The sequence below is a fragment of the Grampus griseus genome (assembly GCF_964374135.1).
Source record: "Grampus griseus genome assembly, chromosome: 8".
Classification (NCBI taxonomy): domain Eukaryota; kingdom Metazoa; phylum Chordata; class Mammalia; order Artiodactyla; family Delphinidae; genus Grampus; species Grampus griseus.
The window spans coordinates 46,407,049-46,551,227 of record NC_139002.1 but is presented as its reverse complement, the minus strand read 5'-3'; the positions used below and the strand labels follow the sequence as shown (position 1 = coordinate 46,551,227).

The window sequence follows — 144,179 nt, the reverse complement described above, 5'->3', positions numbered from 1 at the left end:
ATGACATAATCCACAGAAAGCACTTAGCAGACTACCCGACAGATGGTAAGTACTCACAAGTAAGTTATCTATAATTGTCATTATAAATATTTCTCCCAATGGGATTTAAGAGCTTCCTCCTCTGTCTTCTATTAGCAACCAGTACATAGAAGGCAGCAGTCTTTCCTATAATTGCCTGTTGATTTGAAAGTCTCTTCTGCTGTACTGACCATTCTTTGAGATCCAGGATCAATCGTTTATTTGCATATCCCTTGTATCTAGCACAGGGTTTGTACCTATAGGTTAGCATTTACTGAGGCAAAATAGGGAAATAAGTCTTAGGAGGACACATGCTAATTCTATTCTCAGAATATTTCTGTAAAGCATTCGTTCCATTCTTATCTTCCTGAGATACCAGTCTGAAAATACTTCACTTGCCTAGCTTCAATTTAAATAAAAGTTCAGCCTTAACAAAACTGACCCTGTTACACCAAATTTCTTTTTGTCTTCCTTTGCTTTAGCCACTCCCTCCTTTTTTCTTTCTACTTCCTCCTGGTCAAAGTCATCTCTTTCTGTGTCATGATCCCATCTTTTTATTTATTTTTTTAAATTAGTGACAGTCTTTTTCCTAAGTTTGCTTTATTGCAAGTTCCCCAGAAAGCTGTGGAGTGTTACCCATAACAAGGGAAGTCCATCTTCCTTTCACCTTTTGTACTGCCCCTTCGCCTTTTGTATTTCAACCCTTTGAGTCACCTGGGTATCTGGAACCTTAACACGGAGTCAGTACACGCTCCCTGTCCCTGAAGTTTACGGTCATGCTAGAGTTAGACATGGGGCTAGAGTATTCCAGTCACAGTTATTGTAAAGAACAAAGTGCTCCGTGAGCTCAGATTTGAGGAGGGTGTTGGGACTATCTCATATATTCATGAAATTATGCTCACAGAACTCTGAATCCCATCCTTTCACCTGGAGGAGAGAAGCTGCATAGTTCAGTGGAAAGAGTGCTGACTTCAGATTCGGGACTTGGCTTTGAGCCCAGTTCTCCCACTTACCTGGCCGGCTGCTCTTCTGGCAAATCACCAATATCTGCAAGCTTCTGGATCCTCAACTTAAGGGTAACACAAGACCACACCTACTGTTTCAGGTAGGTGTACATTTTAATTTTTTTAATTTTATTAATTAATTTATTTATTTTTGGCTGCTTTGGGTCTTTGTTGCTGTGTGCGGGCTTTCTCTAGTTGTGGCGAGCAGGGGCTACCGTTCGTTGTGGTGGGCAGGCTTCTCACTGCGGTGGCTTCTCTTGTTGAGGAGCACGGGCTCTAGGCGGGCTTCAGTAGTTGCGGCACGCAGGCTCTAGGGACCGTGGGCTTAGTTGCTCCGTGGCACGTGGGATCTTCCCGGACCAGGGATTCTTAACCACTGTGCCACCAGGGAAGTCCCTCTAGTCTTTAGTCTTTGTGAGCAATTGGGGGGCAGAGCCCGATGGCTGGATCACCCAACATCTACTCCTAATCTGCTTATCTTTTTGTCTGCCTCCCCTTTAAATGCTAGGAAAACTAAATTCTCTTTTTCCAACCTCCTTTGCAGCTATTAGGGACTGTGCGGAAAACCAGTTCTGCCCAGTGAGATATAAGCAAAGGTCTTTTTCTTTTCTCATAAAAGGGCCAGAGGGACTGGTGCAAACTATCTTGCCTTCATCCTGCCTTGAATACCAACGTGATGCTGGAGATGGAGTGGCACCATATTGTAACCATAAGGGAAACCCCCAAAGGATCAATGAGCCTCTCTCTAGATTTTTGTTATGTGAGAGAAATGAACCCCCACTAATTCAATTGCTGTTGTTGGGTTCTCTCTTACTTTTAGCTGGAAACATCCCTAAATAACTGATGAAGTAATAATATTTGTTGACCAGAAGAGGAAATTTCTTATTGAAATGATTTTAAATGCTTAGTTTAGTGTCAGAAACCTCTCCTTAAGAGGACTTTTATATATTATGTGCTCAATAATTAATATTAATCAAAGCAGATGTGCTCTGATTGAAGAGGGTAAGAGACTGTAGTGTGGACTCCCACCTTCTTTCCCCCAGATGACCCCTAAAACAACTGTTAGGAAGCTTGAAGGCTTTTCTGGACAATAATCCACTCTCTAACACTGTTGATGGGAGTATAAATTGAAACAGCCTTTTTAGACACAATATGGCAGTTTGAGGGCAATTTCTATCATATTATTAAATTATGTAATTTTTGACTCAGCAGCTCCTTTTCTAAGAATCTATCCTATAGAAATACTGAGTTTTTGTACAAAGATATATACACCTATATAATGTATAATGACATATAGGCACCATTATAGTTTTACTGCCCTAAAAATGTATATATGGGGCTTCCCTGGTGGCACAGTGGTTGAGAGTCTGCCTGCCAATGCAGGGGACACGGGTTCGAGCCTCGGTCTGGGAAGATCCCACATGCCGCAGAGCAACTAGGCCCGTGAGCCACAACTAGAGAAAGCCCTCGCACAGAAACGAGCCTGCGCGTCTGGAGCCTGTGCTCCGCAACAAGAGAGGCCAAGACAGTGAGAGGCCCATGCACCGCGATGAAGAGTGGCCCCCGCTCACCACAACTAGAGAAAGCCCTCGCACAGAAACGAAGACCCAACACAGCCAAAAATAAATAAAAATAAATAAATTTATTTAAAAAATGTATATATGATTCATTACAGAATTTCTTTAAGGTAAAAAAAGAAAAAAAAAGAGACAAGTTAAATGTCCATTAAGAAACTGATCAATTGCTTTATAGCACCTTCATCCTCTGGTATATTCTGCAGCATTTGCTGATATTGAAAGATCTCCAAGATATACTAAAGGAATATATCTTTAACATATATATATTTTTTAATGGATTAATTCTTTTTTTAATTTATTTATTTTTGGCTGTGTTGGGTCTTCATTGTTGCACACTGGCTTTGTCTAGCTGTGGCGAGCGGGGGCTACTCTTCGTTGCAGTGTGTGGGCTTCTCATTGCGGTGGCTTCTCTTGTTGCAGAGCACAAGCTCTAGGCGTGCAGGCTTCAGTAGTTGTGGCACGCAGGCTCAGTAGTTGTGGCGCACGGGATTAGTTGCTCCACGGAATGTGGGATCTTCCCTGACCAGGGATCGAACCTGTGTCCCCTGCATTGGCAGGCAGATTCTCAACCACTGCGCCACCAGGGAAGTCCCTCTAACAGAGTTCTTTTTCTCAAAGAACTTAAACATAATATGGTGAAGCTATAGAACTACACCACATTATAAAGTAGAATTTCTAAAGTGCTATAATAAAGACATTAAAACTGATTATGAGAGTCCAGAGAAAGGAATGATTGGCTCTATTCTAATTAGGGGGGACCTTAGAATATTTGACTGAGGTGAGAACATATGTGTTGGGTCTTGAAACATAAATAAGATTGTGTCAGTCAGATATAGAGAGGAAAGAGAATAGGAAGAGCACCTTAGGCAGAGGGAAATAGCACAAGCAAAGATATGGGGGCATGAAAATGTATCTTTTATATGAGAAAAGGTGGCTGCCAGTGTCGATGTAATGTAAGATAAGTAAAGAGATCCAGCAGGAAATAAAATTGGGAAAGAAAGTTTGGGTAAAAGCATACAATATCTTGTATATTTCAGGCTAAGTTGTTTATGTTTATAGGATATAGGGTATCAGCAGGAATTGGCTGGTAGATTGGGTCCACTGCCCTGCAGCTAGGATGGGGTAAAGAGGTATAGACCTCAGTCCAAGGGTCTGAGCCAGTATTCAGGAAGGATGGGCTCTAGCAAGGCAGCACTCAGGAGTCTGCCGTTGGGGCTCCCAGGAGAGAAGCATGGCTGGGGGTGTACCAACAGCCAGTTAAGAACATCTACTGCCTTTTGGCTCAGAGCAGCTCTGCCCTTCCTGCTCAGCCTCTCTCTGGATGGCCAGAACGACTGTAATTAAAAATCAGGCTTGGGGGTAGTGGGTGGGTGAAATGGGTGAAGAAAGTTAAAAGGTACAAACTTCCAGTTATAAAATAAATGTCATGGGGATATAATATACAGCATGCAACTACAGTTAATAATATGGTATCGCATATTTGAAAGTTGCTAAGAGAGTAGATCTTAAAAGTTCTCATCAAAAGAAAAAGAAAGTATGTAACTATGTATGGTGACTGGATGTTAACTAGAATAATTGTGGTGATCATTTTGCAATACACACAAATATCAAATCATGATATTGTATACCTGAAACTAATATATTGCTGTATGTCAATTATATCTTATTTTTTTTAAATCAGGCTTTCTCATGCTTGGTGTCCTCTTTTAGGGTCACCTTCTCTAGACAGGAGAGATTTGTGGGGATCTCTGGTGAGAGTCTTTTTTCTTTCCTTCTCTTTATTCCCCCTATTCTAGGAGCTGAGTAAGGAACTTGTAACTCTCTGATTACCTGTAATTCAATCAAGGAGTTGGTACTTTGGAATCACCCTAAAATCTCCTGACTCTAGTCTTCTAAGCTCCTGACCTTAAATTACTATCTTGCTTTTTTCTCCAATGTTCTATTTGTGTTCCTGGCTGATTCCCAATTGTTCCAAAACTTATTGGTTTAATGGCTTAGCTCTGCAGTTCAACCTTACTCTGAACCTCGGCCTCAGAAACCTAAAAATAAGGGCTTGTCACCTAATATGGACTGAACTCAATATTCTTAAGCTACTAGTAATCTAATCAGGGATGCATGATTTATAAACATTAAATAAAGTGAAAGACTGGATAGAATTAAACTCTAAAATACATTAGTTGGTATAGAAAATGCACTAAAGTGTAGTGGAAAGAAAACTAAAGCCAGGACACCTGGGTATCTAGTCCTAGCTGTCACTAACTGGTTGCAGGATTGGCCAAGTCTCTGAACCTCAACCATGAAATTGGATTCTATACTATTTAGAACTTAGAACTTTGTGACTAAGTGCTATGTGGGTGGAAAAAGAGAGAGAGAACTGTTTGGGTGGAATTTGTTGGGTAAGCCTCCCGAAGGAAGAAATGGAATTTAAGATGAGTCTTAAGGATGGGTGGGGTTTTTGAGTGGGAAGATACAAGTGAGCACATTTACCAAGTTAGAAGTAAAATCATTAATCAAGTAGGGAGGTAGGAATGAGTGGAGCGGTTTATAGCACAGCTAACATGCAGACCTGAACACAAGAGCTGGGAGGGCTGGATGGGCACATTATGGAGGGTGCTGGACATGAGACTGAGGATTAGGAGAGGATTCTTGGGGAGGGAAGAGTGGTCAGGGACCAGTGCGCAGGATGGTCAGGGACCAGTGTGCAGGATGGTTTGGAGGGGAGATTAGATGGTGACAGCGGTCCAGGTGTCAGTTAAGTAAGTTTGGACTGGAATAGCTGAGGTGTGAGCTGAGTGTGTTTTGAAATCTGAGAGGCATTTTGAAGAAGAGATCAAATAAACAAGAAAAGAAGAGGAAGCAATCTTAGGTCACCACCAAGGGTGGAAGGGTATTTCTTAGGGGGAGGGTTGGTGTGCTGGGGAGTTTCATAGTTTCATTTTTAGACACGAACATGTCTGAATAGTTTTACTGGAAATCCTCTAAGATGAGCACATCTTTGTAGGCAGTTAGAAATGAGAATATGACTGTCAGGACCAGATACATAGAGTCTTTAAAATCATTCACACAGAGGCAGTAGTTGAAACCATAGAAGTGGATGCTGTGTATGAAGAAGAATATTACAAAGAGACAGACGTACAGATAAAGTATTAGAAGACAAAAAAGGAACCATACTTTTTTTTAAACATCTTTATTGGAGTATAATTGCTTTACAATGGTGTGTTAGTTTCTGCTATATAACAAAGTGAATCAGCTATATGTATACATATATCCCCATATCCCCTCCCTCTTGTGTCTCCCTCCCACCCTCCCTATCCCACCCCTCTAGGTGGTCACAAAGCACCAAGCTGATCTCACTGTGCTATGCAGCTGCTTCCCACTAGCTCTCTATTTTACATTTGGTAGTATATATATATATCAATGCTACTCTCTCACTTCCCTTTCCCCTCCCCATGCCATGTCCTCAAGTCCATTCTCTATGTCTGCGTCTTTATTCCTGTCCTGTCCCTAGGGAACCATACATCTTTTACAATTCCCAGATATTCTAGATTATCTTTCATTGTATTATTTACATCACTTACGGTACTCCTTTGACTTGTCTCACAAATCTCTTTTTCATTTTTTTGCATAAATGTTAACAATCTTTTCATCTCTGGGTACTTGTATTAGTAAAATAGGTTAACTTATACTTACACTCAAAGTCTCAGTTGCTGAAAAAGTCTTTCTCATTCCCTGTACATGTTTGTCACTTCTTTTTTTAAAAAATAAATTTATTTATTTATCTTGGTTGCGTTGGGTCTTCGTTGCTGTGCAGGGGCTTTCTCTAGTTGCAGCAAGCGAGGGTTACTCTTCATTGCTGTGTGTGGGCTTCTCATTACGGTGGCTTCTCTTGTTGCAGAGTACAGGCTCTAGGCATACAGGCTTCAGTAATTGTGGCATGTGGGCCCACTAGTTGTGGCTCACGGGCTCTAGAGCGCAGGCTCAGTAGTTGTGGTGCACAGGCTCAGCTGCTCCACGGCATGTGGGATCTTCCCGGACCAGGGATTGAACGCGTGTCCCCTGTATTGGCAGGCGGATTCCCAACCACTGTGCCACAAGGGAAACCCCTGTTTGTCACTTTTACTCACATTTTATTGTCCAAAGAAAGTCATGTAGCCACATCAATCTTCCAAAGAGGTGGGAAGTGCAAAATTCCCATGTACATTAATGGAGAGAGAGAGTAAATGAACAGTTCTAACAATGACCATGATAACAAACTTTTTTTCTTAGACTTAAATCTACAACCATGTCTCCTCTACCCTTTTATGTATATCATCACTAAAATGTTCCTGGTATCAACATTTTATAACCAGTGGTACCATAGCATAATTCCCATGTGAACAAGTTATTTCTGCTTCGGTTCTCTTTGTTTTCTCCTTATTTTGATGCTAAGCCGTCCTTTGGTTCTATGGTTGGCTCTTTTTCCCTTCCTTTCCCTATTCTTGGAACAAAAGAGATTCAAGAAAATGTTACACCCAGGTTCCTCAAAAAGATACAAGCAAGACTTCCCTGGTGGTGCAGTGGTTAAGAATCCGCCTGCCAATGCAGAGGGACACAGGTTCGATCCCTCGTCCAGGAAGATCCCACATGTCATGGAGCAGCTAAGCCCATGCGCCACAACTACTGAGCCTGTGCTCTAGAGCCCGTGTGCCACAACTACTGAGCCCGCGTGCCACAACTACTGAAGCCCACTTGCCTAGAGCCTGTGCTCTGCAACCAGAGAAGCCACCACAATGAGAGACCTGTGCACCGCAACAAAGAGTAACCCCCACTTGCCACAACTAGAGAAAGCCCACGTGCAGCAACAAAGACCCACTGCAGCCAAAAATAAATAAAATAAATAAATTTTTAAAAAATTTTTTTAAAAAGATATATGCACCCCTATGTTCATTGCAGCACTATTTACAATAGCCAGGGCGTGAAAACAACCTAAATGTCCATCAACAGACAAATGGATAAAGAAGATGTGGTATATATATACAATGGAACATTACTCAGCCATTAAAAAGAATGAAATAATGTCATTTGCAGCAACGTGGATGGATCTAGAGATTATTATACTAGTGAAGTAACTCAGAAAAGACAAATATCATATGATATCACATATGTGGATCTAAAATATGACACAGAAGAACATATCTACGAAACAGAAACAGACACACAGATATAGAGACCAGACTTGCTGTTGCCAAGGGGGAGGAGAGGTGGGGGAGGGAAGAACTGGGCATTTGAGATTAGCAGATGTAAACTATTATGTATAGGATGGATAAACAACAAGGTCCTACTGTATAGCACAGGGAACTATATTCAATATCCTGTGATAAACCATAATGGAAAAGAATATGAAAAAGAATATATATATATGTATAACTGAGTCACTTTGCTGTACAGCAGAAATTAAACACAACACTGTAAATCAACCATCCTTCAATAAAATTTTTAAATATATATATATAAAAATAAAAGTCTTTTAAAAAAAAGAAAAAAAAGAAAATGCTACACCCATAATCAAAACAATCTTTACCCCTTTCTCTCCTGCCTGTGATTCTGCTTCCTTCTTTCACAAGAATAATTCCTTCTCTCTGGGTCCTGCCACACTTCCTTTTTCTACTCACTCACTTCCGTATCACTCAGAGTTTAAGGCCGTCAAAGAGCAAAATAACCAGCTGATGAGTAATAGATATTACTCAGCTGATGCGTAATAGATATTACTCAGTCCACTATTTAGTCTGTCTGACATTAATTAGCGGGTTGCCCTGATTTTCAGTCTGTGCACATCCCATAAATTGCTGACTTGATTAATTCTGATCTGAATTCATCTTGTTTTCCATGAGAATCCCATAGAATCCTGTTTGAAACTCTAATATGATTATCAGTCTGCCTTGTCTCAGGGTTATTTTTGTACATGTATGCCCCCTCACTAAATTGTGACCTTCTTACAGATTAAGCTGTGATTTGCATGTAATAGATACTCAATAATTGTTAGCTTGCTGATGAATCCTGGAATTGACTGAATTGATCATTGGTTTTGGTAACATTTGGATATATCTTGATTCAGCAATGGACACTTATTAGACCCTTGCTCATGTCTAGGGAAAAAAGAATAGACATGGTTTTTCAATTGATGACCTCTCTACCCCTCACCTCTTATATTGAAGTGTAGTATTATTGTTTGTTTACAATTCATACCTACCTGTACCTCCTAGAAGGCTTTGAAAAATAGGTGTATTAGGCAGTAAATTCATTTATTCACTTATTCATTCATTGATTTATTCAATAATCACTTAACGAGTGCCTATTATGAGCTAATAAGACATAGTGACCTCTTTCAAAATCTGGGAGAAAGTGGGAGACAGATAAGTAAAACAATTGCTACAGTGTGATAAATGCTATGGCTTGGAGCAGTGGTCCCCAACCTTTTTGGCACCAGGGACCCGTTTCATGGAAGACAATTTTTCCATGGAGGGGCAGGGGGATGGTTCAAGCAATAATGCGAGACATCGTTCAGGCAGTAACGGGGGCGATGGGGAGAGGCAGATGAAGATTTGCTGGCTTGCCAGCCGCTCACCTCCTGATGTGTGGCCTGGTTCCTAAAAGGCTGTGGACCGGTACCGGTCTGCGGCCCAGGGGTTGGGGACCCCTGGCTTAGAGGAAAAGCATCTAAATCAGACTGGGACTTCTTCGGAGATGGGACCCTTGAAACTAGCTTTGAGGTTAAGAGAAAGAAATAGCTAGGGAATTGGGGCAAAATGTGAGCTATTTATGAGAAGTAAGCATGCCATGTGCCAACACTGAGATGGGAAATTAAACTACTTGCGCCAGAAACTGCTCAAGAAATTCAATATGACTGAAACGTAACATACAAGTTGAAGGATGGCCAGAGACAAAGCTAGAAAGATGAGCAGGTGACACATCTTAAAAGGGCTTGTGTGCTAAACTAAGGAATTTTAATTTCAAAGCTATGGAACATGTCTGAACTCTCCCAGGCAAGTGGGATCTAGGATGTCATTCTGGGACTATAGTTCCAGAAGCTGGGTCTGGTTATGGGTGGGGTGGGGCTTCCCTATAACGTACAGGAAATAGAACTGAGAGGATTTGAAAGTGAAGGCCCGAGGGGAATCCCAGATTAATTCAAAGTTGAGAGGAAAAACCAGGAATAATTAATATGGGACATGAACCAGAGGTACTCAGACAGAGCAAAGAGGTCAAAAGAGAGGACCAGAGGCACAGCCTCGTGTGATTTCTTAAAGCCTCCTCTCTCCTTTCCAGGCTCCTTCAGACTTGGACCTGAGGTCCTTCAAGGATTTTAAACAGAAGAGTGATAGGAAGTGTTGCTCTCTTCTTAACTCTAGGCACGCAGCGTCTTGCGTGTCCTGTGAGCCTCGACCCACAGTAAGTCCTCAATAAGAATTTAGTAAAGGATATGGACTTGCTGCTAATTGTTGAGTACAGGAATGCTCTTGTTTAGATATTCATATGTTACGTGAGTAAAATGCCACGAGAAAACTGATTTCATACAAACCCAAGAACTCACTCTTCTCTTTGATTTATTTTAATAAATGTCAACTAAAATCATATTATTTATAAGCCATTCAAATGTAAAATGAACTTTTTTCAACAGTGTCTCAGACACACAAATTTAAACCATATGCACTAAGAAATAAAACGATAGAAAAGAAACCCCCAAAAGAAGAACCAAATAAAACAGAAGAACAATATAACACAAGTATGACATACGCACACTACTATATATAAAATAGATAACAAATGAGGACCTACTGTATATCACAGGGAACTCTACTCAAAACTCTGTAATGAGCTATATGGGAAAAGAATCTAAATAAGAGTGGATGTATGTATTTGTATAACTGATTCACTTTGCTGTACACCTGAAACTAACACAACATTGTAAAACAACTATACTCCAATAAAAATTAAAAAAAAAAACACAAGTAGTTTAGGAGTAATGTGGTGTAAGTGTCCATAACAATAGAGACTGTGGCTGAGATGATAGTCAAACATAAGTTTAAACCATACAAAGCTGCTCACGAATTTGTATATACGTATGTGTGAGTTACCAATTTTAACTGAAGATGAGTGGCTAAAGTTAATGGTGGAAATAACAGAAGCTGGAATCTCCTGGGGAGAAGCCTCACTATCCACCTGCCATTCTAAAGTCAGGGGGAATCAGGTAAGCTTTGGGCTGGTCCACCAGGACAGAAGGCTTGAAATACACGTAACAGTTGAACAGGGTGTGACCAGCCTGTACACATGTCACAATGGTGCCATCATGAGACAAGTCCATGTAACATAAAAAGCAAGGGAGGAAATACAGACTCCAAGGACAGACTAAACTGCTAAAAGTTGCAGAGCCTCTTGCATTATCCTTTTTCCACAGCACAGAAAGCAAGTATATCTTGTGATGTGATGTGTACCATAAATTGGGTCAACAGACACTGTACTATGATTTCAGTGATTTATATGAACTTTCTGTCTCAGGTTTCAGGATGATTCCCTCATATTTAACATCACCAGAGAGCAGAAAGCAGCACTCTTTCTCTGCAGTGGTATCCCTTGTGGTATAATAACAATAATAATAACAACAGCAACAACAATCAAAAAGAAATATTTGGGGCTTCCCTGGTGGCGCAGTGGTTGAGAGTCCGCCTGCCGATGCAGGGGACACGGATTCGTGCCCCGGTCCAGGAAGATCCCACATGCCGCGGAGCGGCTGGGCCCGTGAGCCATGGCCGCTGAGCCTGTGCGTCCAGAGCCTGTGCTCCGCAATGGGAGAGGCCACAACAGTGAGAGGCCCGTGTACAGCAAAAAACAAAAACAAAACAAACAAACAAACAAAAATATTTGGTCTTTGTCCCCAGTTCCTGGCACACAGCTCCTTGGAGAGGTGAGTGTCTTTTATATGCTAGTGAAATGACTGGTGTTTGGAAGCCTGCAGAAATCTTCAGGATAGGGGTGGTGGCCAGAAAGACCAAGCCTTGATTAGAAGCTTGGAATTTTCAGCCTCAATCCCCAACCTCCAGGCAGGCGAGAGGGCTTAAGACTGAGTTCAATCACCAATGGCTGGTGATTTCATCAATCATGCCTACATAATGAAACCTTCCTAAAAACTCCTAAACAATGGGGTTTAGATAGTTCCCAAGTTGGTGAGCACATCGAGGTGCTGAGAGGGGCCTCAAACTCCATGGGGACAGAAGCTCCTGCCCTCAGGACCCTTTTGGACCTTGCGCTATGTACCCCTTCATCCGGCTGTTCATTTGTATCCTTTATAATAAATCAGTAAACAGAAGTAAAGTGATTTCCCGAGTTCTGCGAGCCATTCTAGCAAATTATTGAACCTGAGGAAAGGGTAGTGGGAAGCACTAATTTATAGCCGGTTGGTCAGAGACAGGTGATCTGATACTTGTGACTGGTGTCTGAAGTGAGGGCAGTCTTATGGGACTGAGCCCTGAAACCTGTGGGTCTGACACTAACTCCAGATATGTTAGTGTCAGAAGAGAACAAATCATAGGACACTCAGCTGGTGTCCAGAGGGTTGGTTGGTGTGAGGAAAAAACCCATACATTTCATGTCAGAAGTGTTATGAGTAAAAATAGCTCACCCTGATTAAATATACCTTTCTAATCTTACTATTCTATCTATTTGTTGAAAAGTTAGTATCTAGCAGCATCACACAGGTTCTCTGTGTGCGTGTGTAATCATGAGAAGTTTGGAGTAAAGCTTTGGTAGATACAGAAGTGAATCTGAGGATTTTTTTTCCCTCAGACAATCCAGGTCTTGATTTAATGTTGCTCTGTTCCTTCTCCTCCACAGCCTTTATGTTCTTGAAGTAAATTTCAAGTTAACTTGCTGCTTTTGGAAATCAGTACCACCCCACCCCACTCAATTACCTCTTTACTTTGTTCTGCCAGATACTCCATTTCCTAACACATCCTCGAGACGCTGGAGAGCCAAGGAATTGTTTTAAGCTTTGAAGACGTGGTAAAATTTGCCATGATTTTAGGGAGTCACTTAGACCAGAGGCTACGTAGAAGATGGATTTGAGGAAAGGGGCTCTGTGGTGTGATGCACAAAAGCACGAGTTCTGGAGGCAGCCAAACTGGGGTCCAAATCTAGCTTCCAACACTTATTGGCTGTATAACCTTGAACAAGTTACTTATTCTCTCCTAGATGGCATTCCTTTATCAAGGGTGACAGTAATGGTTTTCAATTAAGTCATTTTTACCAAGTGCTTAGTGTAAAGGCTGGCGCCTAATAAGCGCTCACTAACGGCAACCATTCAGTTTAATTGCCGTGTTGTTCCATGAACTTTTTTCAGTTGGGTGGGGCAAACTTATATCAAAGGAACGTAGATCAAGCTGAGTTGATCTTTGACACACGTCTTTCTTTCAGTGCCCTTGAGACCCTATTCCCTCTAGACTTCCTCTTCTGGACTCATACCTCACTTGATGCCACGCACCCACACCACTCTTGTCCTGCCCTTCTAGAAAGAGTCCTTCATTAAAACTCATTCTGCCACATCAGATATTTTCCAGCTCTATCTACTAACTAATTCATTCAATATATTCAACAAACGTTTACTGAGTGCTTGCAACATGCTACGAGCTGGGGAAACAAAATGGAAGCAGTACAGCCTTTATACTCCAGTAATTCATATTCCAGTTATGTTATGATGCAAATAAATGCTATGATCAGATAGTCTCAGCTCCAGAATGAGAACCACTGGTGAATTTTTTAAAACTACAAGTTCTTTTTTTTTTTTTTAAGATTTTTAGAAATTTCATGTAATGTCTGAAACATTTATATTAACATATTTCCATACAAATAACCCAAAGAAAGTTTAATATTAGTTGTTTTTTTTCTTTGTTTGTTTTTTTATACTGCAGGTTCTTATTAGTCATCAATTTTATACACATCAGTGTATACATGTCAATCCCAATCACCCAAAACTATAAATTCTTAGGTCCTATCTAATTTAGTAAATCTGAGTGGGACTCAGATATACAAAATTTCTATAACTTCCTCAAGGATTTTACTGAATAGCCAGAGTAAGAAGAACAAAAGTGTGAACAGTGTGAAAAAGTGTGAAAAGATGACAACAGGGCTTCCTTGGTGGCGCAGTGGTTGAGAGTCCGCCTGCCGATGCAGGGGACGCGGGTTCGTGCCCCGGTCTGGGAAGATCCCACATGCCGCGAAGCGGCTGTGCCCGTGAGCCATGGCCGCTGAGCCTGCGCGTCCGGAGCCTGTGCTCCGCAACGGGAGAGGCCACAACGGTGAGAGGCCCGCGTACCGCAAAAAAAAAAAAAAAAAAAAAAAGATGACAACAATCTGGAAGTGTTGGGTGGACTTCATGTTGGAGGTTTAAATTGCATGCGTAAGGATAAGTAGTTTTTCAGGGGAAGAAGAGAATTCCAGGAAAAGGAAAAACATAAAGCCTAAACCTAAAGCCTTTGAATTTGAGTCCTATAATTTTTATTAATATTCTAGTACAAAAGGGTTGTAAGACTCATTTATGAAAAAAATGTATGCACATTAGCTACAAATTTCTGGGGGGAAATGTCCTTACTTTTGTTCATCAATGCAGTTAACACATAGCATAGTAACCCTTTTGTATTCATGGTTAGTTTCTTCTGTAAATTATGAACCCTCTCGGCAGAGGAACATATGACTTAGTCTTTGTAACCCCACAAGTGGTGCACGGTAGGGTTCTCAATCCATGCTTGTTGAACGAATGATGATCTCTATGTCATGATCTCTTTTTCTGGCCACGCAGCACGGCATGTGGGATCCTAGTTCCCCAACCAGGGATTGAACTTGCACCCCCTGCATTTGAAGTGTGGACTCTTAACCACTGGACGGCCAGGGAAGTCCCTGTCATGATCTTAATAATAGGAATTTCAAGTCAAGCAGGAGAGGAGATGTTTGGGGGTAAGCCAACCTCTCAGTTCCATCTTGCAAAGCATGAAATTGATCACCTGTTCTTTGTCTATGGGTTGTGACCCTGTTTTGAAATATCCAAAATTTATACATTTATTTGACAAGAATTTATTGAGTTCCTATTATATATTAGGCACTCTACATACTTAATTTCAAAGACATATGAATTAATTTCTTGTTTTTTTGAGAAAGTATAAGTTAATATTAGGGAAGGGAGGTTTGCATTTAATGAATACCAATCATATGTACTTTATCTACATACCAGATCTATACACTATCATGTAATTTTTAGTCCTCCCATCAGTCTTGAAAATAATCTTCCCCCTACCACCACCATTTTTACAGGTAAGGAGATTGATGCTTGAAGGTGCAAGGTCCAAGATCATGGGGTTAATGGGTAGAAGCACCAGTATTTGGATGTGTTAGAAGGAGTGGAAGTTCCAGGGTGGAGAGACTTTCCCTTATCTCTAGGTACTGACCCAGATGAAAGGACTCTCCTCAAGTCAGAAAAGGCATCAGATGTTCTAGCTCAGTCCTAGCACAGTAGTTGACAATTAATAGGGAGGAATTCCCTTTAGTCAGACACTGAGTAGAGCATCTCAAATATTCTCTAACTCAGGCTGAAGGGAAGGTCCCCCCAGTTCCTTGCCCAAGCTCTTTGAGAAACTGAGGAAATACACCTAATAAAATCTGACTGTAGGGAGGCTATGAAAGCCCAAACGCAAGATTAGCCTGTTTGTGAGGACAGTAGTTATATCTCTGCCTGCCCAGTACTCCCCACACTTCAGGGCAAGCAGCCTCAGCAAGCAGGACTGTGTGGCTGGGGACAGGAGGCCTGAACTCAGTTGGTCAGTGTTAAAGCCCATGACCAGAGAGTGTCACTGGGAGCCACTGCAGGAGAAGAGAGCAGAGCCTTCGAGGCAGTGAAATTGAGAGATGGGCACCCTGGCTTCTGGGCATTTCATGAAGACCTGGGATGAGTGAGTCCACCCTAAGACTCTGCCTGGGAAGGAGAGACTTGGGAGCCAAGGTTCCTGATTTTGGACTGGGTACCATTTTGCTTCCTTAAAGTGACTTTGCATTGACTTGTTCTCATCCATTATACTAGGTTGCTCTTATTGTTGTTGTTTTTAATCAAATCTGAGTTCTGCTGGTGTCTGTGTTCTATCCACATTTACTCATATTTAGTGAAGTTGAAAATAAATACTTCAACAGGTATTTATTTGGCGAGACAGTATAGCAAAATGGCTAAAGTTTGCGCTCTGGAGCTAGAAGGGTTCAAATCCCCACTCTACCATTTACTATCTATACGTCCTTGGGCAAATTCCTTAACCTTGATTTCACTAAGTGTCAAGGGAGGAAAAAAAAAAAAAGACAACAACCCAGAGGGAACTAAAGTACAGATTTTGGCCTTCTTATCAGTTTAGAGTTTGAGTTCTGCCTGTAGGCTGTAAGGTCACAAAATTTTTAAGCTGCTGAACATTCAATGAGAGTGTGCTTTAGATGGCATAACTAGAAGTGGAGCTCACAGCTGTGGTCCAAGGCAAGAGCCAGGGGCACAATAAATTGTTCTTAGGATTAAATGAGATGAATGTAAAGTGCTTAGGTCAATAATTCTCAGTAAATGCTATTGATTATTACTATTATGGCTTTAAGCTCAGAAAGCATTATCACATGTATTTTCTCATTAGAATTACTTAGTGTTGACATAGAATGCAAGTTAGGGATGCAAAAGTAGATAATAGTGAAACTGAGCAGGACCCTGTGTGGCTCCTGGACACAGAAGCCTTTCTGTGTCCCCCATTTCTTGTTTGTAGGAAATAGATTCCAGCCTCCATACCTTCCCTGAGTTCCAAAGGCCAGATTAAAGGAACCAGAGAAACTCATCAGGAGGCTAGGTTAAAGGAGTGCAAGCCCTGCACACACCCTGATCATTATCAGCAACCCTGCCCTTGAACCACTGCTAAAAAACTCCTCACCAAATCCCCCACCAGGTTGGGACACACAGTTTTTGAGGCATGAGTCTGCTATGCCCCCCTTTGCCTGGCAAATCAATAAAGCTATTCTTTCTAATACTTCACCCACAACTCTGTCTCCGAGATTCAATTCAGCACTAGTGCACAGGGACCGAGTTTTTGGCATCAATAGGGGAAGAGAGAGATTGGTAAAGGGGAAATCCCTTCCTCTTTCTTTCTCTGGCACCTAATGTTAGATGAAGTTCATAAACTGTCCCAAAGCTCTGTGTCTCCTTTGTCCTCTTCCTCTTCCCTCCCAGTGGCTGTCAGCTCCCTTCTTCTTAACTTCATGGTTGGAATGTCCCAACGTGGGGCCTATGACCATCACTGCCCCCTTTCTGCTTCACTTAGTCATCAAATCTTTCTCTCCATCTTACTCAGAAAATACCTGAGCCCCTTTGAGGGCAGCAAAAGCACAGCCCACAGTGCTCACTCTTGAAGCAGGGCCTCTGTCTGGAGGAAATGCCCAGTGCAGGGGTGAGACCTGGGCGAAAACCTCAGTGCCACCTACAGAGTTTCGCCCTTACCCCTCACTTGAGGCATCTCCTGTTTGTGGCTGGGGAACTCCAGCTCAGTCATCTCTGAAGACATTTGAATTAAGAGCTTGAGCTTCTATCATGGTTCCTTTTTGTGGGGAGAGGTGGCTGATGCAAGTGTCCCCACCCACACCCAACCTTTCAGGCTCATCTACTTGAACCTTCCCAAATTCTCTATCCTCTCAAAGAAAAGTATACCATCCCTATAAATCACCCAAATTAGTCAGATGACAGACTTAACCTTCAGAAGGGTGTACACATGCAACAGTTATATTTGGCATACTCTGTCCATAAAGTCCTCTAGTCACCAGTCACCTATTAAAGATTATCACCCCTATCAGCTTACTTCCCCTCCTACACTCCTGAGAGACCGGCAGGTCTGGCTCAACCCCTTGCGAGGCAACTTAAAGCAAGGTTATCAAAAAGCTTAACTGGTAGAATATAATCAATAACTAGCATTAAATCAGTAGATAGACTGTTACAGCTGAAGATTCTCTGTGCCACCAAAGACCCTATCTTTTGAATGCCCTCCACTTCACTCATGGCTGTTGGCAAGATTAGGAATCTTTCTGCTGGAGCTTCTATCTGTGGCCTCTGCCAGTGGCCTCTGATCCACTTGTCCTCTAGCGCTTGTCTTGGACCACAGCTGTGGGCTCCACTTCTAAATCCTGCCATCTCAGGCACATTCGCAGTTGAGTATTCAGCAGCTTAAAAAATTTGTAACCCACAGTCTACCTGCAGAACACTCAAGCTCTAAACTGACAAGAAGCCCGAAATCTGTACTTTAGTTTCCTCACGGTCATTGTCTTTTTCTTCTCCCTGATCCAATATATTGACTCCACCTACCGTGGTTTTTTCCAGGAAATGGAACTGACTTGAGGGTTGGTGCCCTTGGAAGACTCTCCTCATCTCTTCTTCCTGTTGATTCAGGGAAACTCCATCCTGCCCAATGATGCTGCTCTAACAGGCTGGATAACGGCTGCCCAAAGATATCCCTGGAACCTGAAAATGTTGCCCTATTCGGAAAAGGTTTCTTTGCCGGTGTGATAAAGTTAAGGATCTTGAGGTGAGGAGATTATCCTGGGTTATGAGAGTGAGTCCTAAATTCAATCACAAGTGTCCTCATAAAGAGAAGCAGGGGGATATTTGACACACAGAGAAGGTAATGTGAAGATAGAACAGAGAGATTTGAAGATTCTGGCCTTGAAAATCAGAGTGACACAGCACAGGCTCAGGAACGTTGGAAGCCATCGGAAGCTGGAAGAGGCACGGAACTGATTCTCCCATGCAGCCCGCTCCCACAGGGAAAGTGGCCCTGCTGGCCACCAGAACAGTGAGAGAATAATCTAGTCTCTGGGAGATTCTTTTAAGCCACCCAGCTCGTGGCAGTTTGTTATAGTAGCTACAGGAAACTAATACAGCAGCCGCGCGCAAAACATCTTCCTACTGCTTCTCACTCACTGCTGCATGTTCAGTTTAATTCAAGTAACTCTGATGACCACCCCTTCTTCCTCTCTTTTCCAGGAAAGGAAACCGTTTTTGCCAACAACATATGACATTTTCCAAGAATTTTTTAGAAAGTTTAGGCTTCTGGAATGTTACTTGCTCTTCTTTATTTTGTTTTACTCTAAATAATTAATGGAAAAGAAAGTATTATAAAAACTAGTGTGCTTGGTATTCTCTCAGCCAAACTCTCCATTAATTAACCAATATTTCTAAGATTTTCAGTATGATGATGGTCTTCAAAATGATGTCCTTAAGACTGCAAAATCCTGAAAAGTTTTCCTAGACACTGAAAGAAAGGTTAAGTTGACCAGTTTCTCTATATTTTTAGAAAAAGCACGGCCATTTAACCTGTCTGGACCTTTGGACTCTCTTTAGTCTACATAGAAAGGGTCTTGAAGCCAGAAGACTGACAGATTGAAAAGAAATGGAAGAATCAATAAATTGTAGATCTTAATGAGATAGTAGTAAAAGCCAAGGAATGAAGCTGGAGTGGAAAGAGGTGGTCAGAGGAGTTTAAGACTCGACATAATGTAAGGGTTGGAGCCATTGTGGGTGATGTCAAGGTCCCGAAGGAGAACTCAAGTAGCTTAAGTAAGGTGATGGCAAAGGGCATTGGTGTCAGGAGTTCGTGGAACTGGGAACTCAGGATGTTGGGTTGATCTTCTATATGGGAGCCGTTTGCCTAGCATGTGTGAATCTAGGGCAGAGAGAGGAGGGAGGAGTAAGAAGCACTGTGACCAGGATGAAAAAGTCTCAGTAAATGAGGATGTTGAAGGATGCTAGATCGAGGGAGGCGGGGTGGGGGATTCAACAAGGGTTTTTAAATAATGTGAAATGAATTGGAGAAGTGAAACTAAGGAGAATTTTAAAAAAGACTGCTGAAATTGTGGTAAAGAGGTTATTAGTGAACTTCAAAAAAGCAGCTACCCCACAGTAAGAAAAACCAGTATTCTAGAGAATATCCTCTAAATCTTTCCCCCTTCCTTTGCATTTCTGAAGTGGTTCAGGCTTTTGCTGCCTTGTATGAAGATAGGTTTCCCTGACTCTAACTTCACTCCGTTCCAGTCCAGATTACTACCACCAGACAAATCTTCCTTAAATGTATTATGAGTATGTCGCTCCTTTGGTCAAAACGCTACAGGCAAAGAGGCAAGTCAACTACCTAAAAGAAAGTGATCCAAGACCCTTCTTATTTACCTAAGACTGAGGAGTTTCCAGGAATACAGGACTTTCAGTGCTAAAACTGGGAAATTTCCCAGCAAATCAGGATGAGTCAGTAACCCAGAAAAAGAAGTCTCTATTATTATCCAAAGATCCAGTAAGTTAATAAAGCCCATTAGAATACTTCCTCATACAAGGCCCACATTACCAGTAAATTGAAGATCAAAACATAAACACAATGAAATCACAGAACCACATCACAGACAACTGCCAACATCTTACAACTGCCTAGCTGCCATAATAGAATTTCCAAAGCAAAAGCTGAATCCCCAGAATCCAATTTACATTGTATATTACAATCTAGAACCATATTGCTGTTATCAGTCACAAGGTGTTTAGATCACTAAAAGTCCCACGTCCCAGGCAAACAGGGTTGATTAGTTACCCATGACGTTATTGGCTTTTTAAGAAAGCAAGAACAGAAGAGGAAAGGGAAATGTCTTTATTAATTTGTTTTCTCCGGATTTCCCATCAATCTGTGGTAGTTGTTCAGATTTCATCTTCTGTGAACCCAAAGACTATTTCTATAAAGAGATTAATAGTAATGGTGTTGGGTTATTTAATGAAATAGAAAAAAAATAACCATAAACACTACAATCAAAATAAGGTAAATTAGGGCTTCCCTGGTGGCGCAGTGGTTGAGAGTCTGCCTGCCGTTGCAGGGGACGTGGGTTCGTGCCCCGGTCTGGGAAGATCCCACATGCCACGGAGTGGCTAGGCCCATGAGCCATGGCCGCTGAGCCTGCACGTCCGGAGCCTATGCTCTGCAACGGGAGAGGCCACACAGTGAGAGGCCCGTGTACCACAAATAAATAAATAAATAAATAAATAAATAAATAAATAAATAAAATAAGGTGTATCTTACAAAACTAAACATACCCTTACCAGCACTCACACTCCCTGATATTTACTCAAATGAGTTGAAAACTGGTCTAGACAAAAACCTGCACAGAAATTTTTATAGCCATTTTATTTATAATTGCCAAAACTTGGAAGCAACCAAGATGCCCATTAATAGGTGAATGTATAAATAAACTGTGGTACATCCATACAATGAAATATTATTCAGCAATAAAAAGAAATGAGCTATCAGTCTGCAGAAAGATTTGGAGGAAACTTGAAAGCATATTGCTAAATGAAAGAAGTCAATCTCAAATGGCTGCAGGTGCATGATTCCAACTTTAAGACATTCTGGTAAAGGCAAAACTACAAAGACAGTAAAAAAATCAGTGGTTGCCAGGAATTAGGGGGAAGGGAGGGATGAACAGGTGGAGCACAGGGGATTTTTAGGTCAGTGAAACTATTGCATGATTCTGTAACTCTGGATATATGTCATTATGTATTTCTCAAAACTCAGAGAATGTACAGCACAAAGAGTGAACCCTAATGTAAATTATGGACTTTAGTTAATAATAATGTATCAACATTGACTTACCTTTTTTAATAAACTTATTTTATTTATTTATTTTTGGCTGTGTTGGGTCTTCCTTGCTGTGGGTGGGCTTTCTCTAGTTGCGGCGAGCAGGGGCTACTCTTCATTGTGGCGTGCAGGCATCTCATTGCAGTGGCTTCTCTTGTTGCAGAGCACAGGCTCTAGGTGCGTGGGCTTCAGTAGTTGTGGCAGGCAGGCTCAGTAGTTGTGGTGCACAGGCTTAGTTACTCCGCGGCATATGGGATCTTCTGGGACCAGAGCCCGAACCCGTCTCCCCTGCATTGGCAGGTGGATTCTTAACAACTGATCCACCAGGGAAGCCCAACATTGGCTTATTAATTGTAACAAATGTGCCACAATTATGCAAGATGTTAATAATAGGGGGGCCTGGGGCCAGGATGGGTGTGAGGCAGTATGTGGGAACTCTCTGTACATTCCGCTAAATTTTTCTGCAAACTTAAAGGGCTCAAAAACAGTCTATTAATTTAAAACAAACAGGAATAATTGACTCCACCCCTCAAATGTAGAGTCAATTGGCTTATAATCAAATTGAATGCATTTTTTCCAGAATATTTTTTCAGAATATTAAGGTGAAATCTGAGAATTTTACAATGGAATTATCCATAAAGTGGAAAAATCAAATTATGAAAGCATTATTGCAGTGTATTAAAAGTGAAACAATTGCAGACATAGAAAACAAACTTATGGCTACCAAAGGGGGGGCAGGGAGGGATAAATTAGGAGCTTGGGATTAACAACAACACACTACTGTATATAAAACACAGTAGATAAACAACAAGTTCCTACTGTATAGCACAGGGAACTAGTCAATATCTTGTAATAATGTATAATAAAAAAGAATCTGAAAAAGAATATATATGTGTATAACTGAATCACTTTGTTGTACACCTGAAACTAACACAACATTATAAATCAACTATACAGTACTTCAATTAAAAAAAAAATTTAAAAAACAAAGTGAAACAATGTCATCATATTTAATGTCTTTTAAAGGACAAAATTATAAAATAAATGGTGAGAAATTTGGAAAAATAAATTTGCAACAAAATGACACTTGAAGGGTTGGAATCTTCATTGTAAAAGGAGATTTTATATTCTAATGAAGAAATAAGCAAACATTCTGATAGAAAAATAAGCAACGATTATGAACAGGGGATTCACAAAAAAAGAAATACAAATAGGCAATTAACATTCAAAGCATTCAAATTGAATAAGAATCAAAGAAATGAAAAAGAAATGCCAATATTCACTTATCTAGAGGGTGTAGGCACTGAGCACTGTCCTACACTGGTCGTTCTGGTATAAATGACTATGACTTTTCAAATTTTCAGCATACATCAAAAACCTTAAAATATGTGTACTTTTTGACTAGTAGTTCCACTTCCAGGAATTTATTATTAGGAAATAATTCAGAGGAACTAGCAATGTACTACAATTCATACTGCGGTCTTAACTATAATAGGAAAAACTAATAGGAAATAATCTAAATCTAGGAGATCAGTTAAATAAATGTTAGGATACCATACAAGGTAATATTGTAGTTATCAAAAATGGTAATGAAGTATTTTATAATTCATTGACATGAAAAGATCTCTACATCATACTGTCAAATTATAAAAAGTTTCAAAACAACTTGTATCAAATGAGCTCAGGTACACAAATTTGAGAGGCAGTGTTATGTAATGGGTCAAATCCAAGGCTTCAGCATCAGACAGACATGCACTCACAGCTCTGAGATCTGCTGCTTATTGGCTGTGGAAGCTTGGGCACATAATGTGACCCAGCTAAGCCCTAGTTTCTCATCTGTAAATTCAGGATAATAACAGTATCTACCCCTTAGGTATGTTGTGAAAATTTAAGGAAACAACTTACACAAAGTTGTCAGTAATGGCAAAGAAAATTGTCTGAAAAATTACTAAAATTTTAATAATAGTTGCCTTTTAAAAAATATTTATTTATTTGGTTGCCCTCGGTGTTAGTTGCAGCAGGTGGGTTCCGTAGTTGTGACATGCGAACTCTTAGTTACGGCATGCATGTGGGATCTAGTTCCCTGACCAGGGATTGCACCTGGGCCTCCTGCATTGGGAGCGTGGAGTCTTACTCACTGTGTCACCAGGGAAGTCCCAATAATAGTTGCCTTTTGATGGTGGGTTTTGGTGTGACTTATGACTTCTTTTATACTTTCCTGTATTTAATTAAAATATATATACATTACTCAAAAAACCCAACAAAACCATTTTTTATTACATGCAAAGAAAAATGACTAAAATATATCTATTATTTGAAATATTACAGCAAGAATGCATTTACTTATTACTTATGGAACTTTAAAAAACAAACTGCCAGGATATAGACTAAAATATCAAAAGCAATTAATCTCTGGATGATAGAATTCTAGATGACTTATTTCCTTTGGTATAATTTTTCTCTATTTTCTAAGCTCACACAATGCACAGATAGTACTTGTATAATAAAAATATATATATAGAGAAAAAATAATTATGTAGATTATTTATCGATGTTGAAATAGCTTCACAAATAGATTACTAAGTGAAAAAAACCAAAAACCACCAAACAAAATGTAAATATGTACATACATAGTAAGAAATAAAAGTGCATACACCGAAATGTTAATAGTGCTTATCTTCTTTTTAAAAATTTTTATTGGAACATAGTTGATTTACAATGTTGTGTTAGTTTCTGCTGTACAGCAAAGCAAATCAGTTATACATATACATATATTCACTCTTCTTTTAGATTCCTTTCCCCTATTGGTCATTACAGAGAATAGTGCTTATCTTTAAGTATTTGAATTATGGCTAAGTTTTGTTCCACATTGTATTTTGTGTTTTCAAATATCCTGCATTAGTCATTTATAAATTCTATAATGAGATAGAAATATTACTAAATAAATAAGAAAAGTTAGAAGCACATAAATGATAGAATAAGAGATTATTTGGGTTAGAACCCATAGGCTTTCATGTTAGAATATAAGAGCGTGTGCTAGAATAATAATGTGGCTCCTATAACTGGAACATAGAAGACAGTAAAAACCAAAACCAAAAAACGTTCTCTGAATGTATGCAGAAAAGATAAGGTTAAAATTGTGATATTCTGATACTCACAGGCTAGGGTAAGTCCAACGCCTGTGCAGGCTGCCTGCCCTCCCAGAGATTTGCACCTAATATCACCGTGAACTAACAAAACTAAAAATTTTCAGCATTGGCATCTCTCTCCCCTAGGTCATTCACAGGTCTCCTTCATTCCTGGAGATTAAACATCTTTCCAGGGTCCTAGATTCATGCCATTTCTCCTGGTATTTCCAGCTCCTCACTCCTAAATTAAGTGAGGGCCAACTCTGCACAAGAAGACAGACTATTTTAGAGAAGGTATGTGCCTCACATTTGGTTTTGCATTTCTTCAAATCCAGGCTTCCGCTGATGAGACTGTTCTAGTCCCAGAAGTGAATGCGGACCAAGGCCAGATCCTGCTGCCACCACGAGGAATGGAGTTGCACCAATGTGCAGCTAGGTGCCTTTGTAGTCTCAGCCTTTTCTGCTGCCAGAAATAGTTCTCCATCTCTGCCTATTGGTAATCACCAGCTGAAGCTTCGAGCAAGATCCCTTCTCAACAAGAATCCCACCCATGAAATCCTACTTCTGAAATCTTGGTCCCCTGTATGACCACACCAGATGCTAATCACATACAGTTAGGTGAAAGCAGCCTGACCAGGATCCTGCATCATGCATGTGGCTGCACAAAGCTTCTCACCAGGCACATACACGAAGGACCCTTGGGGTAAATGCCCACTCTTTATTACCAGCTCATGCTGGCCCCAAATCCTATCAGGTCTCTTGCTCAGCAGCTGCGTGGGACGGTGTGGACTCCCCCACGGATACTTTTGACTTTCTGACTTAAGAGTGTCCCAGACACTAACCACAGGCATAGAAGAGGTGAAGAGATAAGAGCATTACAAGAGCAAAAAGCTAAGAGTCGCCAGAGATGACTGATGGGGAAAATATTCTCTCAGCCACTTTCATTTATAACAATTTCATTCCCGCGACAGAATCTCCCACAGAATCACCGTTTCTGTAAATTCTCCATTTCTGTTCTAGTCACTTGAGTTCTCTTTACTTTGGAAGGAAGGATGGAAACCTTGAGCTCCCCCTGGAGGTAGGAGTGTGCTAGTAAGAGTCTCCTTGGACTGTGGCTCCTGACTCACCCCACCCAGTTCCTCTTAGCAGCGTCCTTAGTTAACTTGGTTGCTGCCTTTTGCCCGTTTCCAGTCACCTTCTAGGTGACCTGTCTACAACTTCCACGACATCTGACTGGGGCCTCCATGCTCTTTGTATTTTAGCTACTCTAATCTTGATGATAGAAAGGGCCCCTTACCCAGCTGCACAGCTCGTTTCGCGGTCTTGTCTTCCATTCTCTTCTAATACAAACACTTTGTTAGGCGTATGATTCTACTTGACATCTCCCCAACGTGTTCCTTTCCTCTGTATCCTTATTACCCTTCATATTACCTAGAATTCTTTTCCTTACCCTCAGCCCTTATCTCCATTCTGAAAATCTTTTTCATCCCTTAAAAGCCCAAGTCCCAGGGCAGTTTCCCCATACCCACCTCTGAAATCCTGTAGAACTTGTTTATAATGCACTTATGTATGCTGCTTTGTATTTTAGTTATCTATGTATAGCTTATCTTACTGTATCCAACCAAATGCCCAGCATGATGACTAGTGTGCAGAAAATAAGCCTTAGATAAATGTTGAATTTTGTTGTTGAAGGATGATTTTGAAACCGTGCACTTCAGACTGGGACTTGAACCCATGAGGCCGGGACTCAAATCCAGCCTAAACCCAGACTGGGACTTGAACCCACATGGCCGGGACTCAAACCCAGCCAAAACCCACGGTCTTCCAACTGAGATCACACACCTGGTTTTAGGACTTAACGAAGCTCAGGTTCTTAATGTCTCAACACAGAAAGAATTCAGTGAGAGACAAAGTGATAGGTAAGAAGTGGATTTATTTAGAGAGAAACACTCCACAGACAGAGTGCGGGCCATCTCAGAAGGTGAGAAAGGCACCAGGGTATGGGGTTGTCATTTTTATAGGGGTGGGTAATTTCATAGGCTAATGAGTAGGAGGAGTATTCCAGCTATTTCAGGATTTCCAGGAATTGGGCCACTGCCCACTTTTTGATCCTTATGGTCGGCCTTAGAACTGTCATGGCGCCTGTGGGTGTGTCATTTAGCTTGCTGAGGTGTTACAATGAGCGTATACTGAGGCTTAATGTCTAGTGGAAGTCGACTCATCTGCCATCTTGGACCTATTGAGTTCTAATCAGTTTATGTTATGTCCTCGGGCTAGGTCATTCCTTCAAAGGTTGTGCCCTGCCCCCTTCCCTCCTGTTTCAATTTCAAACATCCCATTTGCAAAGAACAGAGATAATTGCACTTTTTAAAAAAAAAGAGGGGGGCTTCCCTGGTGGCGCAGTGGTTGGGAGTCCGCCTGCCGATGCTAGGGGACATGGGTTCGTGCCCCGGTCCGGGAGGATCCCACATGCCGCGGAGCGACTGCGCCCGTGAGCCATGGCCGCTGAGCCTGCGCGTCCGGAGCCTGTGCTCTGCAACGGGAGAGGCCGCAACAGTGAGGGGCCCGCGTACCGCAAAAAAAAAAAAAAAAGAAAGAAAGAAAGAGGGGAAGAGAGAGAAAGAAGAGAAAAGGAATGAGAAGATAAATGTCCTGAGAATCTGAGCCTCTTGTTGAAAGAGCATTGAATTGAACATCAGGGACCCTGGCTCTAGTCCCAAGTTAATAAACTAAATGACCACTAAACTATCCTCTAAAGAACCAAGGCAGTGGGTTATATGAACTCTATAGTTTACCACCATTCTGAAATTGTATGACCATCTCCCTATTTAGGCACACTGATAGCTAATTAAACAAGATATCATTCATTCAGATTCACCTACCACAGAGCCTAGCATAACATGTGTGCTAATAAATGGTATAATAGCTACTCTTTTTTTCGCACATAGTGGGAACATTCTGCAACATTCTCAATTTTAAGAAAGGGAAATTTTGCCTTTATCCACTGAAGATGGATGCATACAGGACTATGTGTCTGATAATATGGTAATAAAGAACCATACAACTTGTTTAATCAAAAATATTGCTGAAACATTTGTCTTCCCTCTGGATATGTACTTTATGGAAGAACTTTCAGTGGTTGGGTCTCTCATTATGCTGAAATTGTTTTTCTTACCATTTTTTTCCTCTAAGTCTTGCCATATGTCATTTTAGGTAGAAGCTTCCATTCCAGCAAATAAATGGGAAACTGAAAAAGAGCTATGCCAAAACAAATTCTTAGTCAACCATGTCATAGTCTGGGAAGATGTGGAAAATCATTTGACAAGACTCTAAATGGTAAGCAAGAAAAGAGAAGGGTAACACTTGGAAGCCAATGAAAAATGGGAAAGAATTTTAAGAAGGTATGCCAGGAAAATAAACAGATTCTAAGGGATTAAACTAAGTTTCTGGAACTTAGGACGATTGCAGAAATTCAGATTAATACATGTACCAACAACTCTTTTATCAAGGATTTTATAGAAATGAGGAGATCTACCTATGGGACTTTTAGAGTTTGCTAAAGTTTAGTTCTTTTGATTTCTAAAAAGCTGATTAAATTTCAATATTTTATAATGATGTTTTCCTGACTTATTTAAGAGAATTCCAAACTACCCACTGTCCTGCAAATATGTAATGTTCTTTCAGTCCTCTGTGCCATCATGGATGCTATCTCCTCCTCCTGGTGTCCTCCTTTCTCCCTCATCCTTCAAACCATATTTCAAATCTCTGTGAAGACATCCCAGACTCCAGTCAGCAAAGTACGTTGCTCCCACTGTCGTCCTACAGTCTTGGCTCAGAGCTCTATTATTTTCATAATCACTGGGGCTCTGGCTGGGTGAAGGCAGGTGCACTCAGTTGGCATCAGCATGGAAAGTGAGGAGGAAACTGATCAGGACAGCAGTACTCAATTACAAGAAGTTAGGGGCCTTACTTTACTGAGCATCTAATACTACATAATATGATCTGTTTATTTTTTTTTAAACTTTATGAAATGTTTTCTCCTGGTGCTGTTCTGAGTATATTCTGAGTGGCTCTTCATAGAAGCCAAATTGTGGGGAACAAAATCTTGAGGAGGAGGGTGCTGACCCAGGAGGGTGGAGATAAAGAATGCTCAGCCTCAGAAGACTGTAAGAAGCGAGGTCTAAGTTTACCCACTCCCACGTCTTCACTTAGTAATCCTCCTACAGTTCTTCAGATTTCAGCTTCCTTAGGAAAGTGTCTCATGCTCTTTCTGATGAGAACAATCATAGCATCTGCACCTCTCATTTACAGCATTTACCGTAATTATAAATCTATCTGTATATGAGATTCTTTGATGGGTATCTGTTCCTACCACTAGGCTCATGAGAGTAAGGCCTCACGTCTGGTTTTGTTCACCACTGTGTTGCAGGAAAGAGAGTGGGGCCAAGAGGATAGTCCGATCCCAGGTCTCAGGCGAGTCCCTGGGACAGCTGCTGAGTGTGGGTTCTTGGCTTCGTGCAGGAAAGAATTCAAGAGCGAGCCATAGTAAAGAGAAAGAAGGTTTATTCAGGGAGAAACACACTCTGTAGACAAAGTGTGGGCCATCTCAGAAGGTGAGAGAGGCACCAGGGTATGGGGTTGTCAGTTTTTACAGGGCTGGGTAATTTCATAGGCTAATGAGTGGGAGGGGTATTCCAGCTATTTGGGGGAAAGGGTGGGGATTTCCAGGAATTGGGCCAGTGCCCACTTTTTGACGTTTATGGTCTGCCTTGGAACTGTCATGGCACCTGTGGGTGTGTCATTTAGCTTGCTGATGTGTTACAATGAGCATATACTGAGGCTCAAGGTCTAGTGGAAATCGACTCATCCACCATCTTGGACCTACTTGGTTCTAATCAGTTTATGTCATGTGTCGGGCTACGTCATTCTTTTAGAGGTTGTACCCTGCCCCCTTCCTGTCTCAGTTGTACCCTAGGTCCTAGCACAGAGCCCGCCACATAATAGGATTTCAATATTTGTAGAGTAAATGAATATTTTTACATGAAAAGCAATAGGGTAAAGGGAGTTGAAACATAGATTTAAAGGGGCTGCTTAAAGTAACTTAGCATACTGCTAATAATCAGTGACAGAATCTTACACGTATGAGGACTTGGTGAGAGGGCATGAGAGGCTTATTTCTTCCTAACTGTATATATGTTGATGTCTTTTCCAACTCTCTGACACCGACTGGGAGTCCAACAATTCAATTCAACTCTGACACTATCTACCTGGAGTTAGCATCAGATCCCACAAGTTAAAGGGCTCATCCCACAAGATTCGCCCCACTTTCAGATGCTGATTCCAAGTCCCAGGCCACTCATGCTTCTGACCCATTAGATATAAATCAAGGATTACCATGACCTCCTCCTCAAGCTCAATATTTTGCTAGAATGATTCACAGAACTTGGGGAGTCACTTTACTTACATTTACTGGTTTATAATAAAGGATATGAATGAACAGCCAGATGAAGTGGTACGTAGTGTGAGATCCAGAAGGGTCCCAGTGAAACAGGAGGGAAGGGGGCAAGACATAACTTTTAAAAGAATGACATAGCCATAGGACAACGATAAAAACTGGTTAGAACCAACTAGGTCCAAGATGGTGGACAGTTCGACTTCCAGTAGACATTGAACATATTCACATAATGAATACGTTCATTGTAATACATTAGCTAAATGACACAGTCACCAGTGCCATGACAGTCCTGAGGCCAACCATAAAAGGTCAAAAAGTGGGTGGTGGCCCAATTCCTAGAAATCCCCAACCCCTCCCCAAAATACTTGGAATAATCCTCCCACTCATCAGCCTATGAAATTACCCAGTCCCTAAAAACTAACCATCCCATATTTGGGGGCCTCTCACCTTCTGAGATGGCCCACACTCGGACTGTGGAGTGTGTTTCTCTCTAAATAAATCCACTTCTACTTATCACACTGTCTCTCACTGAATTCTTTCTACCATGAGACATGGAGAACCTGAGCTTCATTAAGTCCTGAGACCAGGTGTGTGATCTCAATTAAAAGACCATGGGTTCAAGTTCCAAATCTGAGTTGCACGGTTTCACCAGTGCAGGAGCTTCTGTCCCTGTGCAGTTGGGTTTTGCCACCCTCCCAGCACCTTGATGTGCTCACCACTTCAGACCCCATCTGGACCCCATCATTTAGGGGTTTTTATGAAGGTTTCATTACATTGGCATGATGGATTACATCACTGGCCATTGGTGATTAAACTCTGTCTCCAGCCCCCTTTCCCCTTCCAGGAGGTGGGGCTGAAAATTCCATACTTCCAGTCAATGTTTGGTCTTATTGGACACCAGCCCCCATCTTGAAGCTATCTAGAGGCTTCCCAAGAGTGGCGTCATTAAAAGACACTCCTATCACCCTTATCACTCAGGAAATTCCAAGGGTCTTAGGAGCTATGCCAGGAACTGGGGATAAAAAAAATATATATCCTTCTATGATACCACAGGGTGGGAATTAATTTAAGGGCATAAATTTAAGGGTATATACAGCTAATAAGTAGTTTGTAATTATAATGTTGGCAGAGTTGTTAACCAAGGTTTCAAAGGTAATAGTAAGTCATTTGGTTACACTTGTATTTCAACACAATTAATTTCCCATTAACTTCTTCACTGGGGAAATTCATGACATCAGCATGTCTTCACTGAGTAATTACAGCACTCCCCTCCCCACTTCATCTAGCCCCAATACCATCTTACTCTGAATCATTTATCTGATAATTAGATGTCTTAGACACTCTTGAGAATGTGTGGCTGAATTACATATTCTGGCACTATGATAGCTTTTCTAGGAAGAGAGGGGTGGATGCCCTTTAATAACCTTAGGCCCCATACAAGATTCATGAACTTAGGTCTAAACTTTCTTTACTTTTGCTATGCTCCAACATTTAATATATCAAAAGATACTTTCCAGTACAAACTATAACTAAGCTGATAATTTAAGGGGAAAAAAACAGACCTTGTCAATTTACACACTGCTGCTCAAAATTGTTGCTGACAGGGTAAGAGAAAGCAAATCATATACAACATACAGATTAAGACATTAAGTCATTCATTCCCTCAAGTTTATGTTGAATGCCTGACACTAGGCATGTAGGAGACCTCTATGATAAAATGAAAATAGGACGCCTAGAGGATGTGACGTGAACTCAAGCTACCAGCAAGAAGCTCCCAATCTTGATAGAACAAAAGATTATAGAACAAAATCTGTAATTAAATACTAAGATAAAAGAAGCATTCTACAGAAATATGAGGGAAAGGCAAACAAACCAGATTGGGGATTAGGAAAGATTTCCCAGAAAGCTAAGTTTTGAAGGATGAGCTACATAAAAAGGATAAGGTAAAAAACAAACAAATAAAAAAGGGTAAGGTAAGAAGGAGAGAGTATTTTAAGCAAAAGGAAACATATATATGAAAGAGCTCACGACTTAATCAGTAAACTACAATTCATGACAGATCTTTACATAAAAACATTCAATCTATGAACATTAATAAATACAAAGCTCTGTTCCCAAGCGAAAGTACATCCATTCTTTCAGATATGCTGGAAGGAGTTAGTGGTCAGGTGAGGTAATTTTAGTCCTAGTCACGTCAAGTGACGTAAATGGATTTAGGCTAGTTCTAAATCCATTTTCATTAATTCCTTTGTTTGCAGGGTGGCAAATTCAAATGGCTACCATGAGTGAAGCTGGCAGTTCGGGGGCTGAGGTGAACTGGAGTGAGGGCTGAGGGGAGCTGTGTCCATAGACAGGGGCGGGCAGCCTGCGACATCAGCTGATTGTACCTCGCCAGAGGTAGCCTCAGCGCTGCCTAGCCTTGCTTCTCTCAAAGCAAACCAGAAACCTCCTACAACTTTGAAATGTTGATAACTAACTCAACATTTTTTTTTTTTTTTTTTTTTTTTGCTGTACGCGGGCCTCTCACTATCGTGGCCTCTCCCGTTGCGGAGCACAGGCTCCGGATGCGCAGGCTCGGCGGCCATGGCTCACGGGCCCAGCCACTCCGCGGCATGTGGGATCTTCCCGGACTGGGGCACGAACCCGTGTCCCCTGAATCGGCAGGCGGACTCTCAACCACTGTGCCACCAGGGAAGCCCTAACTCAACATTTTTAAATGTTATGCAGGCCAAACAATTTATGCAGTCCAAATTCAGTCTGACCACCACTTTATGACCTTTGATCTTTGTATATTTGATATCTTTGCTCTTAGCTTCCAATTTTTCACAAAAACTACAAATGGTATTAACCCTTCATGTTCAGTAAGAACAAACGCAGCTAGAGTATCAACAGTGTTGGAAGGAAGAGACATACAGTTAGTATAGACAAAAATAGATGTAGTAAAAAATTGAAAGTGACAAACGTATGTACTTGTAGGATAAATTGTTCATTAATAATGACAATTCTGAAGGACAAGGATCCAATCATTCAATCATTCCTATACCAATGCCATCAGCAATAATGAGCAAAAAGAATGAAAAGTGACTGTCAGAATGAAAGGCTTTAACAAGTGTGCACCTAGAAAAGGGAGATCAATGCCAAACGCCTAAATAAAGTTAATTCTGGACAAAGACCGCCGTGTGTTTAGGAACTTAAACACTGAACATGATAAAAATTCTCTGTGAGAACTTCTGACACAGCCACAGTTAGGTTCCAGAGTTTACGGATATTTTAGCTTCCAAGGAGTTTCCCACACTTGTAGCCATCACCAAGGAGGGGAATCACCTCTCCTGGCATATGTTCAACATAGTGGAAACTGGTCTATAGGAAAAGATAACTTACAGATTATTAGAAGGCAAGAGAAAAGAGCATGTCTGGTTTGTGATTTTAAAGACTAACTGGTTTTGTTAAAGCAGACATTGTAAATGTTTAAAAATCCAAATAGTTTAAAAAGATATACAGTAGCAAACAAGTCTTTCTTTTGCCCTAAACCCCCAGTTCTCCTCCTAGAGGTGACTACTATTAAGAGTTTCTTATATTTCATTTCATATTAGTCAGCACATATTATACATTTATTTCTGCAACTTTTTTCCCATTTAATATATTTTGGAGATTGTTTTATATTAATTCATATAGATATACCTTATTCATTTTAAAAGCTACATATAAAAATATGCCATAACTTATATAATCAACACTCCATAGATGAATTTATATTGTAGTCTTTTGCTATTACAAACCGTTAAGTCTGTCAGTTTTGAAATCTTTAAAGAATCTTTTTGGTGGAACTGTATCCTAGGCCTGCAAGCTTAAACGTCTCTTAGTCCGTTTGGTCTTGGGAACAAGTGGACCTAAGAACAGCCATTTGGAAATGAATTTGTTCATAAGAAGAGAAGAATCTGTGTCTGGAAAGAGGGTAATGTGGCAGAATGATTAACTAGGAAACTAAATTCAAAATTAGCAATATCCTAAAGGGCCTCATGTGATAACCTAAGGAATTTGACTTTATCCTGAAAGTTATTCAGAGCCACTAACTGGTTTTAAGCAGAATGGCTATGACATGGTTATAGCTATGTTTTAGAAACTTACTGTAAAAAGAATGAGGAGAATACAGTGGAACCAGAAAAGAAGTAGGGAGGCCAGGAGAACTATATAAGTAACTCAGGAAATAATTTATGATGATTTTAACTAAGTGATGGCAGTGGACTGAAGAGGAGGGGTATGATATTAGAGAACTATTAATGGAGTAAAACTACAGTACTTTGGACTGACTGCACAAGGGTGTGATTGAACGGGCAGAATCTAAGATGAATACCAGGTTTCTGGATTGGCCCACTCAGTGGATGGTATTAGTCACCAAGGCAAGAGGAGCAAGTAAACGGAGAAGGATGTTCAGTGAGTTTTGAACATTTGACATTGACCTTCTGGAGCATGTAGGTGGTTATGTCAAATAAGTAGTAGAACATATAGGTCTGAAGCTCAACAAGAGCGCTACACACCAATAGCCGTTATCAGCATATATTCCATAGTTGAAACTATGAGAATGGAGTAGGTCAACTAAGGGTTACATATTTGTTGATAGAACAAAAGGAAGGGATGATGGGATCTTAAGGAAAGGAGACGTTTAGGTGGTAGGTGGAAGAAAAGAAGCCAAGGAAAGCAGTTTAAAAAAAAAAGGCCTTCAATGAACATTCAAAAATTAAATAAAAGTGACATAACATGGGACTTCCCTGGTGGCCCAGTGGTTGGGAGTCTGCCTGCCAATGCAGGGGACACAGATTCGAGTCCTGGTCTGGGACGAGTCCACATGCTATGGAGCAACTAAGCCCGTGTGCCACAACTACTGAGCCTGAGCTCTAGAGCCTGAGAGTCACAACTACTGAGCCCACGTGCCAAAAAACCCAAAAAAACAAACCAACAGAAAAACTGACATAACAAAGAACTTGAATATTGGCATAATAAAGGATTCAAATAATTTTATCTTGCTTGAAATTCACAACAACCCCACGGTATTTAAAGCAGATGTTACTATCAGAGTCCCATTTTAGAGGCGACTTAAGCTGATTTAGATGACTAGCCCACGATTTCACAGTTGTTGGTTTTTTTTTTTATTAATAGGACTCATTACTTTTATTTTTTTATTTATTTTTGGCTGTGTCGCTGTGCATGGGTCTTCATTGCTGTGCACGCAGGCTTTCTCTAGTTGCGACGAGCAGGGGCTACTCTTCCTTGCGGTGCATGGGTTTCTCATTGCGGTGGTTTCTCTTGTTGTGGAGCACGGGCTCTAAGCATGCAGGCTTCAGTAGTTGTGGCACGTGGGCTCAGTAGTTGTGGCACATGGGCTTAGCTGCTCCGTGGCATGTGGGATCTTCCCAGACCAGGAATCGAACCCATGTACCCTGCATTGGCAGGTGGATTCTTAACCACTGTGCCACCAGGAAGTCCCAATTTCACAGTTTTTAAATAGTAGAGCTGGAACTATAACAGGTCTTTTATAGATCTTCATTCCACCATGCTGACTCTAAGTTGCTTATGATTCATAGATATACAGACTAGCAAAACCAGGAAAGCAGATGTGGGAAAGAGAGGATGCTAGTACATTATCAACCTCCCTCAATAACCCCGATTCCCAAGTTTTTTATACAGTAGGAATTTAAGGCTCGGAGAAGTTTACAAAGACACTGTGGGCCTTCCCTGGTGGCGCAGTGGTTAAGAATCCACCTGCCAATGCAGGGGACACGGTGCGAGCCCTTGTCCAGGAAGATCCCACATGCCGTGGAGCAACTAAGCCCATGCGTCACAACTACTGAGCCTGTGCTTTAGAGCCCGTGAGCCACAACTACTGAAGCCACCGCAATGAGAAGCCCGTGCACCTCAACGAAGAGTAGTTCCCGCTTGCCGCAACTAAAGAAAGCCTGCATGCAGCAACGAAGACCCAACGCAGCCAAAAATAAATAAATTAAATAAGTAAATTTATAAAAATATATATATATATTAAAAAAAAAAACGCTGTGGACTAAGGATGCCATACCAGTAAACAAAGGATATTGTGTCCATCAGGCCATCATGTTACAGCCCCCCTCCCCACGCTGAAGGTGAGGCCTGAGGGAACTTTGGATGGGAAACAGCCGAATACTGGCCCTAGACAGCTAAGGTGAGTATCAAAGGAACGATTTCAATGAGCCAGACTCTTGCACCTTCCCACAAATAGAAAAGTTCTAAATTCTTAACTTGAGATGTCTGGTTTTCTTTAATTAACAGTAACCTTTTGATGTTCCAATTACCTGGTTTTTGTTGCAAAACTCCTATATATCCTGGCTCTTCCCTTACCTCTTCAGAGCAGTCCCTCAGAGCTATCTGAGAGGCTGACTCGGAGGCTTGAAGTCCTCAGAATGTCCGCCGAATAAAACATAATCTTCAACTTTTAGATTGTACATATTTTTTTTAAGTTGACAACACTGATACTGCGCCATGCCCTGAGGCGCTCCTGGGCACAAAGCCTTTCTCTGTCCTCCATTTCTTTGATTATAGGGAACAGCCTTCATTCAGCCTCCATGACCTTCCTTGAGTTCCAATGGCAGATTCAGGCAGTTGCTAATTAGGGAAGGGAGGGGATGCAGACCAGGGAGAAACAAACAGTCAAGAGTAGCCTTGGGGCAAGGTCCTGTTTCACCATCAACAGAACACACAAAAATATCTTTGAGTTATTCTGCAGATGTTGAAACCCCCTCTAGGTGAGAGAAGTTAAGGATTAATGATGGTATGCTGCCCACAAATATGTAGACCCCAGACCAGTTGGACTTGAAGGTTGATGATGCTGACTCCTACTTACCTCACCACCAACCCTTGAGAAGAATGCACGACTATTACTACCTTGATCCTTATCGCATACGCCTGACCACGAGCCCCGACTGTAAGACCTCTCCCTGTTCCCCAGGGAGGGGAGCACAGTTCTTGAGGCACTAGCCTACTGTGCTCCCCCTTTGCCTGGCAAAGTAATAAAGCTATGCTTTTCTACTTCACCCCAAACTCTGTCTCCGAGATTTGATTCGGCATTAACACCTTACCTTAAAACTCCAACTCTTATCAAAAATTACCTAAAACTCCAATCCTTTAGCATTCACAAGCAAAAAGGCATTAACGGTTTGCATACAAATATATGTGCTCAGAACATAAACTAAATAGCATCTTTTCTATATTATAATCAGTACAGCACAAACTATGGGACTTCTTAAGGCCTTGTTCTACCCCACACAATGTTCTTTATTTCATGCAAATGTACTGGCCATGGGAGATACCCTGTGTTGTTTTCACTAGCATGACATGAATGAGTGATAGAGATAAGTAAACCATCTCCTTATGCAACAGGGAAGAGCCAATTCTGACTCCATGTTGGATCAGTTTCTTTTACTTTAACCTTTGCTTTTCGTTGCTTTTGTTATTATAATCACTGTCTATAGCTGTAAGAATACATAATGGCCTGTCACAGGGAACCCTACCCCTCTCCCTGACTGTTAAACTAAAGTGTCTTTGTTCAGCTCACAGAAAGATATTCTGACCCTGTGAATGGCTGCAGAAAAGAAGAAATTAACACATCTCCTCCCTGATGCAGGCCTTGCGAGATGTTTTGTAAGATAAATGGCCTTTTTACTTTACTTCCTCACCTCCTCCCCTTCTCTGTTCTATAAAAGAAACTGGCATCCAGGCCCCTATAAGATGGCTTTGGGGGGACCCTAGTCTGCCATCTTCTCGGTCTGCAGTCTTTCTGAATAAAGTCGCTATTCTTTGCCTCAACACCTCATCTACTGATTTATTTGCTGGTTGTGCAGAGAATAGGGGGAGCTTGGACTCGGTAATACCTATAAAGATATTAACACAGCATTATTATTATGGACCTGCAAAAGCTTAGAAATACTTTCACTATAATCCACCCTGTGATAGTGAAAATTGTTTCCCTGGAATTTGACCTGAAGGAACAGAACTTGGTCATCAAGTTTCAGCACAGATCTTGTGGAAATGAAACAGGAGGGAAGGGGGCAGGGCACAGCCTTTAAAAGAATGACATAGCTGTTGAGGATATGACATAAACTGGTTAGAATCGGTTCGGTCCAAGATGTCAGAAGATTTGACTTTCAGTAGAAGTCAAATTGAGCCTCATTATACACTCATTGTAATACATTAGCATGCTAAGTGACACACCCACAGGTGCCATAATAGTTCCCAGGCCGACAATAAAAGGCCAGAAAAGTGGGCGGTGGCCCAAATTCTGGAAATCCCCGCCCCTTCTCCAAAATACTTAGAATAATCCTCTCACTCGTTAGACTATGAAATTATGCAGCCCATAAAAACTAACCACCCATATTTCTGGGCCTCTTACCCTTCTGAGATGGCCCACACTCTGTCTGTGGCGTGTGCTTTCCCAGGGCTGCTCTCGCCTTTTGAGACGGACTGCATTCTGTCTATGGAATTTGTATCTCTCTAAATAAATCCACTTCTTATCTATCACTTTGCCTCTTACTGAATTCCTTCTGCACTGAGACATAAAGAACCTGAGCTTAAGTCCTGAGACCAGGTGTGCGATTTCCATTAAAAGACAATGGGTGTGGGCTTCTCTGGTGGCGCAGTGGTTGAGAGTCCGCCTGCCAATGCAGGGGACACGAATTCGTGCCCAGTCCGGGAGGATCCCGCATGCCGTGGAGCGACTGGGCCCGTGAGCCATGGCCGCTGAGCCTGCGCGTCCGGAGCCTGTGCTCCGCAACAGGAGAGGCCACAACAGTGAGAGGCCCGCGTATCGCCAAAACAAAAAAACTATAATAAGATACCATTACATACCCACCAAAATGGCTAAAATTAAAAAAACTGACAATACCAAGTGCTGAGAAGGATGTAGAGTAAATGCAACTCTCATACATTGCTAGTGGCAATAAAAATATGGTACAACCACTTTGAAAATGGTTTGATAGTTTCTTATAAAGGCAAACATACATTTGCCACATAACCAAGAATTCCACTCCTAGGCATTTATCCAAGGAAAATCAAAACATACGTCCACACAAAAACGTGTCCATAAATATTCATAGAAGCCTTATTCATAATAGCCCCAAACTATAAACAGCCCAATTGTCTATCAACAGGTTTGTGGATAAACAAATTATTATGTATCCATACAATGAAATACATACTCAGCAATAAAAAGGAATGAAGTACATATGCATGCAACGACACTGCTGAATCTCAAGAAGTATGTATGTGTAAAAGACTACATACTGTGTGGTTCCATTTATATAAAATTCTAGCAAATGTAAACTAATCTATAGCAACAGGAAACAAATCAGTGTTTGCGTAGGATGGAGGTAGAGGAGGAAAATGAGTGCAGAGGGGTGCTAGGCAACTTTTGGGATAATGGAAAATTCTATATCTTGGTGGCAAGGGTTACACTGGTGTCAAAACTCATTGAACGGTATACTTTAAATAACTGCAGTTTATTATATATAAATTATACCTCAATAAAGTATAAGAGATACTATGCATGCCAGGTGCAATGTTAGGGCCTTGTGGAACACACAGATGATTAGATATTACAGTTCCCTAGGCTTCCCAGCAGAAAATGAAATGTGCATAGGGTTCAGTAAAGATAGAAGTTTGTTTTCTTTATACTGTCCCTCCTAATTCACCTATCCAACAAATATTTTTTGAAGTCCAATTACATGCCAGGCATTTGGCTCAAAGTTAGAAGTTTACAAAGTCATGTAAACAATCTTCACAAGGTCCCTGACCTCCCGGAGCCTCCAGTTTCAAGGGGGAAATGGCAATGTGAACTACAATCTACAATGATGATTTCTGTGATTGGGAGAATATAGGATGTCAGTGAAGTGCATTTGTGTGGTTAGCGATGACTGCCTGGAACAGTTAACATCTAAGCTCATGTTGAAAGAGTGAGTTTTAGTTAACCAAAACAAAGCTACCTGTCACCCCAGAAATGTCATCCCTTTCAGTATCAACAGTGACATACAATTTTTTTGTGTATACTGTTTTGGATTAATGCTTCCCCAACTAACCAGTTTTTCAAAAAGTTTTTCAAAATTGGGGGTAATTTATCCATGCTTTTAGTTTAATACCAAAAATGTACATGGGTATTAACCAAAACCCTAGTGGTTTCATGACTGAAGTCCTCACCCAACTTTGCGTAACTATGTATATAGTTGATTTACAATACTTTGGGTGTATAGCAAAGCAATTCAGTTATACATATATACATCTATTCTTTTTCCGATTTCTTTTCTTTATAGATTATTATAAGGTATTGAATATAGCTCCCTGTGCTATACAGTAGGTCCTTGTTGTTTATCTATTTTATATATAGTAGTCTGTATCGTTAATCCCAAATTCCAAATTTATCCCTCCCCCGCAGTTTATATGCTAAACCTCATTTTATATAGTTTAATTACAGATTTACACACTATTTAATGTGAAATAATCTGATACAATTAATTACACCGTCAAATCAGAAAAAAAAAGAAAGTAATAGTCTGCATTTAAGATATAGTAAAAGTAACCTTATTAAATCTATTTCTTCCTCTATAAGAGAGTAGGGAGTGGTTCCTAATGAAGAACCCTACCCTCAGGTGTTTGGAAATCTGAGGGATGGTTTTGTCACAATGACTGGGAGAGCTATTTGCATTCAGAGGTTAAGGCCAGGGGTGCTAAATGCCCTGTAATGCTCAGGACAATCTCCCACATACCAAAATCACTCTGCCCTCAATGCTAATAGCATCTGCATTGAGAAATACCATTAGAAGGTCTCCAATGGCCTTTCCAGATCTAAAAGTTTTTTAGTGAATTCTAGTCATTCATTTTCACTGGTATTGCTTTATTATTCTAAATATCAAATAAAATAAGCAGACAACATCAGCCAACTAGGCATCTGTGATGATTAATTTCACGTGTCAGCTTGGCTTGGCAATAGTACTCAGATACACAGTCAAACGTTATTCTGGATTAAACATGTGAAGGTGTTTTGGATGAGATTAACATTTAAATCAGTGGACTTGAGTAAAGCAGATTGTTCTCCATAATGCAGGTAGGCTTCATCCAATCAGTTGAAGGCCTGAATAGAACAAAAAATGACCACCCACAAGAGAGAGAAAATTCTGCCAGCAGATGGCCTTTGAACTTGAACTGTAGATTTTGAACTTTCCAGCCTTCATAATTGAGTGAACCAATTCCTTTAAACACCACCCCTCATACACACACACACACACACACACACACACACACACACACACACCCCTACTGCTTTTGTTTCTCTGGAGGACGCTCACAAATATAGCATCCTTGTTCTTTGTCATAAGATTTAGGAAATGTGGAATGGATAAGTGAAGTTAAGGGAAATTATCACGTTTACTCTAGATATGGATGGCCATGGTCTCATTAAGTGCACACCTCAAATCTGAAATATTTCAAGTATTTGAGTTCTAGACTGCCCTTGAGCATTTTACAGAGAATGTTTTCCTCTACACTTTTAAACTCATGGGCACTTCGAGGAGTGTAATCCATATGTTTCTGATTCATTTATACTTAACTCATCAAAATCTCTTTTCACAGTTGTCAATCTGAGCTTTCTGAATGCTTTAGCTCTATCAAGTCTTTGTTCTAAGAACCACAAGTCACCTTTTGCTCAAAGAAATGAAATAAAGTCAGAACTCAAGTTGGAGTAAAATTCGAAATGTACAATTTGTTTTAATTTAATTTTTTAAAATTTTTGGCTGCGTTGGGTCTTTGTTGCTGTGCACGGGTTTTCTATAGTTGCAGTCAGCAGGGGCTACTCTTTGTTGCGGTGCGTGGGCTTCTCACTGTGGTGGCTTCTCTTGCTGCGGAGCATGGACTCTAGGTGCACAGGCTTCAGTAGTTGTGGCTCTCAGGCTCTGGAGTGCAGGCTCAGTAGTTGTGGCACATGCGCTTAGTTGCTCCACAGCATGTGGGATCTTCCTGGACCAGGGCTCGAACCTGTGTCCCCTGCACTGGCAGGCGGATTCTTAACCACTGCGCCACCAGGGAAGCCCAAAAGGTACAATTTTTAAATTAGTTCTTACCCCCTTTTTAAAATCACATTTATTTTTGCTTATCACATCTTCACTAAGCAAAAACTGCCTTGTACCTAAAGCCTATTGAAGGTTCTCAGGCATATTTTTAGATATACACAGATCTTCAAAAGAAGCAAGTAATTTTTGTATCAAGCATATTTACATTAAGTATATTTCTTTTCTTGCCTTTGTTATATATACTGATGGTGGACTGTTCAGTGAATCCAAGGATACGCTGTTCTAGAGGCTGTTTTTTGTTTTTTGTTCCCAAGTGCTCATGTTTTTTGCAAAGTCCACGTAATTTAATCTATGTAATTACCTTTTCAACACAAAAACTTCCGTGATGTTGTCTTATTCCAACAAAAATAGCACTATCTGATCCAACAGATTAACACTCCTGAGGCATCATGCAATAACAAGCCAATGTGGGCATGGGAAAAAGGAAAACGAAATATTGGCAAAGAAATTAGAAATGCAATTTTGCACTTCTACGGTGCTAACTCACATTTTTAACTTAAACATCAGATCTCAGGACTGTTTGGGCACTGACTTTAACTTACAGATAGTAGTGAATTTCTTAAGGCTGATTAACAGTCTTTCAGACAATTTAAAGATTATAAATGTTAAAAAAAAAAACAACTCCTGTTTCTCTGGCTTTGATAGCTAAACTTTTATTTCAGAATTGTGCATTTATCTCTAATATTCCAGAGTCTAAGATAATGACAGTTAATTAACCTGGCAATAATTGTAGTTTATTTTTCAGAGAATTAAGCACACAATATGAACCACGTGCCAGACAAAACCTGGTCTTCAAACAGCAAGGTACTTAATGCTTAAAATCAAAATTAGATACAGAGGTGTTTTTTTTCAGGGAATGAATGAGAATTGGGCTATTTAAAATAAATTCATTTAGCTGATTGCTTTTTAAATTAAAATAACCTTTTTTTCTCAATCCCAAAGTAATACATGCTTATTACCAAAAACACAGAGAAGTAGAAAGAAAGAAATAAAGGATATACTCAGGTCCACCCACCCAGAGATAAACATGTTGACATTTCAGTGGGAAGCCATATGGTGCAGAGATGAACTCAGGTTCCAGCCTTAGGCTGTGTGCATTCAAACCTAGCTCCACCACTTACCACCTCTGTGAGCTAGTAATTTAATTTCTCTGTCTCATCTTCCTCATCTGCAAAATAGAGGTTCAAGGATGTGGTGAAGATTATGAGATAAATCATGCAATGTCCCTGGCATATAGCAAACTTTCAATGAATGTTAACTCTTTGTTCAACTTTCTAGATTCTTTTTGTCTTAGCATTTTCATCCAGGGACATTGCTGGGTTTGATTTACATTTGAAAAGAGCACTGAGTGTCTCAGAAGATAGTCACTGAAGATAGTTATAATCAGTAGTGTCTCAGAAGATAGTTATAATCAAAATATGTTTTTCTTCATACTTCTTTTTTATTTTATAAGGGGAAAATTGTAGATAAAATCTTGCTATTCCTAAAATCAAGGCTGGTGATTTTAAAGCACAAGCAAGCTTTTCTTTCATAAAACAAAACAAATTTATCATTCAACAATTTTTCATGCAATAACAAATATTTCAAGCTCTTCCACACAGATTGTCTCATTTAATGCTCATACAAAACTCTTTTGAAAGCACAAGACATTAGAATTATCTCCATTTTTTGAGCTAACTCTTCCCTTAGATTAATGATAGGTCATTGTCATTTCCACTTGCCCTTGAAGACTATATTTAGATATGGGGAGAAGTAAAATTACATGTCTCTCTGCTCAACACTAAAAGTTAAAAAGTCCACCTGCTTTTCCTCCCTTTTTTCTTATTTAGAGATACCACCACTCAGGAAGTCAGCCAAACTATAAACCTGTCACTCTATGGCCCTCTCTCTTCATCCCTCACAGTCCATGAATTACAGAGTCCAGTTGATTATATTTCTTAAATACCTCTGGAAACAACCCTTTACTTTGCACCTTCATTGGCACTGTCTGAGTTCAGGTCTGCAGTGTTGCAGTGGCCTTGGAGTTCCCCTCCCTGCCTCCAGTGTTACCTGCTGATATCTGCCAAAGGGAAAACTCTTCTTTGACCACCCATTACCCACAGACTAATGGCAGAAGGCTTTTCATAATCCGGCCCCTTCCCAACTAACAAGATACCTATTTATAAACCATCTACCCAAGTATTAACATTATGCTGTGAAATATACCTCTCCAAGACTAAAATACGAATATCCACTCTTTAGGGCACTCCCTTCCTGTTATCAAGGAAACCAGAAGGTTGAACTAGCGATCATAAGGTAGTACTTGGTAAGCAAAGTCACTGCATAATCACGAGGGAGATTTTATTCTGGCTATAATTGATCCCAATACACTTTCCTTTATCCACAATAGAGTGTGCTTTTCCAGTGTTTGGAATACAGTATTTGCATCCACTGTGTTGTCTCTGTCTCTCAGACTCTATTAGGAAAGACTGATAAAAATGTATTTTCCTAGCTAATTCCCACCTCTTTATGAAGCCTTCTCGTATTTCCACCCAGTTAAAATTACATATTCCCCTGCCCATCCTATCCTAGTCCCGTATTCAGTGTTGGGTATTTCTACTATAGGACTCGTTAGTATTTTTATCACTATAGTTATTTATGAAGGTTGTTTTCTCCTAGAAAGCTGCGAGTGTTAGTGATAAAAAGGACTAGCACTTGGGTCAACCAGATGTGGGTCTGAATTCTGATTCTCCCACTTACTTGTTGAGTGGCCTTTGTCTAGTCCCTTAACGTCTCTGAGCTACTGTTCCCTCATCCATAAAGTGTAGATAATATAGTACTAGCTTCACAGAGTTATTGAGAGAATTAAAAGACAAACTGCATGGAAAACAATTTTCACAGTACTGGATGCATGGAAAACACTCAATAAAGTCAATCTTACTGATCATCTTTGCATTCAGCATGGCAGTGAGGAATCCTGTGACTAGGATGGGATCGATTATACAGCCTTGCTTTTACTTTTAGTGGTTTATCGATTTGGGAAAGCAAGAGCATTTTCCCTTTTAAAACATTTTGTCCATCATTGAGTGAAGAGACTTTCTCAGACAGTTAGAAATATTCATTTGGTTTACCTCTGTCTTCTTACCAGACTGTAAGTTACTAGAGGAGAGGCAAGATGTTTTGTTTTGTTTTTGTTTTTTTTTTGTTTTTGAATCCCCAGAAACTAGAAAGTACCTGGCACATAGCAGGTCCTTAAAAATATGTTTACTGAATGAATAGATAAATTTCTAGAAGCTGTTCATAAGACAGTTCTGAGTTTATCATCTAGACCAGTGGTTCTCAAAGGTGGTCCTTGAATCAGCTGCTCGGGCATCACCTTGAGTTTGTTAGAAGTGCACACGAAGGGACCCCACCTCAACATAGCACATCAGAGGTTCTGGGGTGGAGCACAGCCAACTGTGACTTAACAAGCTATCCAGCTGCTTTTATGCCTGTTACAGTTTGAGAACCACTGACCAGATAGTTAACACTATTCTATAAATCTCAAAAACATTATGCCAAACAAAAGACATCAGAGACAAAAGAATTATTCCTTTCACATGAAGTTCTAGAATAGGCAAAACCAATATAAGGTGAAAGAAACCGGAATACTAGTTGCCCTGGAGGGTGGGGTAAGGAGTCGGGTAGGGATTCAAACAGAAAAAGGCATGAGGAAAGCAGATGGCATGGGTTTATGCCTATGTCAAAACTCATCAAACTGTTTACTGAAGACCTGTGCATTTTGCTGTATTTAAATGCAATGCCAACAAAAAATTAAAGTAATGCCCTTTGAATTCTTTCTGTATAAGTCTTATCAGCAGGAGATCTATTTTTACATTGCAATCTTAAGATGATCTGTAAGGTCCTGCATGATCTGACCCCCTACCTACATTTTCTAGCCTTACCTGTCACCACTGCTTCTGTCACTTTTTCAGTCTTTCATCAACATTGACCTTTCACTTTCCCAATGGCATGTATTTCTATCCTGCTCCAGGGCCTTTGCACAGGTTGTTACTACTCCCTTGAATGTTTCTCATTCTTCCTTTTTACCTGGTTAACTCCCATTCTTCTTTGGTTCTCATTTTTTTGTCTGTTCCTCAGGGAAACCCTACCAAATCTCACTTTGTTGTATGTCCATGGAAACTTTTGTAGGGTTGCTGTGTACACTTGTTCAGGTTGTTCATCTTAACAATGGTGCCCAGCTGAGGTAATAGTGGCTAAAATCCAATTTGTACTCTACTTACAAAGACTTACACATGGAGCAGGGCTGTGTTGCCTGGAAAAGGGCTGCCTTTTTCTAATTCATCAAAGGCATAGTCTGCTTGCCAAGCTGTGCCTACTTTAGGTTGCTTCTGTCTATTGAAGTGCCCCTTAAAATATAGCACAAAGATACTACACAGGCTAGCAGCAGCCCTGGCCTTGTACTTCCTCTTCATAGTATTTCACAGTTGTAATTTTATATTTATTTGTGTGATTATTTGGTTAATATTTATTTCCCCCACTAGACAGTAAGCTCTAGTTTTGCTTATCAAGTATTTCCAGCACCTAGAACAGTGCTTGGCACAGAGTGAGTACTCAGTAAATATTTATGAAACCATGAGACATTTTTTACTGCTGGAAGAATATTATGCTTTTTGAAGGTAGAGTCTGTATCTTATTTTCCCTTTTTCCCTCCTCCCCCACTCCACCCCTTACAATTACCTTACTGCTTTGCACATAAATGGCATTCAGTAAATTCCTCCTGATTGATTTAAAAATGTTCAAAGAAGCCATAGATGTTCTATTCACAGAAAAGTGGATCTGCAAGCATATGATTACACACTGCCTGGGTGATGATGAACAGCTGCTATTTATGAAGCAGAAGAGACAAAAATCGTTGAATGAATGAGAAATAGACTTCAATTGAAATGATAAGGATTTAATTTAGCTTTTGAAACTCATTTCCTGATATGAAGTTTACAAGATACTAGAAGACAATACAAAGTGAGGCTGTGAATTTTCTTTTTCTTTAAAAATACATGATCTTTGAGAGTTTCCCAAGATAGATCAACTACTTGTTTAAGGGCTAAGGGGTATTTCTTTTTTAAAAAAAAATAAATTTATTTATTTTTGGCTGCACTGGATCTTTGTTGCTGCGTGTGGGCTTTCTCTATTTGTGGCGAGCGGGGGCTACTCTTTGTTGTGGTGTGTGGGCTTCTCATTGCGGTGGCTTCTCTTGCTGCAGAGCACGGGCTCTAGGCATGCAGGCTTCAGTAGTTGTGGCATGCGGGTTCAGTAGTTGTGGCTCACGGGCCGTAGAGCGCAGGCTTAGTAGTTGTGGCACACGGGCTTAGTTGCTCCGCGGCATGTGGGATCTTCCCGGACCAGGGCTTGAACCTGTGTCCCCTGCATTGGCAGGCGGATTCTTAACCACTGCACCGTGAGGGAAGCCCTAAGGGATATTTCTGACTTGCGTTCTCAACAATCTAAGATAGACTTTTTTTTTAAATAAGGTTTTTCGTAGGGGATAATTTTACAGAACTGTTGCAAAGTTTCTCTCATTAACATCTTACATCACCATGGTACATTTGCCAAAATTAAGAAATTGAAACACATAACTATTAACTAAACTCCAGACTTTATTTGGATTTCCCATTTCTCCAGTTATGTCCTCTTTCTGTCTCAAGTGAGACAGCTTTTTGATGTTCTTCAGTGGTGTATAAAAGATTGGGTACTCTAAATATCAAGCTCTGAATAGAAATCCATAAATCTAGAGTGGCCTGTGTCCTTCATCTTGAGGCAAAAGTACTTTCCAATCAACCAGACTTGAATATGATCCCTAGCTCTGCCACTTTGAAAAGCTGTGTGCCTTTGGGCAAATCGTTTAATTACACTAAGCAATGGTTTCCACATTTGTAAAATGGAGGTGGTAAGACCTCTCCAACTGCGATGGTTTCTGAAATCTTTCACAGTAAGGGAATTCAGTGTTGAAAAACATGACTTTCGGGCTTCCCTGGTGGCGCAGCGGTTGAGAGTCCGCCTGCCGATGCAGGGGACACGGGTTCGTGCCCTGGTCCGGGAAGATCCCCCGTGCCACGGAGCGGCTGGGCCCGTGAGCCATGGCTGCTGAGCCTGGGCGTATGGAGCCTGTGCTCCGCAACGGGAGAGGCCCGCGTACCGCAAAAATACAAAAAAAACAAAAAACTTATGACTTTTTATAGGTAACTAATCTTTTACATTTATTAAACAAATACCATAAAAATATCACTCTAAATAGCATACCTGTGATGTTTTATATATGTTAAATTAGAAGAGGGCTGGGGGGAGGGATAAATTGGGAGATTGGGATTGACATATTACACTACTCTATATAAAATAGATAACTAATAAAGACCGACCATATAGCACAGGGCACTCTACTCAATACTCTGTAATGACCTATATGGGAAAACTATCTAAAAAAGAGTGGATATATGTATATGTATAACTGATTCACTTTGCTGTATACATAAAACTAATGCAACATTGTAAATCAACTATACTCCAAAAAAATTAAAAAAAAAAAAGAGGGCTCAGAGGATCCTGACTAAAGACTCCTTAACCAAACTTTAGTCAGGCTCCTATGAGCCCTGTTCTCAACTAGACCTTATCCTTCGACCTGCCTCGTTCAGTTGTAGCAAGAATTCTGCTAAGTCAGTTTAGAAAGAATCCTCCACCTTTGATACCTGATAACCCTGGCAAGTCAGTTTAGGAAGAATCCCCCTACGCTTGAGGTCTCCTCTAATAAATTTCCATCCATCAACCCCCCTGTAGGGGTGGAAAGACTTTCCCTCTATCGTCCTATGTTTGAAAGCTGTATCTATGAAATAAACCAAAAACAAGCTAGTTAACAGGAGAAAATGTTTACAAATTTATTTATTTTTAATATTGTATGCACAGGAGCATTGCCAGGGGAAAAAAGTGAATATCAAAAAAAGCAGCGATATTTGAGAGTTTACATCATCTCAGTAGGGAAAGGGGAAAGAGGATGTATGCTGCTTAGAGGAGAGTAATGTTTTGGAAAGATGAATGGGCCCATAGAATAGAAGGGAGACAATGGTCATTTGTGACAAATTTTCTCTGGATGTGGTGTTGAGTTCTGACTTCTAGTCTCCTCTTCCATGATAAGAGTCAATCTTCCCTGGTTGATGAAACTGCTGGAGAGGGGATATATGAGAGTTGAGTTCCTTCTGGAGGATCTATCTTTAGGCAGATAAGTGGAGCTCAGAGAAGTCTGTGTTTCAGGTGCCTTCAGCTCAAAATAATTAGTATGCCAGACTACAATTCTGCAGCCTGTGGAACAAAAACCACATTGACAGAAAGATAGACAAGATGAAAAGGCAGAGGGCTATGTACCAGATGAAGGAACAAGATAAAACCCCAGAAAAACAACTAAATGAAGTGGAGATAGGCAGCCTTCCAGAAAAAGAATTCTGAATAATGATAGTGAAGATGATCCAGGACCTCGGAAAAAGAATGGAGGCAAACATTGAGAAGATGCAAGAAATGTTCAACAAAGATCTAGAAGAATTAAAGAACAAACACCTAGAAGAATTAAAGAACAAACAGAGATGAACAATACAATAACTGAAATGAAAAATACACTGGAAGGAATCAATAGGAGAATAACTGAGGCAGAAGAACGGATAAGTGACCTGGAAGACAGAATGGTGGAATTCACTGCACAGAACAGAATAAAGAAAAAAGAATGATAAAAAATGAAGACAGTTTCAGAGACCTCTGGAACAACATTAAATGCAAAAACATTCACATTATACGGGGTCCCAGAAGGAGAAGAGAGAGAGGAAGGACCCAAGAAAATATTTGAAGAGATAATAGTTGAAAACTTCCCTAACATGGGAAAGGAAATAGCCACCCAAGTCCAAGAAGCACAGATAGTCCCAGGCAGGATAAACTCAAGGAGAAACACACCAAGACACATAGTAATCAAATTGACAAAAATTAAAGGCAAAAAAAAAGTATTGAAAGCAACAAGGGAAAAATGACAAATAACGTAAAAGGGAACACCCATAAGGTCAACAGCTGATTTCTCAGAGAAACTGTACAAGCCAGAAGGGAGTGGCATGATATACTTAAAGTGATGAAAGGGAAGAACGTACAACCAAGATTACTCTACCAGCAAGGATCTCATTCAGATTCGAAGGAGAAATCAAAATCTTTACAGACAAGCAAAAGCTAAGAGAATTCAGCACCACCAAACCAGCTCTACAACAAATGATAAAGGAACCTCTCTAAGTAGGAAACACAAGAAAAGAAAAGGACCTACAAAACAAACCCATAACAATTAAGAAAATGGTAATAGGAACATACATATTGATAGTTACCTTAAACATGAATGTATTAAATGCTCCAACCAAAAGACACAGGCTTGCTGAATGGATACAAAAATAAGACCCATATATATGCTGTCTACAAGAGACCCACTTCAGACCTAGTGACACATACAGACTGAAAGTGAGGAGATAGAAAAAGTTATTCCATGCAAATGGAAATCAAAAGAAAGCTGGAGTAGCAATACTCATATCAGATAAAATAGACTTTAAAATAAAGACTGTTACAAGAGACAAGGAAGGACACTACATAATGATCAAGGGGTCAATCCAAGAAGAAGATATAACAATTATAAATATATATGCACCCAAAATAGCAGCACCTCAATACATAAGGCAACTGCTAAAGGCTATAAAAATGGAAATATATAGTAACACAATAATAGTGGGGGACTTTAACACCTCACTGACACCCATGGACAGATCATCCAACAGAAAATTAATAAGGAAACGCAAGCTTTAAATGACACAATAGACCAGATAGATTTGATTGATATTTACAGGACATTCCATCCAAAAACAGCAGATTATGCTTTCTTCTCAAGTGTGCATGGAACATTCTCCAGGATAGATCACATCTTGGGTCGCAAGTCAAGCCTTAGTAAATTTAAGAAAATTGAAATCATATCAAGCATTTTTTCTGACCACAATGCTAAGAGATTAGAAATCAATTACAGGGAAAAAAATGTAAAAAACACAAACACTTGGAGGCTAAACGATATGTTACTAAATAACCAAGAGATCATTGAAGATATCAAAGAGGAAATAAAAAAATAGCTAGAGTCAAATTACAATGAAAACACGATGATCCGAAACCTATGGGATGCAGCAAAAGCAGTTCTAAGAGGGAAGTTTATAGCTATACAAGCCTACCTCAAGAAACAAGAAAAATCTCAAATAAACAATCTAACCTTACACCTAAAGGAACTACAGAAAGGGGAACAAACAAAACCCAAAGTTAGTAGAAGGAAAGAAACCATAAAGATCAGAGCAGAAATAAATGAAATAGAAACAAAGAAAACAATAGCAAAGATCAATAAAACTAAAAGCTGGTTCTTTGAGAAGATAAACAAAATTGATATCCCATTAGCCAGACTCACCAAGAAAAAGAGGGAGAGGACTTAACTCAATAAAATTACCAATGAAAAAGGAGGAGTTACAACAGACACCACACAAATACAAAGCATACTAAGAGACTACTACAAGCAACTCTATGCCAATAAAATGGACAACCTGGAAGAAATGGACAAATTCATAGAAAGGTATAACCTTCCAAGGCTGAACCAGGAAGAAATAGAAAATATGAACAGACCGATCACAAGTAATGAAATTGAAGCTGTGATTAAAAATCTTCCAACAAACAAAAGCCCAGGACCAGATGGCTTCACAGGCAAATTATATCAAACATTTAGAGAGGAACTAACACCCATCCTTCTCAAACTCTTCCAAAAAATTGAAGAGGAAGGAACACTCCCAAACTCATTCTATGAGGCCACCATCACCCTGATACCAAAAGCAGACAAAGATACTACAGAAAAAGAAAATTACAAACCAATATCACTGATGAACATAGATGCAGAAATCCTCAACAAAATACTAGCAAACAGAATCCAACAGCACATTAAAAGGATCATACACCATGATCAAGTGAGATTTATCCCAGGGATGCAAGAATTCTTCAATATACACAAATTAATCAATGTGATACACCATATTAACAAACTGAAGAATAAAAACCATATGATCATCTCCATAGATGCAGAAAAAGCTTTTGACACAATTCAACACCAATTTATGATAAAAACTCTCCAGAAAGTGGGTATAGAGGGAACCTACCTCAACATAATAAAGGTCATATGTGACAAACCCACAGCAAACATCATTCTCAATGGTGAAAAACTGAAACCATTTCCTCTAAGATCAGGAACAAGACAAGGATGTCCACTCTCACCACTATTATTCAACATAGTTTTTGGAAGTTTTAGCCACAGCAATCAGAGAAGAAAAAGAAATACAAATCAGAAAAGAAGAAGTAAAACTGTCACTGTCTGCATATGACATGATACTATACATAGAGAATCCTAAAGATGTCACCAGAAAACTACTAGAGCTAGTCAATGAATTTGGTAAAGTTGCAGGATACAAAATTAATGCACAGAAATCTCTTGTATTCCTATACACTAATGATGAAAAACCTGAAAGAGAAATTAAAGAAACACTCCCATTTACCATTGCAACAAAAAGAATAAAATACCTAGGAATAAACCTACCTAAGGAGAAAAAAGACCTGTATGTAGAAAATTATAAGACACTGATGAAAGAAATTAAAGGTGATACAAACAGATGGAGAGATACACCATGTTCTTGGATTGGAAGAATCAATATTGTGAAAATGACTATACTACCCAAAGCAATCTACAGATTCAATGCAATCCCTATCAAATTACCAATGGCATTTTTTTACAGAACTAGAACAAAAAATCTTAAAATTGGTATGGAGACATAAAAGACCCTGAATAGCCAAAGCAGTCTTGAGGGAAAATATGGAGCTGGAGTAATCAGACTCCCTGACTTCAGACTATACTACAAAGCTACAGTAATCAAGACAATATGTCACTGGCACAAAAACAGAAGCATAGATCAATGGAACAGGATAGAAAGCCCTGAGATAAACCCATGCACCTATGGTCAACTAATCTATGACAAAGGAGGCAAGGATATACAATGGAGAAAAGACAGCCTCTTCAATAAGTGGTTCTGGGAAAAATGGACAGCCACATGTAAAAGAATGAAATTAGTATGAAATTAATACCATACACAAAAATAAACTCAAAATGGATTAGAGACCTAAATGTAAGACTGTACACTATAAAACTCTTAGAGGAAAACATAGGAAGAACACTCTTTGATATAAATCACAGCAATAGCTTTTTTGATCCATCTCCTAGAGTAATGGAAATAAAAACAAAAATAAACAAATGGGACCTAATGAAACTTAAAACCTTTTGCAAAGCTTTTGCAAAATCATAGGAAACTACAAACAATATGAAAAGACAACCCTCAAAATGGGAGAAAATATTTGCAAACAAACAACTGACAAATGATTAATCTCCAAAATATATAAACAGCTCATGCAGCTCAATATTAAAAACAAACAAACAACCCAATCAAAAAATGGGCAGAAGACCTGAATAGACACTTCTCCAAAGAAGATACACAGATTGCCAACAAACACATGAAAGGATGCTCAACATCACTAATTATTAGAGAAATGCAAAGCAAAACTACAATGAGGTATCACCTCACACCAGTTTGAATGGGCATCATCAGAAAATCTACAAATAATAAATGCTGGAGAGGATGTGGAGAAGAGGGAATCCTCTTGCACTGTTGGTGGGAATGTAAATTGATACAGCCACTATGGAGAACAGTATGGAGGTTCCTTTAAAAATTAAAACTAGAACTACCATATGACCCAGCAATCCCACTACTGGGCATATACCCAGAGAAAACCATAATTCAAAAAGAGACATGCACCCCAATGTTCATTGCAGCACTGTTTACAATAGCCAGGACATGGAATCAACCTAAATGCCCATTGACAGATGAATGGATAAAGAAGATGTGGTACATACATACAACGGAATATTACTCAGCCATAAAGAGGAACGAAATTGGGTCATTTGTAGAGACGTGCATGTATCTAGAGACTTATACAGAGAGAAAGTCAGAAAGAGAAAAACAGATATCGTATATTAACGCATATATGTGGAACGTAGAAAAATTGTTCAGATGAACTGGTTTGCAGGGCAGAAATAGAGACACAGATATAGAGAACAAACGTATGGACTCCAAGGGGGGAAAGTGGAGGGGTGGTGGTGTAATGGATTGGGAGATTGGGATTGACATATATACAGTAATATGTATAAAATTGATAACTAATAAGAACCTGTTGTATAAAAAAATAAAATAAAATAAATCAATATTCCAAAGCAGCATACTGCAGGTGGCATGTCCTGAACTCTTTCACCTCCCACCCCGCCACTCTTCTCTTTGATTATAAATCCCCACCTATCCTTGCTGTATTCAGAGTTGAGCCCTATCTCTCTCTCCTACTGTGATAGTCTTGACACTTATTACAATAGTCCTAAGGTTCCTTACTGTTTTAACAAGTGTCAGAATAATTTTTTAACATTAGCAATAATGAACATTAACTAATTTCCATTTATTATCCCTGACTCATCAGACAAATTTTTAAAATATCTCTCCTAGTTTTAATAAAACTAAAATATTTTTGAAATATTTTTGCTTTGTTATGGATAACATGCATGCTGAAAGGCACTTTCCTTCCATATGTCCTTTATCCAAATGTTCAGCACTTTTCTGATTTTATTAGTAGAAGGTGACTCCCACTGATCCCAGATACACAGAGTAATTTGGATTGGAAACGCTTTAGTTAATTATCCTTTATTTGTAGAACTATATTCACAAACATCCTTATCAACAGATAAGTGGGGTATGTTTGTCTCTGTCCGTGAAAATGTCGTACCAAAGCACATCTTACTTTCTCAGTGGTGATTCCATACCAGTCTCATCTCTCTCTCACCAACTGAGGAGTGCTTAGCAGCGCCTGGCAACTAGGAGTTCAACAAACAAGGGCAATTACTATTATTAAGATATGAACTTTAATTTTTTCAGCTTCGCTATTTTTCCTGAGTCTTCATTGCAAAAACTTCTTATTCTGCCCTGCGTTTGCTTTACCTTCCCTTACTCATTCTCAACTGACTTCTCTCCTTATCCCCAAGAGTGACTTGCAATCTGCAGTTAATGAAACAGAGATAATGGTATTCTCTGTGTTAAGGCATCATGCAGAAGTAGTTCTAATACACTAGAATTTTATCGTGGGTCACTCTATACTGTTTATCCAATGGGTGATGTAATGAGGTCTAAAAGACAAAAAAATAATATCAAGTAAGTGATCAAGAAGTATTAGGTGCCTTCCCAAAGCTTCATTTTTACAGATGAGGTCCAGAAATATGTTGTCACAGCTAAGTTCCAAAAAAGGGGGAGGGAGGGGGAACTGGCTTTTATTTCTTGTCATAGTTCTCCTTTTCTGGGCTATTCATTTGGTTATGTGTCTTAATCACCCATCTAACAAATCCACGAGGCTCACCCGTGTATTTGGCACCTGTCAACCGCCCAGATACGGTAACACAGCAAACATTTTGGTGAAGCATAACAGTTTGTTGCCTTCCCCTAGAATTTTATTGTATCTGGTGTGCCAAAAAATATTGTCCGTCATTTGTCTCACAGTCGCATACATGCTTGGAGATGACCATTGACTCTTAGGCCTTGTCGTTCAGGGCCTTGATAATCCTTTAACAGGTAAAAGAAGCACTCTGGAATGTAACCCATTGGAGTCTAGAATTATAATTTTAGTATATTCCTACCTAAACCCTACCCAATATTGGTACCAATTGGACGAGGATAAACATTCATCGCAATAAACATTCACTAGAATAAACATTCATCAAGAAACTAGGAGGCATTCAGGGATTATGATTTTGTAGCGTTTAGAAATCCATCCCGGACTACGGAAACCCGGTGGAAGACTACCTGGTTCACAAACAAGATTTCAAAGAGGAGGGGCTTGGAGGAGGCGGGTCCGGACAACCAAGCGCGAGAATACGCCCCAGCGCATGCGCACCCATTAGCGGGTAACTCCCATTTGCTAGGTAGGGGAGGAAAGTGAGAAGCAGTCTACAATTTAAAAATTTCTCTTCGCAACCGAAAATTAGATTGTGATCAGTTCCGTGAATAATATGAGAGCGTTATTCTCCGAGTTCAAGATTAAGGACCCTTGGCATACACCGCTAAATCAAGAGGTGACTTCTCGTCTCGTCCCCCGTCTCCTGGGACATTGATAGGCTAGTCCATTCCACAGACTTTCGAGTCCTTGCAGCGGGTCGGGGATCGAAGGATTGGGCCAATAGCGGCTGAAACGTCTTTGGAAGGAGGAAGGGGGTGAGGGGGCATCCCTCTGAGTTCCGCCTCTCCTTTTTCGAGGCGGTCGTGGGGAAGGGGGACGTACGAAATATTGCCCTCGAAAGCCAAGGATCACACCTCTCCGTGCAAACTGCCGGGAGGGCGGCGGGAAAAGGGCAAGACGGGAGTGGGGAAAGGGAAGGATCCAGGAAGCCGCGCGGGAGGGCGCGCGCGCGCGCCCCTTTTTCAGCAGTGTGGCGGGGTCGCACGCACGCCCGCCTCGGCGGCTGGGCGCGGTTTGCGACAGTGGGGGGAGTGGTGGAGGTGGCGGCGGCAGTGGCAACTTTGCGGCAAGCTCCGGACGGGCTTGCTTGACGGCGGTGTGGCGGAGGCCCCGCCCTAGGCGGCAGGAACCTGGAGGGAGGCGGAGGAATATGTCCGAGAGGGAAGTGTCTACAGCGCCGGCGGGAACAGACATGCCTGCGGCCAAGAAGCAGAAGCTGAGCAGCGACGAGAACAGCAACCCGGACCTCTCTGGAGACGAGAATGTGAGTGCAGCGCTGAGCAGTCCGGACGGGACTTTGGAGTGAAAGTTTCAAATTCTTTTTAAACTGTAGGCGCGGGGGCGGGCAGGCGGCTGTGGGGGGAGGGAGAGGTGTCACCCTCTACTCAGGAAAACGCGGGCGTGGAGGAGAACATCGAACTTGTTTCTACGGGGATTTTGAGCTGCGGCCGAGAGCGAGCGGAAACTTGACGAAGGAGAGTGGTTTTAGAGAGAGCGTGGTGGTGGAGGTCAGAGGGCTCTGAGATCTTTTTGCGTGCATGCGGAGTGTCTGGGCCTTTAGGCAGATTTTGGGAGAGTGCGGATCTGAGATTCCAGTAGTTTAAAAGGCAAGTTAGAGGTTTTTCTAAGACAGTTGGAAGGAGGGGCCAGCATGTGTTAATGGACTTTTAAAAAGGAATTTAGGGTCCGTGTCACTCGTAGACCCTTACCGACTGTCCAGGATGGGAAGATTAGCTCTTAGACGTAAGAGATTTCGGTGACTCTTTTAAAGGGGCTTTTGTGTCCGTTCCTGTCTTGTGCGTGGAGAAGGGGCGTGCCTGACAGTCGGCTTCTCTTCAGGAGGAGGAAAATTGAGAGGGTCGTCTACTGACTTGGAGGGGGAAACGACCCTTGAGGAAGGAATGAGAAGGGACAGTTACTCTTTTGTAAGTTTTCACTAAGATAAAGGGGATGACCTGGAAGATTTTAGGCCGCTGTGGTCAGGGTAGATGTCTTCAGGTGTGGGCTCGTGGCTTCGCATGTGTAAGGTGTTTTGGAATCAGATTTTTTTTTTTTAACTCTTAAATGGATCTTGGTAATGCTCTAGTTCGTCCCAACAGTTGATCCCCGTGTTTTTAGGTGAGACGCCAGTAATGACCGAACTGACATTAATTTTCAGTTTCATGCTTTAAGTTTATATCCCATAAGGTCAGCAAAATGTCTTCACAGTTCACTCAACGAATTACTACTCTGAAATGTGAACCCTCCGAGGTAACAACATCTGATTATCTTTTTTAAACCTTTAAAGTGTTATAGGAAGGTGGTGTAAGTTGTTCTTTTTCTCAGTTTAGCTAGTTTTAAGAATAGATGTTGTACCTTACACACCCAGTTCCTAAGTTCTACATCACTGCATCACCGACTGAAGCATGTATATGGCATGGTGTCAAGACCAGAATTTTCACTGAACAGATGGGAAAGAATTCTTTTTGCAGATAGAAGAAAGATATTTGGCAGATTGTCTGTTTGTGGGATTTGGACTTGAAATTTCTGGAAGGCTTAGGTGTTGAATGTTACTTTAAATCTGTTTTTTTCCTGTTTGTGCTTCCCAATCTTATTATATATTGGGATCTAACATTTTTGACCCTCTTCATTCCAGCCCTTGGTGTCTGTTTTATTTCCACCCCTTCTTAAATTTCTCTAGGCAGATTAGGTTAGTGACTAGGAGCACAAACTGGATCTCTTAGGTTAAAATCCCCACTCTACTGCTTACCGGTTGCTTGATCTTGAGCAAGGTGCTTGACCTAGTTGCCTTAGATTCTTATCTTAAAAATGGGGATAATAACGGTATTTACCTCATGGGATGTTTGTGAGGATTAAATGAGATAATATAGGTAAAGTGCTGAAAAGAGTGCCTGCCCCTTAATAAGTACCATACAAGTGTTAATTACTATTACTTCTTTTGTAATCACATTGTCTAGACTTATGTTTCTGGCCCTTCCACATATTAATCAGGCTGAAATGTAATGAAAATATCAATAACCTATTAGACTGAGGAAAATTTCAGGGAACCAAATAAATTGAAAGGTTATTTTCTTTTTACAGACCCTTAAGAGGAATGTACTCCTTGATGCATACTAAAGCTATTCAGAACTAGATGATTGGACTAAGCCGTTGTTTTGGTTCCTCCATTTGGCTGGGACTTTTAACCTTTATTGTGCTTTGGACACCTTAATAAATCCTGTGAAACCTTCTCAGAATAATAGTTTCAAATGTATAAAATACAATATATAAGATTACAAACAAAATCAGTGATAAAATTATAAAAAAAGTTACAGAATTTTAAAAAACAAATTTAAGATTTGTTTTAATAAAGTGCTTTAATATCAAGTGCTTCTTTATTAGCACATTAAGTAACTAGGTCTGCAGTGACTCTGATAGTTATGATGGGCATAGACAATTTTTGAGATCTGCAACAACTATAATGTGATATAAAAATACCTGATTTCATTGGTGAGAAAGTCACAGCTACAGTAACATTAGCATGTATGCTGCCTGCATTATAATAGAAGGAAGTAATAGATTTCACTTAAAGATAGTGAAAATTAAAATGCAACTTTAAATTTATTTATGTATTTGTTTATTTTGCCGCTTAAGTTCACAGGTCCTTTGAATTTCATCCAGGGACCCAGATCTAGGACATAGGTTAAGGGAAGCGAGTAGAGAACTCTGTATAAAAATGAGTTCAGAAAAAGCTAACAAGGGCAGGTGGTTTTACTCTTGAGGGAGCCAAATAACGACAGGAAGGCCAAAAGCAAGTGGAGGAAAGAATGTGGTGTTTTTGAGTTGGAGTGAAGGTAGTCTGAGCGCTTGCTACGGTTAAGGTGAATCAAAGAATTGAAAGGACATTAAAATTTTTTTCAATTGAGGTATAATTGATTAATAACATTATATTATTTCAGATGCACAATATAATGATTCGATATTTGTATACATTGCAAAATGATCAGCACAATATATCTAGTTAACATCCGACCTATTTTAAGTTTGTTTTATATGTATCTGCCATTCTATTAACTTTTTAATATGACTGTAGAGTAGTTAGCTTATGGAAGAATACTAATAGTTGTCTGGTACTGAGATCAGAAGGCTGAATCTGGAGACATGTCTTTTGCTTAAGCAGCCTGTGGCAAGATTAAGGGCCAAATTACTATCCCTGTTTCCTTGTTGAGCAAATGCAGATGGTAGTGCCATATATGTTGCATAGTACCATTCTGTATTTTGAGGAGGGGCCAAGGTGGAAGTCAGTTTGTACACATATTAGATACTTAGGAAAGGTTTGAATTTAAAGATAAAATGAAAGCATTGTGACTGTATTTCATTTCCATTTGACTGTTTGATTTCCATTTGGTCTTGATTTGCCTATTTGAGGAGATGGGTAAATTAAGTGGTTAAAAGTTTATACACATACACACACACGCATACACATACATGTAATGTGCCCCAATTATTAACAATGTTTTGTGGGGCTTCTTGATTAGCAGTTGAATTTTTAGAATGGAAAGAAGAATTTTCCAGACTAGGAAGAAGCTAGTGAATAAATGTCTAACCGTTTTATCATTTCATTTCTCTAGTGTTGAAAGATAATTTTCAGAAAAAGAATAAATTTTCAGAAACATTTTATTTTACTCATATGAGGGAACTGGGCAAGTGTAAGTCAAACGGTACAAATGTATATGGATTAAAGGAATGTAGAGATGAAATTGCAAATGGAAACAAAAACTTTTCTTCAGCGTGAAAGGGAAGACAGTTTGAACCTCTACCTTTGGATTATGCACAGTGTAAGAGATGTAAGATTGTTCAAAGGCAGTGAAGGGGGTTAGAATCTGATAACACGGAGGAGTGTGCAGTAGTTATATAGTTTTCCAGTGAAACACAAAATTGTTTTCTACACTAGGTTTTAACTGTGTAAATACAACTGAAAGGTAGGGAGAAATAGAGATTAACAGTGATTTCAGGACTTCCCCAGTGGTCCATTGGGTAAGAATCTGCACTTCCCTTGCGGGGGTCCGGGTTTAGTTTCTGGTCAAGGAACTAGATCCCACATGCATGCCGTAACTAAGACCCCGGGCAGCCTAAATAAATAAGTAAATATATATTAAAACAACAACAACAAAAAAAACCCCAGTGATTTCAACCTAGGAACTGAACTCTAAAGTTTTACATTTCTATATCTATAAAAGCTGATTATATTTACATTAAATTACAGTCTAGATATTGAGCATTACTATGTGCCATCTATCCACTTCATTCTCTTTCACCCTAGATAACCAGTATATTTTAGAATGGTTTGTGTATTTTTTTTTAAAGCGTTCCATTTTGGTAGGAACCATTCGTTTTGAAAAACCACCCCTAAGAACTACTGTATAATACCATATAGTTTTTAAGGAATTAATATGAATTTTTAATATACTTTCTGATACTCCAGTTAATTTTTAATGTTCTGTAATATCATAAAACCAACTTTAGGAAGCAGTAATTTAAAAATAACCCCTAAGACAATGGTTCCTAATATGTGTTCTCATAGGTGTTAATAGGCACTCCATGAAAAAAAGGCTTCCTCTGGAATGAATTTAGTAACTACTGCCCTAAGGTGATATAGGTTTAAATAAATCTCTTTATTCCAAGGAACACTTTGGAATATGTAATCAAAGGAGGTAGTGAAATCCTCTTCTCAGAGTAGAGGACCATTAATATAGTTTGTGGACTGGAGACAAGGTATAAGTTAGGTGAGTTTTCAAGGTTTCCTGCAGTCATTTCTACATTTGGAAGGATTTTACTTTACAGTGAGTTTCTGGAGCTCTATTATATGAGTATTTTAGAGCTATGAGTCAGATTTCACTTGTATATAGCACATAACATGTAGAACCTAAAAAAATTCTAAATGGTTTAAGGGTTATAAATAAGCAGAGTTTGAATGATAATCAGGATTTTCATCTAAAGTAGGAAGCACTAACACTGTAGCCTCAAATGGCCACCCACTCCCATGCTCCAAACTGAGCAGCAGTCAAATAAATTATGAAGACATGTAGGTCAGTCAGATTTAGGAGTCATAGCTTTTGGTTTTGAATACCAGCAGCCCTAACCAGCAAGACACCATTTAGGCTCTCTAAGCAACACTTCCTTATCTAACAGTACCTTGTATGAAGAGCAGTAAAGATGAAGTGAGGCAATGTAGTAAAGTGGCTGGCACAGACCAGTGCCTTGTTATTTAAAGGCAGTATTATTCTTACCATGAGCATCATCATGGTTAGCTTTTTTGTTTATATTTTTGCTGAAATATCAAATATCCACAAATCCTAATGTGTTTGTGTTCTATTTTTATTTGGAGACAAGAATAAATTTCTTCATTTCTTGCAGGATTTATTAATTCTTTTAGGCCAGTCAGTAGCTACCCAGTATGAACTCATTTCCTAAGTACAGTATTGCTGTTTCATATAATTTTTTCTGATTTGCTGCTCCTAGGATGATGCTGTCAGTATAGAAAGTGGTACAAACACTGAACGCCCTGATACACCTACAAATACGCCAAACGCGCCTGGAAGGAAAAGTTGGGGGAAGGGAAAATGGAAGTCAAAGAAATGCAAATATTCTTTCAAATGTGTAAATAGTCTCAAGGTATGTACAGAAAGACACAGTCTATGTGCTGAATGATGGGCTCCAGAGTTATTTCTCAGTGGTAAACATTTTATGCTCAAGATATTCGGTCAAGTTAAAAATATTATAAAATTATAATAATCTGAAGTTTTGTTTGTAGGGCAGACTGCATAGTTATTATAATCCATTCCACATTTGTTTAGCTTTTTTTTGTTTGTTTTACATTAAATGAGTAGTACCTAGTATTGCATCTGGTTTTTCTTTACTGTTTTTATTGATTTTGAGAAATGTTACTCTTCATATTTTGGTAAAACTTAAAAGCATAAGCCACTTTCTCGTACCTGTTACTGAAAAAAACTGAATGTGACTCATTAACTTTGAGTTAGCATAAATTGAAACAGATGTCTTTGTGCAGTCTTTAAAAATTTAACTCTTTTATTTGTAATTGTTTTCAAAGAAAAAGGTAGAAACTAAAAATTTTTTTCAATATTCAATATTTGGAAAAAATAGGTTGGAGTTATTTAGATTACTACCTTCCTCAATAGTGTTTTTATTTTTAAAAAGGATTACTGGTATTTACTTTAAATGTTTTACATGTATTCATTTCCTGTTTTTTAAATTTGGGGGTGTTTTTCCTGTGCTGAGCAAAAATATACATTATGTTATCTTATACATATGTTAGATAGATTCTTTTAAAAATATCTAAATATACTTTAAAGTCTTCGGAAAGCATAAGAAGCTATGGCTTTATGGAAATTATTTTCCTGTCTATGTAGCAAAATGCCTTGCTCAGTGTGTCAAATTATATTGTCTTAAAAGGAGGGAAATTAATCTCAGTGGTTGTTATTTTTTTTTTTTCCTTCTTCTAAAGCAAAGTGTCCATTGTAGTTTCATGTTAATATTTAGGTATATTAACCTATTTTTTACGTAGTATATCTGGAAGGTGGTTTTAACTGCCATTTGGATATTTTGATTAAATATTTCCAAAGCCTAAAGCTATGGCTTTTTGAAGGATAAGAAATAAATGTTGTTATACTTTAAAAGTGAAATCAGTGCCTTAAAGTGAATATGAAAGTTACTATTAAACACCAGGAGATTGCCAGTATAATTAAGGCTGAAAAATAACTTTGTGAACAAAACTGAATACTTGTAGCACAGGGAACTCTGCTCAATATTCTGTGGTGGCCTAAATGGGAAAAGAATTTGAAAAAGCTGCATATGTATGGCTGAATCACTTTGCTGTGCACCTGAAACTAATACAACATTGTTAATCAACTCTACTCCAATGTAAAATAAAAATTTAAAAAAACCTGAATACTTGTTTTTTGTACATCTCCTTATAGCCTCCTGGTAACTGTGAAGTTACAGCCCACTGCCTCCCCTGGCCCCCACTGTTCAAGTATTCTTGTTCATTATAAAACTTCTTGGGTTGTTTTTCTTTTAGGACCCAAATTCAAGGTTACTTAAAGTTGTTTCTATAGAACTGTAGAAAGCAGTGATTTGAATGGAGTCTGATATGCTTCACTGTACGAGGGAAATTAAACCTAATAAAGTTTAATGAGTACTGGAGAAACTATATTAACTGTTAGGTTATTTGTTATTTCAGAAAAATAAATTGTGTCCTTATGTCGTAAGGGATTAAATGCCTTTGCCACAATTACCCATTTTATTTTGATTCAGAAGCATGCAGTTGGGTTTAAGGATATAGAAGGCAACTATCAAAGTATTTTCATTGATGAGTACTTGTTACCTAACCTTTGATTTAAATCTTTAATTGTTACAAAGCTTTATCATGCGCCAGTATTTTAAAATGTGAAAACTGGACTAACAGATACCTTTTAAGTGTCAAAAGTCAGTTTATGTATGATATATAAAACTGCAACTTGCATTTTGGAAAAAAGTTATAATGGGAATGGTCAGTTTAGTACCAGTTTTTGGTCTCTAAAATATATTAATTTTTCTTATTTCTTGGTTATTTTATAGGAAGATCATAATCAGCCATTGTTTGGAGTTCAGTTTAACTGGCACAGTAAAGAAGGAGATCCATTAGTGTTTGCAACTGTAGGAAGCAACAGAGTGAGTGTTAAGGGGACTGTTTGGCATTTGGCTTACCAGAGTGTGGTGTTAATATAACATTGAAGTGTAATGATTTTGAAGTAAACTTTGTATAGGTGGTTTGACAATATTGTTCCTTTATGTAAAAGTGAAGCATTCTAGAAACTGACAAAATTAAAAGTAATATTCATGACTGAAAATATATCTTAATTTCATATATACTCCCAATTGTTCATGAAACAGGTTTCTATTTACATTTTGTACTCATAAATATTTTGTTTTGAGTGGCTGAAAAAATTGACCTTGCTTGTTAGAAGTGACTGTGATAGTTGTTTGTCAATTTAGGGTAAGAAGTCTGTTATTTCTTTTTTGTTTGTTTTTTGGTTTTTTTTTGTTATTTCTTAAAAATAATAAACATAATTAGTTGCTCTCTGTAAATGGAAGGCGTAAATCCAGTGGATTTATGTAATAGTTACTGAAAATATTTTAATTATATGCAGTAAACATTTGTTTTGAATTGTTTTTAGGAAGCCAGAGTATCTTGAACTGAGAGAATGCATAGAAAAAACCATGCTGGGCATGTTTTGATGTAAATGATTAAACTTTTTAGTTAAACCTGGGGCTGAAAAAGTGGATTGCACACACTTGTTTATTTCCATTCACTTCTAAATAAATGGGAAAAAGGAAGATTCCCTAGTGCTTACCAGGGAGAATCAGGAGTTTTCTGTTAAGCTGAAATCACTTCGGAAAAATTGTCCTCCTGATAAGTCTTTACTGTATTAGCTGACATTCTGCTTATTCATTAGTACTGTACTAGGAGTTATGAGAAGTAGCAGAGAAACAGATTGGCGTATTTGGAAAAAGAAAGACGGAGGAAGTTGACTACTTGGTATGGATTGACAATAAACAAAGTCACTTTCTTTACCTTTAGCACAAGAGGGTAGGGGAAGGAGGTGAATCTGAGAGGTGTTCCATAAATTGTTACTTTGAGTGAAATTAAATTTATGCTTCTTTAGTAATTGTGCTAAGCTTTTTAGAGAAATAAAAGACCATGATTTTTAATGCACGCCGTTTCCTATATTTGTTTGCTGTTTTAGTGTTAGTATTCTGTTCTCAATCAAAACTAACTTGGGAGTTGTCAGCTGAGTATTTTTCAAATGTCAGCATATTTCCAAGCTTTTTTCCTTTTTTATTCTGGAAGTTTGAGGATCATACAAACACACATGCATCTATTCTGGGCTAGAACTTTGCTATTCCTGTTTTCTAAAAAGTAAAATTTGGCTTTAAGTAATTTCCTGGAAGTCTTTAAGGAAGTTTTAATTAAATTTAAGGCTCTGTTGCTTTTACTGGTCATTGAAGTTCTGAAAATTTGAAACTCTATACTCAAGTTGATAACCTGGGATAACAGCTTTTTTTGGTGTTTAGCCAAATGTAGGTTGTGATATGTAGCTTGAAAACAACAATGCAGAGGGAAATTGATGTAGTTTGAAGAAGAGATTAAGGTTATTTTTTCCGAAAATTGGGAACATAATCCATTAATTCATTTGTATCCACTTTTCAGACATCACTATAAGCCTGATTATACTTCACTAACTTCACCATCATATTAGTATAATTAGAATTAGTATAGTTTGTGCTCCAGTATGCTCATTGTAATGTTCCAGGCTTTCTAACCAAAAGAATCCCTGTTCTCATTTAAAATGACATTGAATTATACGTTACTGAATTATAAAAAGGTCTGCTGTTTGGACTTCTTTTTTAAAAAAAGAAAGAAAATAAAGCAAAATAATCTCTTAAGACAACCTAGTTAGCATCCATATAAGGAATTTTTTTTAGAATATTAATGTAGCGATTATCTTGTTAATCGGTGATGATAGATGATTTAAAGGATCTTTATAGAGTTCTTATAGACTCTTATTAAGATTAATAATAGGTTATTGCTAACATGACTAAGCTGTAAGAAGAATGGAAAGAAATTTATAAAAAATTTAGTATTATAGAGTAAGCCCTCTGTATCTGTGGGTTCCACATCCACAGATTCACACAAGTGTGGATCAGAAATATTCAGAAAAGAAAATTCCAGAAAGTTCCAAAAAGCAGAACTGGAATTTGCTTCGTGCTGGCACCTATTTATATAGCATTTACATTGTATTAGATGTCATAGTGGTCTAGAGATGACTTAAAGTATATGGGAGGATGTGTGAGGCTATATGCGTACACTATGCCATTTTATATAAGCAACTTGAGCATCCTCAGATTTTGGTATCTGTGGGGAGTTCTGGAAGCAATCCCCGGCAGATACCAAGGGACAACTGTACATAATTGAATAAAGTGTATATATTATTAATTTTAGAATATGTGACGAAAAGGCCACTGTACATCAGAAAGTTAATATTTGATGAGCAATGTCCATGAGAAACTTATTAGGCAAATTTTAGATTTTCTTTTTTTTTTAAATTTAATTAATTTATTTATTCATTTTTGGCTGTGTTGGGTCTTCGTTGCTGCAAGTGGGCTTTCTCTAGTTGTGGCGAGGAGGGGCTATTCTTCGTTGCGGTGCGCGGGCTTCTTATTGCAGTGGCTTCTCTTGTTGCAGAGCACCGGCTCTAGGCACATGGGCTTCAGTACTTGTGGCACACGGGCTTCAGTACTTGTGGCTCGCAGGCTCTAGAGCGCAGGCTCAGTAGTTGTAGCGCACGGGCTTTGTTGATCCGTGGCATGTGGGATCTTCCTGGACCAGGGCTCGAACCTGTGTCCCCTGCATTGGCAGGCGGATTCTTAACCACTGTGCCACCAGGGAAGTCCTAGATTTTCTTATATGTAATTAATAATGTTCTAAAACTATCCAAAGACTTTAAAGCTTTAAAAGAGGATAAACCACGGGAATTCCCTGATGGTCCAGTGGTTGGGACTCCCTGCCATAGGTCTGGGTTCATTCCCTGGTCAGGGAACTGGGATCCTGCAAGCCTTGTGGTGCAGCCAAAAAAAAAAAAAAAGATAAACTACAATTTTAGGGAGTAGTTATACTTTACTGTGAGGCATTCAACTTTATTTACTTGGAAGAGTTGGTGCAATTACATGGATGAGATAAAAGTTGAAAACATTGGAAATAGAAACCATTATTATTACTGTAGTATTTAATATATTCTGAAAATTATGTAATGCATTAGGCTTTATAATAGCTTCCTTAAGTTTAAAGGAGCTCTTTTAAAGCAGTAGTTTCTGTAGCATCTTTGAGATACATTTGTGACTAAAATATGTTCAAAAGCTGAAGAGTGTGTTTCTACATTTGAGATAAAATTTACTGTATTTTTGTTTTCATTAGGTTACCTTATATGAATGTCACTCACAAGGAGAAATCCGGTTGTTGCAATCTTATGTGGATGCTGATGTATCCTTTCCTGGGTTTTCCATATTGTTGGCTAAAGAAATTGACTTTCAATAAGTACCCCAAAACTTTTGGAAATTAGTTCTCTAAAGTTATATTGTCCTTTCTTAACTTTAACCAATGCTATCTTTCACTGTCACCCAAAAGATTCCTAGTATCTAGTTTTCCTGATTCCTAGAAAGCCATTGTAGGGTGGATATGAAGGAGGACAGTGTGGGTATCTGGAGATGAGCATTGGAAATCCTGTAATAGAAAATGAAAGCAGAAACTTCCTGTTTCTTTGACCTTGCTTGGAATTTTATCATTTCAGGGCAGTTATATTGGTGAACTTGGGTTAATCAGAAGCTGTGCCTGGCAGTCATACCAAGTATTTGGTCATCAAAGCCTACAGAGAAAAAATAAAACATGTGCAGTTTGTTTAGGAAATACTGTAAAACATGGGTTTATAAAGAAAAAGCTTTAAAAAGCCAAAGGGTACAACAGTCAAAGCTTGGTGATAAGATTTCTTCCAGATCCATTTGAAAAAGCTAGCAAATAAGAAAAAACAGGAACATTTAGTCTTCCCTTAGGTGATAAGAAAAAAAGTAACCTGTAGCCGTACTGGGAAGGTCTCACACAGGAAAAGGTGGAAAACTGAATAGTTATTGATCTTTATCTAGAGGCACGTAGAGTTACTGAGACAGAGCCAGGATCAGCAAATTAGAGCCTATAGAGCTGGCCACCTGTTTTTTGTTTGTTTGTTTGTTTTTGCAGTACGAGGGCCTCTCACTGTTGTGGTCTCTCCCATTGTGGAGCACAGGCTCCGGATGCGCAGGCTCAGCGGCCATGGCTCATGGGCCCAGCCGCTCCGCAGCATGTGGGATCTTCCCGGACCAGGGCACGAACCTGTGTCCCCTGCATCGGCAGGCGGACTCTCAACCACTGCACCACCAGGGAAGCCCCTGGCCACCTGTTTTGTAAATAAATTTTTATTTGGGACACAGCCATGCCCATTCATTTACACATTGGCTATGTCTGCTAAAAAGACAGGTAAATAGTTATGCAAACAGCAAAATAGTAATCAAAACTGAGTGGAAGGACTGGATTTGTTTCATCATTTGGTATAGATTTTAGACCTAAAATCTCCATTGGTTAAACCTGGTAGTGTAAAGAAAAATGGGAACTTCTTTGTTAAAAACTTCAGCAGTTCTTTGGAGGTTTTTGTGTATAGTATTGTGATCATTGATGTGTTTACTTTTCAAAAACAAATTATATTTCTTAACTGGCATTTCTTAGGCTGATGAGAACTTTTACACTTGTGCATGGACATATGATAGCAATACAAGCCATCCTCTGCTAGCTGTAGCTGGATCTAGAGGCATAATTAGGATAATTAATCCCATAACAATGCAGTGCATAAAGGTGGGTTTTCTTGTTAAATTATAGATCTGCTTTTTTTTTTGAATGCACACCTGCAAAAGCTTGTCATGTTGAATTTAAAACAGAGTCAATGTCTGTGCAATTTCTAATTTGGTTTGTACTTTGCCTGTTGCTTCATTTAGACAAGTCTTTTGAGACCTTTGTCACATTTGGGTAATGCAAATTAAGGAATAAGTGAGAAAATTTTATCATTTGAACTATTTTCTTTTAAAATAATTTCTGTCCTTTTGTCTTGCTTTAGTCTGAGAGGCTTTAAATGAACAATAAGAAAAGAGTGAGCTCATTTTCCAAAATCCCCTAAATAGGGGGTGTAGAGTCAAGAGCACCTTGTAAAGAACTGAAAAGTGAAGCCTTGGAAGTTGATACTAAAAAAATTTCACAAATCACATTAACCTTGGGGGTACATTAGAATCACCTGATAATCGTTTAAACCCTTGCTGTGGCTCAGAATATCTGCAAATGGGACTTGAACATCTTTTATTTTTCCTTCAAGTTGGATGCTTTTAATATGCAGCCAAGGTTGAGAACCACTATTTCAAGTGAAACTATTTTTCCATTCTCCTAAGATTAATGAAAAAGAATTTATTGATTTTTATATGGAAGTTGAAGAAATGTTTTAAATTTATTATAGCACTATGTTGGCCATGGAAATGCTATCAATGAGCTGAAATTCCATCCAAGAGATCCAAATCTTCTCCTGTCAGTAAGTAAAGGTAAGAGAAGCAAATGTTTCTTTAGTTCGATTATTTGGGAGTGAGTATTTTATTTTAGGGACAAACTGTTCTAAGGAAAAAAGCCAAATTTAAAAACAAGTAAGTTTTAGAAAAATCTTAGCCTACATTAGCATCTCCAAACCAAGAATTGGAGGGTGGGACCTTGAAATACACTGTTAACATACGATGTAAATAAAATAATTGGTACTGAGGATTAAATGTGTATTACCCTTATTTACCATATTGCATTATGATAGTTTTAGAACTTTATGTGCAATTGAATTTTCATATTAAGCTTCATTAATTTTAAGTGGCAGATCACCAAAGTTATGACATTTTTAATAGTTTGAAGGTAGTTTTGCAAATCATCTTACCATTCTTTCCAATCATGTAGTAAGAAATAATGCATCTGAAGATCGATATTGCTTTCTTTTGACTCTATGTAAAACTTTTGTTTTATAAAGGACTCCCTGTAGAATTCCTTAAAATGCTAAGTTATCCAGTGTAAGCTCTTTGAAATTTTTCCCTTATTTATAAAGAGAAAGCATTGCTTTGCTCTGTATGGCTGTGTCGGCATTATAAGTTTATTCTGGGTTCAGACAGTGCTCTTAATCATTCTTAATCATTTCTGAGCTCTCTAAAATGATTTGGGTTGTTCTTATCTCTACATTCTGTTTTCGATTGCCCTTTCTCGTTTCATTTCTACATTATTATTCTAGTCAAGTTTATTCTTTTAAACTTGTCACACTGATAACCTAACCCCCACAGTCTGCTCATATTAAAAGATGTCCTCAAATTAAAACTCTTACATGAAACATGTTTCAGTATGATTTTTCTTTAACTATCAGGCTTGTTTAGAAATAGACACCTAAGAAGAGAGCTAATAACTTTTTCTCTTCTTTTAATAACATTAGCTGGGCTCAGGTATTCCTTTACAAGTAACATAGGCCATAATGTGTTACTTGTTCTTAGTGTCACAACTTTTTAACCCTGTTCTTCCCCCACTGTGTCAGTAAGAGCATTTTTCAGACAGCTTTTCAAAATGAATAGGAATTTTTCCATAAGTAATGCTCAAGGAAGGAAAAGACAACCTATAGAAAAGGAAAAAATATTTGCAAATTATGTATCTAATAAGGGACTTGTAACAAGAGGTCATACAGCTCAGTAATAAAAAGACAACCAGATTAAAAACAGCCAAAGGTTTTGAATAGACATCTTTCCAAAGAACTTGCACAAATGTCCAATAAGCACATAGAAAGGCACTCAGCATTATTAATCATTAGGGAAATGCAAATCAAAAACACAGTGATACAGGCGAATTCTATCAAACATTTAGAGAAGAGCTAACACCTATCCTTCTCATACTCTTCCAAAATATAGCAGAGGGAGGAACACTCCCAAACTCATTCTACAAGGCCACCAATCATCCTGATACCAAAACCAAAGATGTCACAACAAAAGAAAACTACAGGCCAATATCTCTGATGAACAAAGATGCAAAAATCCTCAACAAAATACTAGCAGACAGAATCCAACAGCACATTAAAAGGATTATACACCATGATCAAGTGGGGTTTATCCCAGGAATGCAAGAATTCTTCAATATACACAAATCAATCAATGTGATACACCATATTAACAAATTGAAGGAGAGAAACCATATGATAATCTCAATAGATGCAGAAAAAGCTTTTGGGTTTGACAAAATTCAACACGCATTTATGATAAAAATTCTCCAGAAAGTGGGCATAGAGGGAACCTACCTCAACATAATAAAGGCCATATATGACAAACCCACATCCAACATCATTCTCAATGGTGAAAAACTGAAACCATTTCCTCTAAGATCAGGAACAAGATAAGTTTGCCCAGTCTCACCACTATTATTCAACATAGTTTTTGGAAGTTTTAGCCACAGCAATCAGAAGAAAAAGAAATATAAATCAGAAAAGAAGAAGTAAAACTGTCACTGTTTGCAGATCACATAGAGAATCCTAAAGATGCTACCAGAAAACTACTAGAGCTAATCAATGAATTTGGTAGAGTAGCAGGATACAGAATTAATGCACAGAAATCTCTTGCATTCCTATACACTAATGATGAAAAATCTGAAAGAGAAATTAAGGAAACACTCCCATTTACCATTGCAACAAAAAGAATAAAATACCTAGGAATAAACCTACCTAAGGAGACAAAAGAACTGTATGTGTAAAACTGTAAGACACTGATGAAAGAAAGATGACACAAACAGGTGGAGAGATATCCTATGTTCTTGGATTGGAAGAATCAACATTGTGAAAATGACTATACTACCCAAAGCAATCTACAGATTCAGTGCAATCCCTATCAAACTAACAATGGCATTTTTCACAGAACTAGAACAATAAATTTCTCAGTTTGTATGGAAACAAAAAAGACCCCAAATAGCCAAAGCAATCTTGAGAAAGCAAACTGGAGCTGGAGGAATCAGGCTCCCTGACTTCAGATTGTACTACAAAGCTACAGTAATCAAGACAGTATGGTACTGGCACAAAAACAGAAATATAGATCAATGGAACAGGATAGAAAGCCCAGAGATAAACCCACGCACCTATGGTTACTTTATCTTTGATAAAGGAGGCAAGAACATACAATGGGGAAAAGACAGCCTCTTCAATAAGTGGTGCTGGGAAAACTGGGCAGCTACATGTAAAAGAATGAAATTAGAACACTCCCTAACACCATACACAAAAATAAACTCAAAATGGATTAAAGACCTAAATGTAAGGCCAGACACTATAAAACTCTAGAGGAAAACATAGGCGGAACACTATGACGTAAATCACAGCAAGATCCTTTTTGACCCACCTCCTAGCGAAATGGAAATAAAAACAAAAATAAACAAATGGGACCTAATGAAACAGAAGCTTTTGCACAGCAAAGGAAGCCATAAACAAGACGAAAAGACAACCCTTACAATGGGAGAAAATATTTGCAAACGAAATAACTTACAAAGGATTAATCTCCAAAATATCCAAGCAGCTCATGCAGCTCAATATCAAAAAAACCCAACCCAATCCAAAAGTGGGCAGAAGACCTAAATAGACATTTCTCCAAAGAAGATATACAGATTGCCAACAAACACATGAAAGGATTCTCAGCATCGCTAATCATTAGAGAAATGCAAGTCAAAATTACAATGAGGTATCACCTCACACCGGTCAGAATGGTCATCATCAAAAAATCTAGAAACAATAAATGCTGGAGAGGGTGTGGAGAAAAGGGAACCCTCATGCACTGTTGGTGCGAATGTAAATTGATACAGTCACTCTGGAGAACAGTATGGATATTTCCTAAAAAACTAAAAATAGAACTACCATATGACCCAGCAATCCCACTACTGGGCATATACCCTGAGAAAACCATAATTCAAAAAGAGTCATGTACCACAATGTTCATTGCAACACTGTTTACAATAGCAAGGACATGGAAGCAACCTAAGTGTCCGTCGACAGATGAATGGATAAAGAAGATGTGGCACGTATATACAATGGAATATTACTCAGACATAAAAAGAAACGAAATTGAGTTATTTGTAGTGAGGTGGATGGACCTAGAGTCTGTCATACAAAGTGAGGTAAGTCAGAAAGAGAAAAACATACCGTATGCTAACACATATATATGGAATCTAAAAAAAAAAAAAAGGTTCTGATGAACCTAGAGCAGGACAGGAATAAAGAAACAGATGTAGAGAATGGACTTGAGGACACGGGGAGGGGGAAGAGTAAGCTGGGATGAAGTGGGAGAGTAGCATTGACATACGTACACTGCCAAATGTAAAATAGATAGCTAGTGGGAAGCAGCTGCAAGGCACAGGGAGATCAGCTCGGTGCTTTGCGACCACCTAGAGGGGTGGGATAGGGAGGGTGGGAGGGAGACGCAGAGGAAGGGGATATGGGGCCATACGTATGCATATAGCTGATTCACTTTGTTTTATAGCAGAAACTAACACAACACTGAAAAGCAATTATACTCCAATAAAGATGTTAATAAAAAAATACCACTTCATGCCTACTAGGATGACTGTAATCAAAAAGACAATAAAATATGTTGATTAGGATATGGAGCAATTGGAACCCCCCTCATCCATTGCTGGTGGGAATGTAAAATGTAAGGACATTGGAAAACAGTCTGGCAGTCCAAAAATGTTGAACATAGAATTACCACTCCTAGGTGTGTATGTCTTCAAGAAAAATGAAAATATGTCTGCACAAAAACTTGGACACAAATTGGAATCAAGAAATCATTTTTGTAGCAATGTTAATTTCCACTACTAACACAATATATTACTGCCTCTTAGTGTTACCTATGTAATATGTCAATATTCATGTGCAGTATGGACATTGCTATATTTCAAGCTATATTTATGAGTATTGCTGTCTATTTTATTGCTGATGTTTAGTGGAAAATTAGATTGCTCAAATTACAGTTAATAGCATGTTTGTAAGGTCTATAATACTCTAAAGTTATGTCACTGTGAATGTTTCAATCCTATTTTGGGATTTACTATAGAAATCTTATAATTTGTCCTCTTCAGTTTGTAAATGTGGATATGGTAGAGAGAAAAGCTAGTACCTTGTTCTATGGCATATGCAATAATCAAATTTAGGACCAGAGAAATATTTCTTTCTTATCTTGAAAGTATGAGCTCATACCTGGTTAAATCTACAGGTGATATAAATATTTTAAGTTCCTATATGGTATGGATTCCTCCTTAATCTTTACTGTGAGTAAGCTTAGTCCAAACTTTGGTAGCTTTTTCTTCTTTAAAGAGCTTTTGAAAGTCCACAGTAAATGAATGATAAAAGTTCATATTAATTTTTTTATGTCTGTACTAGATCATGCTTTACGATTATGGAATATCCAAACGGACACTCTGGTGGCAATATTTGGAGGTGTAGAAGGGCACAGAGATGAAGTTCTAAGTGCTGTAAGTTGAAAGCTACAGGGCAGTGACCTTCAGGTGTACAAAGCTGTGAACAATACCCATAGAACTCTTTCCTTGTAAGAAAGCATGTGGTTTGTTTCACCTAGTCTGGCAGACAGTTCTTTCATTTACTTGTGACAGAGAAGGTTTTAACTTACAGATGAAGAAGTAAAGCAAAAAGCCTCTTTGTGTTTTATCTCTACTCTGCCTGGATTCTCATGAACAAATACTATGAACTTGTTCTTTTCCTTTTTTAATCTAAAATCACCAAGTTAACTTTTGTTGTTTCTCAGTTATTAAAGGAAAAGGTTAACCTACTTGGCAATTAAGAAACTTTTTCATCTTTTATTTGAAGTTGAAATATAAGTTACTCATTTCTAGGAAGTGTTGTTCACACTGAGTTTTAGATAACTCTTCCCTTTGATGGCATGATGTTATCTTTATACTTATGTATTATAATCTATTGATCTATTGTAATGATATAAATGTTTTTAGTCAAGTTTCAGATTTTTATGTTATTTCAGATTTACTTGTGTTTCGTGTAGAGCTTACTTATTTAGTAGTCTTATAGCTCATTTCTTTTCTTTTTTTTTTAAAACTATTTAAAGGGGCACCATATTTTGAAGCATGTGACATTTTAATTGGAGGTACTAACTATTCCTATAGTTAGGGTTTGTATACTTTTGTGAGAATTATACCTACCTTAAAGGATTTTCTAGAACTTGCAACTTGGATTTTCTAGAAGTTGCAATAGCAATCTCCACCTGGTTCTATGTGTGAAAAGACTACTGTCCTTCGTTAAAGACTAATGAGAGCTCCTGGCTCTAAGGGTGTCTTGTTGCTGTTGACAGTGAGGTTATTAGGAAAAGAGCAGCTACAAGACTTGTGGATTCAATAAACACCAAACCTAAAGTTCTCAGGCTGTGTAAAACAATGTTCATGATTAATTTAAAGGTTGGATTAACAGAATATCTAGTTTAGTGAGGAAAATACTCTCCTTAAATAGAACTCTCTACTGTTATTTCTCTAAATGAGAGCAGGAGTCTGTATCTCTTCTCTGTAACAATAGGAGTTCACTGCTAGAAGGATTGATGTGTGAGATTTTCCTTAACACATGTATGTACCATGTGCTAAATTAAATATCATCTCTGTGCCTCAGTGTCTCATCTATGTAACGAGGTGGAATAAGGTTATAATGGATGATCTGTTAGGAGCTTAGTAAAAATTAGTAAACAGCAAATGAAAAAGTTTAAATATGGTATTTCCTTTTTTAGACATTTTTCCCTTTATTCTTTTAAAAAGTGAACTCTAAAACCAAGGTACCTGAAGTCTTGTGACTTAGGTGTACAAATAAAGTAAAATTTCAATTGTTTAAGGACTCATAATTTCACATACAGATGTCAGTTTCATTGCTTGATCAGGGTTAGACAAAGAAAAGTAACATAACCATTTAGGTTTTTGTGTCATAGAATAATTGTTTTACCTCATCATTCAATTCATCTTCAAAATCAAGCAAAGGAAATATTTGAATAAAGATAATTGAATAGATAAAATTAAATTCAGTTTACTTTTTTGCCTTCCGTATTGTATAAGCTCATATACTGTGGTGGTGACACATCAGTTAAAATAAATCTCAAAAGCAGTAAAAACTTTGTGGCTTATGGCCTACATATATGAAACCCAAAATGTTAGTATGGTGGTTTGAAATACAATTTTCACAATACTGGACATCAGATGAAAATTAGATAGCATAATTTGGGGAAATAATTTATATATTTAATTTAAGCTTTTCTGTTTTACATACAGGATTATGATCTTTTGGGTGAAAAAATAATGTCCTGTGGTATGGATCACTCTCTTAAACTTTGGAGGATCAATTCAAAGAGAATGATGAATGCAATTAAGGAATCTTATGATTATAATCCAAATAAAACTAACAGGTAACAGTTGTAGTGCTTAAAACAATTTGCTATCTCATGCTGTTGAATAGCGTTTCACTTTTTCCAAAATTATTGTATAAGTCTCCAACACTGATTTTAGAATCCCCTTTTAATAACTTTAAGGTATAACTTACATGCCATAAAATTCACTGATTTTAAATGGAAGGCCTTTATTTTTGTCTATATGTTTGTGGCTTATTTTTCAAAATCCCTTTCAGTTGTATTTTTATCTTAATTTAGTAGCACATTTCACTTATTTTTATTTAGGTATGCATGTGCTAATGTTATTAGCACTGCTTGTCAATACTCTAAGTTCTAATTCAAGACAGTAAATAATAATTTTATTTTTCACTCATAATGAAAGAGCTTTATTTTCAGTCCTTAAATTTCATATGCCTTGAAACTATTATATTGATTATGTTTCTAAGAAAATAAATTATTTGAAAACTCACACATCTGTGGAAGATGATTGTGTAAACAGAAGAAGTAAATCATAATTTTAAATGGGGTTCTTAGCTTTAATTCATGATAAAATAATGCTTTCCTTTAAGTGATACTCACTTCATTAAATGGAGAAAATTCAAAAGCAGGAGATTTGAACCAAGGGGAGGGACTAGCTGTGGGAACTTGGCAGTTTTCTTAGTATAGTTTTGAAAAACCTCAACTCTTAATTCATTTACTATCTTTTTCAGAATCTTATCAAGCTATTATTAACACTTTCACTGTGACTATCATATGTTTGTAAATGTTAACTTTGTTTGCACTTTTCATTTTAGCAGAGTTAATTTTCTGGTTATCAAGCCAGATTATTAATAGATTGGTAGTTGAATTTGTAATTATCAGTAAATATTTTAATAGACATGCATCAGATCTCAAGCCTCTAAGAATTAGTATGACTTTCGATTTTTATTTTAAAACACCAGGGCTTAGTGTAATATTCAGTTTATGTTTTTATATTTTCTAGAGCTCTGAAATAAATAGAAGTTATACTTTACAGCTTACAGAAAATAACAGTGAATTATGCTGATCTTCTTGAGAGAGGTTTAACCATAGATTATAATACATATTTGGCTGAAAAGTAATTAATAAAATTATAGCAGTTAAGAATTTATATCAGATCATTAATAGCGTTTTAATGTTTTAATAAAGAAAAAATCCAGGAGTTCCCTGGTGGCCTGGTGGTTAGGATTCCAGGCTTTCACTGTCGTGGCCTAGGTTCAATCCCTGGTTGAGGAACTGAGATCCTGCAAACCGCAAAAAAAAAAAAAAAAAGAAAAAAAGAAAAGAAAAGATCCTAGAATTTGAATTGGAAAGAGTATTTGAAATGATTCAGCCCAACATCCTTTTTACATATGAGGGAAAAGCAAAGAGAGGACATGTGAGTTGCCCAAGACACAACTAATTCATGGTATATGATACTTCTGCAGTTATTTCAGTTTAAAAACTGAATCAGGGGCTTCCCTGGTGGCGCAGTGGTTGAGAATCTGCCTGCCAATGCAGGGGACACGGGTTTGAGAACTGGTCCGGGAGGATCCCACATGCTGTGGAGCAAGTAAGCCCGTGAGCCACAACAGCTGAGCCTGCACTCTAGAGCCCACGAGCCACAACTACTGAGCCCGTGTGCCACAATGCCTGATGCCCACACACCTAGAGCCCGTGCTCCGCAACAAAAGGAGCCACCACAATGAGAAGCCCATGCACTGCAATGAAGAGTAGCCTCTGCTCATCGCAACCAGAGAAGAGCCCGCGTACAGCAGCGAAGACCCAATGCAGCCAAAAATAAAATAAATAAATAAAACTGAATCACTTACTAGATTAGAAATATTAGGTATACATTTAATTAACTTCAGAATTGGTAGCAACTTCTCTAGTTTATGGTCTTCTCACAAATATCTTTAAGGAAAAGTTGCGCCATATTTTACTTTTCTAAATACAGGAGAAGTTCTAACTAATAAATGTCAAATTGTTGTCAGATATCATCTTCAGAAATTGTTCTAGGAAGGATTCTCACCTAACTTTACCTTTAGCAGACTTTGAAATGATGTCATTGTTCCTAAAAGATAATTATCTTTTGAAATAATCTAGATGTGTTTACTTTCATAGACCATTAATGCTTAATTTTAAAGGATTGAGTAGGTAGCTTAGTATTTTCTATGAGAAATTTTCAGCTCTGTAATCAAGTGTCTTTGGTTATTGGTTAGATAGCCAGAATTGAAGTGATTAATTTTGGCCTATATGTAGTAAGGCAGGAAGCTGCAATTTTTATAAATGAAATTTCATAGGATGAATACAAAATTCAGTTGAGAGCTAATAATGGAGTAAATGTAGAAACAAAAATGAAATGAGATTTTAGCTCTGAGTAAACAGATAAGAAGGTATTTAGTTTTGTAGAAACAAAGAAGAATTAGTATTCATATATTTTATTTTTCAAAGTTTTATAAATCCAAAAAGGAAAATTAGTGAGCTTTTGCTACACGTTTTTCTCTTAACTTTTGATATTTCCATTTCAGGCCATTTATTTCTCAGAAAATTCATTTTCCTGACTTTTCTACCAGAGACATACATAGAAATTATGTCGATTGTGTGCGATGGTTAGGTGATTTGATACTTTCCAAGGTATGGTAACTGCTGTTAAGCTGTATTTCCATTGTTTGTGTGAGTTGGAACTTTGCAGGGAGCACAGTTTTTTATGCAGTTGGTAAATTGGATAACAGATGGGAAATCGCTTTTTTTTTTTTTTAAGTCTTATGATAACTTTGAAAGATTTGGAAATTTGTTTTAGGCATAAAACATCCTGATGAATTATAATTTGTGTTCCAATAAGATGAAAAATGTTACCTTGCAAGTTGATACTGTTCTCTGATATCCAGTGTTACTGTAAAATAACCAATATCTAAAGCCAGTAGTGTGGTTGTTTTTTGTTGTTGTTAATGTTTGTGTTCATTTCAGTAAACTTACATGTACAAAAACAGATGGATGGAGTTGGTTCATGGGATGTAGTTTGCCAACCCCTGCTCTAGTATGTTGATACATATGTTTATATATATATATTTTACTGATAATTTAGAGAAGTTGGTGGTGATGTCATTTGAACATTTAGGATTGTCAAATTTGGAGAAACTGCTATCTAGTTTCTTTTCTTGATACAGGTTTCAGGGCATTTCACATTTTCTTGGGCAGAGCCTGATTTATTTTTTCCTTGGCCATGAGGGTATAGTTTTACCTTTCTATTTTTTAACTTTTGATCTTGAAATTAGATTCACAGGAAGTTTCAAAGACAGTTCAGAGAGGTCCCATATTGCCCTTCACCCAATTTCCCCCATTGGTTATTACATCTTACATAGCCATAATACAATATCAAATCCAGGAAATTGACATTGTACAATGTGCGTGTGTAGTTCTATGTCATTTTATCACATGTGATTTTGTCATTTCAAGAATGTTACGGTATGGGACCTTTTAAGATTTTTTTTTTTCACTCAGTGTAATGCCATCCAAGTTGTTGTGTGTATCAATAGGTCTCCCTTTTTACTGCTGAGTAGTATCCCATGGAATGGGTGTACCACAGTTTATTTAACCTTATGCATCTATTGTAGGACATTTTGATCCTTTCTAGTTTGGGCCTATTACAAATAAAGCTGCTATTGAACAATCGTGTATAGGTTTTTGTGTGGACTTACTTAAGTTTTCACTTCTCTAGGATAAATGCCTAGAAGAGCAATTGCTAGGTCATGGTTAAGTTCGTTTAGTTTTTTAAGAACCTGCCAAACTATTTTCCAGAGTGGCCGTGCCATTTTACATTCCCACCAGCAATGTATGAAAGATCCAGTGTCTTCGAATCTTCGCCGGCATTTGGTATTGTCACTATTTTTTATTTTAGCTGTTCTGATAGGTGTGTAGTGATACATCATCGTGGTCTTAATTTGCATTTCCCTGATGGTTAGTGGTGTTGAACATCTTTTTCATGTGCTTATTTACCATCCATATATCCTTTCAATGATGTCTCTTCATATCTTCTCATTTTCTGATTGGATTGGTTTTTGTTTTGTTTTGTTTTTTACTGTGTTGAGTTTTGAGAGTTCTTCATATATTCTAAATATAAATCCTATGTCAGATAAATAGTTTGCAAATATTTTCTTCCAGTCTGTAGCTTGTCTTTTCATCCTCTTAACAGGGTCTTTTACAAATGTTTTTAATTTTGATAAAGTTCAATTAATTTATTGATTTTTTTAAAAAATTATTATTTTATGGATCATGCTTTTGATATTGTGTTTAAACGCTCTTCACTGAGCCCTAGGTCCTAAAGATTTTCTCCTGTGTTTCCTTCAAAAAGTATTGTAATGGTTTATGTTAAATTTAATGGTCCATTTTAAGTTAATTTTTGTATGAGGTTTAGGTAGAAAGTTCATTTTTTGCCTATAGTTATCCAGTTGTTCCAGCTCCATTTGTTGAAAGCCTATCTTTCCTCCTTTGAATTGCTTTTGTACTTTTTTCAAAATTGTTTGGCCATACTTGTATGAGGCTGATTCTGGTTTTTCTATTCTGTTCCCTCTACCAGTACTACATACACAGGCTCGGTTACTCTAGCTCTATAATTAGTCTTGGAGTTGGTAGAGTGATTTCTTCCACTTTATTCTTTTTCAATATTATTTTAGCTATTCTAGTTGGTTTGTCTTTCCATATAAATTTTAGAATAATCTTGTCTACATTTACTAAAAATCTCGCTGGGCTTTTTTTTTGGGGGCGGGGAGATTTTGATTGGAATTGTGTTAAACCTGTATATCAGTTTGGTGGGGAATTAATATCTTTACTCTGCTTAGTCTTCTGGTCCTTGACTATGGTATGTCTCTCCATTTAGAGTGACTGTAATAAATGGTATTTCTGATTTCCATTTCTTTGTGTTCATTGCTAGTAGATAGAAATAAATTGATTTTTGTGTATTAATCTTGAATCCTTCAATCTGTTTGAACTACTTATAGTTCAGGAAGGTTTTTGTTTGTTTTTGGTTAATTACATGGGATTTTCTACATAGATCATAATTTCATCTGCAAATAAGGACAGTTTTTATATCTTCCTTTCTGAACTGTATTTTTCTTAATTTCCTTTTCTTGTCTTATTTCACTGGTAAGCTTCTAGTCCTGTGTTGAATAGCTGTGTTAAGAGCAGACATCCTAGGCTTGTTTCTGATGTTAAAGGGGAAAAGAATTCAGTCTTTCACAATTTTGTAGATGTTCTTTATCAAGTTGAGAGCTTTCCTTCTGCCTAATTTTTTCAGAGTTTTATCATGAATGGGTGTTAAATTTTGTCAAATGCTTCTTCTGCATCAACTGATATGATCACTGGTTTTTCTTTTTTAGCCTGTTAATGCAGTGGATTGCACTGATTGTTTCTGAATATTGTATCACTGGAATAAGCTTACTTGGTCTTGCTGTATAATTCTTTTTATATGTTACTAAATTCTATTTGATAATATTTTGTTAAAGATTTTATATGTATTAATGAGATATGATATTGGTCTGAAGTTTTCTTATTTATATTGCCTTTGTCTGGTTTTGGTATCAATAATACTGTCCCCTAGGCCTAGAAATTTTTGAGGAGGAGTTTAAAAATTAAACACTCAGTTTCCTTAAAAGTGAAAAGGTTATTCGAATGAACTGTTTCATATTGAGTGAATTGTGGTAGTTTGTGCTATTTGAGGAGTTGATCCATTCCATCTAGTATAAAATTTATGTGTGGAGAGTTGTTTGTAGTATTCTCTTATTATCCTTTTGATATCTGCAAGGTCTCTAGTGATAGCCCCTGTTTCATTCCTGAAGTTAGTAATTTATATCTTCTCTTCTGTCAGTCTTTTTAAGGGTTTGTCAAATTTTCTTCTGTTATCTCCTGTCTTCCTTCTTTCCTTTAGTTTGCCGTGAGTTGTTTTTGTTCTTCTATTTTTACGACGGGAGCTTAGATTATTTAGTTGAGACTTTTCTGATGTAAGCATTTAGTGCTATAAATTTCCCTGTCAGCACTGCTTTTAGCTTCATCTCACAAAAATTTTGATATGAAGTGTGTTGTGTAGTTTCTAGGTGCTAGGAAATTTTCTTGTTGTCGTTCTCTTATTGATTCTAGTTTGATTCCATTTTGGTCAGAATATACTCTTTATGATTTTGATTCTTTTAAATTTTTTGAGATTTGTTTTATGACCCTGTTTTGGGTATGTTCCATGGGAGCTTGAAAAGAATGTATATTCTGCTGTTCAGTGGAGTGTTCTATAAATGTCAGTTAGATCCTGTCAGTTGACAGTGTGGTTGAATTCTTCTATGTCTTTGTTGATTTTCTGTCCACTGTTTTGTCTAATAATTAATAAATTATTGAGAAATGAGTGTTGAAGTCTTCAACTATAATTGTGGCTTTTTCCCTTTCTCGTTTTAGTTCTGTTACATTTTGCAGCTCTGTTGGTTGGTGTATACACATTTGGTATTGCTTTGTCTTGGTAGCTTGACCCTCTTATCATTATGTAAGGTCCATCTCTGTCTCTGGTAAAGTTTTTGCTTGATGGATCCTTTGTCTTACAGTAGTAGAGCCATTCCTGCTTTCCTTTAATTAATGGTATATCTTTTTCAAACCTCTGTTGTTGTTGTTTATTTATTTTTGACTGCCTCTGGTCTTGGTTGCTGTGCCTGGGCTTTTTCTAGTTGCAGCGAATGGGGGCTCCTCTTCATTGCAGTGCATGGGCTTCTCTTTGCAGAGGCTTCTTTTGTTGCAGAGCATGGGCTCTAGGGTGTATGGACTTCAGTAGTTGTGGCACATGGGCTCAGTAGTTGTGGCTCACGGGTTCTAGAGTGCAGGCTCAGTAGTTGTGGCGCACGGGCTTAGTTGCTCTGCAGCATGTGGGATCTTCCCGGACCAGGGCTCAAACCTGTGTTCTCTGCATTGGCAGGTGGATTCTTAACCACTGCACCACCAGGCAAGTCCCATCTTTTTCAAACCTTTTACCTTTAATCTACCTGTATTGTTACACCTGAAGTGAGTTTCTTTTTTTTTTTTGCGGTACGCGGGCCTCTCACTGTTGTGGCCTCTCCCGTTGCGGAGCACAGGCTCCAGACACTCAGGCTCAGCAGCCATGGCTCACAGGCCCAGCCGCTCCGCAGCATGTGGGATCCTCCCGGACCGGGTCACAAACTCGTGTCCCCTGCATCGGCAGGCGGACTCTCAACCACTGCGCCACCAGGGAAGCCCCGAAGTGAGTTTCTTAACGATAGCATATAGTTGGGTCATATTTTTTTAATTCACTTTGCCAAACTGTCTTTTAGCTAGTATATTCAGACCATTTATATTTGAGCCTTAACTTACCAATTATTACATTACGTTTACTATTTAATTTTTTTTCATTCTTTTCATTTCTCTGGGTTTTTTCGCTTATGTGCACATACTTTAGAATTCCAATTTGATGTATCTATACTACTTTTGAGTATATTTCTTTGTGTAGCTTTTTTGGCATTTGCTCTGGGTGTTACTATATATATATATATATATATATATGTATATATGTATGTATATGATATATATGTGATCAGTCAGTATATCAACATTTTACCACTTCAAGTGAAGTATAGGAAGCTTACCTCTCTCTTTCTCCTCCACTTATAATTGTCTCAAATATTCCCTTTACAATTGAGAACTTCATCAAAGAGTATTACAATTTTTGCTTCAACTGCCAAACAGAATTTTAAAACTCAAGAAGAAGAAGAATGTTGTGTTTACTCATTATGCTTTTTCTGTTGTTCATTCCTCCTTTCTGATATTCCAAGATTCCTTCTTATATCATTTCCTTTCTGTTCATCAAACTTCCTGTAGCCATTCTTTTAGAATGGTGACAAATTCTTTTAGTTTTTCTTAGTCTGAGGATGTCCTCATTTCCCCTTCATTCCTGAAGCATATATTCACTGAATATAGGATTTTGTGTTGATGGTTCTTTTCTTTAAACATTTGAAAAATGTTGTTCCCCCTCTTTCTGGTCTCTGTCATTTGTAATGAGACATCTGCCATCATTGAATTGTTTTTTTTCCTATAGGTAAGGTGTTCTTTCTGTCTTAACTGCTTTCGGGATTTTTTTTTTCTTTGTCTTTAGTTTTCAGAAGTTTGAATGCGATATGCCTGATAATTGATTTCTTTGAGTTTATCTTTTTTGGCGTTCACTCACCATCTCTAATCTAGTAGGTTTGTCTTTGGGGACATAATTTGTCCCAAAATTGGGAACTTTTCAGCCATTATTCAGATTCTTATTTAGCCCCACTTTCTTCCCCCTCTCCTTTAGGAACTCTAATGATGTGAATATTATGTTTTTTGTTTGGTCCCTGAGACTCTGTTATTTAATAAGTCTGTTTTCTTTCGTTCAAATTGGGTAATTTCTATGTTCTAACTTTAAATTTACTGACTCTTTCATCTCTCTTTTTTTGCTGGTGAGCCCTTCAGTTGTTTTTTATTTTAGCTATAGTTTTTTTAGTTCTAAAATTTACATGTGATTCTTATCTTTTATTTCTTTGCTGACACTTTTTTTATTGTTTTAAATGTGTTTGTAATTTCTCATTGAAGCATTTTTATGGTAGCTGCTTTAAAATCCTTGTCAGATAGTTCTAACATCTATGTCATCTCAGTGTTGGTACCTCTTGATAATCTTTTCTCATTAAAGTTGAGATTTTTACATTTCTTGGTATGACAAGTGAATTTTGATTAAGATATCGATATTTTGGTTACTGTTACAAAACTCTGGATCTTACTGATATTTAAGCAGGCTTCCTTTGATAAATTTTCAGCTGGGGAAGGGGAGTGCTGCTTCATTATTGGCAGGTGGCAAGGGAAGTTCAGGTTCCCCACTTGGTTGACTTGGTGATTTTGTCTCTTTACTACTGGGGTGGGAGTTCAGGCTTTTCAGTGGGCCTCAGGTGATAGCACCCTGGCAAGAGGGGTTGGGAGGCCTCAGTACTGCTCCCCGAGTGTCTCCACTGACACTGAGAGTGGTGGGTGGTTGTGAACATTCTGACTCTCTGCTAGGCTTCCTCTAATACCACCCCAGGCAGAGGGTGAGGAGGAGAGTCACCTCATTACCATGAGGGGTAGGGAGGAGTCAGGGTGTTACGTACTTGAAGTGTTTAGTTATCACTTGAGAAGGGACCCCACTGGGACTTTGCTGGTCTACATGTGTGGATGGGTCCACTGTTTTTTCTGTGGTATTAAGGGTTTACCTAAAAATTTTCTCTCATGCTAGGTTGCCACTTTCCTGGTCCTTTGCAGAGAGTAGGCTTTTGTTGGGGATTTTTTTTTTTTTTTTTTTTTTTTTTTTGTCTTCACTTGTTAGCTTTGTTGAGTTGCTACCTTCTCTAGCATCCAGTCTGGGATACATAAAGAGGCAAAAGAAAACCAAGCAACTCAATGTTCTTTATGTCCCAGGGCCCCTAACCAGTCTGCCTCCTCCCTAGCCTTCAGACTTTTAAGCTGTACTTAACGAGATAAATAGGAAAAAGTACCTCTACTTCATCTGTTTTGGAAGCAGAATTAAAAAAGGAGTAGCTCTAAAATTTCTGCTCTTAGAACTTAATCAGATAATAGGAAAGGATTTCTGCATTTTAGGTGGGAAGCTGAACTGAATATTGGTGGTCTCAAATCTGGCTCCACATCAGAACTATTGGGAGGACATTGTAAAAATAGATTCCTAGGCTTCATCCCCAGATATTCTAAATCTGGCATAAGGACCTGGGAATTTGTAATGTTTAAAAACTCTCTAGATGATTTTCTAGTACAGCCATCCATCAGTGAGATTATTTAGTTCTCCATGAGGGAACTCTATTGATTAAGGATCCTTTACCAATACAGTCAGTAGGAAGCACTTGAAGAAGTATTTTACAATTCTGCTGCTTTGGCCTCCCCTCTCAGAGTTTGTGATCAGTAGGGTTGGGGTCAAGATGAGTATTTAAAGAAAGCTGTACAGTCTATATCAATCCAATTGTGTACTTAGTTAAGAGTCATCAGCCTAGGTGATCTCTAAGATACTTTATAATGAAGAACTTGTGTAACAGATCCATATCCCTGGGATTTTATATAATCCAAAAAGGGCAGAGAAGAAAAAAAGCATACTGTCCACTCCCTAATCTCCATGTGACCCCACAGAGCTACCACATGTGGTTGTTAGGCTGTGTCCTGTAAAGTTCCAGGAGGCATTCTTCGCCTACACCAGGATTTCTCAATCCTGGCCCTGTGGAAGTTGGGTAAGACAATTCTTTTTTGTGGGAGGAGCTGTTCTGTGCATTGCAAAGTGTTCAGCATCTCTGGCTTCTATTAACTAGAAGCCAGAGACATTGCCAAATATCCCTTAGCAAGCAAACCACACAGGAATATAAATAGTGCCCTCTGTTTTGCATTTTTTCCTCCCATTCTATTCTTTACCACTTGCTGCTTAAATAGAATGTATGTAAAGGTTCAGTGTTGCAGGATAGGAAGGTGTAACTCAGCCTATTTTAATCCCATCCCCTTATCAGTGTCTTGATATTGAACCACTGCTTTTATTGCCTTCTGTATAATCTGACCTCTAAGGCCCCTTCTATGAATTCATTAGCTTTCCTATGACATCTCTTGAGCACCTATCATGTAGTGCAGACAGGAGGATTAATAGTTAACCAGATATAAAGGGAACCACGGGGGTTTAGAAGTGGAATGGGGAAAGATGAAACTAGCGAAGTAAGCAGGGGCCATATTGAAGAGCTGTGTATTCTAATACAGTGTTTGTAATTTTACCTTTGCTATAAAATACTTCAAGTCTCTGGATGCTGAAGTATCTAAAGCTGAATTTGTTTTGGTTTGGAAGGGAAATTGTGACTTCAAAAATGAATATTCTAGGCAGTGTAATGCTTTTGTATTGTTAAAATCTGTTGATAATCAGACTTCTTGTCCGTAAGTGTGGATACTGACTCTGTAAATATAAATGAATGTATATCGCTGGACTCAGTAGATGGATAACCAGGTTCTAAGAGCTGTGAGTTCTGAAATGATAGTAGAGAAAAAGCTTTGTTTTTAATGTTTAAAATTCAGTTCTTTGATTAACATTTCTTTTTTTCTCATTTCTGTCTTTTTTAAAGTCTTGTGAAAATGCCATTGTATGCTGGAAACCTGGCAAAATGGAAGATGATATAGATAAAATTAAACCCAGTGAGTCTAATGTGACTATTCTTGGGCGATTTGATTACAGCCAGTGTGACATTTGGTACATGAGGTTTTCTATGGATTTCTGGCAAAAGGTAGCAACATATTTTTACATTTTGAAATTATTTGACTTAAAACCATGGCAATTTTAGTTTTCCCTGTAGTGTATCTGTATTCTATTACCTCTAAGTTTAAGCTACCTTGATTTTTTTGTATTAATTGCTTTGGCCTTTGATGTTATTTATTCTACCCTTGTGGCTCTGCACACCATTTGCAGTGCTTATTATAAATGAAATTGACAGGTGTCAATGGTGGCAGTTAGGTGTTTACTTTCCGTAACATCTGTTACTAAGATTTAATGTTTTGGATTAGAGTGTTAATCTTTTTATATAGAAAACCAACATGGAAGATAGAGACAAAATATTAGTTATCTAAAATTTTTTCAAAATTTGGTGTTAGAATTTTGTGATAAATTACTTGGGTATTTATTTCTATATGAAAGCTTTGGAAATTTCCTATGGCTTTTACTACAGTTCTTTAAGGCAGAATAAAGAGTACATGCTAACTATGTAAATAAATTGTAAAGTTCTTCGTAAATTTACAAAATAACCTCCTTATTTTACTCAATACATCTTTGTGATGCATTAGTTGCTCTTATCCTCATTTACACAATATAAGAAATATAAGATGCAAAGAAATAACCAAGAGTGTTGCCATAGGCTGGAGCTGAGGCTTTTCTGAAATAAGAAAGATGTCTTAGGATTGTTTGAAATCTTTATAGCTTGTTTTAATAATTTGATTTGTTTTTAATATGTTTATACAGATGCTTGCATTGGGCAATCAGGTTGGCAAACTTTATGTTTGGGATTTAGAAGTAGAAGATCCTCATAAAGCCAAGTAAGTGTTTAGAAATTCCTCTTCATAATTTCTGACTTTTCCTCCAAAGCGTTATGTCAGCATAGAGGAAGTAATTGATACTTGCAATGCCAACCTTAAATCATTTGTAACATTTACATTCTCAGAGTATTGTAAAGTATTTCTTTTTTATTCTAATAATGATTGTTTTTCCCAAGTACTTTGGTAATAAGTTATTTCTCTTTTTTTAATATAAGTTATATAGTACCTCTTGGATTTAAAGTATACCCAAATTTTATGAAATTTGAGATTGGGCTCTTAGTGAACTGTATTCTGTTTTCAAGTGCTTTCTATATGACTTGGAACATCTATTCATTTTCTGACTCATTGTTTTAAGTTAGATACTGACAGCATTATATATGCATGGTATTTAACCTGTTGTCATGTTTTCTCCCTAGATGCACAACACTGACTCATCATAAATGTGGTGCTGCTATTCGACAAACCAGTTTTAGCAGGGATAGCAGCATTCTTATAGCTGTTTGTGATGATGCCAGTATTTGGCGCTGGGACCGACTTCGATAAAATACTTTTTCTCAATCAAAATTAGAGTGTGTTTTCTGTGTACAGTAGAACTAACGTATCTTGCTAGTAAGGGCACATAGAGCATTTAGAGTTGTCTTTCAGCATTCAATCAAGCTGAGCTGAATGTAGTGATGTTTACATTGTTTACACTCTTTGTACTGTCTCCTGCTCAGACTCTACTGCTTTTAATAAAAATTTATTTTTGTAAAGCTGTGTTGTATTTTAGTTTATTTTGTTTTGTTCATTGTGATGAAAAGAAATGTTGAAAGTAATAAAATTACACCGTATCTTTTTGCAGTGATTATTATTGTTTTATTTGTGTAACTGGAGAAAGCTATATAATATAGTGATTAAGTATAAGCTCTAGAACAAACTGAATTTTAATCTTGGCTCTGCCACTAACTGACCTTGGGTAAGTAAAAGGATCAAGTGATTTAATACATGTGAAGCAATTAGAACAGTACTTGACTACACTAAACCCTTACCTTTATTGGAAATTGTATTTCCTATGGTTTTATATTTCTTAATGATTTCTTCTATAATAATTTTGTAATAAGTAAATTCTATAAGAGTTGTGACATGTAATGTTTTAATAACCTATCTTTATAGTTAAAAAATATTATTGGGCTTCCCTCGTGGCGCAGTGGTTGAGGGTCCGCCTGCCGATGCAGGGGACACAGGTTCGCGCCCCAGTCCTGGAGGATCCCACATGCCGCGGAGCGGCTGGGCCCGTGAGCCATGACCGCTGGGCCTGCGCGTCCGGAGCCTATGCTCTTCAGCGGGAGAGGCCACAGCGGTGAGAGGCCTGCGTACCGCAAAAAAAATATATATATATATACATATATATTATTGCCATTCGATTTACAACTTGGTCATTAGTAATCTTAGTGGAAATACTATCAGTAGAGCAAGGGAGGAGAGGACAAAGAAGCTTAAATGCAGTGGGTTGAAAAATGAAAGAAATGGGGAGTATGTTTGTATATTGAGTTATTGCCCCCTTTTCTAGAAGTGTATTGGTTAAGAGAAATAAGTAAATTGAGGATATCATAGGGTTGAAAGTAGTTGGTGGGTTTTCCTGGTGGCACAGTGGTTAAGAATATGCCTGCCAGTGCAGGGGACGTGGGTTTGAGCCCTGGGCCGGGGAGATCCCACATGCCGTGGATCAACTAAGCCCGTGCACCACAACTACTGAGCCTGAACTCTAGAGCCTCTGAGCCACAACTACCGAGCCTGCGTGTCACAACTACTGAAGCCCGTGCGCCTAGAGCCCGTGCTCCGCAACAAGAGAAGCCACCACAATGAGAAGCCCACGCACAACAACAAAGAGGAGTAGCCCCCGCTCGCCACAACTAGAGGAAGCCCACGCGCAGCAACAAAGACCCAATGCAGCCATCAATCAATCAATAAAAATTTATTTTAAAAAAAGTAGTTGGTGATTTTTGTCCCAAACATAGGGTGCTTTGTGCACAGTGGCAAGAACAGAATTAAAGGGACTTCCCTGGTGGCGCAGTGGTTAACCTGTTGTGATTTGTAGAAAATGACTATCATTTTGGAATTGAACTGGTGGATTTCTAAAGAGATTCTTGGTGTTTTGTGGTTATTTTCTGATGCAGAGCAAGACTTCAGATGAATAAAAGCAGACTCATTTCACCTTCCTTGCTTCAGTTACTCCAGGCTGATGTGAAATGTAAAACAGGTGATTTCTGTTATGTTTTGTGTAATGAGTGAGTGTGTATTTGTGTTTAATTCTAAAACCATTTAATCATGGGTTGTCAAAATCATTGTGAGTAATGTATAGCACTCTATTGGCCATTATTTGATTATTTTGATGCAAAATTACTTCTTAAACCACTAAAATTTTGTATAAAAAATGTTTATCATTCTGAAAGACTGATTGCAAATCAAGGTTTTAATAATCCCAGTTCTGAGTAGCTACCTATGTTGCTGTATTGTTTCCCTCAAATCCCTGAAAATAGCTGGCTGCAACAGGGTTTGTAACTCTTGGAAGTCAAAACCCTTTGTGAAGGGCCTTCTAAAATAATTTATTACCTTTGCCTTAAAATGTGAGCTCCTAGTAGACAGGAGACAATCACTCATTTATAAACTTAATTGGCCAGGTGTGCAAAGCATTGCATTAATTAGGTCCCTGTATAAACCTGTGCCGTACAATGGTTCCCAGATGCTGGTCAGTGGAAAGAGTGAGTGCAGCAGAATCATTAGCATATGACTGATCTCTGGGCCCCAACCTGAGAGATTTAAATTCAGTATTTTTTTAAAAACTCACCCAGATGATTCTGCTGCACAGATTATGCTTATCTTAACCCAGCCCCATACAACTTTCCACAGTCATTTGAAACTTCCTCTCTGTGGCTAACTAGTACCTCTCAAACTCATGTTCAAGGCTACTGGTGGGAGTGGTGGAGAATTCTTAATAGTTCTTCTGTCTGTTGGGTCACCTCTGTGTCTGGGATTTAGCATTGTTTCTGTCCCAGTTCTCAGATTGGGGCCTGATTCAGCTTCCTGCCAGGCCTCCCCTCTTTCTACGGCCTTTCTCTGTAGTCTTCTGGGCCACAACCAAGATCAGGACATCCAAGAGAGACAGCTGTGAACAGACTGGGACTTGACAGGGACTGTTCAAGACCCCACATAGACTGGAGTCTTTTCTTCCTGGCCAGGGCCCCTCACTTAGCCAATGCCCTTTCTCTTTTCTTCTGGTGGCCTTGCCAGGCTTTGGCAGACACTTTCCAGGTAGCTAAGCTGTTTTCTGTATTCACATTGTAGGGGCTCAGTTAAATGTCCTCTGGAAAGAGTTTCTACGTTTCCCAGTTACTGCCTTTCTTCCACTTCCCTTCATAATATCTCTGGTAGAAACTCATTTTAGTATCCCACTGAAATGCGTGCACTGTTGTGTTTTCCTGTTATGAAATCAGTGCCAGAGTAAGAGCTATTGAAACACAGAAGTGTTTCCTTCTGTTTTTAATCTCAATCTCAACACACTGGCTCACAGTAGGCACTCAGTGGGATGTTGAATGAATGAAAAATGAGCTAAGAAATCTTTTCTTAAATGAATTTCTGATGGGTTTCGGGCATATGGACTACAAACACACACACACTGTGAATAGAGAGATGAACACCACTAAGCCTTACGTAAAGCTGTCCTGGGAAAAGGGAAGATTTGTGCCTTATTGGCCTTGATATTCTTAACCCCTAGCACATACAGTTCCTGGCTTCTTATAATATTTTCTTTAGTAGTGTTTTCCAAATTCTAACATGCATCAGAATCATCTGGAAGGTTTGTTAAATCACGCCTCGCTGTGCCCCATCCCAGAGTATCTGATTCAGTAGGTTTGGGGTGGGGCACAGAGAATCTGCATTTTTAACAAGTTCATGGGTCTGTTGATGACACTGGCCCAAGGACCATACTTTGAAGACCACTGAATTTTCAATAGTAGTAGCTATACTAGTAGTTGAGTACTGACCATTTTATTCCCTACCAAGGAACTATGCTAAGTTCCTTATATGAGTGATTTTATTTACCATTCAACAACTCATGAAGTATAAATTATTGTCCCAATTTTACAGAGGAGGAATCTGAGGACTAAAGCTGTTAAATACCTTGCCCAGTGTCATAAGTGGCAGGGCTGAGATTTGAACTAATTTCTAACTGCAGGGTCCCTGTTTATAGCCATGGTGATAGTCGAAATAGTTTATGTGTCTTAAGTAAATACCTGACAATGTGCAGGGCAGTAACTTCTCAGATGGATGACCAGTCATATCTACCCCCAGACAGCCACTAAACATAAGCTCTGAGAGCAAGGGGCCTGATCATCCTTATTTCTTGTTTTATCTCTAGAGCCTAGAAACAAGCTCTCACATAGTAAGTGCACAATAAATGGATAATTGTCAAAAAAAAAATAGTGCATATTTAAAGTATCTAGTTTCGGCAAAAAACCCTTTTGTGAATGAAGGAGGAACATGTTCACATGTACAGACTGAGTGTTCAGATTCTTGAGTTGAGCTGGCGGGTATTCTTTCCAGCTTAAGACCTCTGCAGAGCTCCAGTATGTAAGAGATTATACAGGTCAGTGTTTCTCAAAGTGGTTCCTGGACCAGCAGCATCAGCATCTCTTGGCAACTTGCCTAAGGGCTGTCAGACTTAAAGTACAGGATACCAAATTAAATTTGAATTTCAGATAATAATGCAATACTTGGGACATACTTAAAACTAAAAATTATTCACCATTTAACTGAAATTCACATTTAAGATATACGGGGCATCGTGTATTTTATTTGGCAACCCTAACTTCTTAGAAATTAAAATTCTCAGCCCTACTCCAGACCTACTGAAAAACTCAGGTGAGGCCCAGCCATAAGTGTTTTAACGTACCCTACAGGTGATTCTGACAAAGTTTGAAAACCACTGCCTTAGGTAGTGCCTGTTTACCTAAAGCAGGGCTCAGCCAAATCTGGCCAGCTGTCTGTTCTTGTGGGTTGTTTTTTTTTTTTTGGCTGCGTTGGGTCTTAGTTGTGGCACGTGGGATCTTCACTGCAGGATCTTTCGTTGCAGCACGCGGGCTCTTTGTTGCAGTGCGCGGGCTTCTCTAGTTGTGGCGCACGGGCTCCAGAGCACATGGGCTCAGTAGTTGCAGTGCACGGGGTCAGTGGTTGTGGTGTGTGGGCTCTCTAGCTGCGGCACATGGGCTCAGTAGTTGTGACACACGGGCTCTCTAGTTGTGGCTCATGGGCTCTAGAGCACGTGGGCTCAGTAATTGTGGCACGTGGGCTTAGTTGCCCAGCAGCATGTGGGATCTTAGTTTCCTGACCAGGGATTGAACCCATGTCCCCTGTATTGGAAGGTGGATTCTTAACCACTGGACTACCAGGGAAGTCCCCGTCTGTTCTTGTTAATAAAGTTTTTAGGACAGAGCCACAGCCATTCCTTTTACTTATTTTACTTATTCTTTTATGTATGTACTTATTAAGTTTCCTGCCCTCTTGGAATTTTTATTCTAGTTGTGGGTGGTTAATTATATCTTCAGCTATAATTAACAATGAAGCCAGCTAAAACTGGCTTAAACAATAAAGGAATATATTATCTTGCATAACCAGAAGTACAGAAGTAGGGCAGTCTCCCAGGGTGGTTGGTTCCACAATTCTTGGTGTTATAAAGGCATGTCAGCACAGAGACCTTACGGCTTAGGAAGCCCAAAACATGTACTATCTGGCCTTTTACAGAAAACATTTGCTTGACCCTGACCTAAAGAGAACTTTCTCTGTTTATAGAACATGTTCTCAGCTTTCTCTAACAGGTGCTGGAAGCTGGGACAGGACAGACACAGAGGTTCTGAATGTGGAAAAGCCCCTTCTCCTGGGCTTCCCCATAGGCATTGCTGTGGTCTTTAGCTCCTTGTGGGGAAGGTGGCAGAGGAGAGACTGATGAGCTGATAAAGGAGAGTGCCTAGCGCCCAGAACACCTAGTTGTGTGCACCCCCTGCTGGAAAGTTGGCAGAATTCAGTATCATAGAACATTTATTCAACAAACGTGTAGAGAGGATCTACTGTATGCCAGGTACTTGGGAGCAAACAGAGTCCCGTTCTTGAAGGGCTCACAATCAAGAAGAGTCAGGCTCCATAATTAGATGTTTATACTATCTAGTCAAGTGTCAACCGCAGATGTATTTAATGATTATTGATATACTTTCATTCATTCAGTAAATAACTATGAAATGCTTACTAGCGGGTAGATGCTGGGCTTGGCACTGGAGATGCAGTAGCAAACAAAACAGACATGGTCCCTGCCCTCTCGGAGCTTATATTCTAGTAAGAGTTGTGTTAATTATAACATCAGCCATAAGTAACAACAAAGTCAATTAAAATTGGCTTAAGCAATAGAAAAAAATATGTTATTTTGCATGACCGTAAGTACAGAGGTAGGACATTGGCTCCAGGGCTGGTTGGTTTAACAGCATAAGACATTAATAAAGACTCAGGTTATTTTCATCTCTTTGCTCTTCCTGAGTGTGCTTTTTTTCTTAGGTTGTTCTCAGGTTGTTTCAAGATGATTGCTACAACTCTAGGTGTCACTTTCAGATATATCAATGTAGAGGGAGAAAGTGACCATCTTTTCGTGTGACTTTCTTAAGACCAAGAAACCTTTCTCAGAAGCCCCCAGCAGACTTCCTCCCAAGTGCCACTGACCAGAATTGGGTTATGGGACTGATCCTAAACCAATCACTACCAAGGGAATGGAAATTTGTTGATTAGATTAAGCAGGGTCTTCTTCTGGGGCTCCTGAGTCTCATGGAGGAGGGGTGCCTTCCTGAACAAAATTGGGGTTAACAAGGAAGAAGGGGGGAAATGGATATTAAATAGATAACTACAGGTATTTGTTACAGGGAAGGAAAATTAATAAAATGTAATCACAGACAGTGAAAGAACTACACAGAAGTTAGCTTTTGCTGCATAACAAAACATCTCAAATTTATTTATCTCATGATTCTATTTGGGCTGAGCTCAGCTGAGTGGTTCTTCTGGTCTTGACTGGGTTCATTCATGTGTCTGGTAGTCAGGTAGCTCCTCTCCGGGGGTTTGACTGGTTGTTGGCTGAGGCAATGGGGCCAGGTGTCTCTCATTATCCAGCAAGCTATCCTTGGCTTGTTCCTGTGGTAGATTGGCAAAGTTCCAAGGACTAGAGAAGCCACTTGCAAATATTTTTGAGCCCTGGGCATGGAAATGGCACAACATCACTTCTGTTGCATTCTTTTGGTCAAATCAAGTAAGAAGGCCAAGAGGGTAAAGAAACAGAGTCCGTCTGGAAAGTCACACTGCAAGGTCATGGACACAGGGAGAGGAAGGATTTGTGCTATTTCTGCAATCTACCACAGATGATAAGATGAGTGACAGGAGAAAGCCATTCAGATCTCCCTTCAGGACAGAACTATCATTTGGAAAGTTTCAAATCACCAATATGTCTTTTTCTGAGCTGAAATTCTTGTACCGTATGATTGTTATTGATGACTTTCTGACAGCATTGGTTAGAAGAGGATTTTAGCTATCTACACTTCCTTTTTTCCCATCTTCCTCTTTTTAAATTTATTTTATTGAAGTATAGTTGATTTACAATGTTGTGTTAATTTCTGCTGTACAGCAAAGTGATTAAGTTATACATACATGCATACATATATATGTATATTCTTTTTCATACTCTTTTCCATTGTTCTTCCATCTTCTTAATGTAGTTAAATAATTTCTAGTTAACCCACATTTGGAGTTTTTATTAAGATAGTGTTGGGAGGCTAAATAATGCCCTCCCCAAATAGTCAGGACCTGTGAATGTTACTTCATATGGCAAAAGAGATTTTACCAATATGATTAAGCTAAGGATCTTGAGATATGGAGATTATTTTTAATTATTTCATTAGACTTTAAATGCAATTACAGATATCCTTATAAAAGGGAAGGAGAGTGATATCTGACAGAGAAGAAGGCAAAGAGAGGACTGAAGCAAGATGCTACACTGCTGACTTTGAAGATGGAATAAGCCAAGAACTCAGCTCTAGAATCTGGAAGAGGCAAGAAAACAGATTCTCCCCTAGAGCATCTGGAAGAAGTGCAGCCCTCATGGCAACTTGTTTGCAGCCAGGTGAAACTGATTTCAGACTTCTGAATGTGTGCTCTTTTAAGCCACCAAATTTGTGGCATTTTGTTACAACAGCCATACAGAACAAATACATTCATGTAAATATTGTTCTGTACTAAGTCATTTTATTGGCACTGGCCTAAATAATGGCCCCTTTTTCGGCTTTAGTTTGAATATCTGACTTAGGCTAAGTCTTCATCCATCCACCAGCTCCATGAAACACCTCTCTGTATAACTTTGCATGTTGTCATACGTGTCAAATAACCTATTCATTTTTTTTGAGGATTCCTGAATTGGGTGCTCTTTGCATTATTTCCTGGGACTTCTTTTTGCCATTACCTTTGAAATTCTATCACTCTCCTTAGTGGAATCTCTTGTGTTCTGAATCTTGTCTCATGTCGCCTCTTTATTGGTTTATTCCCTTGTTTGGAAGGAGCACATCCAGTAACTTACTGAGAAAGGACATATGGAAGGTAATTTTTTTTTCTTAGACTTTGCAGGTCTGAAAATATCTTTAGTTTGCCCTTTACTTGATTGTAATTTTGGCTGGATATTGAATTCGATATAGGAAATAATTTACACTCAGAATTTTGAAGGCACCTTTCCTTTGTCTTTCAGTGTTCAGTGTTGCTACACAGAGGTCAATTCACTTTGGCCTGCAATCATTGTACATAATTTTTTCTTTTAGCTTCATGGAATCTCTATTTAGTTCCATATTCTGAAATTGCATGAGGATGAGCCTTGGTGTGGGTTTTTTATTCATATTGCTGGGTAGTCCGTGAGCCTCTTCTTTCTGGAGACTCATGTTCTACAGTTCTGGGATTTTTTTTTTTAAAGAAAATAGTATTTATTTGACAATTTATTGTCCAGTGTTTTCTTTCTTCTCTCAGGAATTCCCACTAGGTCAAATATTGAACCTCTTGTATTGATCTTCTAATTTTATCCTTTTTCTCTTCATTTCCCTCTCTTTCTTTCCCTCACTTCTCTGGGAGAGTTCCTTGACCTTATCTTACAACACTTCTAAACTCTAAAAACTGTCTTTTCAGCCCTCATATTTTCAAGTTCCATGGGTTCTTTCTTGTTCTCTGATTTTCCTTTTATAGCATTCAATTTTTGTTTCAATGACACACTCTATTTCTCTCTCTGGATAATACCTACAGCGTTTTATTTTTTTTGCTCCTTGTACTGTTTTGTTTCTGCTGAATTCATTCCCCTGCCCCTGCTGCCCCGACTATTTATTTGCCTTGGTCTTTCTCTTTCATGATAGTGACTTTCCTCAAATGTGTGTTGATCCTTAGTAGCATGTTCCATTTACAAGCAAAAAATGTGGGGAATTCCATGATGGTCCAGTGGTTAGGACTCTGCACCCCCATTGCAGGGGACGTGGGTTCGATCCCTGGGCGGGGATCTAAGATCCCATAAGCTGCACAGCACGGCCAAAAAAAAAGAGCAAAAAACTGTGAGGAGGCTGTTACTTGTGAATAGCATGTTTCACTATTATTAGGCAGCCTGTCAGTTTTGTCACTGGAGATTTCAATATATCTGTAGCTCTGGGGTGTTCACTTTTTCCTGAGAAGGATGCTTCAGTCTCCTACCTGGCAAATATGAGCCTTGATGTCATTGTTGTGGAGGAGGCGGAAGACTTTCATGTAATCCCCCTGTTCCCACTCCAGCACTACCCACTTGCTCATAGGTACTTTTGCATGAGTTTTTTTTTTTTTTGATACTATTGTAAATGGTACTGATTTTAATTAATTAATTAATTAATTTCTTTTAAAGTGAAAGAAGGTTTATTCAGGGAGATACATACTCCACAGACAGAGTGTGGGCCATCTCAGAAGGTGAGAGGCCAAATGGTACTGATTTTAAAAATAGTTTTCTTGAAATATAATTCACATACCATACAATTCATTCAAGATGTATAATTCAATGGTTTTTAGTATATTCACAGATATGTGCAAACATCACTAGTGTCAATTTCAGATCATTTTCATCACCTCAAAAAGTCTAGGGGAGGGGGAATAGGGCAATTGTTCAACAGGCATAGAGTTTCAGTTTTACAAGATGAGAAAATCCTAGAGATCTGCTGCACAACAAGGTGATATAGTTAATACTACTGTACTGTACACTTAAAAAATAGTTAAGATGGTTAAAAAAAAACCATACTCTTTAGCTATCTATCACCCCCATCTCCACATCCTCACCTACCCCAGTCCTAAGCAATCACTAATCTACTTTCCATCTCTATAGATTTCTCTATTCTAAATATTTCATATGGGTGGAATCATATATAATAACATATGAATAATTTTCCATTGTACGATATACCACATTTTGTTTATCCATTCATCCATTGATGGACATTTGTCTCCACCTTTCGGTATTATGAATAATGTTGCTATAATCATTCATATACAAGTTTTTATGTGAACATCTGTTTTCATTTCTCTTGAGTATATACCTAGGAGTAGAATCACAGGGTCATATGGTGGCTTTATGTTTATTTTATTTATTTTTTTATAATCTTTATTGGAGTATAATTGCTTCACAATGCTGTGTTAGTTTCTGTTGTTCTGGATACAAGTCCCTTATCAGATCTATGGTTTGCAAATATTTTCTCCCATTCTGTGGTTGTCTCTTCGCTTTTTTGACGGTTTCCTTGGAAGCACTAGAGTTTTTAATTTTTATGAAGTTCAGATGATCTATTTTTTTCTCTTTTTTGCTTATGTTTTTGGTGTCATATCTAAGAATCCTTTGCCAAATCCAAAGTCATGAAGATTTATCCCTATGTTTTCTTCAAAGAGTTTTATAGTTTTAGTTTTTACATTTAGACCTTTGATCAATTTTGAGTTAATTTTTATATATGGCATGAGGCTTTTCTTTTGCACGTGGCTATCCAGTTGTCTCGGAATCTTTGTTGAAAAGACTCTTCTTTCCCCCATTGAATGGTCTTGGCACCCGTGTTGAAAAATCAGCGGACCGTAGATGATATAATTTATTTCTGGACTCTCAATTCTATTCCATTGATTTACATATTTATTTCTGTCTCAATACTACACTGTCTTCATTATCATTGCTTTGCAATAACTTTTGAAATTGAGAAGTGTTAATCATCTTAGTTTGTTCTTTTCTTTTTTTTCCCAAGATTGTTTTGGCTATTCTGGGTCTCCCTTCTTATACATTTTAGAATCAAGTTGTCAATTTCTACAAAAAGTCAGCTGAGATTCTGATAGTGCATTGAATTGATAGACCAATTTAGGGAATACTGCCATCTTAACAATGTTAAGTCTGCAGACCCATGAACATGGGATGTTTTTCCATTTACTCAGATCTTTAATTTCTTATTTTTATAGTTTCCAGAGTATGAGTTTTATGCTTTCCTTCTTAAATGTATTCCTAAGTATTTATTTTTTGGTGCTATTATTAATGGAATTGTCTTCATATTTTTATTTTTGGATTGTTCATTCTAAGTGTTTAGAAATACAACTGAATTTTGTATATTGATCTGGTATCTTACAACCTTGCTGAATTGTTTATTACTTCTAATAGTTTTTAGTGGATTCCCTAGGATTTTCTATATGCAAGCTCATATCACAAATAGAGATAGTTTTATTTCTTAATTTCCAATCTGGTTGCCTTTTCTTTTTCTTGCCTCATTGCTTTGGCTGGAACCTCCAGTACAATGTTGAATAGAAGTGCCTGGAGAAGACATCTTTGTTTTGTTACTGATCTTAGGAGGAAAGCATACAACTTTCACCATTAAGTATGATGTTAGCTGTGGGATTTTTATAGATGCTCTTTATCAGGTTGAGGAAGTTCCCTTCTATTCTTGGTTAATTGAATTTTTTTTTTAATCATGAAAGGGTTTTGTATTATTACATGAGTTTTTAAAAAGTGACCCTCATCCCTTATGGATGACTTAATAAGAGATATCCCTCTCTGCATGGATGATATAGAAAAAGGCACCCCCATCCTCCAAGTGGATGTTTTAGAAAAGCCACCCCCACTTTGGGTGGCACAGTACTACGTTAGTGTGTTTGAGTAGGTGAGCAAAATACTCCTCTCTCACCTGGGCACTCTTATTCAGGACCTAATCTGTACATGGTGGCCTTGCCCCACGACCATTTTTTTTTCAGTATCTGGTTTCCTAGTGCCTGGGGCCTCTTTGATTCACTTTTTTTCCAGAGATTTCATACCAATGGCTGAGGTGTTGATGAGAGTCAGACACAAAATCTTACATCAGTTTTAAGCAATCTACATGTTTCAGTCTACTGCCTTACCCCTGCCTTCTGTGGCTCCTGGTGTCTCCAATTCCTGAACTTCTCTGGTACTTATTATCTTTCTCTATAGGTACTTGAGTTTGACCTTCCTCTGCTCTGCTAAGTCACTTGTCTTTCTTCTATCCACTTTCCACTGATATCTTTGTGATTTGGAGTTATAGATATCACTTAGGTCAAAGAAGATAGAGTTTGTGCTCTTATTTCTTTCTTCTTTTTCTTAATTGTATTTTTAAATTTTTTAAAATTTAATTTTATACAGCAGGTTCTTGTTAGTTATCATTTTATACACATCAGTGTATACATGTCAACCCCAATTGCCCAATTCATCACACCCCCACTCCCCCCCACCATGGCTTTCCCCGCTTGGTGTCCATATGTTTGTACTCTACATCTGTGTCTCAATTTCCGCCCTGCAAACTGGTTCATCTGTACGATTTTTCTAGGTTCCACATATATGCGTTAATATATGATATTTGTTTTTCTCTTTCTGACTTACTTCACTCTTCATGACAGTCTCTAGATCCATCCACGTCTCAACAAATGACCCAATTTCGTTCCTTTTTATGGCTGAATAATATTCCATTGTATATATGTACCACATCTTCCTTATCCATTTGTCTGTCGATGGGCATTTAGGTTGCTTCCATGACCTGGTTATGGTAAATAGTGCTGCAATGAACATTGGGGTGCATGTGTCTTTTTGAATTATGGTTTTCTCTGGGTATATGCCCAGTAGTGGGATTGCTGGATCATATGGTAATTCTATTTTTAGTTTTTTAAGGAACCTCCACACTGTTCTCCATAGTGACTATATCAATTTAAATTCCCACCAACAGTGCAAGAGGGTTCCCTTTTCTTCACACCCTCTCCAGCATTTGTTGTTTTTCTGATGATGCCCATTCTAACTGGTGTGAGGTGATACCTCATTGTAGTTTTGATTTGCATTTCTCTAATAATTAGTGATGTTGAGTAGTCTTTCATGTACTTCTTGGCCATCTGTATGTCTTTTTTTTTTTTTTTTTTTGTGGTACGTGGGCCTCTCACTGTTGTGGCCTCTCCCATTGTGGAGCACAGGCTCCAGATGTGCAGGCTCAGCGGCCATGGCTCACAGGCCCAGCCACTCCACGGCATGTGGGATCTTCCCAGACAGGGGCATGAACCCATGTCCCCTGCATCAGCAGGCGGACTCTCAACCACTGTGCCACTGAAGCCCCTGTATGTCTTCTTTGTAGAAATGTCTATTTAGGTCTTCTGCCCATTTTTGGATTGGGTTGTTTGTTTTTTTAATATTGAGCTGCATGAGCTGTTTTTATATTTTGGAGATTAATTCTTTGTTTGTTGATTTGTTTGCAAATATCCTCTTCCGTTCTGAGGGCTGTCTTTTCATTTTGTTTATGGTTTCCTTTGCTGTGCAAAAGCTTTTAAGTTTCATTAGGTCCCATTTGTTTATTTTTGTTTTTATTTCCATTACTCTAGGAGGTGGATCAAAAAAGATCTTGCTGTGATTTATGTCAAAGAATATTCTTCCTATGTTTTCCTCTAAAAGTTCTGTAGTGTCTGGTCTTACATTTAGGTCCCTAATCCATTTTGAGTTTATTTTTGTGTATGATGTTAGGGAGTGTTCTAATTTCATTCTTTTACATGTAGCTGTCCATTTTTCCCAGCACCACTTATTGAAGAGACTGTCTTTTCTCCATTGTATATCCTTGCCTCCTTTGTCATAGATTAGTTGACCATAGGTGCGTGGGTTTATCTCTGGGCTTTCTATCTTGTTCCATTGATCTGTGTTTCTGTTTTTGTGCCAGTACCTTATTGTCTTGATTACTGTGGCTTTGTAGTATAGTCTGAAGTCAGGGAATCTGATTCCTCCAGCTCCGTTTTTCTCCCTCAAGACTGCTTTGGCTATTTGGGGTCTTTTGTGTATCCATACAAATTGTAAGATTTTTTTGTTCTAGTTCTGTAAAAAATGCCATTGGTAATTTGACGGGGATTGCATTGAATCTGTAGATTGCTTTGGGTAGTATAGTCATTTTCACAATATTTATTCTTCCAATCCAAGAACATGGTATATCTCTCCATCTGTTGGTATCATCTTTAACTTCTTTCATCAGTGTCTTATAGTTTTCTGCATACAGGTCTTTTGTCTCCCTAGGTAGATTTATTCCTAGGTATTTTATTCTTTTGGTTGCAATGGTAAATGGGAGTGTTTCCTTAATTTCTCTTTCAGATTTTTCATCATTAGTGTATAGGAATGCAAGAGATTCCTGTGCATTAATTTTGTATCCTGCTACTTTACCAAATTCATTGATTAGCTCTAGTAGTTTTCTGGTGGCATCTTTAGGATTCTCTATATATAGTATCATGTCATCTGCAAACAGTGCCAGTTTTACTTCTTCTTTTCCAATTTGTATTCCTTTTATTTCTTTTTCTTCTCTGATTGCCATGGCTAGGACTTCCAAAACTATGTTGAATAATAGTGGTGAGAGTGGACATCCTTGTCTTGTTCCTGATCTTAGAGGAAATGCTTTCAGTTTTTCACCATTGAGAATGATGTTTGCTGTGCGTTTGTCATACATGGCCTTTATTATGTTGAGGTAGGTTCCCTCTATGCCCACTTTCTGGAGAGTTTTTATCGTAAATGGTGTTGAATTTTGTCAAAAGCTTTTTCTGCATCTATTGAGATGCTCATATGGTTTTTATTCTTCAATTTGTTAATATGGTGTATCACATTGATTGATTTGCGTATATTGAAGAATCCTTGCATCCCTGGGATAAATCCCACTTGATCATAGGGTATGATCCTTTTAATGTGTTGTTGGATTCTGTTTGCTAGTATTTTGTTGAGGATTTTTGCATGTGTATTCATGAGTGATATTGGTCTGTAATTTTCTTTTTTTATAGTATCTTTGTCCGGTTTTGGTATCTTTTTAATTGAATTTGTCTCACCTTTTAAAAAATTATTTATTTATTTGTTTATTTATTTATTGGCTGTGTTGGGTCTTTGTTGCTGTACGTGGGCTTTTCTCTAGTTTGGAGAGTGGGGGCTACTCTTTGTCGCAGTGCACAGGCTTCTCATTGCAGTGGCTTCTCTTGTTGCTGAACATGGGCTCTGGGTGCGCGGGCTTCAGTAGTTGTGGCGCGCAGGCTCTAGACTGCAGGCTCAGTCGTTGTGGCTCACGGGCTTAGTTACTCTGAGGCATGTGGGATCTTCCTGGACCAGGGATAGGAACTTTGTCCCCTGCATTGGCAGGTGGATTCTTAACCACTGCACCACCAGGGATGTCCCTGTGCTTTTATTTCTTGTTCTCCTTGTTTTGGAGAGGAAACTTTCCTTAGGTGAAGAGAAAAAATATTTTTGCTCTTGAAATCAGAATTCAATGCCCTCATTCTAGAAGTGTGAAAACCTAATGCCTAAAAGGATAAAACAAATTACTTCATCCCTAGGCTAGTTAATGGAAGAGTTAAAACCAGTATTCAGTTCGTGATTCCCTGGCCAAAACTGAACTATGATTTGTTCTTTCTCCACAGAAGCAAATGTAGTCTGAGAGCTGGTAGGTACCTTTGAGGTCCTAGGTAAATTTTCCCAAGTTTTCCATGAATCTCCTTAACAATATAAGTGGATTTCAGCTTTGGTTAAAATATCAGTGTGAATGGGAGAATTCACTATTCTATATCTACCTATTCTTATTTCAGAGAGCTCTGATTATTGGAGACATATTTTCCTCTGAAACGCTTTTCTTCACTTCCATACATTGTATCTATTTCTGCTCTCTTTAGTTACAAAGAACTTTTGTATTTAAAAATAATATAGTTTGGTGAATAGAAGTCTGGCTTTCATAGTCTGGAGAAAGGATACTAAACTCACTGCCTCCAATTCTTTGTCCAACCTGAAGAAAATATTTGAGCCAGTTGGGAGGATGTAAAAAGTTTCCCGGTGAATATTACAGGCAGATAAAACAAGTTGCATAAGCACAGAAAGGTGGAAAAATACAAGTTGCTCAGAGAATACAAATACATAGAATACATAGTTACAGTATGTAAAGGAAAAATCCCTGTCTTCTTCCCATGTTTCTCCTTTACTCTCACACTACTACTGTACTCACAATACTTCTAAAACCAGACGTGTGTGGGTTTTCCCTACACTGAGCAATTCTGTGACACCAGCTTGGTGTCCTACAATTGAACTCAATCCTGACACTGTCAACCTGGAGACAGCACCTGGAGATAGCATCAGATCCCACAGGTTAAGGGCTCAGTCCCACAAGACTGCCCCTACTTCAGATGCCAACTGCAAGTAGTTAAGTGCCCAGGTTACCTACAACTTCTGTCCAACACAGCTATAATTGGAGGTTCCCATGACCTCCCCCCCTTAGATTTGATTATTGGCTAGAACAACTCACAGAACTCAGGGAAACATGTTTACCAATTTATTAAAGGATATGATAAAGGATACAGATGAACAATCAGATGAACAGATACATAGGCAAGGTCTGGGAGTGCAGGAGCTTCTCTCCTGGTGGAGGTGGGGTGTATCACCCTTCTGGTACGTGGATGTGTTCATCAAGCTGGAAGCTCTCCAGACCTCATACTCTTGGGATTTTATGGATGCTTCCTCATGTAGTCGTGATCAATTAACTCCATCTCTAGCCCCTCTCCCCTCTCTATAGAATGTGGGGAGGGGCGGAAAATCCCAAGCTTCTAATCAGGCTTCATCTTTCTGGTGACCAGCCCCCATCTAGGAGCCACCCAGAAGCCCACCAGCGTCCCCTCATTAGAACAAAAGATGCTCTTAGTGCTCTTATCACTTGGGAATGTACAGGGGTTTCAGGAGCCCTGTGTCAGGTACATGAGGCAGAGACCAATATATTTATTTACTATTTCATAGTAAGGTGGGTATGAAGACATGAAAGGTTAGTCAGGAAAAGTAATAATGCTAAATGCTAACAGTTTATTAAGCTATATTCTGGCTACTACTTAGTACTTTACATGTAATAACCTTCATTACAACCTTATTATTATCCTGTTTTACAGAGGGGGAAAAGGAGGCATGGTAGTGTTAGGGTAACTGGCCTAATATTATACAGCTAATAAATGACGGAGATGGGCTCTGAATCCAGGCAGTTTGTCTGCCCCTCATGAAATGGTCTCATAATGAGTGGCCTTTTTATTTTGAAGATTCTGGGACTTCGTAGGGAGAAAGTTGGAGACATTGGTAGGAAGATCCTCTTCTATCTATTCATCTTTGGCTTTCTCAAAGAAGTATCTGAGACAAGATAGGTGGTCCGAGTTTATGGAGCCAGAGTGGAGACCAGAGGACTGTTCCAACATTCTGATCTTCCACATATAACCTGGGGTTAGGAGGACAGACTTGCTGGTGGCTGGTGGACTAAGCTCAGATATTTCAAGTTGGGCAGAGACCTTCAGGGAGGAGATATCTTACCTTCCTATCAAGAGGAAAGGGAACTGAAGCTGTGAAAGGGAGAATGAGTACTGTTGGCAGTCAGTATTTGATGCCAGTTCTTCTTTTCTGCAAATGCATAGAGGAAAAAAAGACATTTTACAATTAAACAGCCATTAGTTAAGTACTGCCAGGTTCTAAGTGGTTGTTTATAAATTCATCTGAGCCTCACAGCAACCCTAGGGGACAGGCACAATTATTATTCTTATTTTACAAATGGCGCAATTAAAGCACGAAGATATTATATAACTTGCTTAGTGTTGTTTGTTTTCGGCAAATAAATGGAGGTGTGAGGCTGGAAAGAACTACAATAAAGTTGTCATTAAGTACAAAACAGCTGATTAAAAAATCAGTACTTTTCAGCTACTGTGTAGCAGAAAGAACCCTGGATTTGAATCAGGATTTGGATTCAAGCCCCATCCCTGAGTGCTGTGTAAAGATTTGGGGCTGGGCAATTTTCTCGCCTACAAAATGCAGATAATAATACCTACCTCCTAGAGTTTTTGTAAGGATCTAGCGAAATGACTGTAAAAGTGCACTGTAATCTCTAAAATGTTAGACAAACGTGAGAAACTTTTCCTCCCGGCTCTGGATTCGTAAATTTGGGGATACGGACTACCAATCCCAACAGGCAAATCCTCCGCGTTCCCTTCCCGGAAACCGGCGCAGGCCCTTCTGGGACTTGTAGTTTTATCGGGATCTGGCCCGCCTTTCCCGTTTAGTAAGGGCGGTGCGGTGTGAGCCCCGGAAGTACTCGTCGCCTGAGAGGAGTTCTGGTTAGGAAGGCGAGGTTAGAGGTCGCGGGTGCAGAAAGCGTTCCTGCCGCTGGCCTATTCGCTATGTAGCGGAGGGGTAGGCACCCTCCGCCACGTTCTGGAAGGTTCTTGGGCTCGACTAGGGCAGTAGACCCAGGATTTCTAGTCCCCGGCTTCGGGTCCTTGCCGGCTGAGCGGAGCCGCCGCCGCCATGTTTGGCTGCTTGGTGGCGGGGAGGCTGGTGAGGATGGGGCCGGGTGGTCTCAGGGAGGGGGCAGGACGCCGAGGGCGAGGCCCCGGGAAGGGGAGGGTGCGTCGGTGCGCGGGATGCGGGGAAGCCCCCTCAACGTCTAGTTGACTGCTGAGAGTGTGAGGGTGGGCAGTGGGACGCTGGGATGTTCGCTCTCCTTTCCCCACAGCTCTTTTCAGAGTAGCAGTCACACCATTAGCTGCCATTTATCGAGTGTGCATTATCTTAGGCAATGCGCGCCTTTTGTCTGTTCCTAGTCATCTCAGCCATCCATGTAGCGCTTATTTGGCACTGCAAACTTAACCGTCACTCGTGAGATGGTGGTTCTCATTCTCATTTTGCAGTTGAGGAACTAAAGCTCAGTTGGCAGTATAAATACTCGCCTGAGCTCATAAAGTGAATTCGAGGTAAATGTGTTTGAATCTAGTCTGTAGCGTCCTGTTTGTCGAAGATGAAGGTACTCGGGCAAAGTATAACTGCTGGGTCCTTTTGGAAGAGCCCTAATAAAAATATGCTTAACGTAATTGGAAATGGGCTGATAGAAACGCCTGGAACTTAAAGCGTGAGCGATATCTGTGATGACCCCAGAAGGAGCGTGAGCAGTGAATTTCCTTATTGGTAAAAAGAGGTAACCTTCCGAATTGTTAGGTAAATGAATTAAGTACCTGGGATTGTTCCGGAAGAATCTGGAGGGTGAATCTTGCTTGCCTCCGTAGAAGCCACTCAGAAATCCATTTCAGACCTGATTCCTTTCACCTAGAATTCTTTCTCTTTATTTTTTTCTCCCTGCTTTATTAAATGTTGCAGCCCCTTTGTTGAATTTTTTCATCAATTTTTGATAATGTAGTGTGTACACAGTTCTAAGGAACCACAGAGATAAATTGGAGATGGCTATCCTCAGAAGATTTATTGTCTGTCCCTTGAATGACTGGGAGGCCCCTTTTGGTGATGGTGGTGATTGATAATATTGGTGGGATAACTTTGTATTGCTTCTGCTCCGGATAGGAAGAATGAAAGGACCAGCCTGGGATTGAGTGTGGGACGAATTTCGTTAACGAATAACGTTTAAAATGTGTGTGTTTTTCTAAAGAATAGAAAGGCCCTATGGAATCCGTGTTGTCTACTAATTTGGAAGGAATTTAGTTATAGCAGTGCCTGTGTCTATTTACCTAACACCTAACCTACATAATGGATATACAGTAGGGGTTCCTTCATGACAAGATTTTCTTTGACGGTGTTTGACTTTTTAATTCTGGAGTATTTGAACATGTTAATCAAAATGAAGGGCAAATAGACCTAGTGATGCCTCAACGTTTAACTACATTATTCTTTGACTAGAAAAATTCACCAAATCTAAAGTTATGGACTCAGTAAAAGATGTACCCTTTTTCCTAAGGTCGAGGATTAGAGTGTCATAATACAGATTAACAGAATGTCTGGTGCCTTTGACAGAGTTGACATTTAAGAAATATTTATTTTACCTGATGGTTATTTCAAGACTTGTAGATACCATGATTTTATGTGCCTTTTAAGATTATGCATGCCAAAAACTGGTAAAATTGAATTTAATACTAATAGGCATTTTGGTTTATATTTATGTTCTTTCTTCCTTTGTTTTATTCTCTGTATTTAAACTGGAGGGTTTAATAATTTGGGGGTTACAAATATTTTTCAGTGAGTAGGCAAAATGACAAATAATGAATCTGCAAATAATGAGGATTGACTGTAATAACTTCTGAATTGCTTACCCATTTTAATTACCCGAGGTTCTTTACCTTCAAACTAGAAGATAAAGCTTTGGTGCATGGTGTTTTGAACAACCTTTCATTTTTATAACATTCTGAAGCTGTAGTGATTTATTTATGTAAGTAAAATCCTTTCAGGGCACTTCTGAAATAATTTAGTTATGTTTTTGAAAGATTACATTCATTAAGTCATTTTAAGGCTAAATGTATATTTTTAGATTTTTCTATTAAAATAAGCACTCTTTTTGGTGTATTTGGTAATTCCATAGATTATCAGATTGATCCAATGTTATACTTGATATAATGACTATAATTGACTATATTTGGTAACAGAGCTTACAGCAATACTAAAAGGGCTATAGAAACTTATCAAACTATTTCACTAAGGCGAGTTTCTTATATTCTAGGTGCAAACAGCTGCACAGCAAGTGGCAGAGGATAAGTTTGTTTTTGACTTGCCTGATTATGAAAATATCAACCATGTTGTGGTTTTTATGCTGGGAACAGTCCCATTTCCTGAGGGAATGGGAGGATCTGTCTACTTTTCCTATCCTGATTCAAATGGAATGCCAGTATGGCAACTCCTAGGATTTGTCACAAATGGGAAACCAAGTGCCATCTTCAAAATTTCAGGTCTTAAATCTGGTAAGAATAATATATTAAAACAGTTTCATAATTAAACTTTTTTCTTAAATAGCATAACACAGAATGTGGCTTTTTTTACTTTTTATTATATTTTTCTGATTGCTGAAGTAATATGTAACATTATTTAAAAAAAAAAAAAAAAAATCGGGGACTTCCCTGGCAGTCCAGTAGTTAAGACTCCATGCTTCCACTGCAGAGGGCACAGGTTCCATCCCTGGTCAGGGAACTAAGATCCTGCATGCTGTGAGCATGGCACGGCCGGAAAAAAAAAAATCAGATGGTACTGACACATTTGAAAAATGGTAAGTGAAGAGACCTTACACTTACACTCCCATCCATCCTCTGCCTCTGGAGAGAACCACTCACTGTGGTTTTCTTTGTATGCTATATACCTTTGTAAAGGGATTTTTCTGAATTAGTGGGTGTTTTAATAAAAATGAGAGGAATCTTCTCATAATTTGTAATATGCACATCAGTGTTTAAATAAACAGATAAACCAAGGAGACTTGTATAGGAAATACAATGAGAGTCCTTTTTTTCTACGAAGATCTTTTGAGCTCTTAGATTTGATTACCCCTTCAGTGTTCTTCTGTTGGTTGTATTGACATTGCAGGTGTTAGATCTTACAGGGACAATCCTTGCTTTGATGCTTGAAAGTATTTTGTTTAGAAATTGAGAATGATACTAGGTAGCATTTACTCCCATTGAATATCTGGTTCCTTTGAAAGTCTAGATAAAAACAGACATGAAAAGTCTTAGATTATAAATATGTGTTCTCCTGGAAATAGTCTGTAACGTCCAAGGCAAAGTTATATTTAGGTAACATGTTTATATATTTAACAAACATTTTGATATCTACTATAATGATTAAGTTCTTGCCTGAGATCACTCATATTCTTACAAAGGAAGATAGTTCTATGGACCAATATTTAGAAGGGTGAAAAGTAATTGCGGATGTTTGTACAAAGTGCTGAGAGAGAATAGGTAAGGGACAATTAACTCTTAAGTAGGTTGGGGAAAATTTCTGGGAGGAGATGATATTGGACCTTTTGAGAAGATAAGTAGGAGTCTGTCAGGCCTGTGAGAGGCCTATTGGGCATTCTTTTCTAGGTAGAGGTAATATGGGTATAATGATGAAAGTTTGAAATCGTGGTATGCTCAGAACGGCACAAGTTATGGTGTATAGGATAGGCAGGCACGGATCATGAAAAGCTGAAAAGCTTATGTATCCCACTGACTCATTTGAATTTAATAGGCTAGCAATTTTTAACATGCTTAGATCACAGACCTATTTGATAGTGTCATAAAAAGTATGTGTAATATAATATAAACATAATGTAAATACTAAAAAGTTTGCATGTACTCTGAAGCCCATCCATGTGTCCCTCCCCATAAAGAACTGTCCCTGTATGTGTAGAGGAGGCAGTGAACAATTTCAAGTAAGGGAATGATATGATCAAATTTAATTTTTATCCTGAGGACTGTGAAGAATGAACTGGAGCAGTTCTGGCCAGATGATGAACTGTTAGCTGCTGTTATTTATGTAGTTGGAATTCTACAAGAAGAAATGGGAAAGAATAATATTTAAAGCTAAAAATTGTTGAGATTGATGGTAAATACTAATCTCTAGATTTAAGAACCAGGACAGATTCTTACAGTCCTTCTCAGTGGGGGTTCACTGAGAGAATTATCCCTAATCCCTAAGGCAGTGGTTCTTAAAGCATGAATCCCTGACCAGCAGCATCAGCATTAACTGGAAACTTGTTAGAAATGCAAATTTGTGGTAGGACCCCAGACCTACTGAATCAGAAAACTTGGATGGAATCCAAGTATTTAAATAGGTTCCCTAGGTGTTTTTGTTGCCTTCTGAAGTTTGAGAATCATTGTCCTAGGGCATCCACCGTATGTAATGAATTAATACTTGTACATATAGCATGGTATTAGTTCTGAATAGTCTTTGGGAGAATTAAGAAAATAGTCATTATCAAATCACTTTTTCTCTTTTCTGTAGCTGTGCCTAAATAGAAAAAATAAGTAGAAAAAAAATGTGGACAACTCAATACACTTTAGTGAAGTTAAATATATAGAGAAAGTAATAAAGACACCAGAGAGAGAAAACAAGTCATTAATAACTGAACAGCAATGAGTCAGTTTAGCATATTTATCAACAGCATGAATAGAGGTCAAAAGTCAATAGATGAGTATCTTCAAAGTGCCAAGGAAAAATAAAATAACCCTCAAAGCTATCATTGTAAAGTGAAGGAGAAATAAATGTGTTTTCATGTGGAGATGTAGAGTTTACTACTAATAGACCATTACTGAAAGAACTACTGAAGGTAGTTGTACTTTAATAGGAAGGAACTGAATCCCTGAATGTAGAAGGGTATGCCAGACTCAAAGTTAGCAAAGAAATTGGTAAACATATAGACAAATCAGGACAACTTGATTACATAAAACAATACAATAAATAAATGCACAAGAATTAAATACTGTACTGGAAAACAGTGCATATGACAGGAGGGGTAGTGATCTGAGTAAGCTTTCTGAGGTCCTGTGGTTTAGAAAGAGTAATAAAATTGATTCTACTTTCAAGTAATCCTGTTAAAATTTTAAGGAAAACTTAAAAAAAAAAAGAAAGAAAACGACAGAAAAATACATGGTATGTGAAAAACAAAATGAGATGGTAGAAATAATTTCACATATATCAGTTATCAAAATAAATCTAAACCTACTAAACTTACCAGAGAAAGCATGGAGACTCCAGGATGGGATTTTTTTTTTAAGGCAGCAAACTAATAATTATAGTGATGTTTATCAGTAACATGTCTAACACAAGGAACCTCCCAAAAAGCTGTCATAGGTGTGTTTTAGAAAAATGGGACTAAGGCAAAAGCATTATCAAGGATTAAGAGGTTCATTCCCTAGGAATGAAATAATTCACTAGGAAGACTTAAATATTTCTCGGAAAAAGTGAATGTCATGAATTTGTGTGTATATAAAACATAACTTCAAATATATAAAAAAATTGACTTTACAATGATAAGTGGACAACCTTACAATCAATATTTTTTTTTTTGCGATACGCGGGCCTCTCACTGTTGTGGCCTCTCCCGTTGCGGAGCACAGGCTCCGCACGCGCAGGCTCAGCGGCCATGGCTCACGGGCCCAGCCACTCCATAGCATGTGGGATCTTCCCGGACCGGGGCACGAACCCGTGTCCCCTGCATCGGCAGGTGGACTCTCAACCACTGCGCCACCAGGGAAGCCCTCTATGTATTCTTGATACAAGTTATTTATAAGATATGTGATTTGACATGTTTTTCTAGTTTTTGGATTGTCTTTTCTCTTTATGGTGTCTTTTATAGAGCATATGTTTTTGTGTGTTTTTTTGTTTTGTTTTTCTGCAGACATCTTGTTTATTGATTTGTTCCCTTGCATCTTTTTAAAAATTATTTTATTGAAGTATAGTTGATTTACTTAGAGCATGTTTTTAATTTCAGTGAAGTTCAGTTTTTCAGTTTGTTCTTCTCTGGATTGTGCTTTTAGTGTTGTGTCTAAGAAATCTTTGCCTAACCCAAGGTTACAAAAGTGTTCTCCTAGATGGTTTTAGTTTTAGATTTTACATTTGTATCTGGGATCCAATTTGAATGAATTTTCGTATTTAGTGCGAGGTATGGATTGAACTTCGAATTTTTTTTTTCCGCAAGTGGATATCAAACTGTTCCAACACCATTTGTTGAAAAGAGAAAGTAATGTATAGATGTTTATATGAATATATATTGATTTAAAAATGAAAGAGAAATGGAAATAGATACTGTTATACAGTTTTTTAATCAAATTACTAGTTGGAAAGCATGCTAGAAAATTAAATGGATACTGGTAGATATTAATAGTCATAAGCGATATAGGCAGAGGAGCAACTAACTTGGGACGAGAGAGAGATTTTTGGTTTGGGTGTGAGGAACCTTTGGAACATGATAGCGATGCCTTAAACATAAAGTGGTGGGTTTTGTTTGTACAGCAGTAGGCTAGTAGCCAGCCAACTATTAACCTTTGCATAGTGGGACAGTGCAGGCTTATTTTGTACCCAGACTCATAGGCATTGATTAAGGTTAATATTGGCCACCATCTAGTATACCAGGACCCACTGGTTGTTTTTGGAGACATACTAATTAAATTGTCAGTTTAATTGTCCTTACCTTACCTTACCTTCTCTTCTCTTTGCTCTAGCTTTGCCAACATTTTGAGTAGGGAAAGGGGTGCAACATCTCTTTTTCATTTATGATCATCACTATATTCCGTGGAAATAGTGAAAAGTGCTTTCTTCTGTCATTTTTGCACTGCCTTCGGCTGTCTTTTCCCTTTTCTCTGTGACACCCAAAACGTTGGGGGCAGTGGGCATAACATTCTGAGATCATAAAAACCCAGACATTTCCTTATTGTGTTATCTCATCCAATCTGGAGAAAATTCAGCAATCAAAAATGAGTTAATACAGTTGCTCTAACCAAAACTTTAACAATAATAATTACTCAGTGACATATTTTCTGTGGAGTTAGCTAAAACAGTCCAAAATCCAGTCCCAGAGTAATACTTAATCCATTATGGGAAAATGGATTTATTTCCATTATGATAAAAGTAATTCTTTTATTCTCCTGCCTTTTAAAAAATAAATTATTTCTCATCATTTCCATTATAACATGGTTTTTGATAGCTTTTATCTATGAAAACAAAATGAAATTTCAAGGCACTATTTTTAATGAGTAAAGCACAATGCTTTATTAGAGGAAAAACAGCTTAAAATATTTAGAGACTTATTGATTATCAACATTAAACAAATGATAAAATGTTGTTAAAATGTTTTGGGTGGTTCTTTCCTAGTGTGTTTGGAAAATGCGCTTTTCGGATGTTTAAAGTATTAGAATTCTTAATTTATACAGAGAAGATTAGACTTTTTATTCATATTAGGGAATTTTGTATTATTGACATATAAGAATAGGTGGACTTGTAATGGATTTATATTTCTGAACCTTTGAGATGCCCTTTATAAGTTTTATTACATTGAGCAAACCTAGCTAACTAGCATATCAGGGTGGAAGAGAGACTTGCTGAAGTAACTTTAGGCAGTTGTGATTGAACTGAGAATTTATTAAGTAAGAAATCTAGAAGAATTTTATGGGAGTAGGGAGGGTAGACGGTTAGTTGAAGTGAAGCAAATTTCATGTTAAACTTTGGCAGTGTTTGGTTCTCTGCTGGTTGATGAACAGATTTCTTAATTTTGCACAGAAAGGTTTTGGTCAGAGAGAGAGAATTGCTCTCTTGAGAGAATTGCAGTTGGTAGGACATCTTAAAACAAGTTACTGTGAGTTTTATTTTGTTTGAGAGGAGATTCTTTGTGGCTCTTGGGTTCTGAAAAGGAGTTATACAATGAATATACTTTTCGGCTGATGATGGAACAATCTGGGGTGATGGTTGAGAATTAGGATGGGACTAAACTTGAAAATATAGAAGGGAGGGTTTGATGTTAAGAAACAAGAAGAAACTTCCCTTCTTCCTTCCTCCCTCCATGGGATCTAGAAATCCTAAAAAAAAGTAAATAAATAAAAGGCACAAGCTTAGATACAGTTTGGTGGTTAGAGACTTGGGGAAGTTTAAATGAGTCTCTTGCAATTTTTATCTTTAGATGCTGTGCTTGGTGTTTAGTGCGGAAGAGACATTTAATCAAAAACTTAGTAAAAATCATGAAATACTGGGAGTATTATATAAAGAGATTTTTTGCTTTACAGAAATTGTATGCAAACTCAAATTAGCACATAAAAGGGAATATTAACAAAATTAAAATTTGTTTGTATGGAACTTGTATTTTAAAAAGTGGGTAATTATATGTCTTTTGCTATATCATGATTTTTAAGTTGTCTGTTTACATTGTGAATGCTTGGGAAATATACTAGAAATTACTCTAGACATTTCCATTAAACAAGTTACAGAAGAAAAAAATACTTGCTTATGTAAAGACTTTGTTGTATATCAACTTCATTCTTAGCACATACATTTCAAATTGATGACTGCTTTCATTTAGGGTCTCCGTATCTGTGGATGAATATTAAGATCACTCCAAGACAGTATTCAAAGGAAGCAGGTTACTGAGCTAATTGAAAGTGGCTCTATAGAAGATTAGACTGGAGCATGCACCTGAAGTATGAATAGGTTTGGATGGGATGGAAGTGGGAGGATGGGAATTGCATTTGGAAATCATCAGTCATGAAAGTAGTAGTATACACTGCACCTTCAAGTGACAGTGAGGAGGAGACTTTTAAAGGTAGCTTGATAGACTTCTATTTGGGACGTGTGGGGCGAGGGGTAAGGTTTAAAGGTAAAGTGGAGCTGTTGTGTGCTGGTTATGCTATGGGGGGTTTACTTTTTTTTCTGGTAGGCAAGTGTTTGAGCAAGAGAATGATACTTTAAAAAAATGATGTTTTAGTAAAATCATTGTCTAGGATGGGTTGGAGAATCTTGTTGAGATTAGAGCCAGAGCAGCCAATTAGGAAGATTTTATAATGTTTGAAGGATGAAGGAAAGGGTAACATTGAATATCTGCTCATGCAATGCATTGTACTAGGCTTTCATGTGTATTATATATTTAATCTTTATTATTAGCTTCTGGTTTTCAAGAGACTGGATGTCAGAGAAATTAAATATTTTGCTAGCATTTGGTGTTGTCATACAATTGATTTTTGTATATTGACTTTGTATCCTGGAGGATGAAGGAAGGGGTAACACATTGAATATCTTGCTAAACTCCCTTATTAATAGTTCTAGTTGCATCCTAGAATTTTCTATATAGATGATCGTAACATCTATGAAAAAGACTTTCATAGATTTGAAAGACTTTCTTTCCAATTTTTTGCCAAATTTTATGTCTTTTATTTCTTTTTATTGCCTTATTGCATTGCCCAGCCCTTTGAGCATCATGTTGAATAGAAGTAGTAAGGGTGCAGTGAGGCAAGAAAAAGAAAAGAAACATAACAGTTGTTCTCTCTTCCTCTGTTTTATGAGTGTCTATGATTGGAAATGAATTGCCCCTTTCATCAATATGAAATACCGAAAAGAAACATAACAGTTGTTCTCTCTTCCTCTGTTTTATGAGTGTCTAAGATTGAAAATGAATTGCCCCTTTCATCAATATGAAATACCATTTATTATGGTAATGCTTCTGTCTTGAAGTCTACTTTGTCTAAAATTTATGTAGCTTCTCCAGTGTTCTTTCTCTCCAGTGACATGCTGTATTTTTCCTGTATTTTTACTTTGAGATAAATCTATGTATCTCTTGTAAACAGTATATAGTTAGGTGCTGCCTTTTTTTTTGACCTCTGTCTCTGCCTTTTAAATTAGGTGGTTAGACCATTAATATTCAATGTTACTGATATGGTTAGGTTTAAGTTTTTATCTTGGGTTTTTTTTTTTCCACCTTCTTTTGGATCGAGTATTTTTAAAATCCATATTTCTTCTATTGGGTTTTTACTTTTACCTTTGCATTTTTTTTAGTGGTTCCTCTATGGATTATTATATGAATCGTTAACTTTTTACACTGTACCATGAATTAATATTAACAAAATAAACATCTGTATTTGACAACTATGAACCTGGATTTGGTCATTTTTATTGCGTGTCATCTCCACTTTTCCTTGCTATGTCAGCCCACTTAGTGAAATTCTGAATATAAATGAAAACTTTAGGGCAAAAATCACATTTTGGTAATTTATTTTGAATTAAAAATATTTATCTCCATTCTCATCATCTTCATACTGAAGTTAAACATTGCATCTCTTAGTAGCATGTGGGAGAATCAGATATGTGTAATAGGAAGCCAAAAGATCTCTTATAAATACTCTACATTTTTTCCCCAAAGTTCAGAATTTTCACATCCTTCAGAGTTGAATAGCAGAGGCAAAAGGATTATTTGCTCACCTTTGCTTTGTCTTAATCTCATCCAGAGAAACATTTCATGGTTTGTACTGGGAATTTTCTCAGTGGACTGCATCTTTCATTTTCTTAATGAAGTCTTTTGGGAGATAGGCTGCTTTTTTGATGTATGTCCATTTTTGATGTATGTCCATCTCATTAACACAAAAGGTATCTGTAATTAGAATTAGAAACTCATTTTCCACATAATTTTAGTATTTCTTTCTAGTTCTATGATATTAAGTATTATCAGGTCTCACAGTACTTTTTGAATTTTTTTCACAGTAATTTTGGAAAGTTTTTCTTAAAATTTCTTACCTGAGTTCTGAAGTTGATATCTAGCCTTAGTAGCATTATTAAACTGTAAGATGCACAAAAAAACTCAGCATTCATATAGTAGGTCAGCTGAATGCTGGTGTTCACTTATAACAACTTAAGCATCTGTTAAAACCTGTTATATATGAATAATGAGATGCCAGGTAATGTTAACATGAGCACACTATCTTTTAAATTAAGGTTTAAATTTTTAATTCTGAACTCGGAAGGTGGAAGCAGTTTCTTTTACCAAAAATATGTAACTGAAAGAATTTATATTATTCATATTTATACATGTTTATATGCATATGTCTGTCAAAGGTAATTATTTGTAGAGTTCATATCCTATTTGAAGAGTTTGTTTAAGCCACATCCACATATTCTTTCATACACATACTTAAGTTCAACTTAAAACCTTCCTTTTCTCTGTAGGTTAACTATTTTAAAGTGTTTCAAGATACAATGAGGAAATGGCTCAGTGCCTCAGTCAGGGAGAATTCCAGTGACATCTACAGTGGAGAATTATGTGGAGAATGGGCAACGGAAGAGGCCAAGATTGGAATAGCAGGTGGGGGAGTAGGACATTAGGTCAGATATAATGAAAACACTTATGTGGAACTTAAATACTTTTTTGTGTGTCTTTAGCACTTTAGTATGTGATTGTACTTAATAGAAGAATAAGAAATAGTTGATTAAATTACCTGTGCTATAAAGAGGGATTATATATTTATATGAATAAAATAGAGTAATGAATGCGGTAGAGCTTTGTAGAATACTCTTGTTATGAGAAAAGGCTGATACTTTGTGTTTTAGGCACCTGAACTATGCACCTTATATTGGGGTTTTACCTTTTTTTTGTTTTTTATTTTTTTGGCCAGGGCCCTACTGTGAGGTAGTGTTAGTTTGGAATGAAATTCTAAAAGTATCACTTTTGATACTTAAAAAAATTTTTGCATTAGGGAATTAGAGCAACTTTATTTTGAAATAATTTTAAAATTAGAGAAAAATTACGAGAATAGTGTAAAGAATTTTTTATATTCTCCCATATTCATTAATTTCGTTACTCTTTATCATTCTCTGGATATTTTTTTTTCCTGAAACTTTTGAGAGTAAGTTGTAGATATCATACCCCCTTACTCCTAAATAAATCAGCATACATTTCCTAGAACAAGGATATTCTTTTATAATCACAGTATAATGATCAAATTCAACAAATTTAACATTAATACAATACCTTGTCTGATATACATTCTACATTAAAGTTTTGCCAGTTTTCCCAATAATGCCTTTTATAGCAGTTTCCTGCTCCCTCCATCTAGGGTCCAGTCAGTATTGTACATTGCATTTAATTGTCACACTTCTTTAGTCTTTAATCTGACACATTGCTCAGCCTTTCTTTGTCTTTCATGGCAGTGACATTAAAAATATCTATGAAAAGAAGGCTTAGCACCAAAAAGGAATTTTTAAGAAATGTTAAAATTAGAGTTTGTCATAAATCATCACTTAACTTTCTTCTTTATAGTTCTGCTCTTTTCTTTTTGGGTTTGCTGCCATATTTTAATGTCATTGCTTTGGCTTCTACACATGACATATACAGTCTCTCATTTTATCTAGCTCAGTTGCCAAGAAGAAACTTTTAAACTTATTCTAGTTTTCATTTTAAGATTGGGTTGAGCTTGTCAAGGGGATTAGAAAGGACAAAACAACACCTCAAGATGCTACTATTAGTCTGTTTGCATGCGGTGGAACTAGAGCCAGAATGGGAACCTTTTACTTCCTGATGTTTCTTGATTTCCTTTCTTGAATGGCTTATTGTGAAGTAAGTAATGAATAAAAAGCAGTTAAGAGTTCATACTACAGAATTTGTTGTAAACAGGTAGGATAATGGACGGGAATGAGCATCAACCTTGGAGTTTGCTAGACCCGTTTGAATCCCAGTGATACTCATGACTAGCTGGGTAGTCTTGACCAAGTTCTTTAAGCCTTAGAAGAGAATCCAGGTAAAACGGGGATAATAATACCTACAGTGCATGTGTTTTGCGGAGCATTAGAGATAATGCAAAATGCATAATAGTGCCTGGCACGTAGTTGGTGCTCAAGGAATGGTTATTACGTTTTTATAAAATCATAGAAAGACAGCTCTAGGAGGGAATCTTAAAAATCACCCGGATAATGAAATCTATTCAGAAAGGTTAAGTAATTGTTACTGACTTATTAGAGTGTAAGCTCCTTGAGAGTAGGGACTGTTTGTGTATCTTTTACCTTGTGTTCTTTAGCGTGTATAGAGCACAGTGATGGACTTTAGATACTTGGTAAATATTGATAGTTTAAATACATTTCAGACAAACAAATTCTAGACATATTACAATGTCTGGTAAGTTATTTTTGTCTGGTTTAAAGTACTTATTATTGATAGACCTTTGGAAGTCACATAGCTCTTAGAATATGCATGAGTAAAAAATGTAATTTCAGGCTTGTCAGGCTATCAATAGAAATAAAGCAGAGGTTTTAAGGATATATATATATATACATATATATATATATATACACACACACACACATACATGATTTCTAAATATTTATATTCAATACTAAGAGGATTTTCAGCAGGCATAATTAAGTTGTTTTTCTGTAGCTTTTTAGCATATGTCATGTTCAAATGCCACTTCATAGTGAATTGCTTATTTTTGGCATAACAGTTTTCTTTAGTCTTCATCCCAGCTGCTATGCACACCAAAAGTATCTTAACCAGTGGACTCACTTTTAGTTTTTTGGTTTCTTTTTGGGGGCACTTATAACTCTTAGAAAGATTGATATTTCATGAGTTTTATTCTTCTGTAGAGGTCTTCCAGAGAAAACATTTACTTATATATTTTTTAAACTCATTCTATCTTGCAGTTACCATATGGGTCCACTGGACCATTTTATAAATTTAATGTGCATTTGAGGATATTAGTGATCTTATTTTGTCTATATCTTGAAACATTTTGCTGTTTCATCCAAGGAATTATTTCATCATTTCTCATTAATTCTCAACTATGGAAGAAAAGAAAGGCTGAAACAATAAGAAAAAGGAAAAATGATGGAATTACTTGAAGCAGAGGTTGGCAAACATTTTTGTAAAGCTTAAGATAGTAAATATTCTAGGCTTTGTGTACTACATATGGCCTCTGTGACATATTCTTCTCTAAACAACCTTAAAAATGTGAAAACTATTGTATGACCTATCCTAGGTCATACAAAAACAGGTTATGGGCCAGATTTAGCATGTGCACCTTAGTTTGCTATTGCCTTATCCTATGGTTTTCATATTGCATTGTCCAAAGGATTATGTCATGTTTCAAGAAGTATAAAAGGAGACTGGAGACACCATCTTCATTGTCTGCTTTTTGCTTTTATTGGACAGAATTAGGAATTAATAATTTTTCATATTTTGTTCATGATGACAAAGAGAAGAAAATTGACAGGGGAACAAGTTTCACAATTTTGTGTGAATCAGAAAATGAATACAGGGACTTCCCTGGTGGCACAGTGGTTAAGAATCTGCCTGCCAATTCAGGGGACACGGGTTGGAGCCCTGGTCTGGGAAGATCCCACATGCTGCGGAGCAACTAAGCCCGTGAGCCACAACTACTGAGCCTGTGCTCTAGAGCCCGCGAGCCACAACTACTGAGCCCGTGTGCCACAAGTACTGAAGCCTGCGTGCCTAGAGCCCATGCTCTGCAACAAGAGAAGCCACTGCAGTGAGAAACCTGCACACCACAACGAAGAGTAGTACCCACTTGCCGCAACTAGAGAAAGCCCGTGCGCAGCAACGTAGACCCAACACAGCCAAAAATAAATAAATAAATTTATTAAAGAAAATGAATACAATGAGGCAGATAGCAGCATTCTAGACTCATGATGGTGGTGAAGTTGATCATATAAGCAAAATCTCAAGATTGAATCTTCAGATGATGGTCTCTTAGGTGAATTTTCTCAAATAAAAAAATGGATGATTGAACAGTATATTTCTAAGGGCCAAAAGAAAATATGGTATTCTTATCCATTTAGTCATTCAGCAAGGAGGAATTAATCACGTAGTATTTTGTGACAAAATCTTGGACATGTGGTAAAAGGATGTGTGCTGGTATTCTTTCATCTCTTACGTTTGGTCTCCAAATTTGACTGGATACAGTTTGTAAGTGGACATTGCTGAAAGTGGGTGTGTATAGAAAGGTGATGAGAAGATAATGTAGAAATGAATGAAACTAATTGGATTGATTATTCTAAATAATGTTTATAAGTCTGAAAATGACAATGTTTTGCAAATTACAGATCAAAGAGGGTAGCCATTCTTTCTTCAATAAATTATGAGCCATTAAAATTTTCAAAATTTCAAGGTTTCAAGTATTGCACTTTGACAATGCAACTGCCAGAAGAAAGACCAGAAGTGATGATAAGCTCGAATCTATTAGAGATCCACATTTATTAGTGACATTTGAGGAACAGTTGTATTCAGAGAACGTGGCCCATTTTGGCTATTTATAACTTAAAAACCAGGCAAATGTGGGAAATCTGGAATGGATGTTTGAGTTTGCTGTACTTTAGTACGTACGAAAATTCTAATAAAGTTTTTTAATATCTCTTCATTCTTTTGAACATTTTTTTGTGAAATGAAGTGTATATAGTTTTAAAAAGAGTCACACCCAGATAGTAAATGATGATGACTGCTTTTCCTTGTATACTGACAGTAAAGCACTAGTTTCCTATAGGATTTTCTCCTCTGAGTTGTGTTAGGCTAGTGAAGAGGGATACTTTGAGAAACAACCTTAAAAGATTTGCTGCTGCTTTTACTATTGGAATGTTACTGAGAACTTTTTGTAATGTATGTTTTTTTTTAAAGACCAGGTCAGATGTTTTACTTTCCCTGCTGTTTTTGTTTTTTAATTTTTTGGTTATAAGACTCAGTGTAACTGATCATGTTTATCTTTTTACTTTGGCTGTCAAGAATTCATATCCAAAATTAAACACTCACTGTAAGTTTGTACATTATGTTCCAATGTTTCTTTCCAATATTATATGGTTTGCAAACAAGAACCTATGTACTTGGAGGGTACCAATTACTCTGTCAAGCCCGTTTTGAGAATAAGATTGACTAAAGGAATGGTTTAACTGCACAGTGGATTTCTTTGAAAATATAGATTAAAGATTACTGAAGACTGAGGGTTTTTTTGTTTTTCCCATCTTAAGTTGTCTTAGTCCCAGAGAGCTTTAAAATGAAAGAGAATATTTCCTTAGCCCCAGTTTTTACAACAGATCTTAGAGAGTTTTCCTTAGGGCTTCACTTATTTGCCAAGAGCTTGTGTGTGATAAAGGATGGAGGTTAGAGATGACAGGGCTTTCTGCTTGGGCCGATCACTCTCTGGGTAGTTACAACTAAGGCAGTAGTAGGTTGTATTGAACTACTTTCCTTGATTGAGATCATTGGAGCCTGTTATACAGGCAAATAGCAGTACATTTTCTGGACTTAGCATAATTCTAGGTTTAAAACAATTAAAAGGATGGAGTAAGGAACTCCAGAAGTTCATCCCTCCATAAAAGCAACAACAGCAAAAACTGGCAAAAACTCTCAGAATCAACTTTTTCAGGACTCTGGAAACTAACCAAAGGCTTGTCGCAACCAGAGGGACATTTAATCAAGAAAAAACACTGAATCTCTGTAAGAACGGTGAGCTTTGTGGTAGTTAATCTACCCTGCTCCCAACTCTTGTTCCTCAGCTCAGTGGTAGCCTTGAAAATAACAGACCATGTTCTTGGTACTGGTACTGATACCAGAGGGAGCAGAATGGACCTTATTCACAATTAATTGTAATTAACTTGTTTTGTTCTGTGGTTCCCTGGAAGACTGATTTAAAAGGCTCACCTTTATCTCTTTTAACTTGGAACTCTTCCACTGCTAAAATGACTTTCTGCATATGTTTGTCAAAAATGTTTACAGGTAAATGTATTAGTCACTGCTGCCTGAGGCAGTGACAACAGTTGGGGCAAATAACAGACTAACCAAAAAGCTTGGAAGGAAAGGCTGGGAATAAGATACTTTGGGGAACAAGGGTTTTGAAATTCTCCTGGGGATTCCTGGGAATCTAAAAGACCACATGGGTGTCCAGGGCTGTGCACATGCTTGGGAAAGACCTAAGAAGGTTCTAAGCTCTTCCTGCTGGCTGACCTTGAAGGCATGAGTATTTTTTAAAATAAATTTTATTTATTTATTTATTTATGACTGCATTGGGTCTTTGTTGCTGTGCAGGGGCTTTCTCTAGTTGTGGTGAGCGGGGGCTACTCCTTGTAGTGGTGTGCGGGCTTCTCATTGCAGTGGCTTCTCTTGTTGCAGAGCACAGGCTCTAGGCGTGCAGCCTTCAGTAGTTGTGGCATGTGGGCTTCAGTAGTTGTGGCACACGGGCTTAGTTGCTCCGTGGCATGCGGGATCTTCCCGGACCAGGGCTCGAACCCGTGTCCCCTGCACTGGCAGGCGGATTCTTAACCACTGTACAACAAGGGAAGCCCAAAGGCGTGAGCATTGAAGGCATGTCTCAACACATAAAGCCTACCTGCAAACACTGGGAGAATTTTTTGGTTCCAGGCTTCTAAGGAAATCTCTTTCCATTCACTAGCTAACCACTAACCTAATAGAACAGAGACTTCAGTGGTCACAAATGACAAAAAATACAGACTTTATAGTATTAGTTCAGAAAAATCATTAAACAAGGAAACAGCCACAATAAACAGTATCAATAAACCCTAAGGAGAGGTGAAATATCTGATTGCTGGAGTTGCCACATTATTCAATATCCAGTTTTCAACAAAATGCTATGAAGCATGCAAGAAACAAGGCCCTTTCACAGAATAAATGAATAGAAACTGTTCCTAAGAAGTATAGACATTGGACTTAATAGTCAAAGACTTTAAGGAAGCTGTCTCAAATATTCTTGAAGAGCTAAAGGAAATCAGGAGAATGATGTATCATCAAATAGAAGATACCAATAGAAAAAAATTTTTAAGGAAATAAGTTATGGAGTGGAAAAGTACAGTAACTGAAATGAAAATTTGACTAGAGGGTTTCAGAAGCAGATTTGAGTAGGTGCAAAAAAGAATCAGTGAATTTGAAGATAGGTAAAATACCTAATTTGAAGAGCAGAAAGGAAAAAGAATGAAAAATGAACAGAGCCTTAGAGACCTGTGAGACACCATCAGGCATGCCAACATATGCATAATGGGAGTCCCAGAAGAAGAGGAGAGAAGGGGTAGAAAGAATATTTGAAGAAATAATTGCCCTAAAACTCTAAATTTGATGAAAAACATTAATCTACACACTTAAGTAGCTCAAACTCAAGTAGGATAAACTTCACTCCAAGACATGATAAACTGCCAAAGACAGAGCATCTTGAAAGTGGCAGGAGAAGCAGCTCATCACATACAAGGGTCCTTACTAGATTATGGCTGATTTCTCATCAGAAACATTTAGACCAGAGGCAGTGGGATGACATATTTAAAGTACTGAAAGAAAAAAGGTCAATCAAGAATTATCTAGCCATCAGAAATGGAGAAATGAAGACATTCCCAGATAAACAGAAATTGGAATAGTGGCTAGAGGACTTACCCTATTGGAAATGCTAAAGGGAGTCCTTCAGGCTGAAATGAGAGGACCTGGGATAGTAATTCGAATTCATGTTAAGTAAAAAAGAACACAGCTAAAGGTGACTATACAGGTAATTATGAAAGCCTTAATACATACTTTGTAACTTTGCTTTTTTTCCTATCTGATATAAAAGACAATGGCATAAAACAAAAACTCTTAAGTCTGCTTATGGGCATACTAGGTATAAAGATGTAATTAGTGACAACAATATAAGGGAGAGAAGCAGTTACATAGGAGCAAAAGTTTTTGTATACTATTGAAATTAAATTGGTATTAATCCAAACTAGAGTTGTTCTATTTTAAGATGTTAATTGTAATCACCAGTGCAACCATTTAAAGATTATAATAAAAAAATATATATATAATAAAGGAAATGATAAGGGAATTAAAATGGTACACTGGCAAGTATCTATTTAACATGAAATTCAGCCCTTCAATTAAAAGGTAGAGATTTTCAGAATGGATTAAAAAACATGGTACAGCTATTGATTCAAAGATATAAATTGGTTGAAAGTAAAGGATGAAAAAAATTATGCAAACCGAAACCAAAGGGTCAGTCTATCAAAAAGATACAATTACAAACTTTTGTGTACCTAATAGAGCCTCATGAAGCAGAAGTAGAGTTGAAAGGAGAAATAATCAGTTCAACAGTAATAGTTGGAAACTTCAATACCTTACTTTCAGTATGGACAGAACAACTAGACAGAGGATCATCAAGGAAACAGAAGACTTGAAAAACACTATAAACCAACTAGACCTAATAGACTTATGTAGAACATTCTATGCAACAAAAGCAGAATATACATTCTTCTCAAGTGCCTATGGAACATTTCCTTGAATAGCTGTATGTTAGGCCACAAAACAAGTCTTAGTATATTTTAAAAGATTGAAATCATGCAAAGTATCTTCTCCGACCACATTGATAGAAATTAGAAGTAACAGAAGTAAACCTGGAAAATTCACAAATATGTGGAAATTAAGTAAAACAAATAATTTCAAAATACCAAAAATATCTTAAACCAGTCATGTTTAGTGAAGTGTGTGTATTTTTAAAGCACAGAAAAATACAGTTATGTTTGTATTCATATGCTTGAAAATTTAATGAGTCTTGATACTTGCAGTAAGTGTTCTAGTTATTAGGGATGTGTGTTGTCCTAGAGTTCTGTAGTATTTGTTTAGACATAGTCATATAAAAAGCAGATAAATCAAAAATCTATTCATTGTATGATTTTTTTTTTCTTAGACTATTCTGATTATGTCTTATGTGGATTAATAAAACTGGTCTATTTTTTCATGTATAAGTTAGCTGACACTTAGAGGCTCAGATATATCAAATACACATTTGATATATTTTATATATTTATGATGTATTATATATTTTACTTGTAAATAAATATATTGTAAAGGCGAAAATTACTATTTTCCGAATAAGCTGCAAATTCCTTTATTGCTTATTTGATAACAGATCATCAGGTGTTGAGTGGGGTGATTTATGACATTTAGTAAAATATGCCATGTCGTTATCAGTATTAATGGCAATGAAATCTCTTTAGTGGAATAATCAGAAAATATTAAAACTAATTCTAAAAATTTTTTTAAATATCCTTCCCTCAGAGTTAGCATTGAGAATCTGTTATCTAGTTAATGCTCATTTATTTTTCTCTTATTCTCTTAATTTCCATTTCTAGCTGCAATAATTTTGTAAGTTTTAGAAAAGTAACAGCTATTTTTCTGGTGAGGAAAATTTTGGTTTTCTTAATTATTTGTTAATACGGTAAAAGCTAGGCATCCTTTTACATTTATCTGAGAAGAGACAAACTTTCATGTAACAGAACTTTTTAGTGCATATAGATCAGAGGCTCTTCACATATTTATATTTTATTATTATTATTATTATTTTTTAATTTATTTTTTGCGGTACACGGGCCTCTCACTGTTGTGGCCTCTCCCGTTGCGGAGCACAGGCTCCGGACGCACAGGCTCAGCGGCCATGGCTCACGGGCGCAGCTGCTCTGCGCCATGTGGGATCTTCCCGGACCGGAGCACGAATCCGTGTCCCCTGCATCGGCAGGCGGACTCTCAACCACTGCGCCACCAGGGAAGCCCCACATATTTATAAAGGAATTTGTGTGTATACAAGTTAAATTTAAAATATGTGGCACATGTTAATTTTTTTCAGGAGAAGGAAGCCAGCACCCTTTTGGAGCCATGAATATTGTCCGAACTCCATCTGTTGCTCAGATTGGAATTTCAGTGGAATTATTGGACAGTCTGGCTCAGCAGACTCCTGTAGGTAATGCTGCTGTGTCTTCAGTTGACTCATTTACTCAGGTAATGGAATGTACATTTCATTATTTTCTAAAATAATTTAAAAATCACATTCTGTACTCTAGAAATTAGCTTGGTGGTAGATAGAATTCATGTAAAAATGAAGGTAAACACATATGATACAAGTTATTGGCTTCCATGAATATTTTCAGTTTGTCTTCCTCTCTATAGGTATTTTAAAATTTATAAATGCTTTGGTGAGACTTAAGTTTTTATAGTGATAAAATAGCTCAAAGTGATTTTTTAAAATGGGTTTAAACATTAACTTTTCTTCTTTTCCTCCCACAGTTAGTATGCTAGGCTGTGAGTATACAGTTGTAAACCTGATGAGCAAGATCCTTGTCCTCGTGGAGCTTAAAGTGACACAATTCCATAAGGGTTGACTTTTAACCTGTCTGGCAGAGGCCTGAAGGGGAGAATGATCTAGGCAGAGTTATAGCTATTACAAAGGCCCTGTTATGTTTGAAGAATAAAGTGAAACTTTGTGTCTGGGGTAGAGTGAACGAGGGTGAGAGATGGGAGATGAGGTTGGAGATTATGGGGGAGGTGGCTGCAGGATAAATCATATGCGACCTCATTGGCTTTTGTAAAGACTTTGGTTTATATTCTGTTTGGAAGAGAAAACATAAGAGAGTTTTGAGCAGGAGAGTAATATGATCTAACTTACATTTTTAAAGGATCACTTTTGCATCTTTGGAGAGAAACTGTAGTGAGGCAGAGAGGGAAGGAGGAAGATCAGTTAGGAGGCTCTTGTGAAAATCTAGGTGAGAGATTTTAATGACTTGAACCAGGAAGTATGGGGAAGTAGAAATGGAGGTGATGAAAAGTAGTTGATTTCTGGAGATAATTTGAAGATGGGGCCAATGGTGTTTCATGGTGTGGATCACATGTGAGGTCTGAGATAGAGACATCAACTATGGCTCCAAGGGTGTTGGATCCAGGAACAAGAACACAGGAATATTGTGAAAAGAACAAGTATGGGCTGGGAGTGGAATCAGGAGTTGAATTTTGATTGCACTATGTTTGGGATGCCTGTTAGATACCCAGCTGGAGAAGACAAGCTTAGAGTTCAAGAGAAGTAAAAATTTGGGAGTCATCAGTGTAGAGGTGGTATTTAAAGTTGGGAAGGGGATGTGATCACTGAGAAGTAACTGTAAATAGAAAAATTGGCCAGTGACAGAGCTTGGGGCCATTTCAAAGTTGAGACGCTTAAGGGATAAGGAGAAATGAAAGGAGCAGCCTGAAGTAGGAGGAGACCCCAAAAGTGCTGTTTTGGAAGCCAAGCGAAGACTGGATTTTAAGAAGGAAGAAGTGATCAGTAGTATTCACTGCTGATGGGTCAAGTAAGATGAAGGCTAAGAATTAACCATTGGATTCAGCAAGGTAAAAGTTATTAAAGATTTTGACAAGAGTTCATAGAGGTGGAAAGGGTGTTTGCAGCGAGGTTGAGTGAATTGGAGAGGAGGAAATGGAAACAGTGAATATAGATGACTCTTGACGAGTGTTGTCATAAAGGACAGCAGGTGAATGGTCTGGTTGCTTGAGGGGGCTATGGGGACAAGGAATTTTTTTTTCTTTCTGTTTTTAATCGGTGATATTATATCATGTTTGACAGGAATGAAGCATTAGTGAGAGAAAAATTGATGATGCAGGCGAGCGGGGAGGCTTGTGAAAGTGGTGTCCTTGAGTAGGAAATAAGACCGTATTGGGAGGTTTTCGATAGGATAATGGACAGTGTTTATAGTAATGGATATATGGGCACAGACAGACACAGGAGGTTGGTAAATGTGCTGATGAGAAGTTGTGCAAGTTCTCTCTCGATTCCTTCTCTTTGCTCAGTGAAATAGGAAGCAAGGTCATCAGCTAAGATTGAGGGGAAAAGAAGTATTGGAAATCTAAACCAAAAGGATTATTAAACAAGTCCTCTAGGAGAGGAGGAGGGTGAATGGACTAGAGAAACCTTCTGGGCTTGCTAGGAAGCACATTTTTGAGGATTGTGGCCATGAATTTAAGCGCCGACTTGTCATATGATCTCTTGAGAATGGGCCAAATTAAAGAATGGCAGAATCTGGGTGTTAAAAATTTTGTCAGTAATTAAAAAAAATAAACTATACTGAAAAAAGCAAGTTGTAAAACAATACTTATAGTGTCCCATATAGATTGTATTTGAAAAATGTCTGGAAAATACATGACAAAGTGATGTTATCCCTGGAGAGGGGCAAGAAGACTTTTTACTCTATAATTATAAGTTATTTGAGCTTTTTAATGAAGCATATGTATTTTATTAAATGTTTTATTATGAAATATTTTAATATATAGAAAAGTGCATTCCACAAATATTTATTGTATACCTATTGTGTGCGAGGCATTTTTTAAGAACAAACAGATAAAAATAGGTAGACAAAATAATACCCATCCTTACAGAGCTCTCTTTATAGTGGGGTATATTTGAAGACTTCCACCTAGATTTAACTGTTACATTTTGCTATATTTGCTACTAATTAAAAAATTATATAAAGTGTTACAGATACAGCCCACTGCTCTCTGCTTCTCGTCTTCCCTTTCCTCTCCAGGTAGCTACTCTTCTAACTTTATATATCTTTCCTATCTGTATTTTACTACTTAAAAAATTTTTCATATTTGTTCACAAAACATGTATAGTACTATTTGTATATGTGTTTTTAAACGTGTTTCTAATTTATGCTCTTAGTTATTCTTACTTCACTTTAGTTTTTATCAGTAGTACATGGTTTAGAAAATCAAATAGTTTTACATGTAAAACAGCTGTCCTCTATTATACCTTTTATATTCTGCTTTATTCTGCCTCTCAGCAGCAGTCACTTTCAACCTCCCCCTCATTTTTTTTCCCTCCTTCTTGTATTTATTTCCATGTGTCAGAAGAAACTTGATTAATCTTTCTTTATTAATTTATTTATTATAGGTATTTTCCATTGACTTACCGATACATAACATGATTTAGCTCTCTTAATCCGCTGTTCTCCAAAATACACAGATATCTTTTCTCCCCACCTTTCCAATATAGATTTTCATTAAGTTAGTATTCAAAGTTTTCAGTATTATGACCTGGTAAATGTTTTTCAAAACTGAGCCATGTGTAGTGCTATGATTATATTTCTTGTTCTGTATAACTTTTCATTTATCCTGGTTAATAAATTTCTCATTTTTTTCCTTTGCATGGATTTCTGTATTTCCATTTCTAATAATTTATGCCCAAACTCTGCCAATTGTAAATTCCCATTCAATATATTTAAATATAGCAATTTAAAATTTGTCTTGGAAACATTTCTCTTGGAACTCTCTTTTTTGTTCCACTGTGGACTGATTATTCTCTTGGTCTGTTGCATAGCTGTTGTTAAGGTATTGTTTTCTTTCACCGTTACTCCAGAAATTCCTTTTATTTCTCTTCTGTGTTGAATCCCTTTTTTTCTGGTTCTTCTATTTTTACTTCTTGTTATTTACCCTTTCGTATGTTTTTAAAATGGATATAAATGTTTGTATCATACTGCACAAACTTCTACAACTTACTGTTGTTCACTCAGCATTATTTTTAAAGATTTATCTGTGTTGATACATGGAATCGATTTAGTTTGTTTTAATTGTCATATGTCATATGTACGAATGAGCCGCAGTTTGTTTTTCCATTTCCAATGGTAGATGTTTTTATACGTTCTTAGTAATATTTATAAGACCTTAAATTTTTGCCAAACTTGATAGGTGAAATTAGAATATTACTATTGTTTTGGGGGTTTTTTTTGGACTGTTGGTGAAGTTGAGCATCTTTTCAGATTTTTGGCCTGCATTTGTTTTTTCTTTTATAGGAATTGACTGTTTATATAATTTTCCCCAATTTTCTGTTGTATTATTTTTGGCACTTTTTAATTTTAGCTTTTTGGGAAAAGGCCTTTATGTGTTATGGATAATAATCCTTTGTTGTATATGTTGTAAATTTTTTCTCCTACCTTGTCTTTTAGTATTGTTTATGGTGTCTTTTGCATACAGACATATTTTTCTGTAGACAAATTTTATCAGTTGTTTCCTTTATGATTTGTGGGTTTTTTGTATTTGAGAAATTCTTCCCTATGCTGATATGTAAAGATGTTATGTTCTCTTATAGTTCTTAAGGCTTTTAATGTTTTACTTTTTGAATTGTGTTTGTGTGTGGTATGGGAAGGGATCTAAACTCATTTTCCCCCCTATGGAAAACTAGTTCTAGTCCCATTAAATGAATAGTTAGTCCACATTTTTTTTTATTCTGAATAATAGCATCTTTGTCATATATCATGTGTCACATATGCTTAGGTTTGTTCCTGGGCTCTCTCCTTTATTCCAGTTAGTTTATTTGCCTGTCCCTTTGCCAGGAAAAATCTTAATATCTGGAAGGCCAAGTCCCTCCTCCTAGTCATCAAAATAGGCTTAGGTATTTTTCATAATAATTTTAGTATCAGCTTGTCAAGTGCCATGAAAAATCTTGTTGGAATTTAGTTGAAAATTACATTGGATTTATAGGTTTAATGTGCCTTTATCACATTAAGTATTCCCATCCATGAACATATTGTATCTTTCCACTCAACATGGTATATAAGTCCTTTCATTTGTTTTCTTTCTTATCTCTCAAGACAGTCTTAAAATATTTTCCACAAAAGTCTTACTATTAGCTTGTCTTAGCATTTCCCCTAGGTATCTTACAGACTTTGTTTCTGTCATGAATTGGATCTTCTTAAAGTTACATTTAAAAATTTTTCTTGCTTGTATGGAGGGTTGCTGTTGATTTTTTTTCTCCTGGTACTGATCTTTTAGTTAGTGATCTTATTGGTTCAACTCTGATATTGGTTCAAGTACCTTGACAGTAGAGTCTCTTGGACTAAACTACCTCGATATTATTAAATAAACAAAAACCCTAATAAGATGTTTCTTCCATGTAGAAAAGAGACAGCAAGAACCTTCATGGCTAGTTTTATGTTTTGGAGAAAGTGATGTTGGGAAGATTATTTTTGAGTGAATAAAAGGTAGTATTATCGTTAGTAGTTCATTAATTTTGGGGTTTAGTGCTTAAACCCATTTGATTCTCAAGAAATGTGAATCAGTTTACTTCTTGCTTCGACAAAGGAGTCTTGGAGGATGTTAGTGGATTTGCCCATTTGAGGGGCAGTGAGAATGAACAGACCAGGAAATAGAAATGAAATAGTGTTACCTTTCTCTTCTTTGTAATTGATGGTGAGTAACCAGTTGTTCCTTTTTTATACTTAAGTTTTTATCTTTCTGGTAAGAAAAAGACTTCTTGGATATGGTTACTATTTTATATGAGAAAATAGGTTGATTTGATGAGGGTGGTATTTGAGGAGAGGGGCATCTCCAAAGGTGGAGATAAAAGGAGATATTTTGAATGAAAAAACATTTTTTCTTTTTTTTCCCCAAAATGAATATGTTATAAACTTTAAAATATTTGATAATCATAGAAATTCTTTGAGATATAAAGAAAGTACTAAAGGCGGATTGTTACGATTTTGTGGCATAATGTCATTTTATGACTTGCCTTAATGTTCAGCATTAGATTGTCTCAGAACTCACAGTCCTTAAACCAAGTTAATATGACAACATTTTTAATTAAAAATATTAAGGTCTAAATGGAGTATTTAGTATAATCCATTAATCTATTTATTATTAACTTTTAGTTCACACAAAAGATGTTAGACAACTTCTACAATTTTGCTTCATCATTTGCTGTCTCTCAGGCCCAGATGACACCAAGTCCATCTGAAATGTTCATTCCGGCAAATGTGGTTCTGAAATGGTATGAGGCATTTTGTAGCTCTCATATTAAGGCTTCTAGTAACCTACAAAAAATGTGTGTTTTTTACTTGTGAATGTATTTCTTCTTTGACATTTAAACATATTCTTTTATTGTGGACATCAGAATACATTAACATTTGCATGCAATTAAAAAGTATGTATTTTAGAGTTCACATTAGGAATAATTTTTACCCCAAATAATATTTTGTTATATAGTAGCCATTTTGGCTTTATAAAGACAGGAAAATAAAATTGCTTATGTTTTAGGGACCACAGTTAAGGTCTGTACATTTTTTTATATTTTGAATTGTAAGTACTGTATATGAGGCTTGAAATATCAATGAACTTTTTTTTTCATAAGTAGAAAGTCTTGATCTAAAATAAACATGTATGAAACATCGGAGTGGTTTATACTGCACCCTGTACATGAATCTATTTCTTCAGCTTTTCTATGTTTCTGTTTTATAGATATTTCTTTTCACTTTGAATATCCCAGTGTTGGGGAGATACATAAGGAGAGTTTGCTGAGAAGTGGTAGCATGGTATAGCATGGATTGTACTAGAATGTATTAGGTTTGAGCTTTGTAATAATGTAGCTATGTGACCTTGAGCAAATTATTCTCATCTATGAAATGAGGGAGAAGGAGTTAGATTTCATTTTTTCTTAGGTCCCTTCTAGCTCTCAGATTTGCAAAAGATAAAAAAATTAATAAAATTTATTATGATTTGTGCTTTCTGATACAGCCAGTTAAATCACTATGCTTGCTGTCTTTTATAAATTAATAATTAAACTCCCAGATTAACTTTTAACTTTCTAAGTTTTTAATCTTAGCATTTTAGAAATGACATGTAAAGTTATTTGCTTTTTGATGAGTCATTTGTCACATTATGAAAGATTCTAATTAAATTTCTTATAAATATGTTTTTCTTTTGTAGGTATGAAAACTTTCAAAGACGACTAGCACAGAACCCTCTCTTTTGGAAAACATAATTTGAATAAAATAATTTTTAATGGATTCTGAAATTTGTCATGTTTTGAAGATAATCATTCTATTTGAAAGCATGAAGTCAAAAGGATCATGAAACCTAAGTTTAAAAACTGCTTAGTGACTATGAAGTTTAATTAAAATCTTTATAAAAAATTAAAAACATTGAAATATGAGAATATGTTCATCATTAATGACTTTTTTCCCTTAAGCTGGAAATATTCAGAGGCAAAACATTTTGTTTTGGCTATGATTCATTTTTTACTTAAAAATAAAGCATAGTCACAATATTGTGCCAAATGCATTGCATTTATAATCTTTCATTTATATTTACAGTGGTTTGCTGGAATAGTTAACTTAAAATCAACTATATCAGAATTCGGGGACTTTTGGAAAAACATATCAAATATACATTTTTACATATGGAGAAATTATTTTCAGTTAGTATTTCTTTAGATTAAAAGTTTTTTCAGAGGAATTCCCTGGCAGGCCAGTGGTTAGGACTAGGCGCTTTCACTGCCGTAGCCTGGGCTCTATCCCTGGTTGGGGAACTAAGATCCCACAGGCTGCGTGGTGCGGTCAAAGAAAGAAAAAGTTTTTTCAATTAACAGATTTGTTGTCACTTTTTATATCTGCAAATTCATATGTTTTTTATTAACAAAATTGCCATAATACTGATCAGGTTTTGTTTAATATTGGTAATGTTACACATTTGTGTATAGACTATAGGATTCATTACTTCTTTGTATGAAGGTAAAGCCTTTGTGTCTCATTCAAAGGGAGCCCTTTGACTTTTACTGGTGATGCCCATTGACCAGAAACCACCAGGATCTCACCTGTCCAATGATCTTTATAGAGATACAACAGGAAGTATTAACTAAAAACAGAGTGTCCCTTGGCTTGCCAAGAGGATATAAAGACAGTGTGATTGTTCATGACAGTCCTGGGTAGTGGTTTTTTTTAAAAATTAATTAATTAATTATGGCTGCGTTGGGTCTTTGTTGCTGCGCACGGACTTTCTCTAGTTGCGGTGCACGGGCTTCTCATTGTGGTGGCTTCTCTTGTTGTAGAGCACGGGCTCTAGGCATGCAGGCTTCAGTAGTTGTGGCTTGTGGGCTCTAGAGCACAGGCTCAGTAGTCGTGGCGCGCGGGCTTAGTTGCTCCACGGCATGCAAGATCTTCCCGGACCAGGGCTCGAACCCATGTCCCCTGCATTGGCAGGCGGATTTTTAACCACTGCACCACCAGGGAAGTCCCCTGGGTAGTATATTTAAACTGGTTTGTTGGGCTTTCACAGCAGAGGATGAGGCAAAATTTGGACCACTTTTCTAATTGTATTCTTGCTGCTGGAGTAGTAGCCTTGCACAGTATGCATAAAGAGGTTCAGTTATCACTTCTGAGAGCTCTCCCGAGCAGCCAATACCTACTTCATTTTGGAAGTCTCTTGTTACCCTTCTAAAGGATACATGCTACACTGGAGAGAAAAGGGCTTTAAATATCAGAAAGCCTCTTAATTATCCTATACACCCAAGATAGGCTTGGGTGTAGGAGGTGGACAAAAGCCTGGTATTGATGTTGTAATTCCTGGTGAGTTACAGATAATATCAGGAATATAGATTTTTATCTATATTTTATCACAACAGGAGTAAGCCAATAATTGTTTCCTTGTGGTGGGCACATTCTCAGTGGAGCTTAGTTCCTTCATAGACGTCTGGAAAATCTTGGAGAAAATAACCAGTACAGTGAGAATAACTCCAGCATTTGTTCCTCCCTTGGTGATGTTGGTTCTGCTGACAGTGCTATAATGATTATAGCAGAAGTATTTTGACCTGGAGTAAAGTTCCAGTTTTTACAATAATGAAGACTGGGGCTAATGGTATGAGGAAAGCTCAAATATCAGAAGGAGCCTTTGGGAGGAAATTTGTCTCAGGAGTTTAAAGGAACAACTATTAAATCTTCTGCAGTGGAATTTAGCAGGTTCAGAGTCAGATTTCACCGTAAAAGATTTAATATCTATTCTTTTAAACTCCTAGGAGACCAATTTTCTCCTAAAGGTCTGTCCCTTCTGCCATGTGAGGATATATGGAGACCTCTGTGACCTGGAAGAGGGCCCTCAGCTGACCATGCTGACACCATGATCTTGGGCTTCCAGCCTCCAGAACTGTAAGAAACAAATTTTGGTTGATTATGTGAGTCTGTGGTATTTCGTTATAGCAGCTTGAAGGGACAAAGGCACATTGAAGCATTTTATTAACAAATTTTACTTGCACACAGTTTAACCTAGGAAGGCTGAACTCTGTATTTGTCAATCTCTTTTTCTTTTAAGTTTGATTTTTAAAAAGGGCTTTTAGAATAGTTTTGAATTTATTAAAATTTGGAGAATGCCAAACTTAATTTTTCCTATTATCATTTTTTCCATAAAGTGAAGGAAACTCAAGAGAGTTTAGGCAAAAAAGACATCTTAACAGTTTTATTATGCCTCAGTATGGGAAAGGCAAAATCATAGTGGTCAGAGGAGACAAGATATGAACATGAGTGAAAAATATCCAAAGGCAGGAAATAGTCTCAGCCGATATCTGTATTTAGTATACTGGGAAAAATAGTAACACCATTTACCATCTGTGCCCAATGGATCCACTTCTAAAAATGCTTCTGAGTCACTTTTTGAATAATTTACTGAACAAAAAAAAAGGATAGTAAGGGACTTTATTAGAATGTTAAATAATGAGAAAATAGCAAGCTCAAACATGTGTTTCATATTTTCATAGTTTCGTGATATTTGTACCTGTTAAGGGCATTGTCTTCTGAATTTAACTAACTATACTTGAGTTGTCATGTATGAACCGGGAACACATCCATCTTGTAAATGCTGATTCTAGATTTCAAGTACATGTCTAATAGGTTCTACCTTATTACGTTTTGGTTCTTGTATTGTCAAAATGCAATAGATGAAGAATTAATTGAAAACTGACAGCCAATAATTTTGTTGAAGAGAGGATAGCTGTTTTAGGTCAATAGTTGTAAGCCATTTTCATTTTTACATTTTAGATTTATGGATTTATTAGAATGATTAAATAATTTTTTATTTCCACATCTTCTATTTCCATAACTTTTCTATATATACCTGCTTTCAGCATTTGCCTGCTTACAAATCTTATTAAGATATAATTCACATAACATCAAATTCACTCAAAGTGTACAATTCAGTGTTTTTTAGTATAGTCATAGGATTGTGCAACCATCATGATCTAATTTTAGAACATTTTTATCCCCTCAAAAGAAACTCCATACCCATTAGTATTTAATCCCCAGCCTCCAGAACCCCCATCAGCTCTAAGCAACTATGAATATACTTTCTGTCTCCATGGATTTGTCTTTTCTGAGTATTTTATATAAATGGAATCATATAGTATAGTGGTATAGTGGTCTACTATAAGGCCACTATAGTATAGTGATCTACTACCTAAGACCACTGTAGTATAGTGGTCTTTAGTGACTCACTTCCTTTACTTAGCATAATTTTTCAGGATTCATCCATGTTATAGCATGTATCAGAGCTTCATTCCTTCTTATTGCTGATAATATTACATTGTATGATTATACCACATTTTATCCATATATCAGTTGGTGGGCATTTGCGTTATTTCCAGTTTTTGGCTATTATGAGTCATGCCCATATGAATATTCATGTATCAGTTCTTATGTGGGTATATGCTTTCATCTCTCTTGGGTAATATACCTAAAAGTGGAATTACTGGGTTACATGGTAACTATGTTTAACTTTTTGAAGAATTGCTAAACTATTTTTCAAAGCTTTTACTTTCCCATGAGTGGTGTATGAGGGTTTCAATAGCTCCACATCCTTGTCAACACTAGTTTTTTTCTTTTGATTGTAGCCATTCCAGTGGGTGTAAAGTGGTAATCTCCTAGTTTTGATTTGCAGTTGTCTAATAAGGATATTGAGTATCTTTCTGTGTGCTTATTGGCCATCTGTTTATGTTCTTTGGAAAAATGTCTATTCAAATCCTTTGCCCATTGTTTGGTTATTTGTCTTTTTATTGTTGAGTTCTAACAGTTCATTATATATTCTGGATACAAGTCCCTTGTCAGATATATGATTTTGCAAATATTTTTCCCATTCTGTGAATTGTCTTCATTTTCTTGATGAGAGTAATAGTCGCAGCATAAAAGTTTTTAATTTTGGTGTAGTCTAATTTATCTTTTTTCTTTTGTCACCGATGCTTTTGGTGTCATATCTAAGAAAAGATTTTTTCTGTCAATCTGTAAAGGTTTATTCCTATGTTTTCTTTTAAGAGTTGTATAGTTTTAGCTCTTACATTTAGGTATTTGATTTATTTTGAGTTAATTTTTGTGAATGGTGTGAGGTAGGGCTCCACTTCATTCTTTTGCATGTGGATATCCAGCTGTCCCAATACCATTTGTTGAAACATAGTCTACTTTTGTTAATTTTGTTGCATAAGCATAAAAGATGAAAGAGTATGTGACTGAGATTATTAGGAACTTTAATATTTTCAAAAGTGGGGAACTTTTTTCAAAAATGATTTGAGTATATCAAAATGTTCAGAGTGGTATTCTTTAATAATGAGAGAAGACAACTCTCAGCTGAGCACAGAGATAGCTTTGCTGTTTTACCAGAAGAAAAAAAAGTCTAAATTATAGTTTTACTCTTTCTGCTTATCTTCTATGTAACAACATCTAGTAATGGTTTCATGAGCCTATCTTTGTGAATACATTCATCATACCTAACCAACTTTGTCAACAGTTTTAACATATTTATTAATCATTTCCAACCTATTATTTGTAGCTCATTATGAACCCAAAGTTCACCCTTCAAACCTTCTACATTTTCTGTATACTCTTAAATTTGTCTTTACAAAAAGTACTCTTGTATTCTAGCACAACCAGACACTTTTTGTTTTAAGACAAAAAAAAATTTTTTTTAATCTAGGTAGAAAAAGTGTTTATTACTCTGCATGGACATCCTCTTACCTACACAAATTCTTTTATATTCTTTCAAAATGTATATGCATACCAACATAATATAAGGGCATCTGAATATCTTTTTGAACCTGGTAGCTAAGAGCTACTCCAGTTATTAAATAAGAGCACATGTATAGTAAAATTATATTGTCTCTTTATCCAAGATTATGTTTCAATTAAATTGATGTTCATTAATACTCTTAAAGATAACTAAGGCTCTGGAAATTACAAATTAGGCTGACACAGGAAGTCCTTATGGCAGTCTTATGGAAGCATAAGAATTCCACAAATTTAAAACCTCTCAAAAGACACTTACGGGGCTTCCCTGGTGGCACAGTGGTTGAGAGTCCGCCTGCCGATGCAGGGGACACGGTTTCGTGCCCCAGACCGGGAGGATCCTGCATGCCGCGGAGTGGCTGGGCCCGTGAGCCATGGCCGCTGAGCCTGCGCGTCCGGAACCTGTGCTCTGCAACGGGAGAGGCCACAGCAGTGACAGGCCTGCATACCGCAGAAAAGAAAAAAAAAAAAACCTAAAAACATTGTTTCTTGAAAGTATATTGTGATATCATTTTGCATTATATTGTAGCCTGTAGAGTTAGATGTTCTCAGGCATTTTTTACTTCCACTGATTTTTTAGCATATATTCCAGACTGATATTCAGTCCCCTTGTCCCATTCCTTTTCTATCACCTGGACCAGAAAAACCTGAGTTCTGAATAAGTTCAACCACATGTACTTTTTTTTGGTAAAAGGCCACTGAGTATTGCATTAAAAAAAATCCTGTAACCACAATCTCTAACTTCACCTTGGTTGTCAGTGCTGCTCAGCAATCTTATGTTTTTTGATAAACTCTTCCATCTCATTCACCACAACTGTTGTTTTTCCCCTCTGGGTGCCTTTAAGATTTTCCCTTTGTCTTTTATTTTCAGCAGTTTGAAAATGATTTGCCTTAAGTGGTTTTTGTTTTTTAATCTTACTTGGTGTTTTCTGAGCTGCTTGGATCTGTGATTTGACATCATTAATTTTGGAAAATTCTTGGTGGTTATTTTCTTCCAGTTTTTTTCTGTTTCATTCTTTCTGTCTTATCTTTCTTTAATTCTAATTACATGTATGCTTGACCACTGATATTGTGCCACAGCTCTTTTATTTTATTTTTTTTCTTCTTCACATTTTTCCCTCTTTGTGTTTCAGTTTGATTATTCTCAACAGACCTATATTCAAGTTCACTAAATTTTTCTTTGGTTGCGTCAAGTCTACTGATAAGTTGGTGAAAACATTCTTCATCTCTCTTACTGAGTTTTAAAATTTCTAGTATTTTCATTTGATGTTTTTCTTATAGTTTCCATCTCTCTGCTGAAATTACCTATCTGATCTTACATGTTGTCCATCTTTTCCATTAGTGCCTTTAACATATTAATCATGGTTATTTAAAATCCTCTATCATGGGCTTCCTTGGTGGCTCAGTGGTTAAGAATCTGCCTGACAATGCAGGAGACATGGGTTCGAGCCCTGGTCTGGGAAGATCCCACATGCCACGGAGCAACTAAGCCCGTGCGCCACAACAACTGAGCCTGTTCTCTAGAGCCCGCGAGCCACAGCCACTGAGCCTGTACGCCACAACTACTTAAGCCCATGTGCCTAGAGTCTCTGCTCTGCAACAAGAGAAGCCACCGCAATGAGAAGCCCACGCACCGCAACGAAGAGTAGCCCCCACTCGCTGCAACTAGAGAAAAGCCCGTGCGCAGCAACGAAGACCCAACACAGTCAAAAAAAAAAAATCCTCTATCAGTTCCAACATATATATGTCATATCTGAGTCTAGTTCTGATGATTGCTTTGTCTCTTAGGAATATGTTGGTTTTTTTCTTGCCTTTTCCCATTCTTTGTCATTTTATTATTGAAAGCCAGACATCTTCTTTAGGTCTAGAGTCTGAGGTAAATAGTTTTTGTGCTAGGCCTTTATTCCAGGGTTAGTAGTTGGCCTGGGTTTGAGGCTTTGAGATTACTGTCACTGCACCACAGGCTTAAAATTTCCCTAGCTATACCTTGTGTTTTAGGTGGGGGTAGTTTGCAGAGGTTTTCTTTTTAATGTTTCTCCACCCTCACCTTTAGATTTTCCCTTTGTGTTGCACCTTAGAGAGGGTCTCTCTTGCAAGTTGCTTATTGCTTGATGCTAGTTAACTGGCAGTAGGGATTGGGGGTTGAGGGGTGGAGATGTTCTCTGTTTTAATGAAGCCCCAGTCTTAAGCAGTCATCACGTTCCTGGGTCTTGGGGATGTGGTCTTAGTGCTCCTGCCTCTGCCAACATAGTTCTGAGCCCAACACATATTTCTGCCTCTGCCCGTGGGAACAGATTTTTATTCTCTCAGCCACAGTGAGTTTTTACCAGTTCCCTAAGAGTGACAGCTTTTGTCTGCCACAGATTAAGGCTTTTTTTTCCCTAGGCAGGTAGGAGGAAGAGTCCCAGCAAAGTATTTTCTACCTCCAGCAAAGACTGTTGTTTCTGTCCCTGAGTTTTGCACAATGAGGACTTTTCCAGTACTCTCAAAATCTTTTATGTGAGCATTCAGTGGGATTCATGAGGAAAAAGCCTGCACCAGGGTGGAGACTCTCCTTTTTTCAGTAGCGGAGACTTCACCCTTTTTGCCAGTCACCCTAGCTGAACTGTTGTTTTCTTTGTACACCTCTGCCTTGTCTATGTAAGCCACTGTCACACCTGTTTTCTTGGTTGGTTGCCCTACAACCTCAACACTTGGATGGATTCAAGAAAGTTGTGAACTTGCTCTTTGCGCACTGTAAGTTTGGCAGCATCTGTTTATCCAGCTTTCTTCATCCCTAAAAAGAGACCAAACGTCTCACAACAGTTTAAAAAATCCCCTTGTTCTCTTTTTATAAAATTCCTGCACACTACATCCCTCTCATCAGCTGGCAGTTGGTCACTTTCTGAGAAAGTAGACACTATCAGACGGGAATGCTTTCCACTTCCTGCAGCCCAACGTCTATACCTATCCTCTTCTCCATTCTTCCGCCTGTCACTGTGGATGAGGTATTTGTTCCACCTATCCAAGGCTCATCTCTGTTCTAAAGGCCATACTGAGTTAATTTCTCAGGGATCTGCCTTTATCAGTATTCCCTTTCTCTTGTATAGCTTATCCCTCTCTTGGCACCTTTCCAACAACATTTAAACAGATTCAAGTCTCTCCTCTCAAACAAAAAGCCCTCTATGACACATCTGTACCCTTTCTTGGTCCACTCTTCTTCGTAGACAGATTTTTCAGTGGAGTTGCTATCTCTACTTCCTTACAGCTCAGTGACTCCTCAACCTCTTGCAATCTGACTTTAGTCCGCACACTTAAATTAATCCACAAAGTCATTATTGGCCTCTTTGGACACTTCCATCCTAATTTTACTTAACATTACATGTTTAATCATATCCTTCTTAAAATGATTGAGCTTTGTTTTGACTGTCTACTTATGGCATCCCTTGGAAACCCATGGAATTCTATCCTAGTCCCTCTATGTTTCACACTGTATACTTCTAAAGCAGTGCTTTCCAATATAAATATAATGTGAGCCATGTATATAATTTAAAACTTTCTAGCAGCCACATTAAAAAATAAGTGAAGTTAATTTTAATAATATATTTTTAATCCAATATATGCAAAAAATTACCATTTCAACATGTAATCAATTTAAAAATTAATGAAATAGTTCACTTTTTTTGTACTAACTTCAAAATCTTGTGTGTATTTTGTATTTACAGCTCATCTCAGTTTCGATTCCAAATTTTCAAAGGCTAAAGTGAAATGTAGTATTACCAAAACAATGAAGTTGTATTTATGGGAAAACATTTTACTCTGCTTTAACTTTTAAATTTAAATTCATTAAAACCAAAATTTAAAAATTTAGTTCCTCAGTCACACTAATC

The 144,179-nt window shown here is 37.8% G+C and overlaps 2 protein-coding genes across 6 annotated transcripts; both read left to right on the top strand.

Annotated features, from left to right (window-relative positions):
• Window positions 1-56,406: 56,406 nt before the first annotated feature.
• Window positions 56,407-89,572, top strand: EED (embryonic ectoderm development). Of its 2 annotated transcripts, XM_082659544.1 has the most exons (12): window positions 56,407-56,931; window positions 62,169-62,321; window positions 64,284-64,376; window positions 67,681-67,746; window positions 69,019-69,144; window positions 69,794-69,875; window positions 74,753-74,844; window positions 76,648-76,781; window positions 79,292-79,397; window positions 87,899-88,057; window positions 88,786-88,859; window positions 89,276-89,572. In XM_082659544.1, the coding sequence occupies exons 1-12, from the start codon at window positions 56,818-56,820 to the stop codon at window positions 89,400-89,402; spliced, it is 1,326 nt and encodes a 441-aa protein (XP_082515670.1). In that variant the 5' UTR covers window positions 56,407-56,817; the 3' UTR covers window positions 89,403-89,572. The 2 variants fall into 2 exon arrangements, with proteins under 2 accessions (XP_082515670.1, XP_082515671.1); XM_082659545.1 differs by lacking the exon at window positions 64,284-64,376.
• A 17,960-nt stretch (window positions 89,573-107,532) lies between these two features.
• HIKESHI (heat shock protein nuclear import factor hikeshi) lies at window positions 107,533-135,459 on the top strand. 4 transcript variants are annotated; one of them, XM_082659841.1, is made up of 5 exons: window positions 107,533-107,631; window positions 109,937-110,174; window positions 128,307-128,458; window positions 134,149-134,267; window positions 135,203-135,458. In XM_082659841.1, the coding sequence occupies exons 2-5, from the start codon at window positions 110,024-110,026 to the stop codon at window positions 135,255-135,257; spliced, it is 477 nt and encodes a 158-aa protein (XP_082515967.1). In that variant the 5' UTR covers window positions 107,533-107,631; window positions 109,937-110,023; the 3' UTR covers window positions 135,258-135,458. The 4 variants fall into 4 exon arrangements, with proteins under 4 accessions (XP_082515967.1, XP_082515966.1, XP_082515965.1 ...); XM_082659840.1 differs by having other exon boundaries at window positions 107,539-107,775; window positions 134,209-134,267; window positions 135,203-135,459; XM_082659839.1 differs by having other exon boundaries at window positions 107,539-107,775.
• The last annotated feature ends 8,720 nt before the right edge of the window (window positions 135,460-144,179 follow it).

Bases quoted from the DNA above. Each gene is read 5' to 3' on its own strand.
- EED (XM_082659544.1), top strand. From the start codon at position 56,818: ATGTCCGAGAGGGAAGTGTCTACAGCGCCGGCGGGAACAGACATGCCT. The intron at 69,145-69,793 runs GTGGGTTTTCTT...AATTTATTATAG, and splicing joins TAACAATGCAGTGCATAAAG to CACTATGTTGGCCATGGAAA. The intron at 69,876-74,752 runs GTAAGAGAAGCA...TGTCTGTACTAG, and splicing joins TCTCCTGTCAGTAAGTAAAG to ATCATGCTTTACGATTATGG.
- HIKESHI (XM_082659839.1), top strand. From the start codon at position 107,746: ATGTTTGGCTGCTTGGTGGCGGGGAGGCTG. The intron at 107,776-109,936 runs GTGAGGATGGGG...CTTATATTCTAG, and splicing joins GCTTGGTGGCGGGGAGGCTG to GTGCAAACAGCTGCACAGCA. The intron at 128,459-134,148 runs GTAATGGAATGT...ATTAACTTTTAG, and splicing joins CAGTTGACTCATTTACTCAG to TTCACACAAAAGATGTTAGA.